The sequence below is a fragment of the Rattus norvegicus genome, chromosome 8 (genome assembly GCF_021556685.1).
Source record: "Rattus norvegicus strain SHRSP/BbbUtx chromosome 8, alternate assembly SHRSP_T2T, whole genome shotgun sequence".
Lineage (NCBI taxonomy): Eukaryota > Metazoa > Chordata > Mammalia > Rodentia > Muridae > Rattus > Rattus norvegicus.
Window position 1 is genome coordinate 62,965,088 of NC_141541.1, and position 144,179 is coordinate 63,109,266.

Genomic DNA, 144,179 nt, shown 5'->3' on the forward strand with positions numbered 1-144,179 from the left:
CGAGGAGTTGAAGGTCTGCTGTTGTCTGGGTTCATTTCTGCTCTGCCTAAACAATTTCCATGTCACAGCTGCCAGCGGCGTAGTCACAACCACACCCAGGGAAAGACTCACTGGGAACACTTAGGTCCTCACTTTACAGCCACCAAGGCCAATGGGAGCTCTGGATTTTCTCTTGCTGGTAATGTTCCCTGGGTTCAGAGAAACGAGTTAAATCTCTTTTTGAGCATGCCTGTGGGGGACTTGACACGTGTCAAACAACTGCCACATGCTAATCCTAGACTCTGGGGATACAGCCGTGAACAACACAAGCAAGCCCTCACCGTTCAGCCCACACCGCAACAAGAAACAGACAGGAGAATCAGCTGCGTGGTGCACGAAATCGTGGTAATGGGCGTCAGGAGGGAGAAAGCAGGAGTTTGTAGGAGAGCTGGGCTGTGCCATACATGTGAGGTATTCTGAGAAGGTGTTTCTGGACACAGACCCAGACTGAGTAAAGGAGGAAACCCTTGTGCTCCTGGAGGGAATGTTCCAGGCAGACTCCCACATATGGAAAGACCTAGAGAACAGACTGTGTTCATTGTTCAAGGAACAGCAAAGCAGAGTGAGGCTGGCCCAGAGCAAGGAGGATTTGAAGATAAGGAAGAGGCAGACTTGGGCAGGCCTACAAGGCCCTTGTGAGGAACACGGCTGTTGACTGAGTGGCACAGCCGCTGTGGCTTTCTGAGCATGGGAGGGCTGGTGTGGCTCACACACCCACAGAAGCCTCGGGGAGCTTTGTTGAAACTAAGGGGCTGCTACCATTCAGAACTCCCACCAGGACTTTTCATTTTGGCATGGTAGTCTCCCTGTGTTGCCTAAGGTGGATGCTTCCAGACTCCAAGGATCTTTCTTCTTCCTCCTCCAGACCTCCGGGACTAGAAGAGGCATCACTGTGCTATAGGATGATATGTCTTAATTGGTTTTAGCCGATAGGCCCAGGGTACCAGGGAGAGTAAGATTTTAATATCATTGGCTTTAAATGAACAGACTCCCAAAGCTAGGGTTCCTACTGAGTATGACCCCTCTGGGTAAATTTATCACATTAATTATTTACATGTGTGTACACATGTTTGCATACAGGAGTTGGGTCTCTCCTTTTACCATATGGGCTCTGGGGATTGAACTCAGGTCATCAGGCTTGGCAATTGCCACCTTTACCTCTGAGCCATCTGTTCAGTAACAGTCTCCTTCAGAGATTGAAACCTTTCATACAGAAGGGAAGCTCCTCAAACAGAAGATAAATGACTCAAAATAGCTTTGGGAAGTCCCTGAAACTGAGCAGATTTACTAGGCCCCACCCTGTCAGAGCAAACAATAGTTCCTCTCAGACTAGCAGAGTTGCAAAGCCTATCAAAACAACTCTCAGAGAACCAAGCTGAAAGGAAGACTAAAAGCAGACCAGCTGAGCTGCCCAAATGAGGTTTATTTAACACCGATGGAGAGAGTGGAAAGGACAGTCTCCAACCTGCTGAGCTGCCTGCAGGCTGTGCAGTGTGCTCCAGGGTCCCAGTTTGTGAGTTGTCACCCATGGGGGTGGGCTCTGGTGATGCAGCTGTCTTTGAGTTATTTCTGCTCCTGTGAGTAACCCCTGACCCATACCCTGGTAAGTAACCCCAGTAAAACTCATTGGTTGGGTTGGAGAGCTGTCTCGGCAGTTAAGAGACCAGTTGTTCCTCTTGAGACTGGGGCTCAATTCCCAGCACCCACATGGGTGACCTGACACCCTCATGCAGGCAAACAGGCACATAAAACACCAATGCACATTACAAAAACAAAACCAAAACTCATTGGTTCACCGAGTTGGACTTTGGTGGTATCTGTACCAAGCTTGGTCTTGGCTTCCTGTCTGGGGTGAGTGGACGTCACACAACCCTACCTCACTAACCCTCTTACAATGTTTTCAGCAAGGGCGCTCATTTGTGAGACCTACTTAGCCTAGTGGGATGGCTGCTTTGCAAGTTTTTGTTGTTTGTACTTCTGGGTAGTGGGGTTTTGAGACAAGATCATGTTTCTCAGGCTGGCCTTGAACTCCTTCATGATCCTCCCACTTCCACCTCCCAAATTCTAGGATAACCGGCATGCATCACTATGCTGGGTCTGGAGCAGTATCTTTGAAAAGACTATTTGAATTTCTTGCAGTTCTAGAAGGTATTGCTGAGAACTTTATGGTAGTATTATTTCCTGGGTAGTTCATTAAACACTGATACAGAGGCTAGACACAAGTCTACAGCTCTCCAATGACACAAGTCTACAGCTCTCCAATGGCAAATACTTCATGCTGCTGCCCCCAGAGGCCATTGTGCCTAATAGCCCACACTGTAACTCCCGAATTTGGCTCTGGCCTGCAGAAACCCATAGAGGAGCCTTGCCAAACCTGGGCTACTGGCCTGCATTTCCAGAGACAATGTGGGCTGGACAACCCAGCCTCCCCTTCCTGATGTGCATCATTTCCGGGGATGACTCTGGGATTTGGGGGGGAGGGGGAGACCAGTATGCAGAACAATCAGGGAGAGGGGTCTCTCCACTCCTTTTTCAGCCATACTCTTTCTCTGTAGTCCTACTTAGCTGGCATTCCCTACATAAATAACCCAGGCTGGCTTCAAACTCATGACACTCTTCAGTCACCAGCTCTCTGCTGTTGGGATCACAGGCAAAGGGCACCAATCCTGATGTCACAGCCTCTTTATGCTCTGACATTTTAAAGTCTCTATGAAATGTGTAGATTATATTGAACATGGCTTTCATATCACCCCAAATTTCTTCCAGATTCACTCTTTCTCACCAAGACATCCTACTTTGGTGCCCAGCCACAGTCCTCTGACCATCCTGGAAAACTACAGTTTGAGGCCTTTCCTGGGCACCTCCCATCTTCAGGTGCTGACTTTTGGAGCATTTTAGTCTTCTTCGGATTTCATTAAGACTTACTTCTAGTTCTACCAACTAATGAGTCCTAATGAGGGGTTGGCTGTGAGTTGGAGCTAATAATCACATTCATCTTTAAGGTTATTTCAAGGATGCAAATAGTTTGCCCAAGCCATAGAGACCAGCGGTTCTCAGCCAGTGGATCATGACCCCTTTGACAAACCTCTATCTCTAAAAATATTGACATTACAATTCATAACAGTGGCAAAATTACAGTTATGAAGTAGCAGTGAGAATGTTATGGTTGGAGGTCACCACAACATGAGGAACTACATCCCAGGGTCACAGTATTAGGAAGGTTGAGAACCACTGATCTAGACAGTGTCTGAGCTATTTAATAACTGGCAGGGATTATTAAAAGTATCGGTTACATTCTTTTAATTTTTTATGTGTATGAGTGATTTGCCTGCCTGCATGTCTGTGAATCACATACATGTGGTTCCCACAGGACTGTATTGGGTCCCCTGGGGCTGGAGTTACAAATAACATTTGCTATTAACCACTGAGTGGTCCCTCCAACTCCCACCAGTTACATCCTTTTGATGCAAATTACAACAAAGGAAACACAGGGGTGGGGAGGTAGCTTAGTATTAGAGCACCTAACTAGCATGCACAAGGCTTTGGGTTCAGTACACACACACACACACACACACACACACACACACACACACACACACACACACACACTCATATACACAACACACTCCTGCACACACGCTCTCAAACTGAGCCAGGCATAAGTCTGTAATCCTAGCATTTGAAAGGTGGAGGCAGGAGGATCTCTGTGATTTCAAGGCCCTCATAGTCTATATAAAAGGAAAAGAGGAAGGGAGGGGAGGTCACAAATTGACTTCAACTGTTGTCAAACATAACTGCAGTGCTTTAAAAGACCTAAATGGCTTTTCTACACCAAATCTGTTTGCAGTTCTAGAATAAATTTGGCAATAACTCTTTCTTTAAAACAATGAGCCGGGTATAGTGGTGCATGTCTTTAGTCCCAGCACTCAGGAGGCGAGGCAGGCAATATGAGGCTAGGCCTGTCTGTATAGTGAGTCTCAGGATAGCTAGGGCTATGTAGAAAGATCCTGCCTCAGAAACAAGCAAACAAACAACAACAATAATATAATAAAAACAAATGAGTGTTTTGATGACTTAGGCAGAGTCTGTTGGCTTTATACACAGATTGAAAGAAGCAAAAAAAAAAATTGTTTTCCTTCTAAACTTGAAGCTGAGGGGGCACTTTTCACCATGACAACTAAAACTGACTGACGTCTTGGTAGGTTTGTTACCTCTCCCCATAGCTTCATTTTTTTTTTTTAGATGGTCAGATAATTTAGTTTTGGAGGGGTGGTCTGGGGCTTCAGTGTAATGTCACTTTGGTTTGGTCTGGTAAGCACAGTGCAGAGTCTGAACTAGTGGCCTCATATAGTTTACTCTTATCATTATTATGTGCTCATGTGTGTGTGTGAGCACAGAAGCATGTCATGGCCCACATGTGGAGGTCAGAGAACACAGTGCAGGCATTCATTCTCTCCTTCCGCCTCATGGGTCCTGGGAATCAAACTCAGGTGGTCAGGCTTGGCAGCAAGTGCCTTTACCTGCAGAGCCATCTCAAGGTACAGTGTGTTTGCTAAACTCTACAAACAGCTTGTTGGTTCATATGGCAAGATGAAGCTCTTACAGAGAATGAGTGATGCCGACTTCTGAGATCAGTGTCTCTCTGGCTTCTCTGTCTCCACTATTCCACAGGTACGAGGGGATCCTGATGCTCCAAGCTCAGCACCGTGGTCTGTCTCAAGGGCCTTTGGTTCCTCTGCGGGAAGAATGTAAACCTAATGCTTTGCACTATGTAAAGCTCGTCCTTGTGCTGTCCAAATGCTGGTTTCTCTGCCCTCAAATCTTGTTTCAATCAGGACCTGGCATTGTAATGTTTACATCAAGAATCTTCTGTCTCGGGGTTGGGGATTTAGCTCAGTGGTAGAGCGTTTGCCTAGCAAGCGCAAGGCCCTGGGTTCGGTCCCCAGCTCCAAAAAAAAAAAAAAAAAAAAAAAAAAAAAGAATCTTCTGTCTCAAGTGTGTGTTAACAATCCTTACCATTTATTCTCTGCCTTGTCAACAAAAGCTGATCACCCAGTGACTGGGCAGAAGAGAGAATAGGGTGGAGCTTCTACCTGCTGAGGGAAGGAAGGAGTAAGGGGGGTCAGATTGAGGCACAAGGAGGAAGAAGGAGTTTATGAGAGTTCAGCTGAAGAATGGGAGACGCTAAATGCAAGCATTATAGGGACGTTGGCCGGGAGGTAGCCAGATTAGCTTAGCAGGTTAGGATAGATCATTTGACTTACCAGGTATTGAGGTGAAACTTGAAAATAAATTATGGTCTCTCTGTGTCATTATTGGAAAACTAGCTAGGATAAAGAAACACAGCCACTGTACTAATTCACTGTATACATTTATATTAAAATTAACATTCACAGAAGAAGGCATGGGCTCCTTTCCCGGCAGCCTCAGTGAACTTCATCACAACTTGTTTCATGTGCTTAGGTTATAGCCCAATTCCTGAACCAAAGGCTGTGTCTAGTAATGGGTCTGTGAGTGAGAACTAGGGAAAGGTTTTAAATTCAAATTACAAAGTAGTTTGTGGGGGGCTGGGGATTTAGCTCAGTAGTAGAGCGCTTGCCTAGCAAGCGCAAGGCCCTGGGTTCAGTCCCCAGCTCCGAAAAAGAGAAAAAAGAAAAACAAAAAAGAAATACAAAGTAGTTTGGGGGGCTGGAGAGGTGGCTCAGCGGTTAAGAGCACTGACTGCGGGGTTGGGGATTTAGCTCAGTGGTAGAGTGTTTGCCTAGCAAGTGCAAGGCCCTGGGTTCGGTCCCCAGCTCCGGAAAAAAAAAAAAGAAAAAGAAAAAGAAAGAAAAAAGAAGAGCACTGACTGCTTTTCCAGAGGTCCTGAGTTCAAATCCCAGCAACCACACGGTGGCTCACAACCATCTGTAATGAGATCTGATGCCCTCTTCTGGTGTGTCTGAAGACAGCTATGGTATACTTATATATAATAAATATATCTTTAAAAAAATAGTTTGGGCAGGAAACACAGGGAATTGAATATCAAACGTTCCCAAACATGCAGATAAGCAAATAACGGTAAGAGAAAATGTACATGTTTGGTGCAAATGCAATTCTCCCCAGATAACGTCAGTCTCTGGGTATGGAGGCTGTCCTTCATGTTAGCACCGTCAGTGACTCGAACTACACCGGCAAGCACTCTGTCACTCAGCCATATCCCTAGCTCTCCTCACTCTCACCCCTGCCCCTTTTACTATTTAAGACAGTGGCTCACTAAGTGGACTAGGCTGGTCATGAACTTGTTTTTTGATACTGGCCTCAGCCTTCTGAGTAGCTGGCTCACAGTCCTGTGCCCCCCCACCCAATGCTGTGTGTTTATTGTTGCTGTCGTTTTCCTGCATGTCTGTACATTACATGCGTGTCTGGGGCCTGCAGAGGGCAAAAGATGGCATTGGGTCCCAGAGAGTTGTGGATGCTGGGAACCGAACTCAGGTCTTCTGCAAGAGCATTAAGCGCTCTTAATCGGCGAGCCATGTCTGCAGCCCCACAATTGCATGTTTTTGTTGTTGTTGCTTTTGCCTTTGCAGCTGAAAACATCCAAAGTGGGCATGATGCCTAATAAAAGCAAGACTCTACATGAGACAATGTGTGTACAGTGAGGTTTAATAGTATGTTTTTATATGTTTATTATTATATACACCAACCTCATTTACTTAGGAGCTCTTCAAGGGCTTCTGTGACTCTCCTCAATGTTCTAGAATGTTATTTAGATCATGTTGGGCCCTGCCCAGTGTTAGGGTTTAAATCTTGGCCTGGGCCCGGACAGAACATACCAAGCTAATATTCTACGTGGAGAGGTTTAATGAAAGAAGAAGAGGAGAGGAGAGGAAAGGAGGTCGGCCATGGGCATGTGGAGGGAAGGGGGGATGGGGAGAAGGGGACAAGAGCAGAGAAGAACAAAGAGAAAGCAAGAGGGAGAGGAAGGGGCAAGCAGCCCCCTTTATAGTCAGGCACAGCTGGCAGTTGCTAGGCAACTGTGGGGCGGAGCATACCTGGCTGTTCCCAGGTAGCTGTGGGGGGTGGAGCTTAGACAGAATGCCAACACTCAGAAGGATCCCATGCTATGTAAAATGGTGAGTCTTCAGACCACTTCTTATCCTAAGAGATTCCATTTTACAGGGAGCTTTTTATTCTGTTTTGAAAATGGAGGATGTATCTGCACCTTGGTGGCTATGGAACAACATCATTTGTCAGCACAGACCACCAGCATATTTGTTAACAGCACAGACTTTTAACAGCATGTTCCTGAAAGTAGAATGGATACCATCCTGTATGTTTATCAGAGTAAATGGGGTCGATAGGAAAACCAGGGCAAAGAACCTATCTGGGAGAGGGAACAACTGTTTCACCTGTACCACCTAAAGAAGGGGACACCAAGCACTGCGATAGCGATGGCCCCCATCTGACACCTGATGTGTGCGTGAGGAGACTGACAGAGAAGGCTTGACTGTCCCAAGGGCTTCAGTTTGGCCCAGTCTCCACTATTGACACAGCCTATCAGATTACCATCTAACTACTTGTCGGCCCCTCTGCACCTGCTATCTACCCATCTGCCATTTTGTTTGCCTAGACACAGTCCTGTCCTCCACCTCTACAAACTCCGGTCACCTTGTTTGTACAGCTGAATGCTGGCTAGACAATGGCCTGACCTACAGCCCAGGCCTCTAGCAGGTCTCCAGCCAGGGATTCTTGATGCATTCCTAGCAGCTTCCCAGCTTCTGGCACTTGACACCCCTTGAATTCTGCTGTGGCCTCTTTAACCCTCTGTGGCCATTCAACAACCTACACATGTACACATGGACAGCCAAGTAGAGTCATTTACCATGTTATGTACAAGATATCCGTGAGTTAATATTGGTAATTAAGGTTCGAGCAAAACCACGTGTTCATTCTGCTCAATATCAAGGAAAGAGGCTCTGCTTGGCAAATTGCTGCCAGCAAAACCTTTTGACTTTTATGAATTTTTATTATTCAGTAAACTCCAACATTATGGAAAAATAATGACATGGGATGCTTGTGACAGTTGTAGATAAGTGAATCGACCCAAAATGTAAAGATTACAGTTTCACAAGAGCAAGTTTCGTCAGCTGATTTTACTTTGTTTTTGTTAGCCCCAGCCAGCCTTCCGTGACTCAGCACCAGAAGTCACCGTCTTCAGCAACTGCCAAATGCAGCACCTGTGCCCTTAAAAGGCCCTGAGGATCATGGTCCACTGTCTTGCTCTCTGTCTCTGTCTGTTTCTCTGTGTCCCACTCTGAGCTGACCTTTTGATCCCCCTCCCCCCCCAGATCTTTTGCATGGCATCTGCTGTGTGCTATGACCTGCCAAGGTACTCAGCTGCATAAACACTAACATTGGTTGGTACCTGTGACTCAGGAGAATATTCCGGTGCTTGTGTGCTTGGGGGAAGGTCTAAGCCACACTGGGATCCTAACTCTCATCTCAGGGCCCTCTCCAATGGACTCACCTTGGCCCTCCATCCATTACCAGCAGTTGATGATCCCTCTCAGTCGGCTTAAATGCTTCCCGGAGTCTCTGGTACTCTTGGGGCCTGAAGTACCCACCTCTACATTTTTTAAGTTTGGTTTTCACTATTTGGCTTCATTTCAAAGTCTTGGTACCAGGCAGAGTCTGTCCTCAGGCTTAGCCAGACTAACTGCTTATGCATTTAACAGTTTCTGCCTTCCTCGTTAGTGCCCCCCTCCTGCCTCCCCGGTGCTAGAGAAGCCTTAGATTTTAAGCCTCGGACCTCCCCGTCTACTGCATCATCTGTACCTCTGGACTCTCCTTGAGGATACCTCTCGGAGAACCTCTGACCCCTCCACCTAGCGCCCAATTTAAGGGCCTCTAAACGTATCCAAATTTGCTGTAGAATCTGGCCTCAATAGCCCTTAGATAATCAATCCAAATGTGGCCAAGCAATGGGGGAAGGAAAAACTCCAACTCCGGTTTGGTTTTGCCTGGTCAGAATGACCACCCCCACCGCACGTGTAAATGTCCTGTCTTTTAAGTTGGTTGATGGATCTGTATGTAAGTTTGTTGCAAAGTGGGAGCAAGAGCAGGACTTAGCGGGAGCAGGGAAAGCAAAGGAGCAGGCCAGCTGCAGATGCACACACCCACAAACACCAGGACTCACCCTGCAGCTTAGGCTTGAAACTGAGCTGCTCATCTAAGCCCACCCCTACCCCCCCATTCAGTCCCCTCACCCCGCACTGTGCAAGCAAAGGTGTGTACAGATCTTTTGTGAATCTGACTCCAAATTCTAGAATCCAATTCTTCCGCAGCAGCTTTCCTCCTCCCTGCAGTGCCCTCCATGGGGGCATCTCTGTGTTTCTCTGGCTCCTGCAGTCTGCTGCACCTCTGATCTGTCTCCCTTCCCCCTACCCTCTTCCTGGCTATCTCTAACTTGCAGTCGCACCTCTTCAGTTCTCAGCCCCCTCCTGGGGCTTATAGGAACACCTGCAGGTGTCATTTTGTGACCCTTTCTCTCTTCCTCCAGGAATCAGATTTTATTACTACAGCTTGGCACCCTTGATTTCCAAATTCTCAAAGATGGCAACAATGTCTGTCACAACAATGTCTGTCGCTTATCTCTAAGGTTCTATTTCCTACTCTTAAAAAATCTTTTATCTAAGTGGTTTCTCTGCACTCTGCTCTGAAAAACAAATCTCTTAGGACTGTGCTGTAAACGCTATTTCAGGGTCTGTAAACTCATTGAATATGGCTAAGACTCTGTAAAATCTGTAACAAAGTTTGGCTTTAAACTTGTAACAAAAGGCTTATAATCAAAATCTATGATAGATAATTTGAATTTGCTACAATAGATAAATGATCACATACTAGATATGTGATTCAATTTTGTCTAGAATATACTGTACTATAACTTAGACTCGACTCTTATTTAGGAAAAAATAGATGTTTCTAAACAGCAACCACGAGGCCCCAGTCCATCTTGGCAGATCGGCTTCATCGGTATGTGTGCAGCCACATGGCTGGCAGCCTTCTTCACTGAGGGTGCAGTGTGTGTGCCATGTGCCTTCCCCATCTTAAGCTGACTGAATGATATAAAGCAACAAGTATAAAACCTCTCAGTCCTAATGAGCCCCTCCTTTATTATTGTATCTCTTTTTAAACTAAGGAAACAGCACATCTCTAAAATATTTTTTTAAAGATGTATTTATTTCATGTATGCGAGCACACTGTCGCTGTCTTCGGACACCCCAGAAGAAGGCATCCGATCCCATTACAGATGATTGTGAGCCACCATGTGGTTGCTGGGAGTTGAACTCAGGACCTCTGGGAGAGCAGTCAGTGCTCTTAACCGCTGAGCCATCTCTCCAGCCCCCTAGTAATTATTTAGGCTCCTATATTCCTATATAGTTTTTTTTTTTCTTTTTTCCGGAGCTGGGGACCAAACCCAGGGCCTTGCACTTGCTAGGCAAGCGCTCTACCACTGAGCTAAATCCCCAACCCCTCCTATATAGGTTTTAAGGTTAAGCCTAAAATCTGATATTCTTAATAGATAAATAATCCTCAAACTCCTCAGAGACCTGCAGAGTATGGCATTTAAATGTTTAAGTCTCGGGGTTGGGGATTTAGCTCAGTGTTAGCACAAACTGGGGTTGATTGCCCTACTTGCCTGATCAAACTAAATTTCCCAAGTTCCTCTACAGGAAAAATCTCAGAGCTGAGTCTGACAGTCAAAGGTCATTCTGCTCTATTCAACAGCTAAAGACTGCATGCTGTCCTGTATGATGGCCGCAGATCTACAACAACTGCCCCCAACAAAGCTATGGAGACCACCAGAGCCCAAGGTAACCTGGCTTAGGCAATGGGGAAGTCTCTGTCATTTTAATCGATAAGTGGGACATTTAAATTATACTTCCAGCTATAATTTATCCTTCTCTGATCTCTGAAGATGTTGATGGAGTATGCCTTCTCAGTTCTTTTTCTATGTAAATATCAGGCCACAGGCCTCACTTTCCTAGGCCTTCAGCCTAGAAAGAAACAGTTTACCTTGCTACCAAATTCTAAAAAGAGATAAATTCACAAAACAGGTTTCAAAATAAAATTTTGCTACTCTTTTATTTAAAGGAATTTGCTGTACAGTGACTGCCCTAAATTATCAAGCACCCATGTCTCATGTTAAATAATTGGATTTTAAAAAGTTTAAAGTTTATGCAAGTTATAAAGGGTCCAAGATATGTAAATGCAATTTATAAAGCTTTAAGAACATATTTTAAGGTTCATAAAAAAAATAACAAGAGGTTCAGATTTCATTCCCTCTCTGTGCTATTGTTACTCACTGACTACTATTATAGTCCCAAGCTCAAAAATTTAAATTTCCTTTGGTTGTCTTCTAACTGTAGAATTAAAGACACTTCTCCTTGTGCTAAAAACATCTCTGTCCAATCTATATATACCTAAACTTCTGGATGGAGAAAAGTGTGTTCACGCTTTAACTCAGAATAATTTTGGGGCTCCCAAACTTTTACTATGATTCAAAGGCGTGAGTTTAATGCCTTTTCTACAATGCGGATTTCAGTACAGACTGCAAACAGTAGTAATGTTAACGTATCTGAAATTTTATTCTCTCTTTAAAAAGAACATTTATGTCAGCTTTATGGAGCCAACTTGAGTTGTGTGAATACCTCTCTCAGGACAAACAGACTCCAAATTGCCACCCATATCAACAAACAGCCTGTCTTTCTGCCGACTGCCTCTTCCTGAGGGTGGGATCTCTACCCCTCTTCCCCTGGTCTTGGGACTTCCCTCCCCCAGCTGTTAGGAATGTGGGTCTGGAAGTTTCAAACGTATACCCAAAATTTTAAAAATTCCCTAAACTCTTTTATCTTCTGCCCCAATATATATGTTCCAGCAACTGACCAGTTCCCAGTGCTCCCTCAAAAATCTGCATCCTGGACAGCTTCAACGCAGCTGGCCCCAGGGCTTGGCTAGCATCCCAACTTTCTTGGGTCCCCAAAGATGTTGATGCCCCCAGACAGCAGGAAGCAGTTGAAAGGTCACGGAGCCCCTGTCCCTGCCTCGCCATCATTCCTAACTATTTCCTTACCTTTTATAATAAACACAAGGTGGAATGTTAGCCCCCGCTCACCTCAGTGACTCAGTGCCAGCAGCTACGTCACCACCACCCACCAAGTGCAGTACATGTACCCTTTAAAAGAGGCTGTATACCAGCAGGGCCTGCTCTCTGGCTGTCTCTGTCTGTCTGTCTGTCTGTCTGTCTGTCTGTCTGTCTGTCTCTCTGACTCTGACTCTGTCTCTCTCTCTTGTCCTGATCTAAGGGGACCTTTTCCTCTCCCCACCCAATAAATCTCTTGTATGAAATCTGTTACATGGTGTGATCTCTGTGGCATACCCTGACCCCTACCCGCCAAGGTACTCCACTGCATAAATCCTAATTGTTTTAGTTCAAGGTATACTTTCCTGTCACCAAAACTGGCCTCAAACTCAATATGTGGCCAGGGTTGGCCTTGTGCATCTGATCCCCCAGCCTCTATCTCCTAAGTGCTGAGAACACACACATGCACTACTGTGCTTGGCTTGTCCCTGAGTTTATTAAACCACCTTCCAAGTGTAGGAATTGCAGGTATGGCCACAAGGCCTGGTCCCGCTAGTCGATTTTTTTTTCCATCTTTATTAAATTGGGTATTTCTTATTTACATTTCAAATGTTGTTCCCTTTCTTGGTTTCCAGGCCAACCTCCCCATAACCCCTCTCCCTCCCCTTGTATATGGTTGTTCCCCTCCCCATCCTCCCCCCATTACGCCCCCCCAACAATCTGGGAGTTCAGTCTTGGCAGGACCAAGGTCTTCCCCTTCCACTGGTGCTCTTACTAGGATATTCATTGCTACCTATGAGGTTGGAGTCCAGGGTCAGTCCATGTATAGTCTTTGGGTAGTGGCTTAGTCCCTGGAAGCTCTGGTTGGTTGGCATTGTTGTTCATATGAGGTCTTGAGCCCTTTCAAGCTCTTCCAGTCCTTTCTCTGATTCCTTCAACGGGGGTCCCATTCTCAGTTCAGTGGTTTGCTGCTGGCATTCGCCTATGTATTTGCCATATTCTGGCTGTGTCTCTCAAGAGAGAGCTACATCTGGTTCCTGTCAGCCTGCACTTCTTTGCTTCATCCATCTTATCTAGTTTGGTGGCTGTATATGTATGGGCCACATGTGGGGCAGGTTCTGAATGGGGGTTCCTTCAGCCTCTGTTCTAAACTTTGCCTCCCTATTCCCTCCCAACGGTATTCTTGTTCCCCTTTTAAAGGAGTGAAACATCCACATTTAGTTGAATTTTTAAAATTCGAGATATTTTAAAATTCACCTGTGCCAGACAAGAATGTTCCTGTGCCACACAAAGAAACATATGAATAAGGACAGAGTGACGTGGGAAGAGAGCTCACTCCTGTGCAGGATCCTGTGTGCTGTCGGAAAGTGAGAGAGCAAGCGTGCCAGGGCAAAAGGTTCACGTGGTGGTGGCTGCTATGTCTCATCTCACTGGAGGGGGCTGGGCCGCACAGTCTGATGCAAGTGGCTAATTTATAATCTGTGCAGAGTAGTAGTTTGATAGAGACAAACTGCTTCAGGAGTGTTCAGGGATGGGGGAAATAGGCATGTAAACAAGAGTTGCTTAAGATGGGGGGGGGGTTGTGAAATGTTGATCAAAGGGGTGTGCTCAGGAAGGGAGACAGACCCTGACAGGAAGTACATCTGATCTTCTGCTAACTCAGGTACTACTGTGTCTTTCCCCATTGCCTGGGGCTGACCTCACAGTCTTACTTAACTGGCTCTATTTGGTGCATGGGAAATGACCTCACCAGGCCATCAGATTCCAAGAATGGAGCAGTGGACCTTTGTGCAAACAAAGGTTTGACCTGGTGGAGGGTTAAAACTTTACGTAAATGTCTTACAATGTGGGGAAGGCAAAACGATTCTAAGTTCTAGTTCTAACTGCAAGCTTTATGGGATTTGATAGAAGAGGCTCACATTTGATATTTCTTACCCCTCCTCAAGTCCATCTCTGAGGGCCTCACGTGAGGTTTAGGTTTAAGTAGAGGGCAAGATGTATGCTTGATTTGACAGTGCTGGTTGAATGTGGTCTTGCCCTTTATTACTGTCTAGGCTATAGTCTCTCCTATAAGTTGTCATAACTATGTGGAAAGTCAGAACTGTATGAAATGTCGTTTTAGGAGACTAAATGTTGTTTTTAGGAGACTCTTCTGACTGACAGAAGACTTTAGCTTTTTTCCTCTTAGCATAAGATTTCTGAAAAGATTCTTTTAATTTCTGGGGACCCTTTGTTGCAGCAGCTTGATAACCAAAGTGGGAGGGCACATAAGTGTCTCTTCAGGATATCTTTATTCCTACTGGCATGTTTTTAACAGGAGATTGATTCAACTTGGCCACTCTGGGAACAGATTAAGGAGCCCAGCTGTTCAGTGTCTAGTTAGACATTAACAGGCCTGGAAGGCACTGTGGAGGGATCCTGGGAGGGCTGAAGTTACATTTTAAGTTCCAATCACTGTGCCTAAGATGTCTATAAACAAAAATGCTTCCAACCTATTAGCCCACTTGCCCACGGGCAGCTAACTTCCAGGAACTCTGGGGGCTGCTGTTCATAATCTTTCACTTGTAAACAAGCTTGGTTGGCCCAGCTTCACAGGATGTGCTTGATCACCCAAAGGCAGGAAGTACATCAAAGTGTATGCTTGCCCCTGATTGGATGAAGGCAGGAAGTACTTGCCTTGTGGAGTTTGCCTTTATAAGCCTCTGGCTAATGTAATTTGGCACCATATTCTGGCAATCCCAAGCATAGAATTACTTGGCCATTGCCCATCATCCTGGCCAGTTTTTAGTAAAGCTTGCTTCACATAAAATGAACAGAACTTGTTTTTTGGCTTTCTGTGGTTTCACTTGTGACAAACTGTTCCTGTTAACTAAAGTACGTCAACCCAGAAGGTGGTGGTGGTGGTGGTGGTGGTGGTGGTGGTGGTGGTGGTGGTGGTGGTGGTGGTGGGTGTTTAAAAGCTCACCCTTAGAAAGGCTTGGTGCTACATTGGGATCCTGAGCACCCAGTGTAGTCACTAGCTAGCTAATAAAGACTTTCTATTGGCTTAAATCTGTGTCTGAGAGCTCTTCTCTGGTGGACACCCTGTCACAACACCTGACAGTTACCTAGACAGAAAAATGGTCCTCAGGAAGCTGTCCAATCTAGAGACTGTAAAAAATAGTATAAAGCCTAACTAATTGTACTGGCTGGCTTTGTGTGTCAACTTGACACAAGCTGGAGTTATCACAGAGAAAAGAGCCTCCCTTGAGATCTAGCTGTAAGGCATTGTCTCAACTAGATCAAGAGGACCCATCCCATTGTGGGTGGTGCCGTCCCTGGGCTGGTGGTCTTGGGTTCTATAAGAAAGCAAGCTGAGCAAGCCAGGGGAAGCAAGCCAGTAAGTAACATCCCTCCATGGCCTCTGTATCAGCTCCTGCTTCCTGCCCTGCTTGAGTTCCAGTCCTGACTTCCTTTGGTGATGAACAGCAATGTGGAAGTGTAAGCTGAATATACCCTTCCCTCCCCAACTTGCTTCTTGGTCATGATGTTTCTGCAGGACTAGAAACCCTGACTAAGACACTAGTGTATGTGCCAACACAGTAGTCCCTTTACCATTGTGTACTCCTTGAGAACATTCTTCTTTCATTTGTAATAAGTCATACCTGTCTTCTACATTACCTTATGTAGCTTAGCAGAATTTTTCAATGGAGATCCCTGGTCTCCCTAGGAGCTGGGCAGAAGCCAGGTTAGAACCTAATGGCATCTTTTCATTGTGTTTATTTACTTGAGCTCAAGTCTTATTATGTAGCTGTGACTGTCCTTCAGCTCTCAATCCTCCTGCATCAGCTTTATCAGTGCTGGGATTGTAGGCCTGTGCCACCATATACAGTTCTAGTAACATCTTCTTGTTGGCTTAGATTTTTCAAAACCTACTCTAATATGGGTTCTTAAAAACTTTAATCTCTCCTCTATCCCACCACCCAGCAGAAGGAGTGGAAAAGAAAGGTTATTAGGACACAGGGGAAGTGGACCTATTAAATAGTTCTTTGGGGCAATTTCAGTCTTCATTGTCAGGGTATTAGAAGCTTCAGTTCAGTCTACTCTGCAGACACCACACACGAATCAGCAGCTGCTGTCTAGTCCAATTGACACACACCACACATGAATCAGCTAGAACCAGAGAAAACCATGAGGTTCTACCAGATCAGCTCAAGTCTGTGGAAGTGGCAAGAAGTCTGGGGACAATTATGAGAAGTTCTTTGGTGAGTTATTCTCTGTGAAGTCATGAAGATCAATAACATGGTGTAAGGCAAAAGAGTGCCAGGGCATTGTCAGCAGAGGCGAGCAAAGCATGAGCCTTGTCCCACCGTCTGTGGTTATATTTTTAGTCTTTCTAGACATCACATGTCCTTTCAAGTCTCTGCTTCAGTGAAACATCCTCTCATCTATGTCTACCTCAGAAAACATTCTTTCATGGGTCTGCTTTAGCAAAGCATCCCTTCACCTGTCTGTCCCAGCAAAACATCATTATGACCTAACTGAGTCCCTAAAGAAACCATAAATTTCCACTTCCTCTTCTGGTGATAGCTTTCTTCTAAAAGAATATACTTCCCAGCTTCCCTTGCAGCCAGGCAAAGAAGCTCTGAAATTACGGAACTATAGAAAGGAATACAATGTATATGTGTTAGTCATTCCTGTCCATAGAGGGGTTGAATCTTATCTTCTTCTGTAGACATTTTGAGCATTGATACACTTGGATGACAACATGCCCCCTTGTCATGTATAAACATGCCTAAGATCAGATCAAGCCTTCCTTTTTTCCAGCTATGTTTCTACAGCTGCCTTGAGGAATCTAACATAATGGTGTCAAAACCTGGTATCTTAGTTAGGGTTTTTATTGCTATGAAGAGACACCATGACCATAGCAACTCTTATCAAGGAAAATATAGTTAAACCATTTTAACCATGTAAACCTGTCTAGTTTACAAATGAATGAGACTCAGACTGTGGTTATTTTATTTGGCTGACAATAACTGTGGGGTAACCCCAATCTACTTGTCTAACTGCTGACCTGGCTAATTCCCCAGTGGTGTACCCCAAGTACTTGCTGTTTCTCCTGGCCATGTGTTCATGGTCCGTCTTCTCTCATGGTGTCTTCCTCCTCTCTCCATCTCTTCTGTCTTCCTTCTCCCTCTTTCTATTACCCCCAACCAAGTGACTGTAAACCTACCTACCTCTAACCCCCTCCAGTAACTGGCTATACCATTTTTATTAAATCAATAGTATTAAATTAAAGAACAAGTTTTGTACAACAAAAGCTGGTAAATGTGAGATTTCACTCATAGGCAAATAGACCTTTGGGTATAGAATTTAGTGTTACAATGTATAGTAATAGACCAAACCTCAACAGGAAAGCATGTAATTGGGCCTGGCTTACAGTTCAGAGGTTTAGTCCACTGTCATAACAAGAAGAATGGCAGCATACAGGCAGACATGGTGATGGAGAGGTAGCTGAGAGTTCTACATCTGGATTGGCAGGCAGCAGGAGAGAGAGTGACACTGGGCCTGGCTTGAGCATTTGAAACCTCAATGCCCAACCCCATTGACATACTTCCTTCAACAAGACCACACCTACTCCATAGGTCACACCTCCTAATAGTGCCACTCACTATGAGCCAATGGGGGACATTTTCACTCAAACCACCACACCTGCAATGGGAAATATGAGCCACCCAGCAGCTTGAGTCCAACTGTGGACAAACCTTCCTGGCTCTCAGTCTCTCAGTCTCTCAGTCTCTCAGTCTCTCAGTCCTTGCCAAGAGGGTCAGGCAGGGCCACCTGTTTCTCCTAGGCAGCCTTTTTTTTTTTTTTTTTACTGTCTCCACTTTTTTCTCTTAGTCTGGCCCTCTAGATAGGAGGCTGTTTTAGTCAGGGTTCTCTAGAGTTACAGAATTAAGGGAATATATATATATATATTCATATACATATGAAATTTATTATTTGAAGACTTACAGGCTGCACTCCAACTAACCCAGCAATGGCCAGCTGTGAATGGGAAGTCTAGGAATCTAGTAGTTGCTCAGTCCTATGAGGCTGGATGGTTCCACTGGTCTCCTGTACAGCTGGAATCCTGAAGAAGCAGGTTCCAACAGATGCACTGGCAAACAAGTGTTAAGTAAGCAAAGAACAAACCCTTCTCTCTCCCATTGTCCTTATGAAGGCCTCCAACAGAAGATATGGCTCAGTTTGAGGGTAAGCCTCAAGATCTGGTTAAAGGTGTGTGTCTTCCAGTCACAAGATCTGGATCAAAAGCTTGTGTCTTCCTGACTGACTATCTAGAGCCCAGGTGTACCCTCCATTTCTAGATTGTAGTTCGTTCCAGATGTAGTCAAGGTGACAACTGGGAATAGCCATCACAACCCACCCCTTGTCAACTTGGCATAAGTCATATCTCATGTGCAGATGAAACAATAACCAGTTCATAAATATGCCTAACATGATATAATATCCCTGTACAACTGGCAAACGTATTGTAAATTTAGAATATGTCAATATCCCTTGAGAAACATCCTTTTAGTATCTCAAACTTAAATATGATAACCATTGAAATTCTCTTCATTTACGTTGAAGAAATCTAAAGAAAACGCAAATATCTGTACAAATGCATTAACAATGAAATAGAAGCATTCATGTAATTTATAATCCTCATTTCTACAACTGATCACATGGCCTTAGATGGTATTTATAACTCCCTTCCTCTACAATCCATTCTGCATTTCCTCCACCTTCTGCAAGCACCTCAGCAGGTCTTGGCTCCTTTCCAGGGGGAGTGACCCATACCTTCATTCCTGATGGGTCTGCATCCTTTGTCATCCTGCTTGGATTAGGCTGTTGTAGTTTCCTATTGACTTTAATCACAGGACATGGTAGTACTAAGAGGAGCCCTAAGGGACCTTCTGCACTCCAGATATAATCCTTCTTACCTCCATTGTGGAGAGGCAATCCAATTTCCCCATGGTATTCTGGACCTATCACCCCTCCTAACACAGCTATTCCTTCCTCAGCCTGTTGGTTTAAGGGCATTAGAAGCCCATACTAAGGGGTTGGGGATTTAGCTCAGTGGTAGAGCGCTTGCCTAGCAAACACAAGGCCCCAGCTCCGGAAAAAAAAAAAAAAAGCCCATACTAACCAGGGGGAAGACTGAACTTCCAGTTCAATGGAACGTTTGCTGTGACACCTGGCAGGAGCTCCCCAAAAGCCAGTTCTAGGCCAGCAGAACTTAAGAGTTTCAGCAGGTTAGACTCACATAAGACTTCAGAATCATCACAAACAGGAGCCAAAAGCGCATCCCCACCCCATTCCCACATGAACACAGGCACAGGCCACACTCACATATGTACACTACACACACACACCACACACACAGTCATAAACAACAATCACAACATTTCGTTCATGACCACACAGGATGTTACCAAACTTGGCTAAGCATTCGAAACTTTAAAACACAAATACATTTTTTTAAAAATCATGAAAATTAAAAAAAATAATAAAGCATTCATTGATAATTTTAAAAAAGGGGGAAAAAGAAAAGCAAAAACGTTCTTAGTGGGTCACTAGGAATGATAACAAGTGGAACTATTCCCTTTTCTATCCCTTGACTTCTGCATGTGTGGATCCTAGCTATGGGAGAAGCTGTACTATATGTCAGACCCTGATTCAAAGCATATACTGCCTTCTGAAGAACCTGCCCCTGCCTTCATGATGCTGTCACACAATTGGTGCTATAACTGCGTCTTTAAAAGGCCATTCCACCTATCAAAAAGATTGCTTCAGAATGGTGGGGAACATGGTACAACAATTGGATTCCATGATGGTGGGCCCACTGTTGCACTTCTCTGGCTGTGAAATGAGTTCTGTATTTAGAAACAATACTGTGTGGAATGGCATGACAGTGGATAAGGCATTCTGTAAGTCCGCAGAGGGTGGTTTTAGCAGAAGCATTATGTGCAGGAAAGGCAAACCCATAACCAGAATAAGTATCTGCTCTAGTAAGAAGAAAATGTCCTTTCCATGGAGGAAGTGGTCCAATGTAGTCAACCTGCCACCGTGTTGCTGGCTGGTCACCTCAAGGAATGGTGGATGCCATATCTGGGGCTCAGTGTTGGTCTCTGCTGTTGGCACATCTGGCATCCAGCAGCAGCTGTATCCAGGTCAGCCTTGGTGAATGGAAATCCATGTTGTTGAACCCAAGCATAACCCCTATCTCTGTCACCATGGCCACTTTGTTCATGTCCCCACTGGGCAATGACAGGGATGGCTGGGCTATCCACTTGATTACTGAACTCCTCCTCAGCTGAAATTCCCTTTTGATGAACATTTGCATGGGATATAAGTACCTTCACATCCTTTGCCCATTTGGAGAGATCTAGCCACATACTTTCCCCCAGATGTCTCTCTTACCTATTCTCCAATGCTTTTCAAGTCCTGACCACCCAGCCAATCCATTGGCTGTAGCCCATGAGTCAGTGAACAATCGTACATCTGGCCATTTCTTCTTCCAAACAAACTGTAATGTCATGGGCACTGCCCGAAGTTCTGCCTACTGTGAAGATTTCCCTTCACTTCTATCTTTCAGGGTTGTCCCAGAAAGCGGTTGTAAAGCTGCAGCTGTCCACTTCTGAGTGGTGCCTGAGTAATATGCAGAACCATCAGTAAAGCAGGCCCTAGTCTTTTCTTCCTCAGTCAACTATCATAGGGAACTCCCCATGAGGCCATAGGTGCATGCTTGGCAGCAGACAGCATTGAACAGGGGTAGAAACCACAGGCATTTAGGCAACTTCTTCATGTAACTTGCTTGTGCCTTCAGGACCACATGTATACCACTTCCCTTTGATAATAGACTGCTGCTGTGCACATCCTACTTTATGACCTGGTGGGCCCAATAACACCCAACTCACGATAGGCAGTTCAGGTGGCGTGGCAACTTGGTTTCCCGTTGTTAGTGGAAACCGACATTCAGTTTCCACTGAGGTCCAATAGCAGGCCAAGAGCTGTCTTTGAAAGGGAAAAGAATTATCTGCAGCCTGGACCCTATTGAAGAATGTTCTTCTGTTCCAGGCCCCGCATAAAGCTAGCAGCTTTCTGAGTCGCTTGGTAACTGGGCCTAAATAACAAACACACCCAAGTGAGGAATGTGCTGCCTCCAGACTCCACGTAGACCCACCAAACGTTGTTTCTTTCCTGGTGGTGGGAGGAGCAGTAAATGACCCGGGACCTGAGAAGCAATATTCTGCATGCTCCATACCACTGGATGCCGAAGAATTTCGTGGCGGTAGATGGATTTTGGTTGGATTTATTTTCCATCCTTTAATATGCTTATGTGTTACCAATGAGTCCAAAGTGGCTGCTCACTTGGTCCAATCGGCATAACGTCATCAACATAGTACACCAATGTGATATTCCATGGAAAAGACAGATGATCAAGTGAAGCAGCAAATCTTTAAAAGTCCACTCTAAGGTTGGGGATTTAGCTCAGCGGTAGAGCGCTTGCCTAGCAACAGCAAGGCCCTGGGTTCGGTCCCCAGCTCCAAAAAATAAATAAATAAATAAATAAAAGTCCACTCTAAGCTCCCAGCAGACACGCACACCTCCTCTGCACCCACCCAAGAGCTCTGGATTTGCAAATGACAGACGCACACACAAAGGCTTGTTTTTAATATGTCTTAGCTAGCTCAATGGCTGGGACATGTCCAAGCCTCCCTGGGGCTAACACACTCTCCCCTCCAATATTCTTGAGTTATTACTTTCTAAAACCTACACTTTATTTCTGAGGCCCCAGACTAAATTGGGAGAGTGACCTGGGGCTGCTCTTTCCTGATTCTTAGATGGTACGTTCCATAGTTCTCATGTTTATATCCTTCCTTCTGCCCTGGCAGATTATCCTTTTCCCTGTCCTGTGTTCCCTCTCCAGGAATCCTCAAAGTCCCGGCTCTGTCCCCCTGCCAAACCACTGGACGCTGGCTCTTTATTGACCAGTCAGAAAACCAACTGTTGGCAGGGACCTGCAGCAGACTTGAGAATTCCCATGTAAGCACAAATCAAATCCCCACCAATCAAAATCCCTCTAACTAAGTTATGACACAGAGCAGAGGGGTTAATATATCCTTGAGGCAAGACTTAAAAGTATAGTGCTGGCCTTGCCAACTGAAAGCAAATTGCTTTTGGTGGTCCTTATCAACAGGTACTGAGAAAAAGGCATTTAATAGACCAATAGCTGCACACCAGGTACCAGGAGTTGTGTTAATTTCGTTAGGTAAGGACACTACATCTGATACAGCAGCTGCAATCAGATTACTATTTAATTTAGTTTTCAGTAGTCAACTGCCATGCTCCACCATCCATCTGTCTTCTGCACTGACCAGATAGATTTAAAGAGAGATGTGGTAAGACCTACCACTTCTGCATCTTTTAAGTCCTTGGTGGTGGCACTAATCTCTGCAATTCTTCCAGGGATGCAATCTTGGTTTTGATTCACTATTTTTTTTTTTTATTTTTGCAACAGCAACACTAGAGGCTTCCATTTAGCCTTTCCGATCAATAATAGCCCTCACTCCACAGGTCAGGAAGCCAATGTAAGAATCCCACCAACTTCTAAGTACATCTATCCCAATTATACATTCTGGAACTGGGGAAAGAAATAACCACAGGCTGAATTCAGGGACCTACTGGACCTACTGTGAGTCAGACATCAGCCAAAACTCCATTAATCGCCTGACCTCCATAAGTCCCTACTTTAACTGGAGAGCCACAGTGTTTCTTGGGATCTTCCAAAATCAGTGTCAATTCAGCTGAATCCAGTATCCAATAGACTCCAGAAAGTCTGATTATTTCCTTTCCCCCAGTATACAGAGTAAACCTTGTAAAAAGGTCATAGGTTCCTGTGGGGAAGAACTAGAGAAAGGCTAAGAGCAAAACTTTTAGATGTCTTATAAAGGTCCTTCTTCAGGGGAACCTGGCCATGCCTTCATTCAAGGTGTTCTTGGTCTGCAAACTGACTCAAGTTAGGAAATTAGTTAACTGGCTGAGATTGCCTTTTGCCAGGAGACAAAGTAATCTTTCATTTGAGATTTTTTTTTTCTGCTTATACAGATCAAACAGAAATGCACTGGACTTCTTATCTATTTCATGCTTGGACACACCAATGACTGATTAGCCAGTATCAAAGGTCCATACGAGTCATGCCATTATAAAATTCACTTTGCCTATGCTGACCATTATGGATTAGGTCATTATGAATGTTTTTTGTCTACGCTGCCCATTATGACGATTCAGTGCTGCCACCTGGGTCCTGCTACCTCGGGGCTCAATTAAACCCATTGTGTTTAATTCATCCAACTGAGGAGCAGCGTCTCCAACCCACAGGTCTGGCATGAGGAAAAAGGTGAGAACAAAACTCTTCAAATGTGCTGGTCCCCCTCTCACCATTTTGTGTCTTATAAGATTTGTGAAGGGCGTGTCTTCTGGGCCTTCCCATTGTGGAGAATTCGGTTTTACACGAACATACACTCTAGTATTGCAATTTCCCTGAGCCTTAAAATCCCGCCATCAACACAGCCAAGGCATCTCCAACTCCTGTTCAGTGGGCCATCTTTTGATAAATGCTTCGGCCAACCATTCAAACAAACTTCTGACATCTTTTAAACAGAGAATCTCCATTCAGAGGACCCATGTCAATAAACTCAGCCTGATCCGGTTTTATGTTCCTCCCACCAATATCTCACACCCTTAAAATCATTCCCACAGACATTCTCCAGACTTCTGCTTGAATGAGTTGGCAAACTCATTAGGCTCCTTGGTAGTGTAGCGCACTTCCTCACAGACTACACTTTATACCTCCCCTCTGAGGCCTGCTTTGTCTTGAGTCTGATTATAGGTCTAGAGACAACTACTGGTGGGCATTGAGGAACATCAGTATTGTCCTGCCTGGAATTTTCTTCACAGAGTGTCACTGCTGGTTTATCAGACTCTGAGGGATTAATTTCCTCAGGGGGAAAGGGCAATGTTTCAAGGGGTGGGGCTGAGGGGACTAATTCCTCAGGTGAGGTAAACCCTTGAGAATCTGAAGATTCAAAGTCCTCAGCTTCAATACATCCCACACATCCCACACATCCCCATCCCAAGTTATAGGATCCCAGTGCTTGCCAATTAATACCCTTCCTTTAACTGCTGACACCTTCTGAGGCTGAGACCAGAATTTTCACTGCAATTCAGCCAACCCGATAATGAAGGCTTCAGTTTGATTTTCTGCAACACAAGCTCTATGGCTGCTGGAGAGAAGATTCTCTCCAAGGGCACACTTTGGGTTGTTGATTCAAATCTTGAGCGAGTCAATTTTATCATTCCTGTCCTTTATCAATTTATTCAGAAATTCTAAGAGCAACCAACCAGCAAAATCATTTTCCTTATTTCTCCCCGATTGTACAAAGTTTTGTGTACTGGGCCACCTAATCCATTGTCATTCACAATTGTTGGATCAAGATAATCAAAGGCAGGCTGGAGAGGTGGCTCAGAGGTTAAGAGCACCGACTGCTCTTCCAGAGGTCCTGAATTCAATTCCCAGCAACCACATGGTGGCTTCACAACCATTTGTAATGAGATCCAATGCCTCTTCTGGTGTGTCTAAAGACAGAGACAGTGTACTCACATATATGAAATAAATCTTTTTTTAAAAAAGACAATCAAAGGCATTTACCTCTAAGTTTGAAATATAGTTTCTGCCATGGACCTTCAATATTCTCCGAGCTCTCAAGAGAGAGAGTGACAGGAGAGGTTTCAGTAGCTGAAGGTGATGGCAAATTATAAAGCCTATTTCAGATACTTAAAAGATCCATCATTCTGTCCTCTGGAACAACTTCAAGTGCCAACTTCTTTGGTTCGGCTGGTCTTCTGTGTGCTGGAGTCCTGAAGAAGTAGGTTCCAACAGGTGTGCTGACAAGGAAGTGCAAGTAGGCAAAGAGTGCGCCTTCCTTCTTCCACGGTCTTTCTGTAGGCATCCAGCAGAAGGAAGTGATCCAGACTAAAGATGAGCCTCAAGATCTGGATTAAAGGTGTGTGTTTTCCTGCCTCAGGATCTGGGTCACAGGCGTGCCCTCCATTTCTGGATTGTAGTTCATTCCAGATACAGTCAAGTTGACACCTGGGAATAGTCATCGTGAAGGCCGTGCTGCATTTCACTAGAACACGAAAGCACCATAGCAAAATGCTAGAAGTATGTAACCCATTAGACCTAACTCAGAGGTGGTCTTATTAGGCCTGTGTTCACCGGAACTCCATCTATATTGAGACTCTCTTGCTCAAAGATTCCAAGAGATTTCCCCTGGCTATGATTGAAGAGTTCCTGGAATTCTCCGCTGGTCCCTGGTGGAAAGTTCTGAGAACTTTTCACTGGATAGATATACAATCTCTCAAGTTTGGAATTAGTTGAAATGGAGATGCCCACACACACCTATATCAGATTTGTTGGGTCAAATCCCAGACATGGGGGGAGCTTGGGGTAGCTGGATTTGACCCCCGTTTTACCTTGGTCCCAGGCCTGCCATGGGTTCCAAATTCTCCATTCTAAAGGACACGTCCTCAGCTTGGTTTCAGGCTAGTCCAAAAACCTCCATTTGGGAGACCGAATTCCAAGTTCACTTGTTCAGATCTTGGTCAAGATCTGGCCTTGATATACATTGGACAAATGGCCAGTGAGGGCCCAAGTTAGAAACTTGTGATATTTAATATCTAAGTTAATTTAAATACCTATGTAAGACAGAATAAGTATCATGTCTTGAGGTCCCTTCCCTAGAAAAGTTCCCAGCTTACCTGACTCTTTCTCAAGGCCTGGCTTAAAACCTCACCTTTTTTGCTGGGTCTCCAAACTTGAATCTTTACAATTCCCAAGATAGCATAGAATTCTTTTGCCTTGTGCCTCGTTTCCCATATGCATTAGGCCTACTTGTGTTTTTTTTCCTCCACAAGCCTGGAAAATCCTGCTGGTATCTTTAACAGTTAGGACAAAGAAAGCATTTCCAGCTGTCTGCCCGTACCTGCAGATACACACAAACTGGTTATAGATATGTTGATCACAGGGTTTGGTCTTACAGAGATTTAAATACCTTTTGGGAATGGAGAATGTTAAAAATTGTCACATGCTATTTTAGTGTTCTAGAAGGTTGACTCAGGAGCTGGACTTTGGTCTTCCCTTTCCAGACCCAAGCATACTTGCTTAAAAGTTTCCTCCAAAGTCTTTTTCCTGAGTTAGGCTGGCCACTTGATGAGGAACCTGCCTGACTCTATTTTTCAGACAGTAGCCATTTGCTGTACTGTTAAAAATAAGTTTCCACTTACTGTACAACCTGAGTTTCTGTTTTCCGGGAGCTGACTTGCCCCACCTCATGACCTTGACATGACCTTGAACACCCTGATATTCCATAATTAGTGACCACAGGATGGTTGTTTTGTTGTTGTGGTCTAGATTTTTCTATACTTCCTAACTGCCCTATTGCCTCACTTCTGAAAACCTGCTTTACTTGTGATTTGGTCCTGAGAAATGGACTCAGCACTGCTCTAACTCAAGCTAGGACGCAGTCACTGGCCACTTCTGTGGTGCACCCAAATAAATAAGGCTCGGTTCAAATTTCACTCAAAAATTGTGGTAATGGTCTCATTCTTACCCAGTGGAATTAACATGGATGCTGTGATGGAAAAAGAGAGCAAATGGAACAGCCCAGGAAAAGACGCCATGTGCTTAAAATCAGCTATATAAAAACCTCATCCTCCTCACATCTGGGGCTGCTCACTCAAACTCTGACTTAGGGTGACAGCTGGCTGGCCAATCCCAGGTGCTCCTCTTAAATAAAGCTTGCTTTAGTTGGCAGTCACAGATTTTGTCTTTCTCCTCAAATTTTTCAGGTTTAACAGTGTAATCACAGATGTTTAACTCTCCAAACACTCTCTTTTATGTCTAAAACTTTGGCTAAAGGATAAGCTTTACCTCAGACTCTTAAGTGTGGTTTTTAAAGACTAACATTCTGACTTGAGAAGGATAGGCTTACTCCATGACAGGCTTCAAACTGGCAGTTCAAGAGACTAGGCCTAAATCTGTGTTTCCAAGAACTGGACAAGTCCAGGAAGTCCAGGCCTCAGAAGCTGCCCCACCACTTGGCCTGAGGCAAGGGTAATAGGTTAGCAGTAGATTCCAGATTTCCTCAGCAACAGTTTCCAAACTTCCCCAGCAACAGTTTCCAGCCCCCCACTCCCCACAGTCTCCAATGGTTTTGGAATGTCCCTATAGATAGAGGTAAGATTTAGAGGTCACCTACTCCTCCCCAGAATTCCCCTAATGTGTTTAAGTCTGGCCTGTGAGCTCACTTCAAAGTTTCTTCTTCATCTTTGTAGATGGTAGACCCTCAGCATGTTGGACTTCCACAGAACAAAACACTCTTTGCATTTACATACTATTTGAGTTGGGGATATCATCTGCAAATCATGGACCCTTACAGTCCTAGTTAGGGTTTTCACTGCTGTGAATAGACACCAAGACCAAAGCAACTCCTGTAAGGACAACATTTAATTGGGGCTGGCTTACAGTTTAAGAGGTTCAGTCTATTATCATCATGGCAGGAAGCATGGCAGCATCCAGAGAGACACAGTGCTGGAGGATCTGAGAGGTCTAGATCCTAAGGCATCCAGGAGAAGACTGTCATCTGCAGGCAGCCAGAAAGAGGATCTCTTCCTCACTGGGCAGAGCCTGAGCATAGGAGGTCTCAAAGCCCACACCAACAGTGACATACTTTCTCCAATAAGGCCACACTTCCTCCAATAAGGCCACACCTCCTAATGGTGCTACTCCTTATGCCTAAGCATTCAAGCCACCACAAATTCCAATAAAAAATAAGCTTAACATTTGTAACAACAACAACAACAACAAAAAGAGTTAATAGTTAAAAGTTTATGTACAGGTAATTTCCATTTGTTATAGCACATCATGTACATAGCTTGGATTAACTCTTGTTTAGGAAAATAGATGTAAAAGTGGGGAAGGTGTTTAGCCACCATGTAGCTTGCTACCATCTTGGCTGATGACCTAGCAGCCAACTGAGTAGGCCACCATCTTAACTAAAGAGGGGCATACCATGTGACTTCACTGCCATCTTGGTTAAGGTGACTTTGTGGTATTAACCAACTAAGGCAGCACTTGTAAAACTGTTAGTTCCTCTTCTTATAACACCAGGCCTTCGAAATGGTTTGTTTTATCCAAGATAGTTTGTTTTATTTTATTTTCCTTACATCTAGGAGGCAACAGCAGACCATAAGATAGTTTGGATTGAGTTGGACTTTTGCCCTGAGAGTAAAAAGTAACAGATGAGGTCAAAGCCATGAACAAGGTCTGTGCAGTGTGTTTGATGATTAAGGTTTATAAATACCTAAGGTCGTAAGGGTCTTTTCAGGCTCTTTGCAAATTTTTTTAAGCTCAATGTTTGTAAGGCTCAAATTTAACAGGGATAAAATTGTAAAATCCTAATCATATAAAAGTTATTACTGTATTATAAACTGTTAAAGATAACTAAAATATACAAGTTAATGATCAGTCACCTCATAAATGATCAAATTATTTAATGTTCTCAGAACTGTGTTTGTTGTCATGGTCAGTACAAATATAATTTATTTACAGGGACAAGCTTGGAGGGAGAGACCAATTTTTACTTCCCATTATATAGTTTCCATATATGTTGTCGAGTTTAAGCCTGAATCAAGTAAAGCAAAACAAATTTAAATTTAGATTGTTCAATATAAAATAATATTCAAAATCAAGTATATTTTAAAAATCCATTGTGAAAGATTGAATCATTGAGTAAATGGGTTAGATTTACAATGCACTTGCATGACAGAATGTCCCCAGGGCCACATAGTTACCTTGGATGAAGCACAATCCCCCCAGAACATTTTACATACAAGACTAATTACAGGACAAGGATGCATGGGAAATAAGACCCACTGGAAGTCTGCTGCTTCTGCCTCTAGCTATGTAGGCTAAACCAGAAAATAGTCCTCCCTCCTCCTTATACACAGAAAAGATCAAGTATTCTTCATGATAGAACAATGGATTCTCTTGCCCAGTGGGGGATTTCAGTATGTACTCACATCCTAAATGTCTCAAACAACAGAGAGGCAAATAGCAATTATTCTGCCCTCCATGTCTCCTGAACTGTCATATGAGGATGCTTGAACAGGATTCTAGCCATCCACCCCCCCCAGGTCCCCGCCCCCGGTTAAAGGAGGCTGTCAGATACATCAAACTCATACCCTTGGAAAGTTATTCAGAATATTCAAACTGTGTCTTTGACAGTTGGTTTTGTTCTGAAGAGTCAACAAATCATTCTGTGTGTCCCAAGCCTTTAGATTCGCAGGAGGAGAGGACTTAGATGAAGAAGTCTCTCCAACCTGTGCCCACCTGTGGCTTTGGGAATATAATCTAGTCTTTACCCAGATGGAGAGCTCCAGAGTCATACCTGTACTCTTTATCTTGAGGCCTACCAGGAGTCCAAGGGCTTTGACAGTGAAGCAGTTGTTGGGTTTAACCAGTACTTTAAAATAAATCCTGGGGTCACTGCACTGAAAGTGTCTGAGTCAAAAGGAGACATCGTGGTTCTTCAGGGGCTGAATGAATGCTTCATTGTGCTTGCGAACGTTTTTTAAAGAAATTCCAAAAGCCAGTATTTGTTAAAACTCATTTAATTTGTTTATCGCTTTAAAATTTAAACTTCTAAGTGGTCAACTATTTTTAAAGAGAACGGTGTTAAGAAACATGCTCACTGCTGTCCATATGTGGTGACCTAGAGATTTGCCGAGTCAGTTTTCGTTTTCTTTGTTAATTCAGTTTGTTACATGTAAAGTATTTACTGTATCGAAACACAACTGACTACTTTTAGCTTTCAACTCTTGGTTGATTACATGGAATGGAAATGTAGAAAGAACTTAAAAGGGTCTGTTAATAGGATTGATTTTAGAAAACCTTGTAAAATGAATGGTTTGTTCTTGACATGGCACTCACTCGATGAATCGTGTGATAACAGAGCATTCTAGAGAAGTGCACATTGAAGAGGAATCCAGGCAGACACTGTCTCCAGGAGAATACTTTTAAATTGAAAGCTGAAAATAATTTCTTTTGGGGGAATACAATTTAGCATTGAATTTCTCTTTACATTGCTTGCTAATATAAAATATTCCTACTGTATAGTCCTGGAATATAAGTATAGCAATTTAATGTTAACAATATATACTCTAGGTCTTGAAGTGAGTCCTAGCTACTGGGAGACCCTCAAGTGAGACATGAGAACAGAGTTCGATGCAAACGCAAGAGGTTTATTTTTCCGGCACATCAGGGTTGACCCTCAATCAGCCCCTCGTGGCAAGTGACTAGAAGGCAACCCCAAATGGCTATAACAATCAGTTTTTATACTTTTTAGGGATACAGGTTACATCAGCAAAGTTACAGTTTAAGCTTATTGGCTAAGCATATTGACCTTTGAATCTATTGGCTAGCAAACATATGACATGCATTTGAACTCTATCTGAGACCAGAGGGTCAGGTGACTATCAGTCAGTATGCTTTGTGATTTTTCAAGAATGTTTCTTCTCCTCCCCAGAACTGTGGGTGGAGAATGGAACTTGGCCTAGTCTTGACCTGAGATGATGGGTGTAAGACCATAGGTAATAGCCCCAATTTAAAATTTTTTACCTTATCAAATTGTTTCTAACCAAAAATTGTGCTTTACTGGAAATACTTTGATTTCATTCACTATAGTTAATATTTGAAACAAATTACAAAATTGATTAAACGTAAAAGCAAGGGGCGTCACTTAAACCCTCTGTGCTCAGATTCATTCCTTGGATGCTGACTTTACCTGACTTACTCAGCTTCCAGGTGCTCGGTCCTTACATAGGAGTCTGATGTAACAAACAGCTCCTTCAGTTCCCTTGTCCTTCTACAGAGCTCTGGCATGTGGTCTGGCCAGTTGAACAATTGCATTTAACTCCCGTTAATCTTTTTTTTTTTTTTTGGTTCTTTTTTTTTTTTTTCCGGAGCTGGGGACCGAACCCAGGGCCTTGCACTTCCTAGGCAAGCACTCTACCACTGAGCTAAATCCCCAACCCCAACTCCCATTAATCTTGATGTAAACATTTTCCTCCTATACATTATCTCTTCATGTTGCCCACAGGTTGTACAGTTATTGTCTCCTGACTTTGTTATGGATCTTCGCCAACTGTTAAGCTTTATCATGGCCTCATGGATGGATCCTCTCCTGAGACACTCTAACCTCTGTCCCCCTTATCACCCTTCTGTCAGCATGAGGCAGTTACCAAGAGATCAGCACCCAAACCCCTAAAAGCACCTCAGGTGACCTCTAGAAGGGGAATAATGGAACATGGGCCTGTAAGACCCCAACCCTCAGTCAGTGGTACTTACTTCAAGACTCCCCCAGGTGAGACACTGAGACACAGATCGATGCAAAAGCAAGAGGTTTATTTTCCGGCATGTTGGGGTCAACACTTATCCTGTCCCTTGAGGTGAGTGACTAAAAGGTGACCCCAAATGGCTACTACAAGCAGTAATTATATTTTTTAGGGGCACAGGTTACATCAGCAAGGTTACAGTTTATTGGCTAAGCATATTGACCTTGAAATCTATTGGCTAGCAAGCATGGGCAGATAATAACACACATTTGAACTCTACCTGGAACTTTTCAGAGGGTCGGGTGACTATCAGTCACTACATTCTGAGAATTTTTACTCAAGAATGTTCCTGTGGGTGGAAAATGGAACCTGGCCTAGCTGTGACCTGAGGCGGGTGGATGTAAGGCTGGTGAAAGCCCCAGGAGCCTTTCTTCCCCCATTTTTCTTGTACAAGCTCCAATCTTGGAGCTATGCTCAGGGGTCTCTGGTGACTAACTCATATTCTTCAGGTCCTGTCCTCAGGGTCTCATATTGCTGGTGCAGGACCAACAGCTGTACTGCACCTATTCTCTCTTTTATGAAGGCTATAAGCTTGTTCGATATGCAGGGTCCAAAGGTCAATAGTAGCAGGAGAACAATTAGGGGTCCTAACAAGATGGAGATGAGGTTGGTTAGCCAAGGGGAGGAGTTAAACCAAGATTTGAACCAGCCCTGACTCTGTTCTCTTTCTCCTCTGTTTGGTTAGCCCTTCTCTTACTTTGGCCATCATCATACCCCAATTTGTATAACTCGAGTCCCCAAGCTTCTCCCTTTAGCCAACCTGTTGCTTCTTTGCCTTTATGAGTGAATCTGATTATTATTGGGTTACAGGTGGCACCTCCTGTAGTCTAGCATCCCCAGGCAGCACAATAACATTGGTCTGGACACCATCATCCTCACCCCCTGCATTGGTGAACTTCGGCCCGGCTTCTTCCATCTTCAGGGCAATCGGTCTATAGCCCCGTGGATGTGGGCTGTGCCAAAGGCACACCTGCTGTCCCCGTAGATGTTAATTTTTCTTGCCAGCCCCAGGTTCCAGGGCCTTGGTGAGGGCAATTAGCTCCATTTTCTGCGCTGATGTGCCAGGGGTGGGGGTGGGGGTGTTGGGTTCAGTCCAGATGACATTCGTGCTGTCCACCACTGCTCCCATCTGTAAACCAGGGAGCCTCAGCTCCAGGCAGGGGGCAGTCAGAGAGGTCTTTCTTCCGCCCATGGGCTTCTGCCAGTATTTCTTGACACTCATGCTGCTATGGTGGCTTGAGGTAGGGATCAGGCATCAAGGTGGCTGGATTGAGCCTAACAGGTGGAGAATCTAATCGGTGGTCCCATCCTCTGGGTCTTTCCATTCAAAGGCGAAGTATTCTTGACTTTGGAGTGACAAGAACAGGCAGAAGAAAGCATCTTTCAAGTCTAAGACCATGGACCAATTCTGAAAGGTGGCGAAAAACTCAACAGAGTGTAAGGGTTAGGCACAGTAGGGTGTTCAGTCACTCTACCATGGTTTACCTTTCTAAAGTCCTGGGCTGAGTGATAATCGTTAGTGCCTGGCTTTTTAACTGGAAGGAGTGGTGCATTCCTGGCCAAGCACTTACGCAATACCCCAAGCTGGAGGAGCCTGGAGATGTATGGCTTAATTCCTTCTCATGCCTTCTAAGACATAGATTACTGTTTGAGAGACACTGGGGTAGCCTGAGCCTTGAATTCTACCACCACATGGGGATGACATTTTGCTTCATCCACTTTTGTCACTTCTGCCCAGGCTGATGGGAATGTTTCCAACCACCAAGTCAAGTCCTGGTTCTGAGTAAGGTGGTTTCAAATAATTTATACTCAACATCTAGTCTGGTAGTCAGAATGTGTATGTGCTCTCCTTTTGAGCCAATGAGTTGCAGCTGGTCTGGCAGAAAGTATATCTGAAAACCCATCTTGGAGAGTAAGTCTCACCCCAACAGAGGGTAGGGAGAGTCTGGGATGACCATAAATGAATAGGATACCCGGGCCCATCCCTAGGTCCACTGTTCTTTGGGTAGTTCATGAATACATTTTGGTTCCAGTGGTTCCTTGGACCCAAGTTTTTTTCTTGGAAATGGGACCATTGGCTTGAAGGAGGACCGAGTGTTTAACTCCTGTGTCCACCAAGAATTGAGTGGAGAATTAATTTTTAATTATTTATTTATTTTATGTCTATGAGTACACTATGCTGTCTTCAGACATACCAGAAGAGGGCATCAGCTCCCATAAAAGATGGTTGTGAGCCACCATGTGGTTGATGGGAATTGAACTCAGGACCTTTGGGAGAGCAGTAAGTGCTCTTAACCATTGAGCCATCTCTCCAGCCCTGAGAAATAATAATTTTTTTTAAACAGAAATTTTCTAACAGGATTTCTAACTCAGAAGATCCGATAACTTTTTTATTGCATCTTTTCTAACTTTGGTCAAAAAACCCATGACCTATCCAGATAGCGTTTAGAATTTTTACTAGCCAAGAAAGCTGTCTCAACCAGAGAGTTTTTAGAATAGCATAAAAAAGCTATCTAGAGCAGAGCAGAACACACGCACACATACATACAAAAATACACATACCCAGAGAGAGAAGGAGGGGGGAAGAGGGAGGGAGGAAGAGGGGACGGAGGGAGGGAAGGGAGGGAGGAGGAAGAATGCAGTCTGGAATGCCATCTCAGCAGAACCTAGGCTGCCAGTTTGAACCCATGATTCGACTCCAAGTGGTTCTTTTCACTGCTCCCAGACACCCCTTCTATCAGAACCCCTCTCCAAGCCAAGGCTGGTCTTTGGCGATCAGTTAGCCTGCCTGACCAGCTCAGGTCAGCTTACCGTCCTTCAGGACTAGCTGGACTGATGCAGTACTTCATCATGCATGCCCTTCTCTGTGAGCAATAATGTTCTCATACCAACAAGGTCTAATTGGTTTGAAATGATGTTCAGAGACAGGGGCCAGACAAAAATTCAACCAGAAGCTTCCCCCATTTCTGGGCTTCTGGTTCTAGTTCACTCTGGCTTCTCCCCTGGATCACTTCATTAGTCTTTATTATCCTCACCCTCATATTTCTACCCTGTCTGTTAAACATTTTACTTACCGGGCCTCACTCTATACCCAAACAGAATGTTTCACACAAGCTTGCCCAGGAGTTCCCACCCTACATCTATCCCTATACATCTGCAAGAGCACCTTCTAGATGTTGTGAAGAAACACTGGCTAAAAGAAACCTTCATTTCTTTCACCCCAAGCCAGACACAATTCTTTATATTTGTTCTCTGTTTTCTCCTGTTCCATTCCTTTGATAGTCTGAATCTCTCTGCTACTTCCATTAGCTCATTTTGGTGTAGCAGTGTGGCAATGGGATCAGTCACTGTCACTCCAAATCAACTCTGTGTCTACCTCCTCTCCGTCCACTCTGTCCCTCCCCCTCTGATCCTCACTATCCCTCAAACTTCTTGGGGAGTCTCTCAATTTTTACTCTGTAAGCAAACCATCTGCTTACAGCTCCTTAATAATTATTTTACAAGTCTCTTCAGGAATACAGGATGGCAATTTCCTGATCCATTGCAGCTGACCATGTTCAGATTTTCCCCGCTGCTACCTGACTGGAGGACCACCTCTTCAGTGGACCCAGAGCTACCTCTTCTGACAAAGATCCTGCTCAGCAGAAAACAGCTTTAACACCACTGAGGTTTTGTTTTAAACAAACAGCTTCCTGCTAAAAGACTTCATTTCCCAGCTTTCCTTGCGGCCAGGCAAGGCAGCTTCAGAAGGAAGGGTACAGGAGTAAACAGTGTGGTAGTAATTTTGGTTCCTATAAGGGGCCTTGTCCTATCTTCTGTAAGCATTTTGCTCATTCACACAGGAGGGAAGAGAGCTTAGTGGGTAATGTGCTGTGAAAGCGTGAAAAACTGAGTTTGAATCCAGTGGCAATGAGTGCCTGTCATCTCAGCCCCGGAAGATGGGAACAGGAAGATTCCTGTTTCGGAACTCTCTAGCCAGCTAGTCTGCCAATCAGTGAGCACCAAGTGCAGTGAGAGGCCCTGTTTTAGAGCAACAGCAATAATGTGGAGAGAAATTGGGAAAGCAACTTAACTTCTGGCCTTTACAGGTGCACAGTTAACCACACACTCGTGACTTTTTTCGCACGCGCGCGTGTACACACACACACACACACACACACACACACTTCATTTTATAATGTTATGAGGTAGATTTATGAAGTGTACCATTTGGATTTATGAATGAAAGGAGAGTACTAAAAAACCTCAAGGTTATTGTTGCAGTGTATCTGATCATACTGTGAACCCCGAGATATACTAGAAAAACCTGTCTCTAGTTGTGGTGTGGCTTAGCCTTAGCATACACCTTTAATCCCTCTGGCTGAAATACACAAACACCCTTAGTACACATCTTTAATCACAAACAGTGACGGTAAAGATAATTTGTAGAAGGAAGCTCCCACGTTTGTCAGTGATGTCTAATTGAGTGGCAGACAAAGTGATAAATCAGAGAAAGATCTGACAGAATGAATATGCCAACTCTCAGAAGGAGAGGAAAGGAAGGCAACACAAGGGGAACAGCGCAGAGGAAGAGAGAGGAGGCAGTCTTACTGGGACAGTTATAGGGCGACAGTTTACAGACAGACAAAAAGCTAGACACAGGTGAGTGAGCCAGACAGAGCCAGAACGTTAGAACAGATTTCGAGAGTTAGTCTGTGCCAAGCAGAACAGTTCAGAGGCCGAGAGAGAACCAGATTGAATTGGTCAGCTTGGGGAGGAGTTTTGGTCCAGAACAGCTGAGATGAATCAGCCAGGAAGAGATCAGAAAGAACATGAAAGGGAGAGATTATTCAGCAGCGAGTCTCAGAGGCTGCAAACATTCTAGGCCTAGATAAGATTATACGGAGGCTAGAGTCTGGGTTAGCAGACTAAGGGAGACAGACTTGGAGCCAATAATTACACAGGTGAATAAAAGTTACTTTTACAGGTTATAAATCATTTTGGTCCTAAGCAATCACACTTCATTTATTGTCTTTAATATCTTTCATTGAGATGCCTTTATGAAAACGTGTATCATCTCATCTGTATGTCTGAGATAATTATGACTTAAAGAGAGGTAATGATACGATGAGTTACACATAATAGAGCCTAAGAGGCCCATAAGTACTGAAGCAATCTTACTGGATTTCCTAATGGGTTTACCACACCTAGTATCCCCGGTATCTGGGAATGCCTTCATTTCAATATCTGTGAGCCTGAGGGACTGAAGTACAATGTATGAGTCATGCTAAGCCAGCAACTATTGACCCAGGCCTAGTAAATATCCACCTGCCTTTCTTTAGAAATTCAAGTCCATACAAATGTCTACTACAGCTGATTACTTGGCTTTTAGAAGTACAATATGATGGGACAAATGATCACTCAATTGTTCCTGACATCAGAAAGAAGTTGCAAAAACTGTTGCTAGGACCTGAGGGTCCCATCAGTGGCCTACTACATAGAGAAAAATCTATTTTCTATAGACAGGAGCGAAAAGAACAGAGGGACTGAAAGGAAGTCAGTGCAGTGTGTGTGTGTGTGTGTGTGTGTGTGTGAGAGAGAGAGAGAGAGAGAGAGAGAGACAAAGACAGAGAAACAGAGAGAGACACAAAGAGACACAGAGAGAGACACAGAGACATAGAGAGGGAGAGGGGGGGGAGAGAAGGAAAGACGGAGAGAGGGAGACAGAGGGAGACAGAGATAGAGAGAAGAGAAGAGAAGAGAGAGCGAGAGAGCACTCTACCACATCGGGAATGACCTCTGTGATTGAGATGAATTGTGATCCTATTAGTCTTTGAATTTTATGTACTTGGCTGAGTAGAGGACTAGAAGACTATAATTCCAGCTGTCTTGATCCCTTCGATTATCACCTGATGCCTGAAAGTTAATAAGAATGAAGACCCTAAATTCTTCTCCAACTCAACCTCATTTCATCCAGAAGTAGGCAGATTGACTTAAAACCCATCTCCTATCAGGAATGATGCAGGTTGGAAACTCCTGAAAAATGATCAAAGGGTCTCAACTCTTGAAGGCTGGTCGTTAGACAGCTATTTAGATGTTAGCAGTTGAAGGTCATGGGGCTGGACCCCTCCCTCAACATCAGCAGCTTATGAAATCAGGAGGTCAAACTGCAGGTCTCTGGTAACTATACTGGTCTAAATGAAGTATGTCTGTCCCTGCTTGTGGACATGGTATTCTGAACTGCCCAAGAAGCTAAGATAAGATTACTGTCTAGAGGCTTCCTAATAAAGAACAAAGACATACCATTGTTGTTCCCTCTTTCCCCAAGAGTGAATCCAAGTGGACTTGTCAATCACCCAGACAGGAAAAATGCTCTTCTGGTTTAGAGGCTTTAGAAATAATAAAATGTACATCACTCAATGTTCTCTCAGCCATTCGGTCCATCTTGCCTGGATTGGAGAGTTCTCCAGTCCAGTTTGTAATAAACTACCTTCTACTCTACTTTCTATGTGCCTCATCTTCAGTTCTTTGGACAGTGATCACAAAGGCTGGGGAACCAAGCCAAGCCCAGATTAAGGCCATGATGGCACAGTAACCCTAAGTTCATCTTCCAGACACTGACATGAGTTTTAGAGGAAGAACTGGGGCATGGAGCAAGGCATATGCATAATTAAGCAGTCCTGGTCAACCTGTGATCAGGTTTATCATTGGTGGCCTCAGCCTTCGTCCTAAAAGGTGGCCCTGGAAAGTCCTTTTGCTTAAAGGAAGAGATTACTTCTGCTCCAGAGTGCATTCTCCAGCTCCTGGTGGAATGAGGGTCTGTTCTGATGGGCTTTGTTCTTCCTGGATAATTAAAGGCTTTACAAAAAGAAGGCAAAAATGCCTGGCTCTCACGTTGCTTTTAGTTACCTTTGGGGTCCAAGCTAGGAGACAATGCTTTTAAGCTGAAGCAACTTTAAATGCCTGTTTTAAAAATGGCTGAAAGTCTGTTGCTTCTGCCTTCATTTTGTATCTGTCTCCTCTAGTCATCTTATGGCCCTAGATGTCCAAAGAAACGAGGCTGGCTCACCCATGAAAAGGCAATGGTAAAATGTAGAGAAAAGTGGTTTATTCAACGTGGCAACATTGGGAAGAATAAATAGAGGCCCAATGGTCCCCTTGTCTTAGTTTTTCCCCCTGCTGCTATGATAAAATACCCTGACAAGGCAACTCAGAGGACAAAGGGTTGATCTCAGTTGTTTAAGAGTACATTCTAATAAGGGCAGGGAAGCTGAGGTAGGCAGAGCTTGAAAAGCTGGTCACATTGAATCCACTATCCGGAAGCAGAAGGCCATGAATACTTTTATATATATATATGTGTGTGTGTGTGTGTGTGTGTGTGTGTGTGTGTGTGTGTGTGTGTGTATTTATAACTGGTTACACGTTGGATTCATAATTAGGCATCACCAGTACTAGTTGGCACATGCTCAGCCCATTTCTCCTTTTTATATAGTCCAGGATCCCACCCCAGGAAATGGTGCCATGCACGAGTGTGTATTCCCATCTCAAGGAACCCAGTCAAGGTCATCCCTTCAAGCATGTCCTCACTGATTTGTCCAGAGGCTAAGTGATTCTGGATTTTATTAAGTTGACAATTAACACTAGTTGTCACATCTCTTGGGTCTATATTTGGTCCTGACATAGAGTTTCGGTTTTAAATAGAGGATGAAAGGTATGCCTAACCAAGCAGTCTTGGTCAAGGTTATGTCCTAGCCACCAATGGCCCATCCTTGTTTTTGTTTCAGGCTCTCAGACAGGTAGTCTGACAAGTAATAGCTGTGTAATCTCTTCCCAGAGACAAGTTCCTACCCTGGCTGGATCACTTTTGCCTTTTTCATTCTCTCAGCATGTGACTCCCGGGGAAATTTTCATTGTTTCAGAAGTCTGATAGTCAAAGGCAGCAGCACAGGAATCTCTTTAGAGTATCTTCATCCCTACCAGGACATCACTGCCAATCATTAATGTCTCAGGTCATTGTCCTAGACCTGCATTCAACTTAGATTCTCTTTAAGTACCTCTATGATAGGGATTGAAACTGCCACCCCAGCAGTGGATGGCTCCAGAATGAGGCCATTAATCTCTGACAGTGAGGCTCCAGTTCGCTTTCTCTCAAATGGAAAGCAATGTCTTGGGAAGCCAAAGGGAACTAGAGCTGCAGTGATAACTGAACCACAAACAGCTTGACCAAGCCTGCTTAACTAGGCATAGCTCTCCCCTTGCCTCAACCTAAACCTAAAGCTTCTATCAGTGCCCTAAAGATAAAGGACCTAGGGCCACTGAGTCTCTCCATCTTCCTTGCCCAGTGTCCCACAGTGATTAGTTACTCTTTCTCTGCTTTCACTAGTACTGGTGTGTCAACAGAAAACTCAAATCTCATCTCAGAAAGGATTCTCAGCCAAAAATGTGTGGCCATGGCCCAGGAGAATGGATTCAGGTTGTCCTGAATAGTGTGTTCCAATGTGGATGTGGTTTTATGAACGTTTTATAGGCCAAAGGTATTATAAACCAAGGCACTTACCAAATAAACTGACAGGGATGGCAGGCTGTTGGGTTATAGCAGAGCCAGGAAAACTGTTAGTTTTGGGGTTAGTGGAAGCTGGTGATCTGATGGGAATATATTCCAGAGATTTCATCTGATAGTTAGAGGGATATTAGGTCGGACTTAAAGTAGGCAATGAGTAGTTATTGGGAGGACTAAAGCTAGCCCAGATAGTTTGACTCTTGATTTAAAGCATTCCAACTTTGTGTAATCACAAAGTTGGGCCCAGTCAGTTGGCTGTTAGAATCTTTCACATAGGTGTGGCTTTTTCTGGGAACTTCGGTTTACTGTTTAACTGGGATACTGGCTAGGGAAGTCTTTTGGGACTCCTGAAGCCGATCCTAGATCTGAAACTGTCACAGGGATTGGACTGAGCATGATGGCCCATGCCTCTATCCCAGCACTCCGAAGGTTTAAGCAGAAAATTGTTATGAGTTAGAGGACAGCCTGGGCTGCAGAAGGGAGAGGGACAGAGATACAGACAGAGACAGAGACAAGGACAGAGACAGAAATCAGGTATAGTGGAATGTCTGTAATCCCAACACTAAAAAAACAAGAGGCAGAAGAATCAGAAGTAAGATTATTCTCAGTTACATAGCAAGTTGGAGGCCAGTTTGGGATACATGAAACCTTGTCTTTACACACACACACACACACACACACGCGCGCGCGCGCGTGTGTGTGTGTGTGTGTGTGTGTGTGTGTGTGTGTGTGTGTGCATGCTAAGAAAAGGGGAAAAATAGACAGCAGAACAAATAAAAGCTAGGCCCAAGAAGGCCTCAGACATTGAGCTGGGAAGTCTGATCTTGATAACATGTGCAGAAACTCTGAAGGATTTCAGACAAACATAATCTGATTTGTGATTAAGGGGAGATGATACCCTGGTGGGGTTGTAAGGGTACTTGGAGCAATGGCGAATTAAGAAGTCAAGGGTGAAACAGGGAGAGCTGTTAGAATATCAGGAAGCTGACATATAAAACTCACTATGTTTAGATCACAATGTCCAAAGGTTAACATTTTAAATTTATTGTTTATTTTTCTGATTGTGCATGTGTGTATGATGTGTGCAAGTGTAAGTCCCACGGCACATGGAAATCAGAGGACAACCTCGTGGAGTTGGATCCTGGGAATCAAAGTCAGGTCACCAGGATCGCTTGGTAAGTGTCTTCCTCCACCGAGCCATGCGACTAGCCCAAAGTGATCAATTTGAGATGGCTCAGCCTAACACCAAGTAAGAAATGACCAGAACCCAAACTGTGGTACTGATGGATGAGGTCAAACAACAGTAGGAAATTCTACTCTGACAGGACACCGCAGTATCTGTGATGAAAGGGACAAACGGAAGGGTGTGCATCAGAGAGTGGAAACGCAGTTACGGACTACAGGAAAGCATTCCGAAACCTAGGCACTTTTTCTTTTGACAAATATTGACACAGCTTAAGGACCGACAGATTCACTGGGATGTGATCCTACAGTCAAGTTCAGAGCTAAAGTTGAGACACCACTAGGTGTCTTAACTGTGCTGTCTCTGCTGTACTCTGGCTAATCAAAGAAGGCATTTGTGTGTTTCCTGGGATTTCTGTGACACAATGTGTGTAACAAAACAATGGAAGTTCATGTACTTCTGGGGCTAGATGCCACGATGGAGGCCAGTGAGCTGGTTCCCTGTGAAAGCCGTCAGAAGGATTTAGCCCAGGCCTGCTGCTGCTCGTGGGTTGACCTTTCACCTGTCTCAGGCTGATTTTCCACAGGGCTGAGATCCATCTGTGCCTTCACACTTGCTTTTTTCCCCCTCTCCACTCCTTCTCTTCTCCCCTTCTTCCTCTGTTTTATTTTTGAGTTGGGGGGTCTTGATATGTAGGTCAGTCTGGTCTTGAACTCAAAATCCTCCCTCCCCTGCTTCCACTTTCGAGTGCTGATATTACAGTTGACAGTGATCATTTCATTGCATCATGCCCAATCCTGCTCCAGCAGGCTCTCAACCAATCAAACCTGCGGTTAGGATGGATTGGGGGATGGGACATTAAGTCCGTACAGGTGGGGCTGTTGTTGCTTTGATAGTGTCATGTATGCCAGGTCTGTGGCAGCAGGTGACATTGAATATTTTTAGAGTTTTATACTTGTGTATGTTTATGTGTACACATGTTCGTACCTTTGTATGCAGGAGTATGTGCCTTAGACCTAGGGTTACGGGGCGGGGGGGGGGTATCAAGAATTGAACCTAGGGCCTCCTGCATGTTAGACAAATGCTCTACCAACACAGCCACGCCCTCAGCTACTCGCTTTCATAGTGGTACTTACGAACCTTAGGTTCTTATTCCTTTTAGGAATGGCAGGCCTGTGTTTTGTTTTGTTTCTCTCAGAAAGAGGGAAGCCTCTGGGGAATAAGACTTGCTTCTATTTTTTTTCTTACTCTTTTTCTTTTTCCAAAAAGATTTATTTATATATGAGTCCTCTGTCTTTATGCACTCCAAAAGAGGGCACCAGGTCCTGTTATAGATGGTTGTGAGCCACCATGTGGTTGCTGGGAATTAAACTCAGGACCTCTGGAAGAGCAGCCAGAGCTTTTAACCACTGAGCCATCTCTCCAGCCCTTTACTCTTATATTTTTGGTTGTGAGCCTAGCCTTTAACGGCTGAGCCATCTCTCCAGCCCCAGCCCTTTACTCTTGTGGTTTTGTTTTGTATCTTAGAACACTTCCATGAAAGGTACTCTTCAACACAAGCCTACATTAACATTCTTCAACATGGGCTCCCAGCCAAGATTTCAGTGACTTTACAAAACTTTTTTTTTTTTTTTTACAGAGACATTCTCACACCATAGCTCAGACTAGCTTAGAACTCAGGGTAGTTTTCCTACCTCAGGCTCCCACGTACAATCTCAGCAACCTTCATTTCTAAAAACTTAAAAAGTGTCATTTTGTATTTTCTTTTATTCTCTCTCTCTCTCTCTCTCTCTATATATATATATATATATATATATGGTTATAGTTTTATATTATTATATGGTTATTGGCATTCCTTTTGCTAGGCTGGCAGAACACGCAGTTACCTGTTTGGGCTGCACAATAGTTTGCTTTGATTTCACATATCAAGGGCTGGCAACCAATTACTCTTACCTTACCCATGGTCAGATTCAGCAGTGGCTTCAATCATGGTCCACAGAATGGCAGGCACTCATATTTACCATGCTTTTTATCTCTCTAATATATGCTATTTATTTTGTAAACCAATAATCAAACAGGCTTGGTCAATGTAACTAAACTATACCTTGGCTGAACATAGGAGACCTCAGGTCTTAACCATGGTCATTCTAAGATTCGGGAAGGCTGAAAGAACTTTTAGTCTCACCCCTACTAGACCTGAGACTTTACCTCACCTTGGGGATGTGAAAAGGTAAACAGTGGCTCTAGAGCCTTGTGGATTTGGTCTTAAAATTCTGCTGTGCTTTTGAGCTGAGGATGAATCAGGTATGGTTGTGTATACCTGTGATGAGGCAGAAAGACTGAAAGTCTTTATATATCATGGGTTTGCTGCTGCCCATGATCCTGTATATGACCCTGCTGCTGCCCATGATCCTGTATATGACTCTACATCCATGTACATGTAAGTGACCCTAAAGAAACTCACTGGATTATGAAAGAGGGGGAAGAAAATAGGAGAGAGACTTGTTGGAATGATTTCAGAGGAAGTAGGAGGTGGATAAGAGAAGTATACATCCCATACATGTACAAAGTTGTTGAAAAATAAATCAAAAACAAATGACACTATAATTTTCATCTGTGTGTTAACATCTCGTAGCATACCTTTATGTGAGTATTCTGTACTTTTTACCCATGCTCCTTTGGCAAGCATTGAAGTTGTCTCAAATGTTGTTATAAGCAGCAATTTAGTGCTCACCCTGTACAAATGTTCATATGCACCTAGAGCCACAGGTGACATCACTGAGACACTCAGTACAAGTCATTCCAGTGGCTCATGTAGTGATGTCAGTTTATGGGCTTTGCCATTATAAAGCATAAATGTTGTAAGTAAATATTCTTAAAAACTTGATTGCATGAGTTTTCATGAACTTTGTGACAGAGAATGCTGTGATGCAACTTCAGGTTCTCACCTGATGAACCGTAGCATGAGGAAACAGTGACGCAAGCGGCAATTAATGAACATTCTGCAAAAACAACCGAATGCTTTGAAAAAAATACCAACAGCACCAAGGAAAATAGGCAGCTAAGAGACTATCCTAAGTACAGACTAGACAGGATCGGATTTTAGGTGGAAAAAAGTCTCTAGATAAACAATATTATCTAGGCCTGGTAGCACGTACACCAGTACTTGGGAGGTTGAGGCAGGTGGATTGCTGCAAGTTTGAAGGTAGTTTGGGCTTTTAGGGATCCTCAAGACCCTCAAGACCAAGTTCTCAGCAAAAAAGGAGATTTATTTGTCCTCGAGGGAGAGAGGACAGAGATAGAGGACAAAGACAGGAGACAGAGGATGAGGGAGAAGGGGAAGGGAACAAGGGAGAGGGGAGAAAGGGAAGGAGAGAAAGAGGGGGAAAGGGGCATTTGTATGTGGGGGCAGGGAGCAAAGGACTGCCTCTGGACAGAGGGCAGACAGACATGCCTTGTAGGCAAATGGTAGTTTATAAAGGTAAAACAAGAACCATGTTAAGATGAGGTTTCAAATTTAATTGGGCATGTTAACTGGGTTGGCCAAAGGGGGCTTCTGACTTCAATACTTAAATAGCTGGATCTTTGTTGTCAGCCTCAGGAGGAGGAAGTGGCCATATTAGGGAACAGACTTTGGTTGCTAGCTTTCGGAGTGTAATCTAACAGTGTTTAGCAAGACAGAGGGAATGGAGAAGGGCAGGGCCTGGCACAGCCATGTTTGCCCCACTTGGGCAGGCTAGAGTCCCTTCGGTGTTATATGGTGAATTCAAATGAGCAGGGGACTACTCAGCAAGACTGTATCTCAAAACAAACAAACAAACAAACAAACAAACAAGATAAAGATAAAACAATTGAAACAATTGGCAAAAAAATTAAATTTGGATGTAAATGATGCCAATGTTTGATTATAGAATCTTAATAAAGCTGATTCTTCAAATGCATAAAGTATAAATATTAATAGTACCAACTCGGGCTGGAGCAATGGCTCAGTGGTTAATAGCACTGATTGCTCTTCCTAGAGGTCCTGAGTTCAATTCCCAGCAACCACATGGTGACTCACAATTATTGTTAATGGGATCCGATGCCCTCTTCTGGTGTGTCTGAAGACAGCAACAGTGTATAAAGTAAATAAATAAAATCTTAAAAAAAAATAGTACCAACGCTAAATTTCTTGAATTTAATTGTTGTAGTGTGAGTGTATGAGAGACTCCTGGGGGCTGGAGAGATGGCTCAGCAATTAAGACCATTTGTGCTCTTGTAGAGGACCTCAGCTCAGTCCCCACGACCACAACAAATTTTCAAACTAAATGGTGAAAACCATGAGATCTGAGAGATAGGCTGGCCATTAAAGATGATTCAACACTGTCTTCTGGACTCCTTGGGTACCTGCACACACATGACATATACTAACATTAAGATGCACACATAAATCTTTAAAGCATTAAAAAAACCAACCAACCAACCAACCAAACAAACAAACAAACAAAAAAATGAGTCTTGAAAGAGGGGGTAAGGGTTAGCCCACAGTGCACGGAAGTGTTCCAAGAGAAAAGAAACTGAGATATTCTAGAAGTACTAGGCAATTCAGCCTTGTGAGCATAGAATTTATACATGAGCTCTGGCTTCTATCTGAAAGCATTTCAAATCCAGAGTCAGTTTCTTGGAATGTGAGTTTGGTTACTGTGTCCTTCTTAGTTTGTTTCAATTTCATGGAAATGATTACCTAGAGACTTTTTGAGGAGATTGTCACAGTTGTCAAGAACAGGGTGGTAACGGGGGAAATAACTAGGAAGTAAGGAGATCAAATGGACTTCTATCAACAGGAATGGAAGAGAGGAGTCAAGGACGGCATACCCGGTTGTGCTTTGGCAGCGGCATTCGCGGGCCAGGTGAAACAAAACAACTCCCTGGCTTGGGTGGTGGTGGTTGTAGTGATTGTTCTAGAGAGGTTTTGCATATGAGATGCCCGTGGTAACAAGCATTAGGACATATTCCTCTAAGCTTAGGAGAAGGGTTTGAGTTATAGGTTAGGGAGCATCAGCATATGAACGGATAACTGGAGCCAATAGAGAGGTGAAGTGAGCTGGAGAAATGAAATCTGGTGCAAAACTTACATCATGAGATAGTTAATGCCAGTACACTTACCATCTGGGTAGAGAAAGGCCCTGGCATCTCCTGGCAGAGGAGACTGAGATGAAGCAAGCTTAGAGGCGGAAGTACAGAAGAGTTTTGGATTTATGGAGGTTGATGGAGTTTGTCTTAACTTACTAAGCAAACAGCTAAGCAAGGTCTGGGAAACGTATTGGCAAATAGTTATGCATACCTTTATCAAAGGCATTTTTGGAAGCGGTAACCAGTCTGGGAAGGAATAGGAGTGGGAAAGAGAAGGGCGAACCAGACAACGAACCAGACAACCGCAAAGAGTCCGCTCACCAAAAGACAGAAGCAGACAGGGAAGACATAAAGACTCTCCTTGACTGGGGCAAGGGACTTAAGACACCATCACCATCATTTCTCCTGGGAAAAGAGAGATTGAAGTTACAAGAAAGTATGGAAATTTTAATTCATTCAGTAAGTTGATTGCCCATGCCCATGTATCCCCTGAATCCGGCCTTGCTCTCTTGAGAATGCGCGAGTGGGCACCTCTCGCTTAACACAAGGCTTTACCATGCAGGGAGAACTCGAGTCTCAATCCTGACTCTTTCCTCCAAAAGACACCCTGCAGTCATCGCTGGACCTCAAAACCTCCTTGAATACTTCTGGGCTACAACAAAGTAACGGAACCCATGGCGTCCCGTCGTCAAAGTTACTACCGCTCAGGGCTCCGCCCCCCACCCTCAGTCTGGAAAACAACGGAGAATGCGCAGCGTCCCGCCTACCAGCTGGCTCCGCCCCTCTCTTTCTTTGTTTCGCCGGCCCGAAGATCTCGCGAGAGTTAGACGGCAAATCCCGCGAGCGCGGACCCCGGGCCAGCTCTGCGGCTCTCGCGGTGTCTGCGCGAGACTGCTTCCTTCCTCCTTCCCACTGCCAGTCTGCCGGTCTTCCTCCCTATCTTCCCGGCCCGGCCTCCCCCTCCTTCCCCCGCCGGCCCCCTCCCCGCAGGGATAATATGGTCTCCGGCGATGGACTCCCCAAGTGCAGGTCAGTTCCCGGCCGCCGCCTTAGCGTTGGCGGCTGGAGGAGTGCGCTGCTATACGCCGTGGCGCTTGCTTTGCTTTTCTTACGGTCACCCGGGGCGCAGCCGGGCCCTCAGGGCTGGGTCGTTCTCTCCCCTCGGGGCGGAGGCCGCGAAAGCCGGGCCTCCCCTTCGGCGTCCCGCTCTTCAGCCGGGCGCTTATTCCGCCACTGGCCAGGGCCCGCTGCTTGTTGTCTGCAGCCTCCAGGCCCCCGGGAGTAACTCCTGGGGCAGGGACAAGCCCATGTCTTTCTCTCCCCGCTCCCCTTTTGTGAGCATTGAGGGTTGGAAGACCTGGGTCCCTTGTTTAGGTTTCACTCTGCTGGCTGTTCATTGCACTGCTGTCTCTCCCTCTTTCTTTCCTCCTGGAAGTGGAGGGGCTGTCGAGGCCGAACGTTAGCCTGTTCCCAGATTATTTATTGCCGTCTCCTCCCCCACCCACCTCCCTCCACAAAAGAAAACACTATCCATTCCGAGTAGACTGTTTTCTGGTTTTGGAAGTAGATCTTAGCAATATTTAAGTGTCTCGCCCATCCATGTAATGAGTCGCATAATGAATTTTTTTCTACCCCAAGGTTGCCTTCACCCTTTCCCTCAACACTGAGAGTGGGGGCATATTCAATTAGTGCATAACCACTGAGGGTATGTCTCTTAAGAGAATGTGATGTGCCAAAATTATCGAGATATTTTGATGGTCGCTTTAAAAAAAACATCTTTAGTGTTCTAACTATTGTTAGATTGTTAATTGCTTTTTGAAAACCTCCAACAATGGTTTTCTCAAAGCATTCTCTCTGTACTTAAGCAATGTTCAGGGTATGATTTCTGAATGCGTGTACATCATTTAAAGCATTCTTATTGTCTCTTTGCAGACATTTAACATATTTTTAAGATTGAAAAGCCACTAGGTGGGCATGGCTATAATCCCAGCATTAAGGAGACAGAGAAAGGATGGTTTGCCTATACTTGGAGGCTCTCCTGGTTGTCCAGCGAGGTCCATTCTGGGTTACAGTGGCACACCCTGTCTCAGCAGACAGGGTAGTAGGTTGTCTTACTAGTTTCTGTTTGACAAGTGTCACAGTTTTAGATCGTACTCTTGCAGTGTGATGGAGTAGTCTATGTCTGAGATATGAACTAGTCAGCACCTCCATCACTGCTGCCGTAGTTCAAGTGCCTGGAAGCTACTTGTGGCTCAGAGCTGCCTTAATGAGTAATGCAAGTACTCAACCTTTCCATCAGCACACAGAGTTCTCCTGAGCAAGATTTTGGGTGTTTTCTCTTTGAATAAAGTTCTTGGTAACTGTATTTAATGTACTTAGTGCATTTAATTTAATGTATTTAATGGAAGGTGTTTGTTCTTTTTCTTCTTCAGGATACACCTTTGAGTACCTTATTGAAACATTAAATGGCAGTTCACAGAAGAAGTTCTTCAATGTACCTAAACTTGGAGGCACCAAGTATGGTAATGTTGCTCTTTTCATTTTTCATGGGCTTTAGTTTCTAGTAGTTAATGCATTGAGGTGAGCTGAAGGTATTTTACAATTTATTTCCACCATGTGGCAGGCAACAGGGACACCTTGCCTTGTTTCATGTTTACAAATCTTCCTTTGGGACTTCTCATTGAGGAAAATAGAAACCATGATTTGATTTCTCCTTTAAAACTTTTAGTTAATTAGATGGTACACTCCCCCACCCCCAAATCTAAGGCTAATCTTATTTTTAAAAGAAAGCATAATATTCTATCATGACTTAATGTGTGTGTTAACTTTTTCAATGGTCAGTGCCTACGGTTATTGTTTCTTTTTTTGTTTTTTTCAGGACAGGGTTTTTCTGTAGAACATGACTGTCCTGTCACTCACTCTGTAGACCAGGCTAGCCTCAAACTCAAAAGATCCATCTGCTTCTGCCTCCCAGATGCTGAGATCAAAGGCATGGACCCCTACTGCCCAGAGCCTCTGACTATTCTTTATCATCTTTAAATAGCATCATCAGCTGAGGCCACTGGTTCACATTGTTCTTCACTTCTAGGTGTGATTCTCTGACACTTTGGTAAACATTTTCACATTCCTAATTGGGGTCAAACCTTTCATCGGATTCTCAGAACAATGAACATGGCTAACCTCTTGGCCATGGGATGGATGCAGTCTTAACTTTGATAAAGTTTTCTTTTGTTTTGAGAGATGATCTTGTAAGTGGCCCAGGGTGGCCTTGAACTTTCTGTCATTCCTTTCTCAGCCTCCTAAGTGTTGGAATTGAAAGGAGGCCGCCCCAAGCTCAGCTTTTGATTTAGTTGACAGTTGAGCAACTTTTCTAACCAGACCAAAGAACAGAAAACCTGCTTGGAAGAACCTGCTGATGAATTTTCTTGTCAAAGCTTTTATGAAAAAAATTCATGACCAGCCTTCTCCAGTTTGGAGAGAGGTTTTCTTCATTCCTGTTTTATTGCTCCTTTATAAATACTACAGATTTTTAGGAATTTAAATCTTCTTCATGTATAGTGAGTCTGTGTGCATTGTGAGACAATGTAGGTATTTTTTAATGTCTTAGAATTAGATTGCTCTTCAAAAGTAACTATTCCCTAGAACAGCAGCAGCAGCTTTTTACCTTCCATTGCACTGATTTGTATTGATAAGACAGCATGGGTATTTCCTTATACTTTATGTCTTTTATTGATTTTATCCCATAAGTAATGATGATTTTATATTGGTTTTAGAAAATTGTTTACCGAAAAGGGACAGGGAATGGCTCAGTAGGTAAAGTGCTTGCCATATACACACACGTGGACGAGTTCAGACCTGCAGCACTCACGTGAAGCTCAGCATAGTCACGTGTATCTGTGATTCCAGCTCTCCACAGGCTGAGCCAGGCAGGACCATGGCTCATTTGCCACCTGCCCAGCCATTCTAGTCAGAACAGCAATGCTTTCTGGGTGAGAGACCCTGTCTTTCTGAGATAGAGAGCAATAGTGAAAACACCAGCATTGATCTCTGTGTACACACATGCATATTATTCATTCATACATACATATATATGTATACATATGTATCAAATATATATATATTTTATACACGCAATAGGTTTTTCATAAACTCTTTTCTTCAAAACAAAACCTGATTCTATTTACTTTTCTGTTGCTATAAGATACCATGACCAAGACAACTTACAGAAAATGTTTATTTGAGGCTTACAGTTTCAGAAGTTTAGACTCCATAACCATCATGGCAGAGAGCTTAGCAGCATGCTGCCGGGCAGGCTGCATAGTGTCAGTGCAGTAGCAGAGAAGCTCGTATCTTGAGACGCATCCACAATTCAGAAAAGGGCAGTGGGGTTGGCTCCAGTCTTTTGAAACTTGGAAACCTGTCCTTAGTGACATACCACCTCCAACAAGGCCACAACTATTAGTTCTTCCAAACAATTCTACTGACTAGGGACCAAGTATTAAGGTATAGGTTCCTATTGGGGAGGCCAGTCTCATTTAAGCCACCACTCTGGACTCAAGGGATGTTTTGGTTTGTTTATTTTTGTTTTTGTTTTTTTTTATAGATACTCACATGTAGCTGAGCTTATTCTGGAACTTACTATGTAGCCCAGGCTGGCCTCAAAGTTCTGGTTTTCCTGCCTCCATTTCCCAAGTACTGAGATTACAGGTGTGTGTGTCACCACATGTGATTCAGGCAGTGCTAGGGTCAAACCCAGGGCCTCTTGCATGCTAAGGGAGTACTTTACCAACTAAATCACATCTTTATCCATGTAAAAGTTTTTTTAAAATCTAATTTGAATGATTAATAAAAAAACCATATATAGGGATTTTTTTTTTTGTACTTGAAAATAAATAATTTCTATGGAGAGTTTATAGAGATGACATATAAACACAGAATTAGGGAGTCGAGCAATTGTAACATGAAAGGAGATGACCAATAATATAAAAGTTAATTTATCTCTGATGGAAGATATGCTGTTATGCATATCTTTTTAAAAAGATCTATTTATTATATACACAGTGTTCTGCATATATATCTGCATGTCAGAAGAGGGCACCAGATCTCATTACAGATGGTTGTGAGCCACCGTGTGGTTGCTGGGAATTGAACTCAGGACCTCTGGAAGAGCGGTCAGTGCTCCCAACCTCTGAGCCATCTCTCCATCCCTGTTACGCACATCTTTATGGAACATTTTCTTAGAATTACCAGTGTTAAATTTATTATAACCATAAGCAAAATACTTTTAAAATCAGCTTTAGGTTTCTTTTTTTTTTTTTTTCCCCCTGGAGCTGAGGACCGAACCCAGGGCCTCGCGCTTGCTAGGCAAACGCTCTACCTCTGAGCTAAATCCCCAACCTCTTAGGTTTCTTGGTAAAGAAAAAAAGGTAGACTTGGTTGAGAAGGGATAATAAGTAAGACAGCCTGTATCACCTGCTTTGCTAACCTAATGCCCTTCATAGTGCTTAGATGAGATGTAACAAATTAATTTCTGTGCCCCTTCCCCCTTTGTAGTGCCATTTTACCTTATTATAAAAAATTATTTATTTTTGTAGACCGAGGTCTCTGCACATAGCCATAGTTGTCCTATAACTTACTATGTGGACCACAGTAACCTCAATCACAAATGAGCCTGCCTCTGTCCATTGTATTTTTTGCTTCTTCAGTTTATATTTGGGGTATGGAAGTGGGCACTGCTGAAACATTAGCTATATTTTGATCTGACACGATTTCCTCTTTGGTACCTTTTAGTATACTGACTAGAAACTTAGATCTTTGTGACTGTCTTCTCTGAGTTTAAGAATACTCATAATCCCAAGGCAGAGAACAGTCTCTGTTGCTTGTAATAGAGCCTTCTTTCTGAAGCAGTTGAACTGCCATTGGACAAAGGGTATGTGGGTGGCAGTTAACCTCAAGATAGTTACAGAGAGCAGCCTTATAGAAGAAGCATGAGTGAAGTTATTAGTAGTGGGATAACGGGAGAGACCAGCTAGTATAGCGTATTTTTTAACTAGTATGAAGCCTCAGGCCTTTTATTTTGGTCATCTCATTATCTTTTCTTTTTTCCTTCCTGACTGCTTACTTTCTTAACTATAGTAAATAGAAATATAGCCAGCACTGTATTCATACCTACCTTGTTAGCCAGGCATGGTAGCACATGTATGTAAGTATCAAGAGATCATAGATTCCAGGCCAACCTGAACTACATAGATTCTGTCTCCAAATAACAAGGGGGTGAGGATAACAAGTTAGGTGGTAGAACATGTACAAAGCCCTGGATTGGATTCCCAAGACTAGAAAAAAAACCAAACAAAAAAACCAAAATGAAAACCAGCTCCTACATTGCGTTCTCTGAAAGGAATCTGTACTTAACATTTTAGTAGAGTGTTTTGTGGTTTCTAAGAATTTCAAACAAGATACAACCTTCACAGATAAAATAGAAAATCACTTTTTGTTTCGTTTTAGTTTTTGAGACAGGGGTGTGTGTGTGTGTGTGTGTGTGTGTGTGTGTGTGTGTGTGTGTCTAACAGAATCCTGGCTGTCCTGGAACTCTGTAGATCAGACTGGCTTTTAGAGATTCTCTTGCCTGTGCCTGGAATTAAAGGCATGCACATCATGCCTAGTGAAAAGTACATTTTTATAGACAGTGTATAAAGCATGAATATTACAATGTGTATTGCTTTGTGACCTTTTTTCACTTAATATATTATGCACATCTTTCCATGTCATTCAATACAAGTATTCCTGCTATCTGAATCTGCCTGGTTTCTAAGTCAAGGAGTGTGAGTTCCAGTAGAAAGGGCTAGATGTACTTTGCTACAGCTTTTCATGGTTATACAAAAAAGTTATTTGCTTTCTCAGGGCCTTAACACGTTAGGCCAATGTGATATCATTGGTACATACACACACACAACACATACTTTTAATTCAAGCTATTAATACATAGTATTGTTACATTGAAGTTGTGTGGGTTTTTTCCACCTCCATCACACTTATTTTCATGCTCCTAGTATATGCTGTCCCAGTCTCTACTGTGGACTATAAAGAACAGATACTTTGCTAGAAAGTGATACTATGTTTTCCAGTTATGCAAAGAAAGCAGAGGAAAAATATATTCTTCTCAAAACCAGTCAGAGCCAGAGGCTGTTTGCAATTTGAAGGCTGCCTGGTCTTGTTATTTCTGTTTTTTTACTGTACCTGAGCCTTTCTCTGTATAACTCAATGTACTGACTTTGAATAATTCCCAGTATGACCACTGGACTGTTCTTTGTGTGTTGTAAATGGCTTGCCATCTAGCTAAAGTATCTCTGAGTGACTTTGTCGCCATTGCTTTAACCGGATTTGCCAATTTTCCTTTACTGATCCAGTTATCCTGCTGGAAAGATATGTATTCTCTAATCTCGTATATTCCATGGACTCTGGAAAGGATTGTGGGTTGGGTAAGCAATGAAACAGTTTATCTACAGTATGTATACATAGTACATATGTTTGTAAAGATTACCTAATGCAATTCTGTAGATATCAGGTACAATTCTGCATTTAACTTGGTATATTATATTCAAGAATTTGACTTTAGTTTTGTTTTCATTTTCTGTTTCTGACTAGACTCTTAGATTATAAAAATGTGACACTTAATAGCTCAGCCAAAGTAGAATTTATTGTGTTGGTATACAACTCCCAGGCTAGTTAAATCTTGTCTCTTAAGAAAATAAGAGAGTGGGCCAGTACTGGCAGTGTTCTTTGTTTTTTCTCCCAGGGACTTCATAGTTCTCTCCTCTCTACTCAGATCACTTGACTGAAGACAAGCCATTTCTGTTGCTTACTTTGTAAATAGCTCCAAATCCCAAATAAGAAACCTCAGTTTCTAGCTCAGGTTTTTGTTTTGATGTTTTATTCCTTCCTGGGATGATTCTTTTTTTTTTTTTTTTTTTTTTTTGGTTCTTTTTTTCGGAGCTGGGGACTGAACCCAGGGCCTTGCGCTTCCTAGGTAAGCGCTCTACCACTGAGCTAAATCCCCAGCCCCCCTGGGATGATTCTTATTCAGCCCAGGCGAGGCTTGAACTCCTTATTAGCTGAAGACAGCTTTGAACTTCTGATCTCCCGCCTCCACTTCTTGAGTGCAGGGATTATAGGCATGCTATTTATGTGGTTCTGGAGAGCAAGCCCAAGATGTATGCATCCTAGGCAAGCGATTTGGAGAAAAAAAAAATAGGACTTAGCATGTAACAGCTCCAGGAATATCCCACCTTACAGCTGAGCCATAACCTCAACTCTTTATTGGCCAGTCTTGTTGCAGCCATTTAGCCTTGATCTTGTCCTGGGAATCTGGGAGTCACAACATGAAGAACTGTATTAAGGGGTTTCAGTATTAGGATGGTTGAGAATCACTATGGTAGACTGTAGTCCACCCTCTGGAGAACATAACCAAGCAGTCAGTGGTCGGTGATGTGGATGTATAACCAGGAATCTTTCTATGCCTACTCAGTTCCTGACTATTGACACAGAGACTTTTTATTTTGAAGCTTTTGACCTTATAGCTAGGCATTGTTTGCCCTGGCTCTTAACTCAAGTATCCCATTTATACTAGTCTAAGTTCTTCCATGTGACTAGTTAGTTACTTCTTCCTTCCTTCCCAGCTGCTTCTTCCTCCATATCCAGCTGGTTGACTCCCCTAGTCTGACTCCTTTTCAGAGTTCCTTTCTCTAGAAGTCCCACCTTACTATTTATTCTGCATTTTGCTATAGGCCAGAGGCTTTTTCTTTTAACCAATCGGAAAGTGATGGAGAACACTGTTTACAAAATACAAAGGCAGAAGATGCTTAACAATAACAAAATCTGGTTGTGATCATTTCTGCTGGTTCAAAAATCAGCATTTGACTAATACAAGGATACTCGTTACACAGTGCACAAAAACATTACTCCAACATGGATGTGCTTTAGGAAAGCAGGTGCTGGTGTAGGCAAGAGTCCTTTCAGAGTTCATGTGCCATGTTGGGATTTGGAGAAAAAAGTAGGACTTAGCATGTAACATCTCCAGGAATATTCCAGGTAGAGTCTAGGCTCTAGCATAGGAACAAGAGGCTTTCTGTGTAGCAGTGTCTTAGTCCAGGAGCTGGCACTGTATTGAGGCTCTTCAGTGACACTGAGGCACCAGTTCCTATTTCAAGAAGATAATGGTGAAATTGACAACTATGTTTTTGTTTAAAAATATATTTTGGTTCTTTTTTTTTTTTTTTTTTTTTTCCCGGAGCTGGGGACCGAACCCAGGGCCTTGCGCTTCCTAGGTAAGCGCTCTACCACTGAGCTAAATCCCCAGCCCCTAAAAATATATTTTGAAGATCTTCGTCTTAGTATTCTATTGCTATTAAGAGACACCACGACCAAAGCAACTGTTATAAAAGAAAACATTTAATTGTGGACTGGCTTACGGTTTCAGAGGTTTAGTCCATTATCATGGCAGGGAGCATGGCAGCATGTAGGCAGATATATGTTGCTAAGAGTTATATGTCCTGATCTGGAGAGAGGGAGGGAGGGAGGGAGGGAGGGACGGACGGACAGACAGACAGACAGACACACACTGACTAGGCCTGACATGGGTTTTTGAAATCTTAAATCTCACCCTCAGTGACAGTTCCTTCAACAAGGCCATACTCCTAATCCTTCTAATCTTTTCAAATAATACCACTACCTAGTGACTAAGCATTCAATTATGTGAGCCTGGGGGCAGAGGAATCATTCTTAACAGACTATCACAATAGGTGTGAATCACTTTAATTATAACATCTTAAAGATGAATAACTGTAGTGACCAGACAGTGTAGCACTAGATGATTAGTAGCTATGCTTATTTTGTTGTTGTTATTGTTGCTTTTGAAATGGGGTCTCAATGTGGAGTTCTGGATATCCTGAGACTCACTCTATAGACCAGGCTGGCCTTAAACTCGGGAGCTCTGCATACCTCCCAAGTGCTGGAACTAAAGGCATGTGCCGTTATGCCTGGCACTTACTCTGTGTTTGAGAAATGTCTGCTGAATGAATGCTCACATTTGAATAGCCATGTTTTGTGAGTTGGTTCAAGTGAAAACTTGAAAAAAATGGCAACTTCATTTAGCTTGCAACTCTAATAGTATCACTGTTTTTCTCCAAGCAATTATTGTACTTTTTCTTAAGTTTATTTTTAATTAGTTTACAAGTAGCATGATTCCTTACAGCTTTTTCATCCATTAGTCATTGTACTGTGGTGTCAAGTAGTGAGGCAGTGAGGCTGTATATGCACTTTGTCTCACAGAATTAGAAGGATTTCAGCAGCTAAGTTTTAAGAAATCAACACTCTGCTTCAGTGATAATCTTACATGAAACGGGTCTTTTATGTGGTAAGTCATACACACACACACACACACACACACACACACACACACACACACACACATACATATAAATTTGGCGCCATTGCCTTGAGTCATCAAAGCACTCAGTTTTGGCTTTTGTTCTATTGCTGTTTGTGGGGGCCTCTCACTCTGGTTCAGGCTAGCTTTGAACTCAAGGAAATTCTTGAGTTTCAAAAGTGTTGGTATGATAGGCATGAGCTAGCCTATCACTAGTCTAGCTTCACTGTTGGTTTTAAGCCATTTTGGGGAGAGAAGGGGCAGAGGCACGCAAAATGTCTCAGTTAAAGTACCTGCTGTCAAGCCTAATGACCTGAGATTGATCCCTGGGTTCCATATAGTACATGGAGAGAACCAATTCCTGCAAGTTGTCTCCTTACCTCCATGATCATACTGGGGCACATGTATTACACACACACACACACACACACACACACACACACACACACACACACACACCCCAACACACCAACAATACATTTTTAAAAAAAAAAAAATCACTGGAAAGGTCAAAATGTTAACAAGGAAAAAAACAAAAGTGTCTCTGTTGACCTCAGGTTTTTTGAAAGGTTTTCAGAATCTCAGGAGTCCTGAGACCACATTTTGAAAGCATTAGTGAAGATCAGGCGTGCAGGTGGTTTGGACTCTGAGTGGTGATAGTAAGCAAAAAAGATGTGACAAGAACACTGCTTCAAGTCAGGGTATGGTAGTTCACACCATTGATCTTAGCATTCAAGAGGCAGAAGCAGGTGAATCTCTGAGTTGGTCTATAAATCCTGGTCTGCAAATAGAGTTCTAGGACAGTCAGGGCTGTTATACAGAGAAACCCTGTCTTGAAAAACCAAAAAGAAAAGAACAATGCTTCTTTTTAAAACTCCTTGTACTGGGAATTGAACCTAAGACCTTGACATGCTAGACAAGCACACACCAAACTTTTACTTCTACCCCTCCTTCATTTTTTATTTTGAGTTAGAATCTCAATAAGTTGACCACACTGGCCTTGAACTCAACTCTAGCCTGGACAAGCCTTAAATTTGTGATCTTGCCTCAGCCTCTTGCGTAGTTGGGTTCACAGACTTGTGCCCCAGCCCAGCTGTGGTGCCGTATTGATATAGATGTCTGAAGAGCTGATAGTGATTACAGCAGAGGTAGCAGCAAGGAGCCAGCACATAGTGTAAATCACTTGAGTGGGAACTTAAGAGTGGTTTTCAGGAGACAACTAGGCATGTAGTTCTGAAGCTTAGAAGACCAATCTGGTCTGCAGAAAATATTTTAGGATTATTGGTGGAGTTGAATGGGTTAGATCTCCACACAGGAGTATGTATATAAGGTGGTTAGATAGGCATGATCGAAGCCACAGGAGCACCTGGGATCTCTAGGGGAGGGCCCTAATGGGTAAGACATAAGCCTAAACGAGAACTGCTAAATATAAAAATTGGTTAAGAAGTTGATTACATCTATATGAGTTTCCTAACAGGTTGATGTCGAATAGGACTGCATAATACCTGTAATGCAGGCTGGTTGTGTGAAACTGACATCTAATGGAACCTGAATCTTTAAAATGGGTTGTAAGCATGTCTACTCTTTGCTCTAAAGCAGTGGTTCTCAATCTTCCTAATGTCTTAGCCTTTAATACAGTTTCTCATTCTGTGGTGATCCCCAACCATAAAATTTTTTTGTTGCTACTTCATAACTATAATTTTGCCACTATTATGAATTGTAAATAATTTTAGAGATAGGCTTGCTAAAGTGCTCATGACCTACAGGTTGAGAACCACTGCTTTCAAGGCCAGTCACTTACAGCCATCTTCATGAGCATAGTTTAAAACAGAGAACTAGTACCTCTTGGCAAATCATTTAGAAGGCATAAAAAACTGTCTTTAAATGACTTGCTAGGGAGAAAATTGCAGAGAGCTGTTGTGTGAATGTAGAAAAGGAGTTCAAGAAGGAAATTGTTAGCTTCGTTGACTTGCTGAGAAGCTATTAGAACTCTTAACTAGGGGTAATAGATGTGATGTCAAAGACAAAAATGAGTATTAGGGCGAATACGGAGATACAGAAACTGCATTCATTTCTTATAGGAATGTAAAAGGATACTACCATTTTGGAAGCTAGTTGGACTGTTTCTTAAAATGTTAGGGGGTCAGGAATGTAGCTTAGTGGTAGCCTGTTTGCTTAGCACATACAAGTCCCAGGTTTCAACCCTCCTTAGCACCAGTAAATGAATGAACAAATGGTTAAGCATAAATTTATCATATGACCTAGTTATTATCTATACATGGTATTCTTTTTAAATATATTTATGTTTTTGGCCATTATTTTATGTATTTGGGTATTTTGCCTACATGTTTGTCTGTGCACCATGGTGCCTGTGAAGGCCAGAGGAGGCTGTTGGTTCCCTTGAAGTTGGAATCACAGATGGTCATGAGTTACAAACTGTGGGTGCTAGGAATTGAACTCAGTACTTTTAACTGCCAAGCCCTGTACATAGTATTTTTATCTATCTATCCAAGAAAAATCAAAGTGTGTTCACAGAGCTAAAAAATTATATGACTTAAATATCCTCTAATGGTAAACTGAAGCACAATTTGGTATGTAATGTAATCTAATAGAAGGAATGTTATGTATGTTAAAGATACATAATATAGTAGGGATGAACTTTAAAAGCAAGTTCAATGAAAAGAAAGCAAAAGGTATTTTTGTATTATTCCATCTGTCTAGAAAAGAGGAAGAATAGAAATACTCATAAAGTTTCTGGAGTCGGAGAGGAAGGTGTGAGAATTAACACTAAATGGGCATGAGGAAAGCTATTGCGTTTATGAAACTGTTCTAAAACTCATTTATGATGCTAATTGTAAAACCTGTCATAATTGCTCACTTGAAAAGGGTAAAGAATATAAGACAGAAAATGTCTCAATTTAATTATTTTGTTTAAATTAGCAATTCTTGAATTAGAGAAGTGATGCAGATCAACTGAAAATGTTGAAAAACTAAGTGTTTTGTGACTTTCCTAGGGAAACTTGAACAAATACCTCTTCACTTCAGATAGGGTACCACAACAGGCCAAAGAGACAGTTCTACCCCAGCCACATTCGGTGAACCAGGGGGTTGAGTTACTTACAGGGACATGGGGGTGCTCATAAAAGTTGCTATAGAAAAGTTTCTTCTAGCAATTGTTTACTGCTTATTGGAAGGGTCTTGTGACTTTTGTAAGTTTAGTTCCCCTCCCAAGTCTTCTGAACCTCCCACCTCTTTCCGGGAGAGAATGTGTCTTTTAATGTGAAGGATACAGCAATATACTTTTATCTCTTTCTCCTGCTCTTACATTCTTTCCAGTCCTTCTGTAGCAATACTTCCTGGTCTTGGGTGGAGATGGATGGAGGGTGTAATGTGGATGTCTCATTTTCTCCTATTTATAGCTTAGCATTGAGCCACTATGCTATAGGAATAAGTCACTTACCCTTGGCAGTTTGACTGGTTGAGTCTCTTCAGTAACCATCACCCGTTACAAAAAATTTAAAAGGACTCCCTCTGTAACTGACAGAAATAGTAAATACAAACGTCTAGGAAGCAGTTTACAGGCATACAACATCTGCTTTTAAAATGGTAGCTTTCCCACCAGGGCATATGGCCTCTGCAGCCACAGGTCCTGACTTAAAGACCAAACATGGGCCCTTGCTTATGAAATCAAATCAAATCAGAAATCAGTGACAGTCAGTGCCACTGTTTATTAGTGTCATGTTCATTGTATAGTGATCAGGGTCCATATCCAAGCAGGTATGTCAGTGACAGTTTCATTCATTTCTAACATGTAACCAATAGCTGTGGTAATAGTTTTCATGGCTTGGGCCTGGCTGACTAGCAGCTTATAGGGAAGTAACCTGCCCCTGATATATTTGTAAATAATAATGGTTTCTGGACATTGTCCCCGCAACCTCCAATCCACATAAGGTTTCTTCAAACTCTTTAACTGATGATTTTTACTGTTCTTCCCAATGTTTTTCCAAAACTGTAAGATACTTAGCATTGTATAATTTTGTGTGTGTGTGTGTGTATGTATATTTGTATACACATATAGATATGTATGCATGTATATGTATGTGTGTATATATACATTTTCCTAATTATGTGCACAATTTTATCAGGTCCAGAGAGCTGAACATCACACGCTGCCACTCAGAAGTCCAGTCCCTTCTGGCTATCCTTTCTTTATTGCTTTCAGAGACTTATGCATGAGACTGATGTATTATAGTTTATTATCTTTCATGGTTTATATTAGTAAATCCACTGGGGACTGATTTTCCTTATTGTCTTAATTTGGGTTTTATTGCTGTGGAGAGACACCCTGACCATGGCAACTTTTATAAAGGAAAACATTTAATTGGGGTTGGCTTACAGTTTCAGAGGTTAGTCCATTATCATGGACTAAATATGGGAAATACAACAGTGTCCAGGCAGACATGGTGCTCGAGAAGGAGCTGAGAGTTCTACATCTTGATCTGAAGGCAGCAGTAGACTATGTGCCATCCTGGGTATATCTTTTTTTTTTTCTTCTTTTTTTTCTTTTTCTTTTTTTCAGAACTGGGGACCGAACTCAGGGCCTTGCGCTTGCTAGGCAAGCGCTCTACCACTGAGCTAAATCCCCAACCATCCTCGGTATATCTTGAGCATAGGAGACCTCAGAGCCCATCCCTGCAGGGACATACTTACTTCAACAAGGCCACACCTCCTCCAATAAGACCATACCTCCTAATAGTGATACTCCCCATAGGCCAAGCCTTCACGCACATAAGTCTGTGGAGGCCAAACCATTCAAACTACCACATTTATACCTCAGACTATGCAGCTTTTGTTTCAAGAAGAGATGAGTAGTTTTATTACTCAGCTTCTTTGCCTCTGGCACTCACGATGCCATCAACATCCATGTTCCACAGCTTTACAATCTGAGCAATTCTTTTGTTTGCTTAAAAAGTCTTTCTTAACCTCTGAGCCTTCCCTCCAGCTCCCAAAAAGTCTTTCTAATTCAAGGCAGTTCACAGGCTAAGTATTCCCTGGTTATCACAATTTCCTTTACTGGGCCATTAGTAAGACCACTGTCTGCACATTGAATCATGGATTTTCATTCCTCTACTGTAGAGGTCAAACCTGGGGGGGGTGTGTCTTCTATTAATTTCTGTTTCATTCTCTTCCTCCTCACTGACAGATTGGTTCTTCCCATGGGTTCCACGTCTTTGAATCCCAGAAAGGGCTCTTTGTTACTTTTTGTTTTGTTTTTTTGTTTGTTTGTTTGTTTGTTTGTTTTTCCGGAGCTGGGGACTGAACTCAGTGCCTTGCGCTTGCTAGGCAAGTGCTCTACCGCTGAGCTAAATCCCCAACCCCTAGAAAGGGCTCTTTGTAACACAGATCTTAATCGTATTCTACTTCACTTAGGCTTCTTGCCCACTAGAAGAAATGACACACCGTCCATCTCATCTTCTATCCCTCCCACCCCACCTCACCCCACACACACCTTTTCCATCTTCTTGTCAAGTCTGGCTAATGTGAAGAATATTATCTGTATGTCTTTTTTCTAGTTAAACTTCTAGTTAAAATAGTAAATGGTCAAGTTCTTTTATGGCAGACAGTTGAACTTGAGGTGCAAAAGGCCCTGTAATAATTCCTGCAACAATCTGCTTTTGATCCCATCTCAATCTGAGCTATTTTCAGGGACTGCAATATATTTTATAATTGATCGGCCATTTGAGGTCATCCCATAACATGTAGAGAAAGCTAGCCATCTTAGAGCCTTCAGCGGGTGTGCCTCAGGCTCAGCCTGCTTTGCTTCGCTTGTATCTCTCATCAACCAGTAGATCAAGCTTGGTGAGAATCTCATAAGCTTCCTAGTTCTTTCTAGCCTCATTTCCCTTCAAGGAGGTAGGGTCTCAACTTGGAGATAATTTAATATCAGGATTGGTGTTTTAGTTAGGATGAAAGGACAACAGGGTCTGAGAGGAGGCTTTTTGCCAGGAATTAATGATATCCTTTCTCAGTTTCCTGTTTTCTATGCCCTTACCCATAATCAGTATGTCTGGTCTCCAGAGAAAATCTGTCATTTTCCCTACACCCTTTTTCTTAACAGCATTGCCTCTAGACTTCATCTTCTACTCCAGTTGAGTGAGAACTGGTTACACTGTCACTATCAGCCAGTGTCCTCAGTCTCTTTACCCTTCCACCATTGTTGGAAGCTACTGTCTAGTTTTCATATTTTGTTTATATTTGTTTTATAGAACATGTCTTTCACAGGCTTCTTAAGAAAGGAAGATACTAGGGGAATAAAATTAATGTATATAAATGTATATAAATTTTGACTGAAAATAATTTTGACTTGGAATTTTGAAGCTATGCTACATAGGTGTCCAGCCTCTACTGTACCCTCTAAGAAAGCTCTAGGGGGTCCAGGTGCTTGGTCTGCGTACTCCATAACCAAACTTCTGTATGCACTTCATACTTTTCAAAATTATGTAGATTTGGCTCCTTCCTCCTGGTTCTTGTGGATTATAAACATTGCATTTTTGTTTTGTTTTTTATTTTTTTTTCAAGGCAGGGTTTCTCTCTGTAGCCAGGTTATCTTGAAACTCACTCTGTAGACCAGGCTGGCCTCACAGAAGCCTGCCTCTGCCTCCCAAGTACAGGGATTAAAAGCATGTGCCATCATGCCTAGCCCAACATTGCAATTTTAAAAAAAGTATCTATGTATTTATTTCATGTATATGGTGGTATTTGAGTGAGTAATGTCTCAGTACTTGAACACTTGGTTTCCAGTTTTACCATTGTTAGGGAAGTGGTGCAGAATTGCTGGAGGAAGTGTCACTGAGTCTTGATTAACAGGATGAAAGGGCGTCACCCTCCTTCCAGGTCACTTTGAGTGGTGCCTGCTTTTTAAGGTGTAACAGGTGTTCTAATTTTATTCTGTTGCTTTGACAACTACTGTGCCTGAAAGTAACTTAGGGAAGGAAAGGCATTCTTTCTTTCTTTCTTTTTTTTTTTTTTTTTTTTCCGGAGCTGAGGACCGAACCCAGAGCCTTGCGCTTGCCTACCACTGAGCTAAATCCCCAACCCCGGCATTATTTCTTATTAGGATTCCAGGTCACAGTCCATAGTTTAGGATGGGAACTCAAGCAGGAGCTTGAAGCAAAAGCTGTGGAGGAACGCAGCTTTCTGCCATGCACTCTGGCTTACTTTCTTCTCCACCCAAGACTGACTGACCACAGTGGACTGGACCTTCCTATACCAATCAATAATCCAGACAGTCCCCAATATGTGTACCCACTGGGTTAATTTGATCTAGGCAATACCTCAGCTGATTATCCCAGACTGTCGGGTTCACAGTTGAAACTACCTGGGACAATTGGGTTGTCTTCATTATTGTATTCATTGATACGCCATGCTTCTCAATATGTATTTATACTGGGGGTTTTGCTGTTGTACTTTTTACAGTGTGTAGACATGGCTTCTTGTTTATAGTAATATTTTATCTTGAATCAGATATTCTGCCTTACTCAATACGGGTCCTATTGGAAGCTGCTGTACGAAATTGTGATGGATTTTTAATGAAAAAGGAAGATGTTATAAATATTTTGGACTGGAAAACCAAACAAAGCAATGTTGAAGTGCCCTTTTTCCCCGCCCGTGTTGTTCTTCAAGATTTCACGTGAGTGACAGCATCATTTTACATTACTTGTATTGACAGTGCATTAGTCTCTAACTTGTTGACCTTGTTCCCACATGTGGAATCCCCAGTATGGGGATTCATTACAGTATTCTGAAAGACCGACCCTTCTGGTTATTTATAGGATATTTACTGGAAGTGTGAATCTTAAAATAATGTTGGAAGAGAGCACCCTCTTATCCAGTCATACTCATTCAAGCCTAGCTTATGTGCTACTGATCATTAATGTGTGGTGTTTCCAATATGTTGCTGCTTAATGCATATGTTACTATTCTGTAATCAGTAGTGTGTTCTATTTGCCCTCTATCCTTGGTATGAAGAACATTGAAGTCATTTGGTACATGTTTGTTTGTTTGTTTGTTTGTTTGTTTCTCTCTCTCTCTCTCTCTCTTCCTCTCCCTCTCCCCCCTCCCCTCCTCTCTAATGCATGAATGTAAAATGGCAAAGGCTATTATGAATAGCTTTTTGAGATAACTACAAGGACTGTGGGGGAAGGACCTATAGGAGGGAATTGCACAGCCAATTCTGGTGTTCATTTATACCTCCAAAAGTCATCTCTTCTGTTGTTTTTACCAGTTCTTCTGAGCACTGAAGTTCTTGGATAATATTCAGTGTTAATTTTTACTAAACCAGGGTACATCTAACTTTATATCATTATCAAAATAAATGCAAACAAAAAAGAGATAGTTTTTTTTTTAATGGAAACAACTGAGTATTAAGCAATTAGACCCATAATTTGACTGTTCTTTATTTTTTAGTGGAATACCGGCAATGGTGGATTTTGCTGCTATGAGGGAGGCAGTGAAAACTCTTGGAGGTGATCCTAAGAAAGTCCACCCTGCCTGTCCAACAGATCTCACAGTTGACCACTCTTTACAGATTGACTTCAGTAAATGGTACTGCAATACAGACATGTTTAAAAATAGTAGCCCTAATTAACTGGAAGTAGGTAGTATGGAGGTAGGGAATGCCCCAGAGTAAAGACAGATGCTCAGAACTGACTAGTACATTAAAGAAAAACCAGAGGAGCTCATGGATTGGTGTAATTTTCTGTACTTATTCTGAGTTTAAAGCTCCTTTCATATCTGTGTATTTCTGTTACCATGTTTGATAGAAGTAGGCTTATATAAACCAGGCTACCCTCAGACCGCCTCTTCCTCCCTGGGGCTGGGATTATAGGCATGCATACACACCATCACGACCAGCTTCAGTTTCATTTTTATTTTTAATTTCCTTAACCTCTGAGAGCAAATCTAACAATTTGTCTCTAACTACTTATTGGGCTCTCCTTCCACTGACAAAGGGCAGACTAGAGCAGCTTTCTGGTTTCTGTCATTTGTCTTCTTTTTACATTCCTTAGAGTAGTGGGATGATGCTGGAATTTATCCTAACTCTTGAGATAGTCAACACCGTGTATTATCTATGTTCTTAATTATGTGGAAAAAAAAGTGTTGTGTACTTTCTCAGAGTTTTTCACATTGATGTAGAGCATGTAAAACAGTTATGCCAGGTATAACTTTAATCACAGCACTCAGGAGTCAGACACAGGGTAGATCTGAGTTCAAGACCAGTCTGCTCTACATAAAGAGTTCAGGCCAGCTAAGGCTACATAGTGAGGTTCTGTTTCAAAAACTTAAAATACTTATCAGACTTGTCTTTCCTTCTTTTGTATGTCAAATTAAAAGAAATTCATATTTGCTCTTCCTCTTTTTACCTTATTTGGGGTGGCAGAGAGGTGTGTGAGATGGGGTATTTAGGGTTATGTTTTTACCCTCATGAGTAAAACCTACTTCAGTTTGGGATGCTTGAGAGAGTTGAGACAGTATCCCATTGTGTGGCCAGGGTTAACCTTGTTTCTGTCAGTCCTCCTGCCTTCTAAGCACTGGGATTACAGGGTTTGTCACTCTACTACTTTATGAGGTTTGAACATCATTCACTTCCAGACAGTATTGATGATGTGAACTTTTTTTAAGTTAAGGTTTTTGTCACTTATAAATTATTACTTTGTTTCCTTTTTGAAATAATAGTGCAATACAGAATGCACCAAATCCTGGAGGTGGTGACCTACAGAAAGCAGGAAAGCTCTCTCCACTTAAAGTACAGCCTAAGAAGCTTCCATGTCGAGGCCAGACTACCTGCCGGGGATCGTGTGATTCTGGAGAACTAAGCCGAAACTCAGGAACATTTTCTTCGCAGATTGAGAATACGCCTGTCCTGTGTCCCTTTCATTTGCAACCAGTGCCTGAGTATGACATTGTTAATAGTTGTAGTAACACATTATTTTTCAGTTAAGAAAATGACATTTCTCCTGATTATTGTTGTATTACCTTCACAACTTAGATTCCAATTTGCTTTCTATATTCAGGCTGGCCTGGAGCACTAGACAGTTTCCTGCCTCAGCCTTCCAGGTGTTGTCATTAGAAACGTGTGCCACCATTTTTGCCTGCTATAAAGTTGCAAAGTTTTACTTTTACTCAATTATCAGCTTTTTAAACAATTTAGAAAACAGAGCTGGAGAGATGGTTTAATAGTTAAGAGCACTTCTTCCTCTTGCAGAGGACTGCGATTTGATTTCCAAAATCTATGGTAGCTCACAACCATTTCCTCTGCAGGTTCCTGAATACTTGTGGTGCACAGACATGATATTCATGTACATACACATAAAATTAAATAAAAACTTGTAGAAAACAAATATACATTTGGTTTAAGAAGTATTAAAACATTTAAAGTTGCTAAGAAAAATACACATGTGCATGATAAATGTCAAATGATACAGTAATTTTGTTTGTCTTTGAATTGGATCTTTGAAGTCCTATTTCTAAAATCTTTGCGTAGTATTTGTATAAAACTTTAGGTTATAGTGATAACCTATGCCCTTCCTAGGGATTAAGTATACCCTGACAATTTTGTTGTATAGTTCCAACAGTTTTATATAATAACTCCTTATTCTTAATAACCATTTTTCCTGATTATTAGGGGTGTGCTGACTCAGCAGCATATATATTTATCTATATCTATATATCTCTGTATAAAGTAGCATTCTGTTAATGCTCACTGACTCAGAATGATTAAGAAAACATTTATTTCATATATAATATGCATTTACCTACATGAGTTTAAATGCCCCATGTATATGCAGGACTCTTCAGAAGCCAGAATAGGGTGCAAGATTTCCTAGAACTGTAGTTTCAGATGGTTGTGAGATGCCCTATCGGTGCTGGGAAATGAACCTGCGACCATTACAAGAGCAGTATGTTGTCCAGCCTCACAAATTACTGATTTTTAAAAGTTGTCTCTTTATAACTTCAGAATAAAGTGTTTACTATGGCACTTTTATTTCTAAAGATGCAACATAGTACATTTAAACTCAATTTAAGTCTTAATTTCAGAATATTATTTTATAGTTTTTGCTTGTGTGCAAATAATCTTACTGTTTGTAAGTGTATCAGTAAAGTGTTAATTATACATTTGAAGAAGAAGAAGAAATGGAAGAGTTAGGTAATTGGAAGTTTACCATTTGGCCCCTGATGTCAGTCTAATTTGAAATCATGCTATAATCTAATACACAAAAGACATTTTTGTAGCACCAAGTACTGTGGACTAATAGGAATGACTTTAGAATATGATTCCCTAAGGATGGAGTAAAACCTCTACAATACGCTGTGGCTACAAAAGTCACTTGGCTGTGAATTATTAAAATAAGCCTTGCTTTTTAAAAAGTTCTCAAAGAATAACAATTTTTAGAACTCAGGTTACATACAGTAATTAACTTTTATTGATAATTCTAGAAAAGTCACCACCTGTTAGTTGAAGTAAACAACTTAGGCAGTTTTAAATCATAAATTCCTATAAGCTGCATTTATAACCCATATAATCTACTAAACACGAAACAGGTTTCTCTTTTCAGTGAGTTGAATAAAAGACTTTGTGGAAAGATCTCTTTAAACTATAAGGCGATATTCATATGTCAATGGTGTTCTTTCCTTTTGTTTTAAGAGGCACAAGAACCGAAGGGCAAAGAGTGTGTGCACTTGCACTGATGAAGCTGCTGTTTCCTTCCAGCAGTTTAGTTACCTCCATCATGGTCTGACTGGCTTCCCACAGCGGTCTGAGCACTCGTGTGGATGCTGTCTTGTTTATACTCAGTAAAATAATAGTTCTGTATCTGTCTCGCATGCTTTGTAAAGTAGAAAGAGGTTTCTTAATGAGAAAGAAAATAATTCTGAAAAAAATAACCTGAGAAATTATTAGTTTTTTAGATGTTGATAGTAAAAATTTAGATGCAAGGCAATTGATTTTTTTTTTAAATAATACATATATTTAATACCAGCTTTTCATCCTTTTAGACCTGAGACGGTGTTAAAAAATCAAGAAGTAGAATTTGGCAGAAATCGAGAGAGGCTTCAATTTTTCAAGGTATAAATGATTTGGGGAATTTTTGATGAATGTTTATAAAATACTGATTCTGTACAGTTTTTAGATTTAGACTTGTCATTAGCAAAAGCTTTCTGGTCATGGACTTTCTTGTACCATAATATTGGAAAGCTCGTATTTGGCATATTTAAACAATAATAGCTGTATTTTACGTGAACCATGGATAATCTTGCTCATCGGCTTGAATTTTAGAGCACAGTTTCTGTCCTACAGCTTGATAAATAGTTGAGAATGACCTTGAACTGATTTTTTCCTGCCTCTGTCTTCCTTACTGCTGGGATTATAGGTAATACACCTATGCCCAGCTTAATTTGGGTTTTAATGTTCTTAATAATGCATAGGCTCAATATCTGTATACTTTTAGTATTTGTTATAAACTTGGAGTTGACCCTATTGTACAGTTGGCTAACATTTTAGTGTCAATATTTATTTGTATCTTGATTATGAATACAGAGTTACACAATGCTCTAATAACATTGTGCCTCTTCAATCCAAACAAAATACAGTGGAGCTCAGGAGCTTTTAAGAATGTGGCAGTCATCCCTCCTGGAACTGGAATGGCTCATCAAGTGAACTTAGAACATTTGTCGAGAGTAGTGTTTGAAGAAGCCGACCTGCTCTTCCCAGACAGCGTAATTGGCACAGATTCTCATATAACCATGGTGAATGGATTGGGAATTCTTGGGTGGGGTAAGTAAGTATATTTTGTTTCTTTTTAAGAAGAGATACCAAAAACATTATCGGGACAGAGAGCCTTTTTGAAGAAACAGAGGAACAGATTAAGAGTTTGTAAACTATATAGTGAAGGTGATTTATGATAAAAAAAAATGTGCCCAGCGTCTTGACAGTACCACCCCAGGCAGTTACCACAGTGGTGATGGTGAGGTCCGAGGAATGTTGATGATGACTGCAGTGTCAGTCTCAGAATCCTTCCATATCTCCTGCTGCCTTTATAGATCTAAAGTATGCAAGATCATTTTATCTAGTTCTTCATGATCTCTTGTGTGTCACAGCCTTGCCCATTACCCCCTTTCCTGAAACATCAGTATTACTAACAACTGTTGTAAGGTTAAGTCCAATTGCTTCTTGAAATCCCTAATCCTTCTCATCAATTTAAGAATACCCCACTCAGATTTTTTTTATAGAGTGTATTATATTGGATTTTTTTCCTTCTTTCTTGGATTCAATTTATTTATTATACTAAGGTAGATACAGACTGGGTTGTACTCACATCTTGGTGTTTATTGCTCATTAAACAGTGCATAACATACTCAAGATGCTGATTAAATTTTTTATAAAGGTTAAAATACTAGTTTTCTTAATTATGTAGAGTCATCTTTTTAAAAAGTTCAGGTTCAAGGTCCGCAGTGAAAGTGTGCTCCTTGTAAGGCTGTGTAAGTCACACTCATGAAACATGGGGGATGTTTGAAGGTATGTAACTAATTTTAATTGTGCTGATACACTTATCCTTCTCAACAGGAGTTGGAGGCATTGAGACAGAGGCAGTTATGCTTGGCCTGCCAGTTACTCTTACTTTACCAGAGGTGGTTGGATGTGAGCTAACTGGGTCATCCAATGCTTTTGTTACATCCATAGATATTGTCCTAGGCATTACAAAGGTAAGCTCAATTTATAGTTGTTCCATGATTGACTTGTTGAACATCTTTATGTAAGTGGAGCAGCCCCACAAGACCTCAGACTTGGGACTTATGCTTCCATCCTTAGTTCTCATATTAATTATTACCTATATCATAAAGTTACCATTGTAATTATAACAAATGTAACTTATAATGTTTAGATGGAAGAGCAAAACGAGTCATTGTGTCCTTGTAACCTGTCAACACATTTATCAGAAAACCTCATACAAGTCTATGAAGTAGTTACTGTTGTAATTATTTTAATTGAAAATAAAATACATGCAGCCTAGTCGTTTATCAGAGGAGGAGCACGGAGCTAAATACTAAGTAGTAGACTCAGGCTTCTGACCCAGGAATCCATGCCCTTAACAGTTAGGTATTATTGTCTCATGGATAACTTGACCAGGTGGAGGTTTATTTTGTTTGTCTTAAGATTTATTTATTATATATAAGTGCACTGCCACTGTCTTCAGACACTCCAGAAGAGGGCATCTGACTTCATTACAGAGGGTTATGAGCCACCATGTGGTTGCTGGGAATTGAACTCAGGACCTCTGGAAGAGCAGCCAGTGCTCTTAACTGTTGAGCCATCTCTCCAGCTCAGCCCTCCCTCCAGTTTTAAAGAGCTTTTTATTATACTTATATACTTTTTTTTTGGTATGTGTGCATGTATGCCATGTCTTATATTTGGAGGACACCCTGGACCATCTGACCCTCCTCCCCAATTTTTAAAGAAAGTCTCTTTCAAAACCAGTACTAGATAATGCTTTTAAACACATGAGTAGTAGAAATTTGATTGTGTCAGACTTTTCCATAACATTGCAATACTAATTTTTCTATTTTTTTACTGACTTTAAGTTCCATTTTTAAAAAATACTTGCACTTAAAACATGTTTCACACATATTTCCAATGTGGGTTGCTTCTCGGCAGTTTTGGTTATATTATTGGTGTGACGACTTTGGAGATCCACAAGGTAAAACAATAGTGCCAGTTTCTCAGTAGTAATAATGATTATTTCTCCCCTAGCTGGAAAAAACCTGACATCCTAGTAAAATGATTAATTCCATGCTTGGTAACAAAGATCACAAAGTTAAATTGAGAAATGCACAATTTACTCCTAAAGGGAGAAATATGTGCTATTTTGATTTTAAAGAAATTAGTTCTTTAGACATCTTAACAACACACTACTTTCAGATTTTTCTGCCTGTTTTTGTTTAACAGTATGACTATTTGTGTGGTTAGCTCATCGTGAGAATTTTTATCCATTATGTGTACTTATTGGATATATTTTTTCTCTGTTGAGGTCCTGTTCTTTTTAATGGTCTTTATAGGATTAACCATGTTATTTTCTCAAATACATATTGTGACACTTCATTAATTTGATGAAGACAGCACTTGGCCTGATCTATTTTTCTTTTTCAAGTATTTTACTTTTTGTATTATTTTAATTATGTATATGTCTGTGTCCATGTGTGCTTTTGTGGTCATGAATAAGGTGCCCATTCTGGCCAGGAAAGGGTCTTAGGCCCCTTTGGTGTTGGAGTTTAAAGGGCATTGTGAACAACCTAACATGGGTGCTGGGGGCCAAACTCACTGTGGGAGAGGAGTATTTGCATGTATTCTCTCACTGAGCCAGCTCTCCAGCTCTCCTATTTTCTTTTTATCTTTAAAAAGTAAGATCAGGGATCAGGAGTCTAGTTCCAGGAGATTAAACACCTTCTTCTGGCTTCTACAGTCAATGAGCACGAATGTGGTGCATAAATATACATGCAACCAAAACCACCAATACATATAAAGTAAAAATAATAAAATTCCCAAAGATTAGATAGAAGTAGTTTCAGTTACTTGGTAGGAATGAATGTTTTTTTAGAGGAATTCACTTTAAACCAAAATGAATTTACTTAGAATAACATTGCTATAAATGTTTAAGCTAATATTAATAATTAGAAGAGTTTTGTATAGCAGCATATTAAGTTTACTATATAGTTTTTCTCATAGGTATATTTTTCTTAAACTGCAGGATGACAACAGTAGTTAGAACAGTTTTATGTGCTGTTAGGAAGAAAAAGGGCTGCCACCTATGTGGGCATTCTGAGGAATCTAAGATATCTGATTTCAGAGACATTACTATATGGATTGTTTTGGGGGGGGATTTGTTTTGTTTTGTTTTTGTTTGGTTGGTTTTTTTGGAGAGAATTCAGATGTTTGTTTTGTCATTTTTAACGCAGAGTCTATAGCTCTGGCCGTTGTAAAGATCCGCCTGCCTCTACCTCTCAAATGTTGAGATTAATGGTGTGAGCCACCATTCCCTCCTCTTCCTTCTCTTCTTCCTCCTCTTCTCTTCTTCCTCTTCCTCCTCTTCCTATTATTAAAATACCAGTAAAACTAGAATGAGTATGTTTCATACAGTAAAGGACCTTATCATCAGTGTTGGTTAAAAGTTAACTTTATAGAAAAAAAATCTTGACTTTTGCTTTTCTAGAAATCCATGCTAATTTTACCATTGCTTCTATTGTGTTGTTTTTGCTTATCTTTAAAAGCACCTCAGGCAAGTAGGCGTGGCTGGAAAGTTTGTTGAGTTCTTTGGAAGTGGAGTTTCACAATTATCTATTGTCGATAGAACTACTATAGCAAACATGTGTCCCGAGTATGGTGCTATCCTCAGCTTTTTCCCTGTTGACAATGTGACACTACGACATTTAGAACATACAGGTAAGAGAATATGAAATGATTGTCTTTCCATTGTATCTATTTGATAGTATTTATAATAAACTACTATGTCATATGTGCTATTGAATATTTATGAAATTGTTATATTTTGAAATTGTGACCCTAATCTTAGTGTCCCTAAAAATCTCCTCGAAACGTAGTCCTTTATGATCCACTGACAGCACATTAAAGGAATTATTCAAATCACTAATACTCATGTCACCCTTTCCTTACACAGAACAACTCTCTTACCTATCCTAAGCTCTACAGCTGCACACAGACAAAAGATTTTTGATGAGAAGCAGTGTAGGGTTGCAGGTTCAAGATCTTTATGTAGTTTGATTAATCTTTCTTGATTGATAGGATCTTTGATCACCATAATCACTAAAGAAGCCATCTTTAAAATGATACTTGATATTTCATAAAACCACTATTGTTTGAATAGTAAGTCTCCGTTCCCATTATGAAGAAACCACCATTGAGCAACTTATCTCTAATGAAAGATAAATTTTGAGAGATAGAATCTGTTTTTCAGTTTGTAGGCATATTATGAGTGAATAAATGAAACAGGCAATAGACAGTAGATTATATGGTGTCCTTTAAAAGATGTGTTTTTCATAAAATGCACAAAACAATACTTTTTGAGAAGCCAGCACTCATGGTTGTAGGTGTGTCTTTCCTTATGAGCGTTTCTCTCTTAATCCTTGTCTGTGTTAAACTGTCTTTACTGAACCCCAGCTCTGTCTCACCTCATTACTTACATACTAATCTGAGTTAAGGTTCTGGCAATTTTTTTAACTGTATAGCAAACTAGCCTAAAACTTAGTGGTTTACAAAACAGTGGTAGGGCTGTTTAGCTCGGGTAGAGCACTTGCTATACACCACAAGACCCTGACCAATCAAGATCAAACCCAGCAATAATCATTTATTGCCTCATGGTTTCAGAGGGTCAGTGATTTCAGACTGGGCACAGCAAGAAGAGCTTGTTGCTGCTTTGTGTCTAGGGCTTCAACTGCATTCATAAGCTAGGGTCTGGAATTCTGAAGACAACTCACATGAATGTCAGCTGTAGACTCAGGGTTGTCAACACATCCATTCATGCCAGTGTGGTGTGTCCATGTGGTTCCCTCATGCAGTCTACACTGGTTGGTGGTGTCTGGTGAGGGTAAGCAGAGCAAGAGACAAGTGCAAGGTAAGGGTGTGTGAGTGAGTGGACTTGGCTCACCACTGCAGTTTCACAGACCTGTCATCAAGATCTCAGAATTCTTTACTACATTTTATTTTGCTGTTCCTCTTTTTTAGGTTTTGACAAAACCAAACTTGAGTCAATGGAAGAATACCTTAAAGCTGTGAAATTGTTTCGAAATGATGAGAATTCTTCAGAACCTGAATATTCTCAGGTATTTGCAAGTAACTCACGTAGGAGTGAGTAGAAGGATAACTGCCTGTGCATAATCATATTTATACGTGTTTATTAGCTAGGTAACTTTGGGAAGTGTGCACCACAGAGTTCTTAGAAAATTGCAAATTTGTAGAACAGTTCCAGCAATATAGAAAGTGCTTAATGAATGTCAGCCAATAAATGCTTCTTGTGGCCTCGTGAGTGATAGCTGTTAATAAGAAGGTCCATTTCTGACCCATTATTTTAATTTTATAGCAACATTTAGATAGATTCTGCTTGTAGTACATTTTGGCAACATTTTGCAAAATCTACTATTTTGATTTGTATTTAATTATGACTTTTATTGTCCATGATTTTGGGGGGGAAAAAAAAGACTGGTAGAGTAAAATTGAATTGATTACTAGAAAACCATAGCCAGAGCTGGAGCTATATCTCAGTTGGTAGAGTGCTTACTTACTATGCATGAACCCCAGGGTTCAGTCTCCAGTACCTGGTCACCCACACCTGCCATGAGGTGGAGACAGGAGACTCAAGTGCAGCTCAACCCTCGGCTCTACACAGTAACTTTAAGGTCAGCTAACACAATAGAAGACCAGACCTCACACAAATAAAAAGTCCTAGCTGTGCCCAGAACAGTGGTTCATACTTGGAATCACAGGACTTTGGAAGCTGTAGCAGGAGGATTGTAAATTCAAAGCCAGTTTGGACTACATAGTTCAGGGCCAACCCAAGCTGCCTAGGGTACCCATATTTTTTGTTTTTTTTTTTTTTTTAAAACCTTTTTTTACCTTGTAAACTGACAATAGTTGAAAATAAAGCTAAAATCCATTTGCTGCTTTTCTCAGTGGACCTGGGTAAGTTTCCAGCAACCATAGGTCTCAATCATCTGTAACTCTAGCTCCAGGAGATCTGACACCCTCTACTGGTCTCTATAGGAGCAGACATGCTGTTCACATGCATATAGTGCTGGCAAATAGTCATACATAAAAAAATAAAACTAAAAATTTTAAAAATAATAGTAAATTCCTTCAGTGTTTATTTAGGTCAAAAAATAGGATCAGTTGAATTTATTAAATATAGTAGGATCCATCAGAATAATTTTGGCCATTAAAGAATGATGAGAATGTAATGAAGAATTATTAAATTTGCTGTACCTAACTACATAAAATAAAATGCACAAAGGAAATAATAAGTATTTGGATATATAAATAGCTAATTGGAAACTGAGATTTTAACAAAAATAATGACTTTTTAACCAAGAAATACAAGCCATCTCAGGGAACTAGCCAGAAAGATCCTCTGAAGCCACACAGAGAATGGAAACCTTTCTCTGTTACATTCCCTGACTGTACTCTGTTGACCAGGCATCACATATGGTGACAGAGGAGAAATGTTTACTAACCATTAACTTCACGATTTAAGAGTAAGGCATGGATGGGATTAGAACTCAGAGGCAGTGAGTTGATGATTAGCAGAGGTTCTTGTGCAAGCATCTGTTGTGACAGTGGTTTTGTTTTTGTTTTAGGGCAGCCATATGTAGCCCAGGTTACTGTATAGTTGACGATGCCTTTGAAATAGTTTGATTACAACTGATAAACCATCAACTCTGATTTTGTGTAATGCTCAGGGTAGAACCCAGGGCCTCATGCATGCTAGGCAAGCCCTCTAGCAACTAAGCCATATCCTCAGCCCTTTTGATAGTATTTATATTTGTAGAGAAAAAACATGGGATAAGCCATAATTTTTTTTTTTTTTTTTGGTTCTTTTTTTTTTTCGGAGCTGGGGACCGAACCCAGGGCCTTGCGCTTCCTAGGCAAGCGCTCTACCACTGAGCTAAATCCCCAACCCCCATAATTTTTATAAACTCTATTAAAATAAATGTACTCATTTTGCTTATAAAGTAATGTTTGCTTTTGTATTATTTTTTGGAAATTCTGATCTTTTGTCCTCCATTCTCTGTTTTTCTAGGTGATACAGATTAATCTGAATTCAATAGTTGCATCTGTCAGTGGTCCAAAAAGGCCTCAGGATAGAGTTGCTGTAACAGATATGAAAAGTGATTTTCAGGCTTGCTTAAATGAAAAGGTAAGTTACTTTATTGTTACTTTTATGCTGTGTAAAGAGCCAACAGGGTTTGGGATTGATTTCTAAATTCAATCTACTGCTCCCCTCCCCACTTCCCCATACGCTATTGGTAAATGGCAGCAGCCTTGTTTGGGTCATAGTTTGAATTATATCTATTTAAAGTAATCAAAAGTTAAGTTTCTCAGTCACAGTGATTTCCTTTCAAGTGCTAATCAGTTGCCTGACAGTACAGTCACCATCTACATCACTGAAGAATGTTTCATTGGCTTCACCATTACACACTTCCTACCAGGAAGAAACCATTGCACTGTGTAATTATTCTCATTGAATTTGTAAAAACAACAAAAACAAATAACCATGGCTCTGGGGTTTCTGATTTTTTTCTTTAAAGTCATGACTGTAGTTTTGTCTCTGCAGTCTGTTAGGAAACAAGAGTTGGGTTTTCCTCCCAGTCCTTGCTTTTTAGTTTCCTTAGTTTTTATTTAGTTTTTATTTGGAAAATAGTAAACTCATTCAGAAGTAAGGTGATCTCTGATGGATTGCTGTGTATGTGTTAGGCAAATTTAGCACTTACTAACTCATAGTAAATCTTACTCATTCCTTCTACACTCACACAGTTGAGTCCTTTGGGGCTGATCTTTAGAATGGGAAGAATTTCTACCATGTTGTTGAAAATTCCTGTAAGCAGGACTGACTAGGAAATGTCTGAGTTGGGACTTGATTCTGGGTGGTTGACTATAATCACTTAATAGATAAAAGTGTTGCTTATGAACACCACTAGACTCCTCTTGTAAATATTCAAATCTTATTTAAGATGAATTACACCTTCTGAATGGTATAGACCTTATGTGTCACAGTAGGACTTTGACTGTTAAATGATCAGGTGTCAGATGTCCAAGTTATGCTTATCAGTCCTACCAAATCTGTAATAATTACATACAAATTTATAGGTTGGATTTAAAGGCTTCCAAGTTGCAGCAGAAAAACAAAGTGATACTGTCTCAGTTCGTTATGATGGAAGTGAGTATAAGCTGTCCCATGGGTCCGTGGTCATTGCTGCGGTTATCAGCTGTACCAATAACTGCAATCCATCGGTGATGCTCGCTGCAGGTAGGTTGGGATTTATATGTTCTCTTATGTAAATTGCTGTTTGCTTTCCTGTTACAGTCTTTTCTATTCCTTAGACAATGTATCCATGTTTGTGTTTTATATTGAAGGACACTGAAATTTTTAATTAAGTTTTTAGGAGCTTTTAATTTGTAGTATTTTTATTATACAGAAGGTAGCTTTTGAAAAAAATATCTATTAATTTTAAATTGTTTCTGTCTCTTCACTAAATTTAGAAGTAATGCTTCTCAGCAGGTATTACTTGGGCTTTTTCCAACCAGTTCACCCTTTCAGTCTACTCTGCAAGTGGGGAATTCCTGGCATGTAGCGTCAGTTTGTATGCAGGGTGACAGCATTACCAATGTTTAATTGCTCTTTGTTTACAGTGATTATGGCATTGATTCAATCAATAGCAGTCATGTATGCATATTCTTTTTCCCCTGTTTGTGTGATGGTATGGTGTTAGCCTACCCATAATAATTTGCAGCATGATGTTTCTTTACTAAGAATTTTCATTTGTCTTCAGTGAACTGAATATGTAGAGTAAAATGCACAGAGTAATGATATTAAGGTTTTATAAGCTGGAGAGATGGCTCAACAGTTAAGGGCACTGGTTGCTCTTCCAGAGGTCCTAAATTCAACTCCCAGCAACCACATGGTGGCTCACAGCCATCTATAAATGTGATCTGATGCCCTCTTCTGGCCTGCAGGTGTACATACAGATAAAGCACTCATAGATATTAAAAAATCGTAAACTTTAAACTTTTTTTATGAATTTGAGCTTTTTACTATAAATTGTAGTATGATATTAAAGACATCCTTTTCTTGGTTTTTATTCTAATGTGAAGAAGGTAAGGACACATTGTTGATTTTACAGGTCTTTTGGCTAAAAAGGCTGTTGAAACTGGTCTACGAGTTAAACCTTATATAAGAACAAGTTTGTCTCCAGGCAGTGGGATGGTTACACATTACCTCAGTTCAAGTGGAGTGTTACCCTACCTTAGCAAGCTAGGGTAAGTGACATTTACTGTTATTCACACCTAGACTGGTATTCAACAGGTGATAAATATATTTGTTAGAAATCAAAGAGAGAAGTAAAAAGGAAAAATACCACTTAAAAGGGTGGATAGTCCCCTCAGAGTCAGTCCAGGACACACCCAAACACCAAATTCTCAGCACAAAGGAGATTTTATACCCAGAGGGGCAAGCAGATGGGGAGGCTACAAAGGCAGGTGGCGGTGGCAGCAGCAAGAAGCAAGCAGGGTTTTTTTGTTTTGTTTTGTTTTGTTGCAGGAGTGGATTTTTAAGGAGAAAAGGGAGATCTGTGCTAGGATGAGTTGGTAAATCTTGATTAGATATGTTAGCCAGATAATGAATTTTGATTGATGAACCTTGGTGTTTAGTCTCAGGAATTGAGTCAGTGGCAAGTAGGGGAATTGATCTTGGGAACCAGCTTTAAGAAGATAGTTTAATGGTTTTTAGCAAGGAAGAAGGAAAGATGAAAGACAAAACCTGTCAGCGCCCATGCTTGCCTGCCGTGCTCGGGACTGTGAGAGCCTTTCACTTGTCCCTTACCATCATCACACAGTCTGGTGTCTGTGGAGCCGGTGGTCGTTGGGAATATTTTATCACCAAGGCACTTGGAAGTCAAGCGCATGGTCCGTAACCTCAGGACGGGAAACCAAGTCACAGTGGGGACACTGTTAGAGTGGTGTGAGGGAGTACCCAGTTCTCATGAACCATGTTCAGTTCAGAAAAGAGTAAAAAAATAATGCAAGTTGGATAATTTAATTGAGCATCTTTAATCCCAGCACCTGGGAGACAGAGGCAGGGGGATCTCTGTGAGTATGTGGCCAGCCTGGTCTACAGAGGTAGTTCTAGGACATACAGGGCTACAGAGAAACCTTGTATTGGGGAGCAGTGAGGAGAATTGAACAAATTGTCTTGATTCAGGTTTTGCAGAGTTATTGGGTCTACAATATGCAGGTTAATTTTCTGTGAAGCTTAAGATAAACAACTTTTACATTTCTTTCTTAGTTAAGTGATGATAGTGTAATTTTGGAAAATAATATTTTTACATAAATTATCAGTCCTTATTAAAAGCCTCATAAATTTTAGATTTTTTTATTTTGCCTTTAGAACAGCAGCTAAAGTAATTTAGAGGCTTATGTTTGTAATCTTATTTTGGAATTACTGTCAGGGATTCTTCTTAGGTGTGTGCTTTGAGAAGTTGAGAGTTGAATGATGTACTCCCACTAGAGTGTCTCCTTACCCTTTTGGGACCTTCAATGAGCTGTTAGAGTAACGGCATCCTAATGTTTTAGAGCCTTTCAAGTGGAAACACGTGGATTTTTTAAAAGTGGCTTTATACAGTTCTAGTTATAATAGAGGAGCTTTCTAATATTGAGTGATAAATACTTTTGATCTAGTACAGATCTTGTAGATACGTAAGCTCTTGTAAGACTTAAAGTCAGTACAAATCATGCTACCAGTGAACTTTAATGTTTAAAACTGTGAAATTAATGTGCTGCTGGCAAAACAGTAATTTTACTGTGATAACAGAAATAAAGAGATAAGACTTGTCCTTTCTCTATAAATATACTATCCAGTCATGTTTCACTTTTCAAATGCAGGTTTGAAATAGTTGGCTATGGATGTTCAACGTGTGTAGGAAATACAGCACCTTTATCAGAAGCAATTTTGAATGCAGTAAAACAGGTAAAATGTGACTTAGCACATCTAGGTGTGTTTTTATTGTTTTTGTTTTTAATAAGGATACTTCAATATCTACTTAAGCATCAGGGTTAAGAAATAGAAGCTAATTTTAAAAAGTAGACATACTTATGAGTGGGATTGTGAGCTTCTTTGAAAGTTGCCCCAACTCGTTTTAACTGTATCTTGTTAGTGAATTACAGACAGTGTACATCAATGTGTATGTTGATATTTATACTTGAAACTCTTGGGAAGAGTAACTTGTGGATCCTAAAGTAATACAAAGAATTACTTCTACATTTTAAAAATAATTCCTTAGTAATATAAGGAACTACTAAAGTATAAGAATGGTAGTTCTGTACTTAAAAGTTAATGAAATGTTTTTTGTTTGTCTGGCTCTCAGAACTATATTTTTTGAGACAAATTTTATAATTGTGTGAGTATATATAAGTTCTTGAATCAAGTATATTTGTTTTCCCCCCTTAGGGTGATTTGGTTACCTGTGGAGTTTTATCTGGAAACAAAAATTTCGAAGGTCGTCTTTGTGATTGTGTCCGTGCTAATTATCTCGCCTCTCCACCCTTAGTGGTGGCTTACGCCATAGCAGGCACAGTGAATATAGATTTCCAGACAGAGCCATTAGGTGTGTTTTCCTATATATTATCTGTATGTTTATATGTATACTTGTGTGCACTTTTTCCCAGAAGTTGTTAAAACAGATTCTTGATGTGAAAGAAAACACGCAGTGCTTGTTACTCCCTTACACCGTCCATTTTTCTGCTATTAATGTGTCTGCTGATGTGAAGAAAGAAGATGCAGATGCAGTTGGCGTGCAGTACTTAAACCTGAAACACACCCTGTTCTAAATCAGTTACTTGATTTCCGTGACTATTCTTTGAAAAGATAAGAAAGCTTTGAGGTGTTGGTTTTCCATTGTTGTTTTAATATGTGTACTGAATATTGAAATTTTGATCAGGTACTGACTCTACAGGCAAGAACATTTACCTGCATGACATTTGGCCTAGTCGAGAAGAAGTTCATCAGATAGAAGAAGAACATGTTATTTTGTCCATGTTTAAAGCACTGAAAGAGAAAGTAGAGGTAAGAGTCTTGTGGGACTTTATTCATTTTTAGCTCGTTTCTTTATTTTGAAGTAAGGTCTCACTCATACTAAGTGGGACCTCACTCCTTACAGGCCACGCTAACCTGTGACCTCAGCAATCAGCCCTTTCAGTTCTGGGATTTCAGGCATGATCCATGATTCTTGAGTTTTAGACAGAATAAAAATGTAAAATTTTGAATGTACAGTTTTTATGACTGAGTTTTTTTTAAAAAAACCTGTGTGTGTAAGTGTGTGTGTGTGTGTGTGTGTGTGTGTGTGTGTGTGTGTGTGTGTGTGTGTAAGTGTAAAACTATTAACAATGGTGGTGACAGACCTTTAATCCCAGCACTCGAGACAAAAAGCAAAAGAACTCTTGAGTTCTGCCAGCCTGGGCTACACAGTGTGAACTTTGGGGTGGAGGTGTTCTTGATGACATTTTCATGTTTGTGTCAACTGTACTCCTTTATTGCTCTCTCTTGTCCCCACTATTTCCTGCTGGATTCCTTCCTCTTCCCAAACAGTATCCCTTCTGCATTCACATGTATGTGTGTTCAGGCAAGCATTTAAAAATTTTTCGCATGTGAATGGTGTGAGTGTGTGTGTGTTCATGTGTATGAATATGGGCCTGTGCATACCATGGCATGTGTGGAGGTCAGAGTACAACCTTGGGTGTTAGTCTTCACCTTCTACTGTATTGGAGAAAGGTTCTCGTCTTGCCACTGCTGCCAGCCTAGCTGATCCACAGCTTCTAAGTATTCTCTTACCTCTACCTCCCATTTTATCCAAAGACTGATTTGCAGCCTTATATCCTGCTTACATGGCTTCTCGGAGCTCAAACTCAGAAACACTGTGTCAAGAGATTTACACCCATTAATCCTCTCCCTACTCATAGTTCTGCCTTCTCTCTTATAGCTTTAAACATGGGCAGTATAACATACTCTTCTATGCGATGAACTTCTCAGCTAGAATGTCATAACGTTTGGGACATATTTTATTTTGAAATCTACATTACACATATTACACATAAGAGAAAAATACAATATCTGTATTTCTGAGTCTGGCTTATTTTTCTTAACATAATAATACTCTCTAGCTTCATTTCTTAAAAATGTCAGTTTGTTTCTCTTGGGTGCTCCCCACCACCTACCCCCCCCACCTCTCTCCACCACCTACCCCTCTCTCTCTATCTCCCTCCCCCCCACACAGAGAGAGAGAGAGAGAGAGAGAGAGAGAGAGAAAGAGAGAGAGAGAGAGATTCTACATGTGTGATATTTATCTTTGTTTCACCCCTTCCACATGGTCTTCTTCCTACTATTATATTTAAATCTAGATTCTCCAAGTAAGAGATTTTTATGTTTTTCTGAGTCTGGCTCATTTCACTTAACATGATGATCATCAGTCCATCTATTCTCAGACAAATAGCTCTTTTTTTTTTTTTAATTCCTGAATAAAAGTACTACTGTTATATAAAACATTTTCTTCATCTGTTGATGGGCATTGAGGCTAGTTCTATAAATTGGCTAGCTATTATTGTTTCTGTAATTCTGCAAATGTCTGGTGAATTCATAATTTTTGATGTCACTTTATATCTGGAATTGCTAGTTATGAGGAGAAAGACCTAGAATATTCTCACTGATTTTGAGTTACTTTATGAAGTATTTATCATTCCTATTCAAATAGTTTAAAAAAAAATCAAAGTAAGTAAGAGCAAACAATTAATGCTTACTGTCACTAAAATCCTGGCCATGACAGGAAGCAGTGTCTTTTTAAGACTTTTCCTTTGTTTACAAATGAGCAGATACATCTATACAGTCTTTTGTGTTCAAAGTGTTGTATAAACTAGAGTATTCTGAAAATGCCTGTGTGGCAACTGCTAATTGAACAAAGAGCATTCTATCACAGAAAGACAGCGAACTGTAGAAAAAAATAATTAGCCAGCTTTGCAGATTCCTGTGATCCCAGCACTTGGAAAGCTGAGACAGGAGGAAAATCACAAGTTCAAGGCTGGCTTGGATTCCATCATGAGTTGGTTTTAGGACAACCTGAGTTACAGTAGGAGACTGTTTCAGAAAGAATGCTGGGTGCAGTGATACACATCTTTAATCACAGCATTGAAGGGACCAGGAACAGGCAGTTCACTATGAGTTAGAGGCCATCCTGGGCTATCTACTAGGGAGTTAGTTACAGGCCAGCCAAGACTACATAGCAAGACTCTGTCTCCAGAAAAAAAAAAGAAAGAAGAAAGTGATTAGGTAAATAATTGTATATTATGCTAAATGTATATAGAGAAAAGAAAATTTGAATAAGGATTAGTTGTTCAAATTTTGGAAAGCATGTTAGACGGTTTTGTTTTGAAGGCACCTCTTTTTGTAAATCAGACCAACATTAACTTTTGTTACCTGCATTAGCTTCCTGGGTGCTAGAACATACTACTATGTCTTGCTCACATTGCTGTTTTACACAAGATGGTTGTATTTAGTTTTACTTTTTGTATGTATGAGTATTTGCCTTTGTATATGTTCCTATACTATGTGTGTGCCTGGTGCTTGCAAAACTGGAGTTACAGGTGGTTGTTAGGACCTGACATGTGAATGCTTAGAATTGAACTTGGGTCCTCTGAAAGAGCATCAGTGCCCTTAACCTCTGAGTCATCTCTCCAACCCACTATTGTGAAAGGAGAGTGTTAGGGAAGGTAGAGAAAGGTGTTAGTAGACTAGACCATTGATGTAGTAGTGGAGACTGAAGAGAAATGGTTTGCTGCTGCTGTTATTTAAATTCCATTTAAAGACAAAACTAACAGGTGGTGATAAGGGACAAATACATTGAAAAAAATAAAACATTTCTGTGTGATATCTCAAAAGATTGATGACATACCTTACATACTCTATCGTTTTGTTGTGTGAGTATACATATTACTCATACATGTCTTTATGAGTTATTTAGTTTAAGAGTAGAGTGACTCGGGGGCTGGAGAGATGGCTCAGTGGTAAAGATCACTGACTGCTCTTCCAGAGGTCCTGAGTTCAATTCCCGGCAACCACATGGTGACTCAACAACCATCTGTAATGAGATCTGATGGCCTCTCACATAAAATAAATAAAATCTTTAAAAAAAAAAAAAGAGAGAGTAGAGTGACTCTATGAAGTTTTATATTTGTTTGCATTGAAACTTAACACTCAAAATTGCTCCTGAAAATTCGATGGGTTGAAAGTTTTAAAGCAAGTCTATTCTGAACAAAAATGTCATGATTTTTCAGTTGGATATGGTTTTTTTCTTTCACTCTTACCTAAGTAGTATTATTGTAGATATTTTTAAAGTCTCTTTTTTCTGAGATATTTTTTCGGTCCATTCTTCAAACCATATTTGCAGATGGGAAATAAACGGTGGAATTCCTTAGACGCTCCAGATTCAGTGTTGTTTCCATGGGATGTTAAGTCTACTTACATCAGATGCCCTTCATTTTTTGATAAACTTGTAAGTACTGGTGTATTGTTTGATCTTTTAAAGATCAATTTTTTAAAAAAAGGGCTGGGAGAGAGAGAGTTCGTTCAGTGTTTTCAATTTTTTCTTTTTAGACCAAAGAACCAGCTGCATCCCAGCCTATTGAAAATGCCCATGTCCTGTTGTACTTGGGAGACTCTGTCACTACAGACCACATATCACCTGCTGGAAGCATTGCTAGGAGCAGTGCTGCTGCTAAGTACTTGACAAACAGAGGGTATGTATGTGTGCATGCATGCATGTGTGATGCATGTATGTGTTCATGTCTCTGGGGTGTCGCTTTACCTTCTTCCTCTGTTACTAAGAGGCTTTTCTTATGGTCCTATTCCTATATCCAGTAAGTACATGCTCTCTTAGGGATATTATTGTTGGCACATTTGTCTTTAGCAAGAATTAAGTAGCAGCTTGACCCCCTTTCCTTACAGTGTTATAAATTGAAGTCACTATTTTTAATTTACCTTTATTCAAACTAACAAGTAAATGAAGCTTTTAAAATCTAAAGAAATAACTGATTAATAAAAGCTTAGTTTGACACACCAAGTAGAGCCTGACCATTTGGTTCTAACCAGCTTCCTATCATTAAATTGTAGCAAATGTGTGCTTCATGGCACTATAAAATATGCATCAGTGAGGCCAGGATTGGTATGTATCAATATCAAGACTGAAAGGATCAAATTTGAATAGTCTAAATATATAGGAGGTATATTATTTTAAAGATGTTTTACTTGTGTACGTGTGTATGCACCCATGTTTGTGTATGCATCATGTATGTACTGCCCATGGAGGCAGGAAGAGGCTTTTGAACCCCTTGGAGCTGGAGTTGTGAGCTGCCTGACATGAGTTCCATAAACTGAATTCAGATTCCCTGCAGGAACAGCAAGCAGTTTAAATTACTGAGCCAAAGAGATACAAACTTAACACTAGAAAGGCATTGTCATTTCTATGTTAAAAAATACGGAGTTGTGGGGTTGGGGATTTAGCTCAGTGGTAGAGCGCTTGCCTAGCGAGTGCAAGGCCCTGGGTTCGGTCCCCAGCTCCAAAAAAAAGAAAAAAGAAAAAGAAGAGAAAAAAAAAATACGGAGTTGTTATCACTAAAGAACTGTGTTGGTGTCAGGAAGTTGATTTGTAGTGTTGATTAACTTTTGGACATTATTTGTTGATTGAGCAATTCAAATGGCAAGATTTTTATTGAAATGCTTTATAATAATTGAATCTATGAAGCTTGATTTGACAAAAATACTATAGGTTTTTTTTTCTTTTTTTTTCTTTTTTTTCGGAGCTGGGGACCGAACCCAGGGCCTTGTGCTTGCTAGGCAAGCGCTCTACCACTGAGCTAAATCCCCAACCCCAATACTATAGTTTTTATTACAAAGTTTCCTCCTAATACAATTTACTGCATTTCTATTTAGTGTGTGTAAACATCCAAGGCAGTTCTCTGCATGTACCCTGGGAATCCATAGGCCTGGCAGCAAGTGCCTTGACCTGAGCCATCTTGCTGGTGTTGCCTCCAAATATTTTTTAGCTATGATTTCTATTCTGGTCATAATAGTAATTATCCTCCACAGAGAAAATCAGTTACCACCTCCTTTAAATATATAGTTTCGCATTATTTCTTTTAATCTAGTGTTTTCATTGCTTTAGAATCTTCTGAAAGTTCAGATATCCAGAGTCTGGCTATACTAGTGTTTCTCAACCTGTGGGTCATGAGCCCTTTTGGGGTTGAACAACCTTTTCACAGTGGTTATATACATATCAGATATTTCCTTTATGATTCACAACAGTAGCAGTATTACAGTTATGAAGTAGCAACAAAATAATTTTATGGTTGGAGGTCACCAGAACATGAGGAACTGTGTTAAAGCATCATAGAGCTTTAGGAAGGTTGAAAACCACCAGTCAATATCATTCTATCATGAAGTAAAAAGTTTTTTTAAGTGTATAAGTTCAGAGTATTGAAGCTTCTGTATAAAAGATCAAATGCAGCTGATAAAAATAAAGTTATTGATTGGCAAGAATTTTTGTTCAGAAATTTCTGGCCTCTAAAACTTCTGAGCGTGGTAGTTGCTTACATGGTAGATTGAGTCTAGAGTATTGCAAATTTGAAACCAGCCTTGGCTTTATATCTAAGTCCTTGCCTTTTCAAGAAAATAGAGTGAGATCTGAGATTTGCCTCAGATTATTAAGGGTGATTAGCTAAGAAACTGTTTATAGATGAGTGATAAACTCGATAAACTCATGTGTAGTTGCTCTCTACTTACTGTGCTAGCTTGAGATTATCTAAAGTTGCGGGGATGGACTACAGCCTTTAACAGATTTTACAACTCAGTAATGTTATCGGTTTCTACTTGACATGAAAACCATCCTTCATAACTTTTATAGCCTTACTCCCCGAGAGTTCAACTCTTATGGAGCCCGAAGAGGTAATGATGCTGTGATGACAAGAGGCACGTTTGCAAACATCAAGCTTTTTAATAAGTTTATTGGGAAGCCAGCTCCCAAAACAATTCATTTTCCATCAGGACAGACGGTAAGGATGTATACAAAAGTGCCTTGGCCATTGCTCACTGGGTCACCTTCTGTATTAAGTGTTTTTTTGTCTGTTTAATCCGTAGCTCGATGTATTTGAAGCTGCAGAATTATACCAAAAAGAAGGTATCCCACTGATAATTTTAGCAGGAAAAAAATATGGTTCAGGAAATTCAAGAGACTGGGCTGCGAAAGGACCCTATTTGCTGGTATGGATTCTGAATTTTATATTCTTGAATTTAATTTTTGTACACATGGAGTGACCCGTGGCTCCAATTGCATGTGTAGCAGAAGATGGCCTTGTTGGACATCAGTGGGAGAAGAGGCCCTTGGTCCTGGGAAGGCTCGATCCCCCAGTGTAGGGGAATGCCAGGGTGGGGAAGCAGGAGTGGGTATGGAGGTGAGGGAGTGCTCATAGAAGCAGGGGGAGGGAGGATGGGATAGGGGGTTTATGGGTAGGAAACCAGGAAAGGGAATAACATTTGAAATGTAAATAAAGAAAATGTCCAATAAAAGAAAAGAAAAAAAACTTAATTTTTAATGTTCTTTTTTGTCAATAACATATCAAAGTTTATTTGGCTTATTTGGGATTTTTAATATTATTTGAATCACACATTTATGAGTTTTGTTTTTATTGATCTTAGGTGATATTTTAAATTTCTATTTTTATTTTGCTACTCTGAATTTGATTAAACCTCAATTTATTTTATTATATTTTATTTTATTTTATTTTATTTTATTTTGCATAAGGAAGTCTGTGTGGAAGCAGTGAAGAGAGAAGAGTCCATCCTAAACTAGCTCTCACTTATAACAATGCCTCCTTTTCACTTAAGCTCTATCAAGAGACTCAGGTGGCCCAATTTAACACCCCTTGACCAAATAAGAAACCTGTCTATTTGTATTTTCTCTGAGGCTATTCAGTTTCTCCAAGGACAATAACTTATACAGGAGGCACAGGTTAGCTCCATCCCTGTTTGCAGTCTGGTTTCTCAGGCCATGTGTTATCCCTGTCTCCTGTCATATGTACCCCCCACCCCAAAACCCCAGTGTGCCTCAGTTTATATCTTTCCTTCTCAGTAGGGGTTTTAGACTCCCAGTGAGTGAAAGTTGATTGAGTTGTTTTTAAAATGTTATGTTTGAGCTAGGCGTGTAACACGTCTTTAATCTCAGCACTCTGGAGGTGGAGGCAAGAGGATCTCTATGAGTTTGAGGATAGCCTGGTTTACATAGTTCCAGGCCAGTTATGTGTAAGTACAGGGTAAACATAAGGTAGTTGAGCAAGTATATTGTATATTTGTACAGTTCAGATTTTGGAGGAAGAAAGAAGATAAAGAATTGTATGATTAAGGGGGGCGGGGGGGATGTCCTAAAATGCTTCTGAGACAGTATTTTTTTTTTCAAGTGGAGAAGCCAGGTCTGGAAGCTCTAGTTCAGTGGCGCTTAACCCTTCTAATACTGTTAAGGTGACCCTAGCGATAAAATTTTCATTGCTGTCTCGTAAGCATAATTTTGCTACTGTTATGAATCATAATGTAAATATCTATTTTTTGATGGCCTTAGGTAACCCCTGTGAAAGCAGGTTGAGAACCACTGCTCTAGCTCATTTTCTTTAGACAATAAACATTTGCCAAATTAGACTAGGACTAAATCTAGAGGTCTCACTGTAGCTTATTAATTCTCCAATATTTGAGGACCTTACACTTTTAAGTCTCAAAACTTAAGTTCTATTTGCAGATTGTCTCAGACCTTAATAGTGATAGCACTGTCTCTTGATTCCAGTTTATCAGTCTGCCAAGTTAGTTAACCTTTTTATTTTTACTTTTTGTTGTTTTTTGAGTGCTGGCTGTCCTGGAACTCACTCTATAGACCAGGCTGGCCTCGAACTTAGAGATTCACCTGCCTTTGCCTCCAGAATGCTGAGATTAGAGGTGGCCTCTTAATAAAGAGCAATCTATAAAAGGTTTCTGTAGATACCTTATACAGCTCAAATCTCAGTAATGGGATATTCCATCAAAAACTGTACAAAGGGGGTTGGGGATTTAGCTCAGTGGTAGAGCGCTTGCCTAGGAAGCGCAAGGCCCTGAGTTCGGTCCCCAGCTCCGGAAAAAAAAAAAAAAGAACCAAAAAAAAAAAAAAAAAAACTGTACAAAGCCCAAAGTAGATATTTTTTTTTTTATAGTATTCACTATAAGGCAGACATAGTGGTACACCCTATAAACACAGTACACTGAGGCCAGAGATCAGGAAGGTTGCCATGAATGAAGCTAGTTTAGGCTATAAATCAAGATCTAATCATCATCATCCAAGGGCCTATAATAATAATAATAATAATAATAGTAGTAGTAGTAGTAGTAGTAGTAGTAGTAGCAGCAGCAGCAGCTCAAAATCATGAAAAGAAATAAAATGTACATTTATTACAGGGTGTAAAGGCTGTTTTGGCTGAAAGCTATGAAAAGATACACAAAGATCATTTGATTGGAATTGGTATAGCACCACTTGAGTTCCTCCCAGGAGAAAATGCAGATTCCTTGGGCCTCTCCGGCAGAGAAGTATTTTCTTTATCATTTCCTGAAGAACTCTTTCCTGGAATTACGTTAAATATAAAGGTATTTCAAAGATTCCCAAATACTCAAGGAGAATTGTTTCTAATTGCATGCTAATGTCAGTACATATAAGCTGTAGCTCTTTCCTGTTAGTTTGTGTATTAATACATCCATGTTGTCTGAGGACAGTAGAAGGAACTGGCCTTAAAACAAAAGGATGCTTGGCAGAGAATTGAGGTTCCACTTATATGTGCCGGGTTTTTAGCTCTTTCTGTTTTGATCAAAATATGCCCCAGGCATTACTCAGTTCCAAAGAGAAACAAAAGTTCACCACTCAAAGTTGGAGTAAGATTTTATAACTAAGGGAACAAAGGAAAGGACAGTAGCACTATATGTAATAGACGTATTCTAAGTGGATAGTGAGTGTAAGCGGTGAGTGATGGCTTTCACAGGGAAGCACAGTCTAAGTCGTGCTGTAGACTTGCACAGGCTGATAGTTGCATTCAGTATCAGAGATCAAAATACTTGTTTTTCTGCTCTCATTGGGAGGGGGAGCTCATGTTTTCAAATAGAAGTGTATTGGGCAATCAAAATTTGAGAAATTAGAATCAAGAAAATGTGGCAAGAAATCAGGTAGTGAATGTGACTACAAATGATGTTAACCAAACACTTTGAGGCTCCGACTCACAGGACATCTTTTTGTTTGTTTAAAGACGAGCACTGGCAAAGAGTTCAGCGTGATTGCAGCATTTGAAAATGATGTGGAGATAACTTTGTACAAACATGGAGGATTGTTAAACTTTGTGGCTCGAAAATTCTTATAGTATCTACTCCCCATGGTATCTTTCATGGCTGGTAACTGCAAAGCCTTCTTCTGTGCTGGACCCAGGAATCATTGCCATGGAACTGCAGATGATTTCAGTATACTTCTCTCCTCCATGGATGTAAATGATAACGAATCAACGTAGTGACTAAAATGAAATCTTGATTTTAAATAATATACGAATGGTGCTATTAACATTGCTAAAATCAACGTGTGAAGTGTGTTGTGGAAGAGACCTGTAAGTATGGGGGGTATATTTTATGAGAACATTTTGTAAATAAAGACAGAATTTGAACTTGTGTTGAAGATTCATATGAATAGCCGTTCTAAAGCTGTTTGTTTTGTTTTGCACCTTTAAAACTGGACTACTGTTTGTTGGTTTAAGAATAGCAAGTTGATTTAGAAGAAGCCAGACTAGATCCTAAAATTATGGAAATGGGTACCTGATTTAGAAATGAATTTTTAAATGTTTTTCTTTCCAGAATTGAATTGGACACAATTGGCATTTCCAGTTTGTAATGTAAGTCAGGTTTGGCCTTAGTCTCAATACATCTGCAAGGCATAGAACCTGCCCCAGATCACAGTCCCTCTGACCAGCCAAAATGTCCTCCATGTCTGCAGATAAATGACTGTAAAATACAGCTGATTGTGTGGTACCGTGTATTAGTAAGAATATATTTCCTGTGGTATAGCCCTGTAATTTTTTCAGTAACTTGCCACTATGACCCACTCACAAGCCCAAATACTGGTGTATTAATTTGGACTAGATTTTGCTCATTTTACATGACTGTAACTCCTGTAACCTCAATTAGGAATCACTAGCTGACATTCCACACTCCTTTTATGACTGCTGGAAACAATTTGAGTCAAACTCTAGATTTCCTTTAGACTTATAAATTATCCATCCATAGTTATGGCTATGGATATGCACCCCTAAGGGTTTTGGTTTGATTTTTGTTTTTTTTAACAGTCCTTTAAGTTGACTCCTTGCTATTTGGGTCTTTCTTTTATCTGGGAAACATCACTGTGTTAATTTCATTATTATTTGTTTTTTTAATTAAAATTGACCCTAAAGATAAGACAGTTGGTGGTCACTGCTGTTTGTGTGTGTGTGTGTGTCATGTGTCTGCAGTTGCATTATCTTTTACACCACATCACATGCTTCCATGTTTAACATCATTTTTAAAAGGCCGGAAATTAATTTTAGAAAGCCCTATGCCTCTTTTTAATTAAGAAGTTAAACGTAGCAGCAAAAAGTTAAGCGTAGTGATTTTTTTAAAATTTTTTTTATCTGATCTGTTCTTGTGCATTGCACAAAATGAAAAGTACTTGTTTTATGCTAAACATAAAGAACTACCAAACCAGTGAGTGAAGAGAGCTGAGGACTTTTCACACAGGATCAGTCGTACAGTCTTCAAAATATTTTTCAAATATGTACTTAGTTGGACTAGAGTCTGACAAAACTAGTCTCTTTAGTAAATGTTTTCTTCGCTACTTTGAAACCATACTGTGTTCTGGTAGATGCCATGTATTTGTCTGCACATATATGTTAATCTGTGGAAGCCTGAATCAGGAATGGAGAATTTACAAGTTGAGTATTAAAATACTGGTACATGCTTTAAAAAAATGGTAATTCCAGATGTATATATGGGGGAAAAAAATCTGTCATATTTTGAAGGTATACTTTGCCTGTAGTCTGAGCTGCAGGTGTGGACATAAATGTCTGAAAATGGTAAACTCGCTATGAATCAAACATTAATTATTAATCAAACATTTCCAATACAGTAATGGTATAGAAATTGCATTTCAGGAACAAATTCAAGGTTCTCTTAATATCTCACCTAGAAACAGTGACCTAAACTCTTGATAAGCATGGTTTTAAATGGGGGAAGGAAATTAAGCACATGTTCCAATGTGTGCATCTTGTGATTCTGCCTCCAGCCAAATAATGCAAAAATGTGGCACCTGTTTTTGTTACTTTTTTGTTGACTATTTTTAGTATTTTTTGTTATTTTCTAAAAATTACCAATATTTGGAGAAAGAAAGTGAACACAAAAAAAAAGTCAGTATTTTGGATGCAGCACAGTTACCAACAGCAGCATTTTAGTCTCTTAAGAGCAGTGTGCTCCGGCTGTTGTGTGCCTTACTTGTGCTGCTCATACAGATGAAGGAAAGGAGAGGCCTCCAGACACCGAACTGCCATTGTTAGTTACTCCTTGAAGGTTCTCAAGATGGCAAGTACCTGTTAGTACCTGATGAGAGAGAGGCACAGCATCTCCTCACCACACTGCTTGGATTTTTCACTGGTATTGTCCTAAAAGCTGTAAAGCTAAGAGCTCAGCCAGAGTCAGTTATTTGCTTATATGGTGACAATGTAGTGTCCATCCCTCTTCTCCATGGTGACAGGATGAGGAAAATTGACGTTTTTCAGAGCCTTTTGCCTTTGAGTCTAGAGAGAAGATATTAAGGTACTGGATAATGATAATGTATTTGATTTGGGGAGTAAAAAAGGAGAAGGAAGTGAACTTTGGCTCTTTTTCATTGGGGTCTTTTCCCCTTCAAGGTGACTGTGCTGATTTGTTTTGTTTTTGTTTGTTTTATCAATTTTATGCATTATATGTGACTGTAAAACCATATATATCTCTTAAGTAACTACAAATCATTGTTATTTAAAGCCAACAAAATAGCATAACAGTTTTAAGTTCAATAATGTTAAGTATTGTATAGAAATATATTGGAGGTAAAGTTCAGTTATGAAATTGTGTATATGTTATTGATGCTGTAAATTATTTTTAATAAAGAAAATTGTATTATCACATTGGCTAGTCGTATTTTATAGTAACTCAGAATAAAGCATGACTTAAATGGAATGCTATCCAAAAATCTCTCATCAAGTGTGTTCCGTAATCAGATTTTGTTCATTCCCAACATAACATCCAGGATGGTTAATCTTACTACTATATCTCTAAGTTCCTTTCAGTGCTAAGATTAATGAGAATCAGAAGTCTGAAATATGGTTAGTATCCACTTAAGAAACAGTAAATGAATTTAATTCAGGGAGTATCACATTGGATAGTCAAGTTATGGAGATAGTTTAGTATGAAACAGTAATCTGACCTAAATCAGGATCTTCTGTACAAACACAGTCAGGCAGATTAACATTCTAGTGATGGAGTGTCCTACCAGGTGATCCACTCTAACACTGAAGTTTGGATGTTTAAAAACTGTATTTCACCAAGCTTAGTGATGCATACAATTTCTGTGCTTAGAAGGCTGAGGCAGGATTGGTTGAGTTGAAAGGCAGTCTGAGTTAAAGCCAAGGCTACTATGGTAAACACAATTTTTTTTTTCAAACTGAAGTTTCCTGTTTGTAGCTTACATTCATTGAATCTCTTTCTTCCTAATCTGCCTGTTCCTCATTTGTGTGATTCATTTGAATACATATTTACTAAATAAAGTGGACCTACTAGAGATGGCATATCACCTTCATACCTTATGTCTTTTGTTACAGTCATTGTTAACATTTAGGACAGAATTGGAGAGCTCAGTGATAGGAATTGTGTATTACAGGAGGAGATGGCCTTAGTGTAGGATAGTGGTGGTGTATGATCTGGAACCTTCACACTATAGGTCCTGCTAATGGTGTCACTCACTCCTCAGGTGCAATTTCACTGATTGCTTTCCCAAAGCAGTTCATGCACTCCTAGGAGCTAGGACCACAGCTCGCTCTCTCCTACAGTTTTGTAAATATGGTCAGCTCCTAATGATTAGAAAGGATAGTCCAAGGGTTGGGGTTTAGGCATTGGTTTAAAACTCGGCATCCAAAAGTTAAAAAGGTCACAATTACAGATTCTAGGAAAATATCATAAAAGCAAATACCAATGTAGGCACATCCTGATAGTTTGAATATCCAGTCTTCAGACCAAGAGCGGCCTTCACATATTTACCACTTGATACCAGTTTTGCTTCCTAATTATAAGTTACTGCTAGTTTTACTATTTTATATTTTTGGTTGTGAGCCTCGCCTTTTTTTTTTTTTTTCTTTTCTTTTTTTTCGGAGCTGGGGACCGAACCCAGGGCCTTGCGCTTGCTAGGCAAGCGCTCTACCACTGAGCTAAATCCCCAACCCCGTGAGCCTCACCTTTAACAGCTGAGCCATTTCTCCAGTGGTCTTACTATTTTAATGAAAGTTGGGGTAACTGCTGGACTAGGTTCAGGATATGGTTAGCCCACATAGCATTTCAGTCAGTGGCAGAACCACATGTAACTGGCTCCTTGCATTGACATTTGCACAGTGAGATTTCCAAAGATACATTTCACAGAATGTCCCATCAGCAGCTTATTAGTACTTGAAAACTAGATCATCTATTAAAAAAAAAGCAGATATACACGTCATCCTCACCGTCTGTTCATATGGCACCTGAATTTTATGTGTCCTTTGTGTGTTGGCACTATACTTTGAACATCAATATCAGAAATATGAAGCTACAAGATTGAGCCAGTAAGATGGCTCAGTGGGTAAAGGGTTCTTGCTTGACAAGCCTGGCCATACAACTTCAATCTCCAGAGCCATGTAAAGGCAAGGGGAAGAACTCCCTCCCTCCCCATGCATGTATATGCTTACACAAAGTATTTTTAATATTTTTTTAAAACTACAAGGTCATGTTTCCTAGAACACGTTTTATGCTGAGGTTGAACCCAAGGAGTTAGACACCGAACCCTACTCAGTATAAGATCGAGTATTTAATTCCCGAAAATTGTTTTACACACACACACACACACACACACACACACGGTTTGGCAGCATACATTAGGAACCTTAAAAGAACCGTCCTAAAGATTTTGAAGTACACAAAAACTGGCAAGGTGTACACATAGCACTTGAAGGTGGCAATAGGATAAGGAGTCTAGCCTGGACTATATGAGACGGTCTAGACCTAAAACTTAACCTGTATAAAAGTTTGTGTAGGAAGGTGTCCTTAAAAGTGGGAAAGTGTCTACTTAAAGTGGAAACAGCAAGTTACAGAAAGCATTTTCTCTCTCTCCTGTGTAATAGGGTTTTCTTATGTAGCCCAGGCTGCTTCAGAATCCTGCTTCAACCTCTCAAGTTGCACACCTATCACTATACCGTGCAGTACAGCTTCGAAAAGTGTCCAGGGATGTCTGAGGAAGTGGCTCAGTGGGTGAGAGTACTTGCTTCCCAAACATGAAGACCTGAGTTCAGATTCACAGAACCCATACTAAAAAAGCCAGATTAGTATTTGTGCACGTATCTGCCACCCTAGTGCTGAGTCAGAGGGTGATGGGACAAAAGGATCACTAGACCTTTCTCTGCCTGTCCAGTTGGAAAAAAAAAAAAATGAACTCAGAGACCCCGTCTCAAGAGGAAAAAAAGCACAGATCCATTACTGGAAGAGACTGAAGATCCCCTTCATCAGTGTGTGTGCATTGGCACATACATGCATACCACATATACACACACGTATGCAAACAGAATGTCCAAGGAGTGGAAACAGGTATCAACCAAAGAAGGCAATTGTGCATTCTGTTGCCCTGTGCCTTCAGTTTTCACAATTTCAGCGTTCAGTCATTCTCTCTTTTTTCCAGCCCACGAAGAGAAAGAAAATGGATCAGTAGCAGTCGACTAGTGAGAGAAGGTGTGGAGAATTGAGACATTGACTGCAGAGTGGCCTCAGAAAGCAAACATTCTGTTTCTGGTTCCAGGAGACTCAAGCCAAAGTCACCAACATCAGAAAGTGCAGAAAGGTTGTCCCTACTTGAAGAGTAGAAAAGAAATACGCTGGGCAGTGGTGAGGCATTTAACCCTGCACTCCAGAGGCAGAAGCAGGTGTTCCAGGCCGGGCTGGTCTTCAGATGGAGTTCCAGGATAGCCATGGCTACACAGAGAAATTGTTCCAAACTTCCCCACCTCCTCCCAATCCCCACAAAAACAAACAAACAAACAAAAACACACAAAAAAAACAAAAGAAAAAATATATATAAGCACCGTATGTCTAAAGGGGGAAAGTCAGTTTCTCATTAAGATAGGTGTTGATGGGGATTGAAGAGACTATACAAGTTAATAATCAGAGGAACTATCACACCTGTAAGTGTGCCAGGACAGGAAAAAACACGTGAGCTATGCATACAGCAAAATAACATAAGGAGACCAAATTGCAAACGGGAGTGACAGGTGTACAGGACTCTACCTGCAGAGTGTTCTGGTCCATCCAGGAAGGTGGAGAAGGGTATCAAGCTATATGGCCTAGTGTAGTGGCTTGGATATGCTTGGCCCAGGGAGTGGCTTTGTTTGGAGGTGTGGCCTTGCTGGACTAGGTGTAGCCTTGTTGGAGGAAATGTGTCACTGGGGGAGAGGGGTGGGCTTTGGGACCCTCTAGCTGCCTGAGGATGCCCGTTTTCATTCTGTTTGCCTTTGGAACAAGATGTAAAAAGCTCCTTCAACACCGTGCCTGCCATGCACCCGCCTTGATAATAATGGACTAAACCTCTGAACCTGTAAGCCAGCCCCAATTAAATGTTTCTTACAACCTTGCCATAGTCATGGTGTCTTCACAGCAATGAAACTTAGTCTAAGACACCTAGTGTCTTTAAAAATTAAGATTATCGAAGTAGCCGCGGCGAAGAAGCCGGAGCCTAGTCCAGCCGCGGGAGTGTGGAGGGAGCTCCCCCTCCTCTGTTTTTACAAAGCCTCACTACCAGAGCACCATGAATGTTAATGACCTCAGACAGAGGATGTCTGCGGCTGGGCAGCAGCACCTGCTGCAGTTCTGGGAATGAGCTGTCAGAAGCCCAGCAGGGAGAACTTTATATGGAGCTCCAAGCCATGAACTTTGAAGAGCTGAACTCATTTTTCCAGAAGGCCATTGGCGAATTTGATCGATCTTCTCACCAAGAAAAGGATGCACGGATGGAGGCTGTGCCCAGACAGGTTTTGGGCAGTGCTACCAGAGATCAAGACCAGCTGCAGGCCTGGGAGAGCGAAGGACTTTCCCAGATTTCTCAGAAGCCAGATCTCTGAACTTTGTTGGGGCTTGGGGAGGGTTGGGCCAGAGTTGTCCGTAATGTGTGATGACTGGGCAGCGGGGATATGGGAGGAGCCAATAGGAAGGCGGGCTCGCAGCGGCGGCGGGTCAGGCCCACCTCCTGCACAGCAACCGATTGCTGACTGAGGGAAGAGAGCCTTCGGCCTCAGGAAGTCTGGTCATTGTGCGTGAGAAGAGCGGGGAGGCTGAAGCGAGACAAGCATCTCTCTGAGGGGGACATCCCTGAGAGAGGGTGGCGGGCTCCGGCGACCCTTGCGCTCCCCAAACTCGCTGCATGCTTACGGGGCAGGTCACTGTCCAGCCACAACCCTGCTGAGATTTCAGTGCGCAATTTTGAGGGTCCCACCTTCGGCGGGCCTGCATGCGTGCAGGGTGGAAGCCATTCTAAGACTCCCCTAGACCTGACACAGGGCTGAGAACCGGCTGTGGGCCACCTCCCTCCCATCGGTGTCTTTCGCTCCGCAGCAAGACCCACTGGAGGTGAGTCTTGCTTCCAATCGCCCTTGGAAGACGACGGTGTAGAGTTCCTGGAGCCTGTGAACTGTGAGTGGCGCCAACCGTTGACTTACGAAAATAAGTGCAGGGAATATCACTGCCTGCTTCCCAACCTTGGAAGCTCACAGCAGAAGGGTTGCTGAAGACAGACCTGGAAGAAGTGCTAAGGCAGAAGTTACGAGATTTTGTAACACTTTAGGAAAAGGTGAGAGGAAAGGCTGGTTTCTGGGGTGTTTTTATTCTTGTGCACAAAGTGCAGAGTGTAAGGTCCACACACCCCCCCCCCCCCAATCTGAATAGTGTTGACAAGAAGTACACTACCGTCTATATAGGACTTGGATTCGCTCTCCATCCTCTCCACACACGGAGCACATTTGATTAAAATAGACATCTCTGGTTGGTGGGTTGTTTTTTTTTTTTTTTTTTTTTTGGTTCTTTTTTTCGGAGCTGGGGACCGAACCCAGGGCCTTGTGCTTCCTAGGTAATCGCTCTACCACTGAGCTAAATCCCCAGCCCCTCTGGTTTAAAAAAAAAAAAAAAAAAAAGAGTTCTTTTTTTTTTTCTTTATGTGTATTTACTTTCAGTAGCAGTAGCAGTAGCAGTGTCTTTTCTTTCAGAATGTGGAGTTCTTCCTATATTCGGCAAAAAAGCAAATATGAGCTCTAAACTCTTCGTTAAACTCTTTAGAGGCAATGTGGCTAAAGTTACAGAGGTTGCTTGCCCTGCTGTTGCTGGAACAACTTTTCACAGTTCAGCAACTGTTTGGTACCATGTTGTCTTGTGACCAGACCTGCCAACAGTACTTTGCCCAGCTTTAGCAAACAGGACTCTGCGAAGAGATAATTAACAAGCCCTCTTTAAGGACATGGGAATGCTTTCTGGAGATTGGCCTTTAACAGTCTTCAAATTTAAGAATATTTTCTTGTTGAGACAAAGTCTCTCACAGTAGCCGAGGCTAGCTTGGAACTCAGTAGGACTGGTGGGATAGCAGCTGTGTGCCACCACACCCCGCTCCTTATCAAATTCCTATTACGTTTAGTGTTACTGCCCTTACATTCTTTCAGAGCTGAGAGGATTTCATCTCGGAGTTAAGGCTTCAGTTCGCATTACATTCTGAGCACTGACCTTATTTTATATATATTCAAAAGGGGTGTTTAAAATCCCTTGTATAGTCTTAAGGTCAAAAGCAGTGTAACCGGATGTATTAGTTTCCAGAAGTTCCAGGTGCAAAGATTCTTTGGAAGCCCTGTTTAGTCTTCATGATTGTAAGTTCAGTATCAACACCTGAAGGACTTCATTTGTTTCTGAAAGCAAACACTCCAGTCAGCATGGTAAACACGAGAAGTGTTTGTCAAGCATACAACCGCTGGCTGGGCACATGATTCACTTGGGAGAGTGCTTGCCTAGCATACATGAGGCCGTGAGTTTCATCCCCAGTACCAAAGAAGCCAAGTGTGGTGTTATATGCCTGTAATCTCAGCATCGGGAGGTAGGGGCAGGAAAATCAGAAAGTCAAGTCTATGTAATGTGTTTAAGTCTAAGTCCAGCCGGGGCTACATAAAACCTTGACTCAAAAAAACAAAACAAAAGAATACAACGCAGAATTACAGGCATGTGTCACTAAGCCTGATGTTCACATGGTCGTAGACGGAAACTCAAGTCCCCATGCTTGCACATTGGTCACCATCTATTAGCAGTGAGTCATCTTCCCAGCCCCCAGAGTTGAAGTCTCAGTGAAACTGAATATTAGTTTGGGACACATCTCTTAATGTCCGGACCTACATTTCTCTGTTGACAGACGAAAGGTTGGGTTGGACAGCAAGTGCTTCTCTGACCTGTGTTTGTCCACAGAGCTGTACCTTCAAGTTGGGAGGGGAATTTAAAAAGTAATATGTGGCACAAGGGTTTCTATTTATCTATCGACATACCTACTTCTGTTTTGTTTGTTCTATTTGAGGCACGGTCTCTCTATATTGGTCTCCCCTAGACCCTCTAGAGCTTGCTAGGTAGATCAAACCAGCCTGGAACTTGAAATGGTCTTCCAGTCTCTGCCTTCCAAGTGCTGGGACTATAATGACATGGGCCATTATCCCCTGACAGAACATCAACTTTGTTTTCTTTTAAAGATTATTCTAATTTTTAAGTGTCTCTGTGTGGATATGGTGTGCATGTAACTGCAGATTTTTGAGGAGTCCAGAAAAGGCTGTCAGAGCCCTCCTGGAACTGGAGTTACAGGTGATATAAGTCACACAATGTGAAAGCTGGGGAGTGAATTCAGGGCTTCTGCACAAGCAGCAAGTGCTCTTAACTGCGGACCCACCCCTGCAGCTCCAGGTCATCTGCTTCTTCATCTCATTCACTGATTGATTGTTTAAATAAAACTCAAGAAGCATAGACTCGATACAGGAAAATAGTGGTCTGTCTGGGAATAATCATTCAAATAACTGACATTGTCATATGCCTGGTGCTTATTTTCTTCTAGACATCATGTCAAGTGGAGATGACCAGCAGTCACAGGCTTTTACCAAGCCCACTTTTACTGAGGCACAAGCCTCTGCACTGGTGGAATCCATATTTGGGTTCAAAGTGTCTAAGATCCAGCCCCTTCCCAGCTATGATGACCAAAACTTTCACGTTCACATTTCAAGAAGCCAAGAGACTACAGATGACCCAGTTGAATATGTCCTCAAAATAAGCAACACGAAGTCTAGTCAAACTCCAGACCTGATTGAAATGCAGAACCATATCATCATGTTTCTGAGAGCAGCTGGATTTCCAACAGCCTCTGTGTGCCGAACTAAAGGGGATAATACGATCTCTCTCATGTCCATTGGTAAGAGATTTCCTAGACATTCACATTACATTGTGAATTACATCACATTGCATTGTGGCTAAAGGTAGAAGCGCAGTGTGAAAAACAAGTTCATAACTCCAAGTGGAGATAGAATTTGGAAATGGTTTGAGTTGAGATCTAATGTACATTTTATGCTTATAAATGTCCTAATAGCTAATAACTAAGGGACCTGTGAACATTAGGAGGACATGTTCTATTCTTATTTAACACAAAAAGATTATATGTGCTGCTAGGATTTGGACCCAGGCCCTTGCACATGCTAGGTAAACACACGGCAAATCAGTTCTCCAGCCTCAAGAATGTATTTTTATTTATTAGACCAGCTGCTGTGTTGTAGTAGAAATAGAAAGGACATGAATCTAGCAATCAAGCATCTTAAACACCAGTTTGTCATTGCTACATATGTGATCTCAGGGACAACACTTGACTCTAAGGCTGCAAGTTCTCATTGCTTTTTCAAGAGTGATTGACAGGATGCATCATTCCCTCAATCTAGACAGTGGATCTGAAATCAAAAGCTACCTGGTCAGAATGCTCACTTACCTCCCAGGAAGACCAATTGCTGAGGTTGCCACCAGCCACCAGCAGTTATATGAAATAGGAAGGCTGGCTGCCCGATTGGATAAAGCCCTGGAGGTAAGATCTGGGGGGTCCTGTTTGTTTGTTTTGAGATAGAGTCTCACTAGGGAGCCCTGGCTGGCCTGGAACTCACTATGTACACCAGACTAATGTCGAATTCACAGAGGTCCTCCTGCCTCTGCCTTGAAAGTGCTGGGATTAAAGACATGCATTACCATGCCTGGCAGCAGTGAGAGTCTTAAGAACGGTGTGCTTTGTTATTCATTGTCTTTTAGACAGACTCTCACACTCACTGGGTAGCCAAAGACTGCTTTGAACTTTGGGCCCTCCTGCCTCTGTCTCCTGAGTGCTGAAGCCATGGGCAGTGCTCCCTCGTCTAGTGTGGCTGGTATTGGGGATGAGGCTTCGGACATGCTGGATAAGCTGCTGCCAACTGTGCTGCCTTCCCAGAGTCTTTGCTCATCTTCTCTCCTGGATGTCTAGCACTGTGCAGTGGACACTGGGAGACGGAAGTTTTAAAAAGTAACACCAAGCTGATCCTAAAGTTAGGAGTGCATGGGTCAGAAAGAACAGGAGGAATGATATTCCGGGGGTGGTGGGGGGAGGAAAGAGCAGGAAGTGCAATGAATGCCCTACTGGAACCTCTGGATAATTCATTGTGGCTGCAGTATATAAGATCTGCAAACGAGGCAGACGGGAGAGAAAACTGAAAATAGATGGTGGAGTCAGATTATGAGATACACATTCTAGGGCTGGAGAGATGGCTCAGAGGTTAAGAGATACACGTTCTATGGCAGCAAGGAGTTGGTTTGTCCCTAACACATGGGAGGCTGTTACAGGAGTCTCATCAGTGTGTGCCAGCCCAGAGCACATTGTAAGACCATGCCTTCCCACCCCTCAAAAGTAAGGAGTTGGAACTGTATCTTACAGGCAGCAGGGGTCCTTGAGGGAGGTTTTCTTAATATGCAAAACCCACTAATTACAGAACTCTGGGGTCCAGAAAGGTGTGGAACATCTAGGAAGCTAATTCAGTAGTCAGATAGTCAATAATTAGTAAAAACGGATTAAGGGCTTGAGTCAGGGAAGGGTTTCATCTCCCAGCACTTGGGAGGAGGAGCCAGAGGTTTAGAAGACTCTGCAACTGTATTTGGCGGTTATTTAGTGCTAAGTTGGTAACCAGGGAAAGACTGAGCAAAGTGCGGTTCTAACCTAGGTTTGCTGTGGTAGTCTCATCCTGAAGCAGGAGGCAGTTCAGTAAGAATTAAGTAAGAGGTGGATGAGGTGAGGTTAATTCTTTCCATCTCAAACATGTTTGTAGTCTTCTAGAAATCAGTGAAAAGAGAACAGAACGCTGCTTATGTGGCAGTCATTGTGCCTGAAATGTTTCTTATGGGAAGGTTTTAGGGTCTTGTTTGTTCACTGTGCAGTCTGACAGTGTGTACCAGGCATGATGGTTTGTCTGTAGTCCCAGCACTTAGGAGGCTAAGGAAGGAGAACTCAAGCCCAGCTTTAGCTATGTTTTACCACTCTAACTCAAAAACAAAGAAACTGAGAGTCTTTGCCATTTAGTTGACATATTTAGGCCACTTTACTTTTTCCCCGGCTGGGGTACGCATGACCATGTCCAGCTCCTACATGTTTCTTGTGCTTGATAGTCATGGAACTTCCTTTGAGTACATGTAGTTAGGCTGATTGGAAGCCATTCGACTCTTTTGGATTTTGCTTTTAACCTCTTATAGGTGGGGTGGGGCCGGGGCTAGGTTTACTTTAAGAATTATGTAATGCAAAAACCCTTCTGAGTTCTTGCCCCATATCCTATAAGCTGATGTTTCCCAGGGTGGTCAGTAGCCACACACACTTTTCCCAGCCTTGCATATGTGCACAATTGAGTCCCTTTCAGCCTTTCAGATGGTCCTTTCCTCAGACTTAACACGTGGAGCGTATACCAATGCATCAAATTCTCAAGGAGGACTTGGTGTTCTCTCTGAAGCTCTGATCTTTGGGAGTCAGTCTTACAAACTCTAGCCGCTTTGGTCTTCCTGGACTCTCAGCTCTATCTCTTCAGCTCATTGAGCTCACTGGGCTGTTGCCTCTGGCTTCCCTCTGCACTGAATCTTCCCTCTGCACTAAATCCTCTGTCAAGGTAGTGAGTGGGGAACAAGCTCATTTTACTTGTCTGTCTTCATTACTTAATGCTAGTGACTTAAATTGTCTTCAGTATTTGAACTTTTAGAACTGGGCAAACCAAGTCAGTTACTCCTCTTGGCCAAAATGTCAAGGCATGTGACCATCTAAACAGTATTAATTTGCCCTGCTATCCCAAAAATAGTAATAACCTATCTTTTTCTGGTTGAAAAAAAACTCTTTGGTGATTCATGATTTAAGAAAAACTAATAGGGGGCCTGGGGATTTAGCTCAGTGGTAGAGCGCTTGCCTAGCAAACACAAGGCCCTGGGTTCAGTCCCCAGCTCTGAAAAAAAAGAAAAAAAAAAAGAAAAAGAAAGAAAAACTAATAGGACTGGAGAGATGGCTCAACGGTTAAGAGCACTGTCTGCTCTTCTAAAGGTCCTGAGTTCAATCCCAGCAACCACATGGTGGTTCACAACCATCTGTAATGGGGTCTGATGCCCTCCTTCTGGTGTGTCTGAAAACAGCTACAATGTACTCATAAAAATAAAATAAATAAATCTTTAAAAAAAGAAAGAAAGGGCTGGAGCAATGGCTCAGTGGTTAAGAGCACTGACTGCTCTTCCAGAGGTCCTGAGTTCAATTCCCAGCAACCACATGGTGGCTCACAACCATCTGTAATGGGATCTGATGTCCTCTTCTGCTGTGTCTGAAGACAGCTACAGTGTACTCACATACATGAAATAAATAAATCTTTAAAAAAATAAAATTAAGGGGTTGGGAATTTAGCTCAGTGGTAGAGCGCTTGCCTAGCAAGCGCAAGGCCCTGGGTTCGGTCCCCAGCTCCGAAAAAAAATAAAATAAAATAAAAAAATAAAATTAAATTTAAAAAAAAGAAAAAGAAAAACTAATAAAAATACAAAGAAAAATCAGAAGTAATAAGTAATCCCATCCTCTGGAAATGATGTTCAATAAATGTTTATAAACTTTTTCTACTGCACTCTATTCACTTATTCAAAAAATTGTATTGCTTATAGCTGTGGGTGGTGAACATGTAAGGCATTTCAGTCAGAACATTTTCAAATTCTTTTGTGGATAATCATTAAAATGTCATTTATGGCTCTGCAAAGATGTTTTTGGCACAAACACAAAGATGTGAATTTGGATTCCGATATTCACACAAAAGAATGGCAGAGTAGTTCTGGAGAGGCAGAGGCAGGAGGATCCCTGGGGCTCTCTGCCCAGCCAGTCTAGCCCAATTGGCAAACTCCAGGGCCAACGAGAGAACTCATCTCAAAAAATAAAATGGAGAGTCTGGCAAAATGGCTAAGTGGTGAAGGCTCTTGCCACCAAGCCTGAGACCCACGCGGTAGAAGCAAAGAATCAACTCCCACAAGTTCTCCTCTGACCACCATACTCATGCCATGGTGCACATACATACATGCACATAAATTGTTTGTGTGTGTATGTGTGTGCACAACATATCCATGCACATGTTGCTCATATACAAATATAAATAAATAAAAGGTACAATAAAATGAAGAGTAACTGAGGAAGATGTCCAATGTTGACCTCTGGCCTCCAGGAATACACTCGCACACACGCACTATCCACTTAGAATATCAGTATACCCTTAATTTGAATAGTTATTTTATTTCTATTTGTTTATGACAGGGCCCTTTCTGGAAGAGATTTGTTTATGTGTATGAGTGTATGCCTGCATCTGTGTATATGAGTGTATGCCGCCAGGTGCCCAAGGTGGCCAGAAGAGGCTGCTAGATCTCCTGGAGCTAGACGTAGGGATGGTCGTGAACGGATGTGGATGCTGGGATCTTCTACAAGAGCATCAAGTGCTCTTAACCACTGAGCCATCTTTCCAGCCCCCGTGACAGGGTCTTGCTCTATAGCGCTGACTGACCTGGAACTCTCTGTGTAGACTGGGTTGTCCTTAAAGTTATGGCAGTCCCCCTGCCTCTGAGTGCTGAGACTATGTGTATAGGCCATCACACCTGGTATAAATATATTTTTAGGAGATTTTTCATATGTTAATTTTATTCAGAAAAACCTTTGTAGTGATTACAGTTCTCTGTATTATATCTAGATTGTCTCTATAATATTCTCAAAATATCTTCCAAATATGCTTTTTATATAAGTGCCTTTTACACCTTTCTCCTTTACCGTTAAAAATGTACTGCGATATATTTAAGATATGCAACATGTTATAAGATGCATATGCAGTAAAACAGCTGCTACAGTGGAGCACACTTACCAAAAACGCTGACAGAGGGCTCTCCGAGGTCCTGGTGTTCATGCTGCTAAATCATTCACCTTGTTAGCTTTAAGTATTTACTACTTTGCCACTCTCATTACTCTTCAGAGACTGTGAATAATTTGCCTTTTACTAAATATTTCTACAGTGTAACCTTTGCCCTACACACCCTTCTATCTTTTAACCTGACTATGGTGACTAATTACAATGATTGCATAATAGTACAGTTATTTTCACAGGGTCATATTTTCCTTTCCCTGAGGTACATGCCCCTAGAAGGCTGAACTTAAGGGTCACATAGCAGTTCTGGTTAGAACTTATTTGTAATAACTTTCCGTGCTGTGTTCTACCATGACTGAACATTCTCGTCAAGGGTGACACGGGTCCTCTTTCTCCATTCCCTCCCAACACTAGTATTCCTCACACATCTGACAGCATCTGTCCTCACAGGTAGGAAGTGATATCACATAGTGCTTCCAGTTTGTATTTCCCTGGTGGGTGATTGTGGTGACCATGGTTCTGCGTACCCATTTTTGTGTTATCTTTGGATGTCTCAGTTTCAGTCTTTTGTTCATTTTGAAATTGAGCTACATTGGTTTTCTTGCTATTAGGCCTACTAGTTCTTTATAAATCCTGCATACCAGCACTTTCTCCACATCTTCTCAAAGTATCAATTGTTGAGTTTATGTATGAATGTGTCCATGTATGTACATGTTGTGTGTATGTGCATGTCAAGGCCAGAGGCTGACACTAGTGATTGCTCTCCATCTTTTGTTTTGTTCTTATTTAAATTTCTTTCTTTCTTTCCTTCTTTCTTTATTTCTTTCTTTCTTCTTTAGTGTGTGTGTGTGTGTGTGTGTGTGTGTGTGTGTGTGCGCGCGCGTGCACGCTCATACCACAGTGCATTTGTGGAAATCTGAGGCAAGGACAACAGACAGGCATCAGTTCTCTCCTTCTACTATATTGTTTCTGGGCCTTACACTCAGTCATCAGGCTTGCAGAAGTCTTTCCTGGTCAGCCATCTCACCAGCCCTCCATGGTATCCCTTCAGACAGGCCTGAAACTTTCCTACTGTCTCCATTGGCTGGCCAGCAAGCCCCAGGGCATCCTCCTATGTCCAGGCCTGTGCCTGTTAACACCTCACTGAGCCATGTCCACAGGCCCAGTGTTGGTATTCTCTGTGCAGATGCTTTTAGTTTGGCAATCTCATCTGTTTATTTTTGCATTGGGTATGATAGGCAAGAAATCACTGACAATACATTTGCCAAGAGGTTTTATGATTTCTGATCATGGCATTTGGGTCTTTTGTCTATTTGGGGGTTGGTTTTTGTATCTGGTGTAAGAAGAATGTCCAATACCATTATTTTTCATGTTGAAATCCAGTTTTCCCAGAACTATATTAAAGAACTTTACCCTCTCCCTGGTGTCTTTATGGTACCCTTATTGACCACTACTTTGACTGTGCTTTTAAGGATTCTTTATGGCTTCTCTACACTGTTCCACTAATTCTTTTGTCTGCTTTTATACTAGTGAAATGTTATGTTTTTGCTTTTGTTTGTTCTCTGGGTTGCAGTGTCTATGATACTGTGCAAGCAATGTTTTAGTTCTGTCCTTATTCTAGAGGCTGTGAGCAAACTGCTCAAGATATAGTTGACCCCTCAAAGTTCCAGCAGCTTCCCTGGCCTAGGGTTCCAGAGTAGACAGAAGTCCTGACATCATAGGGACCAGAGCTAAGACATTCTTAAGTGACAGGACCAAATACTACTACTTGAGTGACGGATGGGCTGGAGTTTTGAGCTCAGGTGTTTCAAGTATCTGGAAAAAAGAAAACAGGCAACTCTGTGAATACATCTGTCTGTGGTCTGAGCTCTGTACTAGAGGAAGCAAAGTGCTTAGGAATGGCAGCTCTGGTGAGAGAGAATGAGGCCAGTGACTGGGAGAAAGGCCGACAGGAATTAACAAAGAGCACTGGTTAAACTCCCAGCAATTCCGATCCTTGGCAAGGAGCCAAAAGGAAATAAAGGCCAGAAAAATCAGGATGATAAGGTACAAAATTCATAGTTTTGAATGTTCAAACACACTCTTGGACTGAGGACGTAACTCGGGTAGAGTGCTTGCCTCACGTGCGGAAGGCCCGGGTTCAATCCCCAGCACCACAGAACAAGCAAGGCCAAAGCAGAGTATTGACGGAGCACCGACTCGAATGGCGGCTGTGTGTCCTCTTGGTCCGTGACTGACTCACGTCTGCACGCTCCTGCTAGAGGAACTAAGGTCTGAGATGTAAGTAGAAGAGGGAGTTGGAGCTCTGCGTGACGCGGTCCAGTGTTCTTTCCACTGCTGCCATGGGAGTGCGGCCCCAGCACTGTCGGTGCTAACTCTAGACCTTGCCTGGGTAGACTGTAACTGGAAACCCAACAAGGGTGTTACGTTTAGGCCTTTGTTTTGAGACAAGGTCATACTCTGGCTGTCTTTGAACTTATTATGTAGATCGGGCTGTCCTCAAACACACAAAAATCCTCCTGCTTCTGCCTCCCAAGTGCTGGGATTAAGCATACATTCACACACCTGGGTTTGTTATAATTACTTTAAAAAAAACCTGGAGAGATGGCTCAATGTTTACTAAGTTCTTAAGCCCCACGGGGGATATACTGTTCTTCTAGGGGACCCAAGTTCAGTTTCCAGTGCCTATATGGGTGGTTCACAACTGCCTGTGGCCTCTGTGGGCACCTGCCTCCACGTAAGATGTGTGCATACACAAACACACACACACACACTCACACACACTCTCACACATACACACATACTCGCACATACACACACACCCTCACACACACATACATACACATATACTCATATACTCATACACACATACTCACACACTCACACACATACACACACACTCACACATACTCACACATACACACCCTCACACACATACATACACACACTCATACACACTCTCACACTCACACACACTCACTCACACACAGTCACATACACACACACTCGCACACTCTCACACACATATACACATATACACACTCACACACTCATACACACACACTCACACTCTGTCACACACACCCACTCTCTCTCTCACACATTCACACACATACACACACACATACACATTCACACACACATGTATACAGACAATTAAACTTAATAAAAGTGGAAGCTGGAAAGAGTTCAGTAAATGAAGTGATATTTCACACTTCATGCAGAAGCATGAAGACTTGAGTTGTCTCCCCAGAACTCACATAAAAATACTAGGCACAGTGGCAGGCTTAGAACCCTGGGGCTGCGGAGGGAGAGGCAGGAGGAGTTTTGGAGCTTTGGCTTAGCCTAATTGGCTCAGTCCAGACCAATGACAGACTTTGTCTTAAAAACAAAGTGGATGGCTCCTGAGGAATGACATGTGACATTGACCTGTGGCCTCTACTTACAAGTGCATACACACATGCATATCCATAAACACATGCACTCACATAAATATGCACCTTATACCCTCCCACTCCTATACACGTCAAATAAAAATAAGTCACATGTATGTATGTATGTATGTATGTATGTATGAGATTAAAAAAACTGAGTAGCATTGAACAGCATGAGATAAAAATTTCCCTGTACCATGATCTCTTCTCTGAATCACAGTCCATGGCTCCTGGTGGCTCAGTGCTTACTCTCTACTCTGGTGATCTGCAGTGGCATTTAACACAGCAGAAGGGGAGGAGACTGAAAATAGTGTCTTGTGAGGAAGAGCTGAAGAAACTAGAGAGGTTTCCCCTGCAGGAGAAGCTCTACAAGCACTGAGGGCACAGGAGTGCTGTGTTCAGAGCAGCGTCCAGGCCTGGGGGATTCCGGGAGAAATACATGGCATGTTCCAGATGCCCCTAGAGGTCACAGTTGGACGCGGCATAGGCACCAGTGCAGAGGCAGATCTTACCTCCATGAGAGGAAGAGCCATCTTGGGATGAATACCTCCTGTGCATACCTTCCCACAGAGGGCTGTGAGGTGCTGGAGAGGGGGCTGAAAATGTATAAGACATGGTTAGAAGTCTGTGCAGAGGCTTTTTTTGCTGAGTAGAAATGGGAGTCTAATATCACTGTGGAAAAGGGGATCCTGGGAGAGAGGAATGGCTCCTGGGAAGGTCTTGAGGCTCCCTGGACTCCAGAGAGGCCAGAGTGGTGGGACCAAGTGATGAAAGATGCACTGAAAAGAGACAAGGGGCTGACCTCAGACCAGATCCACTGGTAAAGAATATGGAATATATTTATCCTCTCTCTCTCTCTCTCTCTCTCTCTCTCTCTCTCTCTCTCTGTCTCTCTGTCTCTGTCTCTCTCTCTCGCTGTCTCTCTCTGTCTTTGTGTGTGTGTGTGTGTGTGTGTGTGTGTGTGTGTGTGTGTGTCACAGTGCAAGTATGGAAGTGTAAAGGTCAAATGATAAATCTCTCCTACCTTGTGGGACCAGGGACCAAAACTCAAGTCATCGAATCTCTTAATAAACATGCTGACCCACTTAGCCATCTTGCTGACCCTGGTTTTTGTTTTTGAGACAGACTCCCTCACTGTAGCCTAGGCTGGCCTGGAACTCTCTTCCATCTACCAGGACTGGTCTTGAACCCACAGTGATCCTTTTGTCTCAGCCTCCCCAGTGTTGGGATTACAGGTATGAGCCACCATGCTCTTGAGAGTAGCCTCCCATTTCTTTAGTATATATTGGTTAACAGTCCCTGTCTATGAACCTGACAGTAACATATGCTTCCAACTCTAGCACATTTAGAAGGTAAGGGCGGGAGGGTTAGGAGTTCAAAGTCATTCTTACGTATACAGGGGAATTCAAGGCAAGAGCAGGCTATGCAGGCCCCTGTCTCAAAAAACTTAAAACGAGAAAGAAAAATTGTCTTCACACCAATGAAGACCAAATGGAATGAGACTGTGCTCCCAAAACTATAATGTCTTACTCTAATAAAAAGGGATTTACTACTTTATGGATTTTATAGAAAGATAAATATTGGTCTTCCAAGGGCTGGATATTCAGATGTGTCCCATGGTGCCCAGGTTGTTTTATGGGTTGCCATAAGTAAGTCAGTTACCATAAGAGAGTGCCATCTGTCTCCTATAGGCACCTTCTGAGGGGAGAATGTGTCAAAAGACAGAGGCTATAGAGATATGAGGTCCCTCCAACAGTCAAGAGTCTATTTCTTAAATATATATATGAAATATATACTTTTTTTTAGGTAGGCCCAGACTCACTATGTAGCCAAGAATGACTTTGAACTTCTGATCTACCCATATCCACCTCTCAAATGCTGGGATTATAGGCGTATGCTGCTGTCCCTAGTTTTATAACAGGGATCAAGCACAGGGCATTGTGTATGCTAAGCAAGCATCATACTGCCTAAGCTACATTCTGTCATGGATTTTTGCTTTTCATTTAGGACTTCCACCATCCAAAGTTAAATCTTCTTCATCGGGAGAACTTCATCTGGAATCTGAAAAACGTCCCTCTTCTAGAGAACTACATGGGTGCCCTGAGCCAAAGTCGAAACCGGGAGATTGTTGAACAGGTCATTCAGCTGTTCAAGGAAGAAGTGATGACCAAATTAAGTCATTTTCGAGAATGTGAGTATTTTCCCTGTCAAAGTATGTATTTTTCTCAACCTTTAAATTGGCAAATTTCACAGTGTCGAGAAAACATGGAGGTACGGCTTAGATTTCTGACATTATAAGATGTTCCTGTCTGTTCATGTCACTTTTACAAGAATCCTGTCTTTACTATTCATAAGTTTGCTGTTTTCGAAGTTAATTTTTGTCCTGGTTAGGTCTGTGCAGTCCAGGCTGGTCTTGAATGGACAGAAACCCTCTTGCACCAATCTTATGTTCAACTTGACCAAATAATGGCAGCTCCCAAAAGAGGGTGTATGTGTAGTTCGTGCTACTATCCCAGGGTGTAGACGCTCTCCCTGAACCGCCATCCTGACTTTGTGATGCTTACATTTTTCTTTTCTTATTTAACTTTTTATTGATTCTTTGTGAATTTCTCATCATGCACCCCAATCCCACTCATCTCCCCATCCCTTCATACCTGCCCTCTGCCCTTGCAACCTTCCCCATCCAAAAGAAAAAAAATCTCATTGTGAAAACTTTAGTGTGTCACAGTGTGTCCCACAGTATATCCTTTGCCCACACTTCTTTGATTGCAATAGTTCATTGCAAGGAGTCATTGGTCTGTTTCCTTCTGCTACACTGTGAGTACTGGATTCTCACTGTGACTCCTCGAGGATATCCTGTTGTTGCCCTGTGTCATGGAGAACCTGCTGTTTTGGAATTATAGGATCAGCCCCTTCACATGCTCTACTACTTCATCAATGGGGTAGATGTTGAGGTGGACCGACTCAGAGTCCTGGATCCAGGCCTGGGTGGTAGCTGTGCTGGTCAGCCTGTCAGCTCTCCCACCCACACCACCAGGGCGAGCTCTCCAGCACTTCCCTAGCTAGCTCGCCCAATGCCACAGCTGGCAAGGGACAAAGCTAGCTCTCCTATTCTTACACCCTTAGGGGTGGGTTATAAGCCACCCCTACAACCAGGGCCAGCTCTACTATGCTGTCCAGGTAAGGTGCAGGACCTGCTATCCTGAGTGCTGCAGTTGGTGAGGGGCAGGGCTGGCTCTCCCACTCTCAAAGAACCACGTGTCCCACTCTCATAACCTCAGGGCCAAGTTGCTTGCATTTACCAAAACCAGGGCTAGCTCTACTGCTTGCTCTAAGAGGTGCAGGGTGTGGTGGTGATGGCTGCTCTCCAGGGTACTATTGATGGTGAGGGGCAAGTCAGCTCTCCCATGATGCCCAGGTGAGGGGTAGGGCCCTCTCTGCACAGCCCCCAGACACCAACATGGCCCTAGGCAGTAGGGATGCCTGTCCAGTCTTCGGTACTAGAACAGCACTGCTGCAGGGTCGTGAACCCAGACATGACCCTTGGAGGAGGCACAGGACAGGACCTCACCATTGCCTTACGTGGATGATTATGTGTTTCCAATCTAATTTTATATAATAGTTTCTCATTGTAATTTTAAAATACATTTCTTTATTTACATACATATATATTTATATCAGAGGCTAGAGGCAATTGCATAATAATTTTGGGATGCACGTGCTATAGCACACACGTGGAGGTCAAAAACAACTTGAAGGGGTTTGCTCTTCTACTCTGTGGCTCCATGGATTGAACTCAGCTTGTCGGGCATGGCACCGAGCAACTTTACCCATCGGGCCATCTCACTGGCCCTGTGTATGTTTTTGACAGTGCTGTAGATCGATTACGGAAGTTTGCACATTCTAGGCAAGTAGTCTGCCACTCAATCATATCTCAAACCCGGGTTACTATGTATTTTTTAAACAGTCTGTTTGATTTTTCTAAAATATATATATTTTATTTTATGTTCCATTTTTTTGGTTTGTTGCTGATATTTTAAAATGGTACTTTATTGTATCCAGGAGGGGGTCTCTGCAGGTGTCAGGCAGGGAAACAAACCACAAAGAGTAAAGAATTAAAGCCCAGTTCAGATTGAGTTTGTCAACCTGGATCAAACCTTCTAGAGAGCCTGATGCCAGGCGGTTTATTGTTGGCATATTAGACAGCGCAGTATAGTTTTTTGGGGAAAGAGTTTTCTGGTGTAATACTATCCCCAGTTCACAAGGAAGCATAATTACACCAAAGCTCAGAGTTCATGCTGTTTCTTCCAAGAAGATGAGTTCTAGAGACAGGCTACCTGTGCTAGCTAAGGGGCTAAGGAAGGGTCCTGTCTGGTCTTGGTCACATACATAGCATAGAGGGAGAGCATTTGGGCTGTTAGCCACTTCTGATCCTGGTTGGGGAAGTTTGGGGAAGCCTGGGTCATTTTATTACTAGCTATTCCAGTCAGGTTGTAATACATTTCTGTGGCCTGGCCCAACAGATAACGCAGATCGCTAGGCAATCAGTCACTTCCAGTTCCCAGCTTTCTGAATGAAAAATTCAGGTTTTACATTTTTCTCATTGGAAAGACAATTCTGCACACTGATTCTGGTTTCTCTGAATATCTGTGGGCACATAGACCTTCGTGCTGTGCTCCCAAGACATCCATACTTTTATTTAAAATTTCTTATTTGTGTGTGTGTGTGTGTGTGTGTGTGTGTGTGTGTGTGTGTGCCACATGCAGGTACCCATGGCGGCTATAAAATGGTATCAGACATCCTAGGCTGGAATACCCACCCCTCGTGGGTGCTGCAAACCAAACTCAGGTCCTGTGGAAGAGCAGGAAGTGCTTTTAACCCACTGATCTATCTCAAGCTCTCGACATTAAACATATCATTTAAATAATTTATCCCAAGATACTTATATGTGTACAATAATGTCATCTGAAATGTTCTATAAAGGAGAATTTATCCCCCTCAGGTTCACTCTTTCTGTGTAGACCAGGCTGGTCTTGAACCCACACTCCTCTTGCTTTAGCCTACCAAACTCTGGGGTTACAAGTATGTAAACCAGCCCTTTTATTTGTTTTACCTCACTAAGTATCCTGGCATTTCTACCCCAGAAAACTCTTTTGGTGTTGAACTATTTTATTTATTTATTGTGTATGTGCACCCATGTGTACACGTGTTTTCAGACATGCCTGTGCTGGAGTATGTTGAGTGGATGCCACGGGACAACTTGTGAGTTCTGAACTCAGGCTGTCAGGCTCGTGCTGCAAGTGCTTTAACCCACTGAGTCTTCTTGCCAACTGCCAGTGTTTAGCTATTGACTGTGATCGCCAGGCATGGTGGCACACGCCTTTATCCCAGAGGCCAGCTTGGTCTACATAATGAGCTCCAGGACACCCAGGTCTACCAGAGAGACCGTGTCTCAAAAACAAAGCAAAACAAAACAAAAAGTAAAAAAAAAAACACAACAAACAAACAAAAAACCCAACTGAACCGAAACCTGTTAGCTGAGGTGTTGCTTCAGTCGGTTGTTATTGTTGGTAACATCTTTTATAAGGGAAGCCTCCCTGTATTCCTGTATTCACTAAGACATCGTTTAAAAATGCATGCTGCTTCCTCCTTAAATGTGTAGATAGTCAAATTATATTGGCTGTATCTTAACTGAAACCCAATGTGGTCATTATACTGTTTTCTTCTCTCTCTTTTGTTATGTATCACCTTTCTCAGTGTACTAATGTTGTATGATGGCTTCTAAGTACTATCTCCTTACAGTTTACCCTTTATGATATCCTTATACGGGCTTAGGCTCGTAAGATCATTCAGGAAGTTCTTGTATTTTCTCGGTGATGGTGAGAGAAGAGTGGGGCTGGCAAGATGGCTCTTAGGAGCATTTGCCGCCCTGCCAGCGAACCTGAGTTCAGTTCTTAGCACCCATGTTCGGTGGCTCACAGCCCCCTGGACTCGAGCCCCAGGAGATCGGTGGTTCTCTTCTGGCTTCTGCATCCATCTACATGTATGTGGCATACACTTGCTCAAATAGAAACTCACAAAACAAATTTATATTTTAGAAATAGGACAATACTTTCTTTTTATACTGTGTTTTTCTTTAGGGAAGGTATTAAAATTAGCAACCCCAGCATGGTGGCACCCAGTTGTAATCCCAGCACAGAAGGATCAGGAGTTTGGACTTATCTTCAGCTACATAGTGAGTGCAAAACCAGATCAGATATATGAGTCTCTGTCTCAAACAAAAATCCCCAGATTATTAAAATTAGCACTTTAATTTCTTTAATATATATAGAACTATATAGATTTTTGCCATATTTAGTAAGTTGTATTTTATAGAAATTTATCTAATTCATCTAAAATTTTGTAGTTATAACCAAGTTTTTAACATACCTGTTAAAAATTGTGCTTTTCATTTATTATTACTTATTTTTTGAGATTTTATTTATTTTTACTTTGTATTTATGAGTTTTATTTACATGTATATGTACCACATACATGCAGTTCCCAAAGAGACCAGAAGAGGGCAGTGGATCCTCTAGAACTGGAATTATAGTAGTTGTGATCCCCTTGTGGGTGCTTGGACTGAAGCCTGGGGGCACTGGAAGAGCAGCCAGTGCCCTCGACCCTGAGCCATCTCTCCAGCCCCCTTTACTCGTTTTTTTCATACTGATCATGTCTTTAGTGATATGTGCTCTTAACGCCTGAGCCATCTCTCCAGCCCCAAACCCTAATGAATTGAAATGGTCACCTGTGTTTAGTCTCTATAAGTTTGAACAATACTTACAGTATAAATGCATATATATGACTTCATACATATTTCATAATACTCAAATATTTATTCTTATATTAATTAAGTAGTTAATTAATGTTTGCTACATTTTTGTAAAAAAAAAAAAAACTACGTGTGATTAAAGTGAAAATATATCTGTAACTGGGGTATGTGTCCATTAAGTCAAGTTTGTCAACCATGTTGTTAAAATTTTCCATATCTTTTACTGGTCACCTTTGTCTGTTTATTCTAATAACCATTGAGTAAAACATACTTTAATCTCCTACTGTCATATGGATTTTCTGTTCTTTCCTTGTATTTCTTCTAATTTTGCTATATATATTTTGAATTATTTCTATGTTAGAAATGTATAATTTTTTTTTTTGGTTCTTTTTTTCGGAGCTGGGGACCGAACCCAGGGCCTTGCGCTTCCTAGGCAAGCGCTCTACCACTGAGCTACATCCCTAACCCCAGAAATGTATAATTTTAGAGGTATGACTTACCATAATGTTCATTGGACTCAGTCACTGTGATACATTTTAACTAAGCATAACCCAGACAAACCTAATTATATACAAGTTAAGCTGAGCATGGTGCTTCTAATCCCTGCACATGGGAAACTGTGGCTGAAAGAAAGATTGTCATGAGATACAGGGCAGTTTGGGCTACAGAGTCAGATCTTGTCTCAAGAAAAGGTTCAGAGTTAGAAAGACAAATTCTATATTGCCTCATTATTAAAAGGTGACTCTCAGTGGTCTGTTGCTTGGGAACGAATGAATAAATGGTGTGCTAATTCTAGACAGCAGCTTAATCAGTGTTTTTCAAACTGCCCATGATAAAGACAAGTCTGGGGTTTTCTCTTCTCCCAACATATTATAATCTGATACATGGTTCTATTGTGCGTGCCTGGGTCATAGCTTGTATCGTATGCAGCTAACTGTACTAGATGTAATTCCACTTTACTCTGACCAACGAGGCAAGGCCATGGAGCGTGCTCTTGAATGTCAAGGCTACAACACTTTCTAAACACTCTCGCTTTCTGATTTGTCTATTTTTAGCTTTTGAGACAAGGTCTCTCTGTCTCTCTGTCTCTCTGTCTCTGTCTCTGTCTCTCTCTCTCTCTCTCTCTCTCTCTCTCTCTCTTTCTCTCTCTCTCTCTCTGCCCACCCCTGCACCCCTCTGCCCATGCATGGCAGGCCTTGAACTCTTTACGTAGATCAGGCTGGTCTTGAACTCACAGAGATCTGTCTACCTCTGCCTCCTGACTCTGGGATTAAAGGTGTGCATCATCACACCAGGCTTATCAGAACTTTTTAAAGTCTGGAGATAATTAAAGGTGCATAAGGCCCAAGCAAGTCTTTCCTTCCTATAGTGGTAAGAATGTAATTCTGTTCCATTAAATGTCCCTGGCTTTTGAGCAGTTCTCCATTTGGGTGTTTGCAAGTCTTCACCTTAACCTCTATACTGGTGAGAAGCAAGATCAGAGGAGCCAAAACTCTGTCTGTGTTTCCCAGGGAAAACAGCTTTATTTTAAGAAAATAGAGTTTGTTCTTTTATCTCTGCTTGTTCATCAAATTATTTAGATGGCTGTGCTTTAAAAAGAAAGGTAGAAATGAGTTACCGTTTTAAATAACTTTTTACATGACTCTTCTGATTTCAGGTATTAATCATGGTGACCTTAATGACCATAACATTTTAGTAGACCTCAGCAAGTCAGCCTCTGGAGATGCCGTGTATCAAGTCTCTGGGATTTTAGACTTCGGAGACATGAGCTATGGCTACTATGTGTTTGAAGTGGCCATCACCATCATGTACATGATGATCGAAAGCACAAGCCCTATACAAGTAGGAGGTCACGTCCTCGCGGGGTTTGAAAGTGTGATCCCCCTGACCGCTGTGGAGAGGGATGCTTTGTTCTTACTGGTGTGTGCGCGTTTTAGTCAGTCTCTTGTCATGGCCACATACTCCTGCCAGCTGTACCCAGAGAACAAAGAGTACCTCATGATCACAGCGAAAACCGGATGGAAGCATTTACAGCAGATGTTTGACATGGGCAAGAAAGCCGTAGAAGAAATCTGGTTTGAAACTGCCAAGTCCTATGAAGCTGGGATCTCCATGTGACAGATGTGGTAAAAAATTAAAGTGCTCAAAACTCCCTGACGGGTGCACACCCACTCATCACTACCCACTCTCAATGCTCCAGACTCCCAAGTGAAAGACACACACTGACAGCCTAATTTTTAATATGCCCTAAGCAGGTCAATGGCTGGGCCACTCCCTAACGCCACTTGGCTAACACACACTCCCCTCCAATATACCTGAGTTAGTACTTACTAAAATCTGTATTTTGTCTTTGCTACCCTGGACCTTGCTGGGCAGCCCTCCTGGGCCGCTTCCCCCGTGTACCTACTTGTCAGCAATCGCTCCCTTCTGCATCTTTCCGAGTGGCCTGTCTCCCATGCCCTCGTTATGGTGGCAGAATCCTCTCTTCCTCTCTGTCCCTCTCCAGGAATCCTAAAAGTCCCCCCGCTGTCTCTCTGCCCTGGTAATTTTATTGGTCACTGGTAATTTTATTGACCAGTCAAAGATTGGGACAGGATTCCTTTAGTCCTACCTGTGGGACACTATATACAGGTTTCGTTTTTTTTTTTTTTTTTTGTAACTTAATTAGAATAATTACAAGCCACTACATGTGACTGTAGAAAAGTTTGCGTTAGCTAAAACTCCGTTGGGCCTAGATCAAATTTATGAAGGATTTTTGTGCAGAGTTAAAACTGAAATGGTAGAACAGCCACTCTATGAATTGGCGAGGGAAGATCTAGCTTTTCCAGCACTCTTAGGACCGTCTTTTACACGTAAGAAAGTACTGCCTGGTGAACCCTCAACCTCAGCACTACAGAAAACAAAGAAACCCACACACGTGTCACCCACGGCAGCATGTCTGTGTGCAGGTCCTGCTTGCCTCTTACAAAGGAACACACATGATGATACATGATTTGTCATCAGTCTCTGAAGACCTATTCCAGTCCTTCAACCAATGACTTTTAAGCTTTGAAAAGAATACATATGTATAGCTATATTAATTTGTTTTTGTTTTTGTTTTTTGGAGGCAGAGTTTCTTGGCTGCCTTGAACTCCCAAATCTACAGAGATCCTGTTGCTGTCTCTCAAATGCTGGGATTAAAGGTGCTCACCACCTCACACATATTCACATATTTTAAATAATCCACATGTTTTAAATACCCAGCCTACATCACTAACTCTATGAATTCTTCCTTAATCTCACCTCTCTAGAAGTACCTGAATATCGTCCTACAGTCATCTATCTCATAAGTCGCCGTGGCTCAGACCATGAGAAACTTAAGTACCTAGCTCACACATCACTAACGCTGTGAACTCCTTCTTAATCTCTCAGCTCTCTAGAAGTGAGGCATTCTTTTTTTGTGCCATCTCACTGTCTTACCTGCTTACGGTGGTACAGTTATCCTGTAAATTGCCACAGCACAGCCGTGTGTCTCTTCTTGCCCCTGTGATAGTGCCTTTACCAATGAAAAGTCTTTAGATTTACAAAATAAACGCATGCAAGAGGAAAGACACGATAAAGCCCTCGATAAAACACGAGTGGGAGTCATGAGAAGAACGTGTTTGGCAGAGTAGCTGCAACCGGAACTCCAGGCACAGTGTGTGGAAGCAGATATAGACATACAGGCAGGGCCATTATCCAGGACACCAGCCAGGCTCCTCAGCAGCGAGGGGCTCAGTAAGCTCTTCAGGCTGGTCTTAAACTCCTTGGCTCCCACAGTCCTTCTGTTCAGCCTTCCAGTGCAGGGACCATGATCAGAGACCATTCTGCCTGACTCTAGGTGCTCTTCATTCTCTGTAACTAATGACTGCTTTTTTTTTTACAGGAATCTGTAAAAACACAGTGCATTTAAGTTTTATCTCAGTCTTTTCTTTACTGGATTCTTTTCATGTCTCTCTGGTCTAAGTGACTACTTATTCTTGTAGGGTGGGATTTTTTTTTTCCTTTTCTGTTTTAAGACTGGATTCCACTGTGTTGTCCATACTGGAATCAAGCTGTCATGTGATTATCCTGGGCTCACTTGATAATCCTGCCCCATGCAACTCAGTAGATGGGACTGTAGGCATGTGCGGTCCACTCACTGTGTTCTTTTCTTTAACCACATGCTTTCCATGGATGACTCAGGTCTAGATCCCTAGTCATTTAAACACCTTGTCAGTAGTTATCAGTCTATGTGAGTAGGCCCTGATATTATAACTCTTGCCTGTTTGGCTGCTTACCCACCTGTCTAAACTTCCCAAACTAGGTGTCTCTGAATTTACTTACATAGTTTATTTTTTACTTCCCTGTCTCTCCATTTTCTTTCTTTCTTTTTTTTAAAGCAAGATAGTGTTTGTACTTATCCCATAAAGTCTATTGTGAGGGTTTTGTAAGAGGCTATGGCAGCCTCTTAGCATAGACTCTGGCATATAGTAGAGGCATAATGAGTAATTACTAAATAATGGATTATATTCCAGGTTAGCAAGCTCAAAATATTGGTGTGATATGCTACTTGCCCTTCTCATATTCAGCCAGCGAGCCCTGCTGCTGTCACAAATAAGGATTTTACGTTAACAAATCTGGAGCGGTTTTGTCTTTCCTGCTTCATTAGGTTTTCAGTAGGATAGGCTATAACCCAATGATTATTGAACATTATCTTACATGCACTACCTCATTTAATCCACAACAGAATCACAAAGATATTCTAATGATTAATCTCTATTTTTAAATGAAGAAATAGAGCTTTTAAAAGCTGATTTAATTGATTTAGAAGGGAGTCCAGGCTTAAATCTTGAATTAGGTCTTTGGGCTGTTACCCCTGTTCCTAATCACTCCAAAATTCCATACTTCTTCTGACTCTTCTTTCCTGTTCTCTCTCTCTCTCTCACACACACACACACACACACACACACACACCACACACACACCACACACACACCACACACACACACACACACACTTGCACGCGCGCGTTCAACAAATGAAACGATTCACATGTGAATCACTTAGGATATTCATCTTAAGGTTTTTATTTAACTTGGCCAATCAGGAAACTCGGGACCAGAGAAATGGGCTGAAACTTGTGCCTCCAAATCAGAGTTCATCCTGTTATACAATGGAATCCCGCAGGTTTCTCTTGATTGTTCTTACTATCAGGGATTCTCCATTAAATTCCTAATGCAAATATTGTTAATTTCTGTTTGATATTAAATATATACTGCATTGTATGACTATTTTACTTTTTGGTCTCTTTCTCATTTTTGAAAGTTTCACTATGTAGCCCTGGCTGGCTTGGAATTTACAGGACAAACCGGGTTCTGAGTACTGGGCAGGTCTAGTCCACATGCAACTAATTTCTAAGCTTCCCCCTTTAAGAAATCTAGATCCGATTGGATCTACACAGAAGACAAAGGCCCTGACTAATGGGCTGAAATGATTACCCTATTAAATCAGTCGTAGTGAACCCACTAGCTCTTCAAACCCCAACATAGGTACAGAAACAGGTTAAGATTGGGAAGGAGAAATGGATGAATAAACTTAGAACAAAAGTTATCCCGATTAAAGAGTTGGATCCGAGAAAGGAGAAAATGAGGCTCAGAGGAAGAACAAAGGAAAAACTGTTAGGAGGCAAGACTGGAAGAGTAAACGATTTGGTTTGTCTATTCAGTTGCTACGCTGGCCTTCATTAGAATGGTACAGAAGAGAAAATGAAAGTGGAGTGCAAAGCGTAGGAGGAATCCGGTTCCACTCTGCACAGTATATCCTTCCTCCAATCCTCCTCCTCCAAGACGGACCCCAGCCAAAACCGAGGTTGTGCTTCTGCACAGCACACGTGGGCAGACTGGCCCCGCCCCAGCACCGGGAGGACTTCCGCGTCCTCCTCGCCCCGCCCCCTTGCAGTTCTGCGCACGCGCGGGAGCCATATTCGCCGCCGATGCTTGGCCATCCGGGTTGGTTCTTCTCCAGCTGAGTAAAGCGGCGCTGATCTGCACCCTCACTGTCTTCCTCCGGTGAGGCTCAGTCCTTTAGGGGCCGCAAAAGTGAGGTGTCTGTCTCCCGGGCGGGGGCCATCTGCGTGGAGACCACGGCCCAGGTCCGCGGCCGCCACCGAGGAGCCATGGGCACGATGACTTTGCACCCGCCTCCTCGGTGACCGGCCTGCCAGGGACTGGTCCCCGCCGGCTGCCGTCGGGCATCCCCGCGCGGCCCTGACGGCTGGCCCGGGCTCTGAGACCCACTGAGCCGGTGCAAGGGGTTGGGTGGGGGCCCAGCGAGTCAATTTGGGAAAGTGGAGCTGCGGGGAAAGTCCAAATCTTGTGGCGCCGGCGCCAGGCGTGGAGGTAGCTGTGTTCACAGTCGAATCCGAAACCCGCCGTGGCCTCCTGGCTGCTGTGCTCAGGGCCACCTTTCTGTTTCTCCTACGTGTTGGAACCGACTCCCTGCAGGTTAGCTCTCCCTTAGGCCTGACGACTTTTCTAAAATACCAGTTCCTGAGGTTCTGGGCGTCCAGCCCTTCGATGGAGTCGTCTTGAGTAAGATAAATTGTTTTCACCTGGGCGCGCAGACCCTTCAAATGTCCATTTAGCTTTCCAGCCAAGATGCCTTCCTTATATCCCATTATTTGGCAACATAGGAATTGAACTCTGCCATTTTTTCCACTAAGGGAGAGCTTCCACTGCTATCTTTCGAAGAAACAGAACGAGGACAAGTTTTACCACCTTCCTCTACACCCCCAAGTTTAGGACCATATGAGACTTAAGCAATTTGTCTGTTATCTGTTGAATTATCCACTTTGTTAGCCTTTCTCAGCCTGCTCTACTAGAAATTCCCTTCACCCCTTCCCAATTCTTCCTCTTTGATGTGAGGCTTTTCAACTTACTTTTGCCTCTCCCATCTCTAATTTACTCTTTTTTTTTTTTCCCCCTCGGGGCTGGGGATTGAACCCAGGACCTTGAGCTTCTTAGGCAAGCACTATACCACTGAGCCAAATCCCCAACCCTAATTTACTCTCTTTATCTGTATTGGTTTCCTAAAAACTTACTTGCTGGCCATCCCACTCCCCCCCACCTCCCCACCCTCAGTGCCTCTTCACGTTGCTTTATAATCTATGTCTGTCACATCTGGCTGCTAGATTGTGAGCTCTTCAGGATGCCCTGGTTTACCTTAATCGTGTTGTCCCAACATCTGTCTAGTTCCTGGTGGTGCAGGTAGTGTTAGCTGAGTGATGGTGTGGATCAAACGCTACAAACAGTAAAAGACTCTTCTTAAAATTGTGGGGGGTTTTGTTTGTTTTGTTATTTTAGTGATCCTGTTTTCTTTTTGCAGGATCCACATAAAATTCAGAAGCCATGGTGAGTTCGTGACACATTCCTTTAACTTTTTCCTGGTGAACATTATGGCTTGTTTGAAGCTAATAGCCTGGCATGAAAAAAAGTGAAACAGAAGGGGTGGAGGGAGTTGAACGGGGTCTCCCTTCTTCCCCCTGAACTCAGCACCAGGATATCATTGTATACTGTTCGCTGGCTTCTGGAAGTTGCTTTCTTCCCCTGAGCAGGCATCATCTCTCTGTTTTTCCTTTGCAGTCTCGAAGATATGACTCCAGGACCACAATATTTTCTCCAGAAGGTAAATTAGAAAATTTAACCTGCTCCAAAGGAAGTTGGGGTGTTTTATTGTTGTTGCCTTAAGTAGTAGATTTTTAGTGTTGGGGTTCAGTATGGCGTTTAGCTACACGCATTTTGGAGTTAACTTCATTCTTGGAGATAACTTATCACCAGGTTGATTACATCCTTCCTGATTGTTGGCCAGTAAACGCAGGGCTGTTGATGTTAACCTACCTGTGGCACTGCTGATTTCTCTCAGATCAGCGGTGCAAGAACGCAGAGGAACTGTGTGTCTCGCTGTTTTGTAGGTCGCTTATACCAAGTGGAATATGCCATGGAAGCCATTGGACACGCAGGCACTTGTTTGGGAATTTTAGCCAATGATGGCGTTCTGCTTGCAGCAGAGAGGCGCAACATCCACAAGCTTCTTGATGAAGTCTTTTTTTCTGAGAAAATTTATAAACTTAATGAGTAAGTGAGATCATGGGGATGAGTGTAAACTGTTGCACTTTTCATCATAAGTAGGATTTGCACGTTTAGGGAGGGACCTTCTATGTGAGGTAGTAGAACTGAAGGGAGCAGATTTATTATTTTCCTTGTGAGAATTTGTGTATTTGCCTTATTTTGCCTGAAGTCTCCTTGAAGCCCATTATGTCTCAGTATGTTCTTTATGTGTATAATTCACTTGAAGTGCAAAGCCAGACACCTGGTGCAAATAACATTGTGCAGTGATAAAGGAATGTATGTGCTTTCTGGTCACACAGATTTGGTTTCAAATCTAAAGTTCATTGATGCAAGGCATGGTGACTTACCTGCTGTCTGACTTCTTGAGGACCCAGAGTGGTTATGAAAATCTAATGAAACAAAATAGTAAAATAAACTAACACAGGCCTAGTGTAAAGCAGGCCCTCAGTATACTGTTTAGAATGACATGCAGGAATTTTGTACAGTTACACTGACTCTTTACCAAAGAACAAGGCTCTTGGAGATCTGGCACAGTTCAGCCACAAGGTACAGTCGGATTTCTGTTCAGTTTGAGTACTTGAAACTGGCTGTGGAACTTGGTTGCTGGTGGAGGACTGACTGTGCTATATGAAGACTTTGCTGTCACTGGGTCCTAGTAAATTATTTGTTTATGTATTACAGTTTTGGACTTGTTCACCAAGCATACTGACCACTCTCCTATCCTACCCCTGCCTTCCCATACCCCACCCCTCTCCCCACAAACTTTGCATTTATTATGTCTGTCTGTTTTGATTCACTGGCATTACCAGGGCCATCTGTGTGAGAGCTATCCAGTTGGGAGTCTGGTAGGCTCAGCAGTGTGTATGTAACCTAGGACAGTGAATCTTTCCCAGAATCTATCAGTAATCAACAGGTCCTATATAAGGAGTAGGGTCCTATCAGCTACTCTTGGCTAATTATTGACAGGGCTGGTTTTGTCTGTGCAAGCCAGTTGTGAATTTGTGATTTCAGTTGTCAGATCTAGAGAATGTGCTTGGCAGCCCTTGCTCTGTCTCCGTGCCCTTAAGTAGTTGGCAGTCCCTTTCCCACAGTGTTCACAGACCTTAGAGGGAGTGGTTGGTCTGAGTGATGTCTTCAGGGTTGTTCCACACTGTCATTTATTTCCTGTGTCATGGGCAGCCATGAGTCTCTGCACTTAACAGCATTCACTGTAAGTTGGGGCTTCTCTGACTAAGCTGGCATCCACTTTTGTCTGAGAGTAAAGGGGTAGGTATTTAGAAGGCAGTTGGGTTCTGTGTTAAATAGCTCTCAGAAATGTACTCCCTGCATGGCCCCAGTACCTCTCATGGGCGTTCGTCCACTCACTTGACATGGTGTCTTCCTCCACAGTCACGTTACTCTCTGCGCATCAGCTTGTGGGCTTGTTTAGGCATAGTCAAAGCAGATGTCCAGATTGTAGAGAGCCAGGGAAGGCTTTGGGGAATGGGCAGAAAGGGGTGCACACCTAAGCAACTTGTGAACTTCCCACCCACATGTCCCCTCCCCCACACCTGTCAGGCCAGGCTTGGAGAGCTAGACCCTAAAGTGTGGGGGTAGTCTGGGTCCTCCTCTTGCCATTTCCAGAGAGCAGCAATCAGTACATCTGTTGAATGGCCCAGGCTGCATTTGTTTATCATTTATGCTGAATGACATTAGGTGCACATCTCCTGAGAAGATCTGTTTTCCTAGCCTTTGTCCTCAGAGTAGTCCCTGGGAGGCAAAGCTGTTGAATCCCTAAGAGATCTAGGTGCTTTATAACATTAGAAATTCTAGGGCAAGCATCTTCCTCCTTACAGTGGCTTCTTTTCCCCTTTAGGGACATGGCTTGCAGTGTGGCAGGCATAACATCTGATGCCAACGTTCTGACTAATGAACTCAGGCTCATTGCTCAAAGGTAAGGACGGAAATAGTGCAGCACTCATCATGTCTCCTAGGAGAGCTTTTTGTTTTGTAAAGTTTGAAGGCATTTTACAAATCCATTACTTGAAAAGTGTATTCTTATATGTTATAATCAAACTTACTGTGTACACATAAGAATATTAGGATGATGGATGTTTTGCCCTCTCCTTTCTCTTATTACAAGTGACCTCTTTTCCTCATTATATATACCCTCTTCAGAGAGCATCTTCTTGCATTGTATATATTTGAGAGAAGCCTGTTTAATGTGCCATTCTCTTTACCCTAGGTACTTATTACAGTATCAGGAGCCAATTCCCTGTGAGCAGTTGGTTACAGCACTGTGTGATATCAAACAGGCGTACACACAGTTTGGAGGTACTGAGGTTTTTTGTTTTTTTTGTTTTTAAATACTCTGAAAACTGAAAACATTTTATGAAGAGTAAACTTTTTGCCTTGTTTGGTTCTGCATTAAGGTTTGTTGAGGTTGTTATTTTGGTTTTGTTGGCTTCCTTTTGGTTTTAGATTTTAAAACACTATTTAGGGATGATGATGATGTTGTTGTTGTTGTTGTTGTTGTTGTTGTTGTTGAGACAGGATTTCTCAGTGTAGTCCTGGCTGTCCTAGAACTTGCTTTGTAAACCAGACTGGCCTTGAACTCATAGAGATCCTTCTGCCTCTGCATCCCAAGTACTGACTTAAAGGCATGTGCCACCATTACCTGACTTTAAGATGCATTTTTAAAAATATTTTTGTTCTTTGAGAATTTCCTACAATGAATTTTGATAGTAGACCCATCATTTTCTTCCATATCTATCCCCACTCAACTTCCTGTTCTTTTCTTCCATTCCCCTTCCCCCTTCTAAATCCTTCAGTTCAGATTGTACTGTCCAGATACTCCTCGGTGTAGGCCCTGCACCAGAGCACTGTCGCTACCCAGGGTCACACCCATAAAGAAACCTGACCTCTCTCAGCAGCCACCAGTTGCTAGACACTCCTCAGCTGGAGGTGGGACGTCATGTGCCCCTCCCCTGGCTGAGAGTTTGCTGCTGCTGTTGTAAATGTTGCTGCTGTGAGCTCATGTGCAAAGCTACTCAGTTGTATTTGGAAAACACTCCTTGTCATCCAGCACCTAAGGCTCTCACAGCCTCTGTGTCCCTTCTTCCATGATCCCTGGGTGTTGGAGGACTGTCCTGTTTAGGGCTAAGCACCCTGAAGTCTCTTATTTTCCTGAAGTTTCTTATTTTGTTTGTGACGTTCACAGTTTAGCCTGGCTTCCTCTGGTGCTTACTGCAGTCCTGCCACAGCCTCCTGCACACTGGGGTTGCAGATAATGCCTGCTTCATGGATAAATCTGCTTCCACATGTCATTTGGCAGCTTCATCATCAGAATTCTTCAAGGCCAAAGTAGCATTTTCAAGCCTGGAAACAGGCTCTTTTTACATAGTAATGAAGTTCAGCCCTGGCCTTCTGTGTCCTCACGTCCACGCCAGCCTGAGACTAGCTCCTAGAAACAGTTGGCATTTGTGACTGAGCTTATCTGTGGTGGCCAGAATACAAACCAGTGATGCATGCTTAACTTCACAGAGGATTGGGCCATCTCCTCTGACAGCTCAAAATCGAGATTGTTGGGGTTTAAAATTGAAATTATTCTTTTTCTTTGTTAAAGGCAAACGTCCCTTTGGTGTTTCTTTGCTGTATATTGGCTGGGATAAGCACTATGGCTTTCAGCTCTATCAGAGTGACCCAAGTGGAAACTACGGGGGATGGAAAGCCACATGCATTGGAAACAACAGTGCTGTGAGTAGTTTGGTGAAAAGTTAAGAAGGCAGTCATGTTAAATAGCGAAGAGAGTTGAGTACTTACCATAGCATTTAATACCAATCTCACACCAACCTCAGTGTGAAGGAAAATGCCTGTTTCTAGTGCTGTACGTTGGTAGTTTGTTGATGATATCTGTAGTTAGGTGCTAGTTGTCCATTATAAGTTGTGAATCTCTGAAGGAGGAGTCTCCCAAGGCCCCAGTTAAAGGTCCTGTAGAGCACGCATCTCCCTCTTCCCTGCCCCATTCATGCCGCCTTCCCTGCAGTCAGCATGGGTTGTTCTGCTTCAGTGTCAGTGTGAATTCAGGCCTTAGGTCTAACCGACCTGTGCTCTCCCAGCAATGCACAGATTGGAAGGAAACTCTCTTTGCTGATGTTTTGTTTTTCAGGCAGCGGTATCAATGCTGAAACAAGACTACAAAGAAGGAGAAATGACTCTGAAGTCAGCGCTGGCTCTGGCTGTCAAGGTGCTAAACAAGACAATGGATGTTAGTAAACTGTCAGCTGAAAAAGGTAATCCATGTCGTCCTGCTTTGTCTTAACTGAGGGATTTACTGTGTACCTCTAGCCTTGGGTTCTAATGTGTTTTTAGTTCATTGAAGCTGCCACTTAGGGGACACTAAGGGGACTCCATGTCTTCAATAAGATGAGCCTTGACTGTAAAGCTACAGTCCTACACCATAGGGCGAGCTCAGGGCTTAAGCCTGAATGTAACTCCTGTTTGGAGATCCTGTATCAGTGGTTGGCCTTGAACTCACTGTAGACCAAGCTGGCCTCAAACTAGCATTGTTCTTCCCCTGCCTGTGCCTCCCAGATACTGGGATCCGAGGTGTGCACCACCATGTCTGATGGAAACTCTTTGTAGGTCTTTGCTTTCAACAGAAATTAGAGAAGTCCATAAAGAAGTGCTGCTCTGGTTAGGATTCTGTCTTGTTCTTCTGGTGAGCTTGTGTGGGTCCGTTAGAACACCTGCCGACGAGACTTCAAGGTGACATAAATGCTTGCTAGGAAAGTTGTTGGGTAAAGAAAAGATCTTTAGATAAAAATCGGGTATCACAAGATCAAAGGTGTTCTGTTCCCATGAAAATGTGGGTACATCGTAAAGTGTAAAACACGGGAGAGGTAAAGAGAACAGAGTAAGCCATGGTGACATCTGCTGAGTCCTGCCTCTGACACAAATGTGTATTTGTGTTCTAGTGGAAATCGCCACACTAACAAGAGAGAATGGAAAGACCGTGATCAGAGTCCTCAAGCAAAAGGAAGTGGAACAGTTGATCAAAAAACATGAAGAGGAAGAAGCGAAAGCTGAACGGGAGAAGAAAGAAAAAGAACAGAGAGAAAAGGATAAATAGACAGAATCATGGATTTTATAACTCCTTAGAGGCGCCAGTTCACTTAGGAGCTGTCCTGGCCTTCCCCTGGAAGTGTTTTCTTGTATTTTCTTCCTTACCTTGGCCATCGGGGAAATGGGACATTGCATACTGAATTGGGTCCATGTCTGTCCAGCTGGATGCTTTATTGTAATGATGGACATCTTTATAAACATCTTAATCTCGACACATAATTTTTGGAATAAAACCTGGAAAGATTGGTTATGGTGTGGGATACTTTCTCAGTGGCAGTAATTGTCGAGAAGCTACCACAGCGGGGGGTGGAGAGATGGCTCTGCAGTCAGTGCACTGCCCTTCCGGAGGATCTGAATTCAGTTCCCACTACCCATACTGGGTGAGTGTCAGCCATAGCTTAGCCTCCTAGGGGTGCAATGCCACTAGCATCTGCAGTTATGAATGCACGCACCCACCAAACACACATAGTTAAATAGGAGTGAACAGAAGGTACCAGGGTTGCTAGGGTGACCATTGCTGCCTTCTTGTGAGGTATGCATGCTATGGCTTACCTAGTTTTGCAAAAGTGGGCGGATTGTCTGCCATCTCCAGGATTGGTTTGGGACTAAACTGAGCGAGGCCAGAATTTTGTGTGGGTGTTAGAATGTGGTCCGTGGACCACCATCAGCTGTTAAAGGAATGGGAACAGGCATCACACCCCAGGCCTGAATTCAAGTCTGCAGTTGAAGACCATCTTACCCCGATGTCCATGAGCTGGCATCCACCTCTGCCCCAGGGCACTGGACTGAGAGTCTTGGGCATACAGATGCATCCCCACCCTGTTCTAATGAGCTGTAGATTGGGATTCTTACACTTGCTAAAGTTTGAGAGGTTAAGTTTTACACACTAGAATCGCCTGATAGCTTTTCAAACTTGGACACAAAGCTAGGTCCCACACCCATTAGCTCAGTATTTGGCAGGGGACCCAGACATTGGCATGGCTTTTAAAAAACAGGTTATTCCTTGGTAGAGGGATGAGAGCCAATTTCCTTAGCTGATGTCTGTCAGATATAGGATTCTTTTTCCCCAGAGGAACCTAGGTTCTTTGCAAGAGCAGTTATGCTGTCATTACAGTTGAGCTGTCTGTTGAGCCCCCAAGTTGTATTAGTGACTTCTCTGAACTATTAGGGTATTCTTGCTTTCGTGCCTTTTAGCAAAATGCAAATATAGTGTATTCATCTGTTCATACCCGTCTTATGCATGTTTCTACCTAAAAGACACCCTTTGTTGCTTGTTTTTTAAGAGCTTTTCTGTGTGGCCCAGGCTAGCCTGGAGCTCACAGTCTTGCTTCAGTTTTCTAAGTCCTGAAATAACAGGTGTGTGCACTATACACAGTTGTAAAAGCCCCCACCAGCATTCGGGGCACATTCTAGCTTTCCTGCACTTAGGAATGATGCACAAGCACTATGCCTGGAGATCACTCTTTCAACCGGAAATCAGCAACAGTACTTGTGCATGAAAACGATGCAAGATAGGGATGGTATGGTCAGTATGAGAGCTGGCTCAAGAAGGTCAGGGATCATCTTGCTAGCCCTTGCCTAGGAAGATGAGCCTCAGACAAACAGTGTTGAAAGTTTAGTTAGGTTTCTGTTTTGATGATGTTTTAACACCATGACCAGGGAAAGGGCTTATTTCGTCTCACACTTTCAGGTAACCGTCCATCACTGAAGGAAATCAGTGCAGGAACTAGAGGCAGGAGCTGATGATGCAGAGGCCATGGAGGGGTGCTGCTTACTGCCTTACACTCCATAGTTTTCTCAGCCTGATTCTCTTACAGAACCAAGGACCACCAGTCCAGAGTACCACCACCCACAATGGGCTGGTTCCTCCCATATCAATCACTAACAAATGCCCAAAAGGCTTCCTAAAGCCTGATCTTATGGTAGCATTTTCTCTATTGGTTTCCCCCTTTCAAATGAGTATCTTTTGTCAAGTTGACATAAAACTAGCCACCACCCATTGAGTAATTCTGGAATCACAAATATGTGCTTGTGAGTAGACAGGCTCCCGAATCTTACTAGGATTGACGACATTCTTAAATGATCTTGTTTCAATCTTGTTGTGTTCGATAATAAAGAGGGTAGAGAGGTGAATCCATACATTGCCTTGGCCATATCTCCAGCTTATGCCCAGAGTCTAACCAGCTACCTCTGTAGGGATCAGGACCGGTCTGGACTGAGACACCATGACCTCACCTGAACATACCTGGTCCTGGACTGGTTTTCTTTCTGTAAAGTCCATTTCTTCACACTAGCCTATGAAAACACCTGTACTCTGGCCTCTCAGCTGCCTTTTCTACCTGTGCCTCCTCTCCACATTCACCTACAGTCTTCTGACCACCCTTGGACCCATCAAACCTGCATCTCTTGTTCATATATTGCCGGGTTCTCTGCCTTGGGAACTTCTCCTGGGTATCTCTCTGTTTTGATTAAATGTTTTCTCGTTTGGCTCCTACCGAAGAATGATCTGCTGTGCGCTCTCTAAGGCCCTCACCCGGCTGATTTTCTCCATTACACTCCTCACTGCCTGCTGTATTTGTTGTCCATTGCCTGGAATAGGTTCCAGAGAAAGGACTTTTGTTTTCTTTCTGTAACAGTAACCTAGTTCCAACACAGGAACTGACATGTTCAAGGTAACAAAGACTGATACATGGATAAACAGTGCCCCTTCTTGATATGCTGTGAAAAATTCTGAAAAACCCTTTTCCACTTAGGTTAGTAGAACTAGTAGGTTTTCCATGTCCTGACCGTCCCTTTCACACCTCAAAGCAACCACACCCCAGAGACTAGCAGATGAGAGAGCCTAGGGTGCTTCACTACCACATTAGGAGCATTGGGTGGCTTTGAGCATATTTTTCTTCTGAGGTTAAAGGTTGCGGGGGCAGCTGAGGCTACCCTGTAAACAGCCACTTGCTTTTTCCTGCTTTGGGATCAGCTAGCCTAGAAGCTCACCCAACCTTCTCTCAGCTGCTCTGTGGCATATTTTTATCCCAGTCTCAGGGCTTTCTAGTTTTAGGATGTTGTCTGATGCATCCCAATTGTAGCCTTAGCTGCCCTTATCCTAACAGGCACCCTTCACCAGCAGCAATCATTGAATTCTCTCATCTGGACAGAACTGGACAGTCCTCACTGGGCACCCCCACCTCTGTGACCTCTGACAGAAACAATTAAGAACCCAAAAAAGAGCTCTGGTTTAAATTTCTGAGTCAAACTTTCAAATAAAAAAAATTTTTATTTCACTTTAGAGAGCTTCAGATCATGCTTTTAAAAATAGCAGTGCAGTGGCAAATTGTGTGTTGCTGTGTGTAATTTCACTTCTGGTGTTTTTCTTAATCGGAAATAAGTCTCTGGAATCTCTAAAGTCTAGCACTTTAAAGTTCCAAAGCATTTGTTTTAGCAGGAGGGAGGGAGAGAGAGAGAGAGGAAAAGAGAAAGAAAATTCCCCCTTGGTCTGGAGAGATGATGGCTGAGGGGTTGAGACCAATGGCTGCTCTTGCAGAGGACCCAGGCTCAGTTCCCAGTGCCCACATGGGTACCTTATAGCCCACAGTTCCGAGAGATAGGACTCCTGGTTTCTGTGGCCACAGCACAGGAGTGGTTCCTCTGCATTCAGGCATCCCCATAAAATAAAATATAAATCTAAAAAACAACTCGCACCAGGAAAAAGTAAGGTATTAAACGTGTATGTGCCTGGTTAACTTTTGGTAATGGGACATGTGTGGATGAGTAGTAGCCCCTCAGCTCTTAGTCTGCAGTCTCAGGACAACACACACACACACACACACACACACACACACACACACACACACACACTCCTAAATCTAGATTCTACATATGAGAGAAAACAGACTGAGTGTGTGTTGTGAGTCTGGTTTAATTTGTTTAACCTGATACTTTCTGGTTCCATTCCACCCACTTTTCTGCCTATGCCACGAGTTTCCTTATGGTTGAAAGAGGCCTGTTGTATACATAAAGCACATCACATGTTTTCCTTATGGGAGCATGTAAGGCCTGATGCGTTTGCATGTCATGCTTGTGCAGGGCTGTGCTAACTTGTTACTATGTCAGTTTTAGGATGTCTGCTATTGGGGTGGATTCCATTCACATGTTCTTTTAAGGATAACTCTTTGTCATCCGTGTTACAAGTATTTTCCTATCTTAGCTTTTGCATTTTAATTTTTTAAATTAAATCATTTTATTTATTTATATTTCAAATGTTGCTCCCCTTCTCGGTTCCCCCTCCCAGAGTTCTTCACCCCCTCTTCCTCCCCTTTGCCTCTGAGAGGGTGCTCACCCCATATCCTTTTCCCCCTCCTCCCAGCATCCCCCTTACCAGGGACATCAAGTCTCTATAGAATTAGATGCACCATCTCCCATTGAGGACAGACAAGGCAGTCCTCTGCTACATATGTGCCAGGGGCCTCGGACCAGCCCATGTATGCTCTTTGCTGGTGGCTTAGTCTCTGGGAGCTCTGAGGGGTCTGGGTTAGTTGATACTGTTTTTTCTAAGGGGTTACCATTCCTTTCAGCTCCTTCAATCCTTCCTCTAACTCTTCCATAAGGGTCCCCGATCTCAGTCCAGACGGCTGCTGGTAGAGCCTCTCAGAGGACAGCCACAGGCTCCTGTCTACAAGCACAACATGGCATCAGTAATAGTGTCAGGGTTTGGTGCCTGCTTATGGGATTGATTCCAACTTGAGCTGGTTGCTGGATGTCCCTTTCTTCAATCTCTGTTCCATTTTTGTTCCTGCATTTCCTTTAGACAGAAACAATTTTGGGTCAAAAATTTTGAAGGTAGGTGGACGGCCTCACTCCTCCTCTGCGGGGCCTGTCTATCTACTGGAGGTGGTCTCTCCATCTCCCCGCGATCGGGCATTTCGTCTAAGGCCATCCCTACTGAGTCCTGGGAGCCTCTCACATCCCTGCTCTCTGGAACATTCTAGACTGCCTCCTATCCTCCACAGATGCACATTTCCATTCACTCTCCTGGCCTCTGGGCTTCTCCCCCCTTCCCCCTGCGTACCCGATTCTGCCCCCTCTCCCCTCTCTCCTCTCCACCCAGATCCCTCCCTCTCTCTGCCTCTCATGATTATGTTGTTTCCCTTTCTAAGTGGGATTGCAGCATCCTTACTTGGGCCTTCCTTCTTGCTAGACTTCATATGGTCTCAAACTCATTGGCACAGGGGAAAATTTCCTGAACTGAACACCAATGGCTCAGGATCTAAGATCAACAATTGACAAATGGGACCTCATGAAACTGGAAAGCTTCTGTAAGGCAAAGGACACTGTCAAAATGACAACCTACAGTTTGGAAAAAGATCCTCACTAATCCTACATCCAAAAGAGGGCTAATATCCAAAATATATAAAGAACTCAAGAAATTAGACTCCAGAAAACCAAATAACCCAATTATAAATAGGGTACAGAGCTAAACAAAGAATTCTCAATAGAGGAAACTCAAATGGCCAAGAAGCACTAAAAGAAATGTCCAACATTCTTAGTCATCAGGGAAATTCATATCAAAACGACCCTGAGATTCTACCTCACACCAATCAGAATGGCTGGAAATCAGTCTGGCAGTTCCTCAGACACTTGGAAATAGTTCTACCTGAAGACCACTCTTGGGCATATACCCAGAAGATGCTCCAACATATAACAAGGACACATGCTCCACTATGTTCATAGCAGCCTTATTTAAAATAGTCAGAAGCTGGAAACAACCCAGATGTTCCTCATATGAAGAATGGATACAGAGAATGTGGTCCATTTACACAATGGAATCCTATTCAGCTATTACAAACGAGAACATTATGAATTTTGCAGGCAAATGGATGGAACTAGAAATATCTTCCTGAGCAAGGTAACCTGGACGTAAAAGGGCACGAGTGGTAGCCACGGGTAAGTGGAGATTAGTCAAAAAGTACAGAATACCCGTGATACAGTTCACAGACTGAATTTTAATTTTATATGCTGATTATGAAAATGGCTTTTTGTTTGCTCATGTAAGCAAAGCTGGCAATTATTTGAGGATTTAAAAATTTTTTTTCGGGGTTGGGGATTTAGCTCAGTGGTAGAGCGCTTGCCTAGCAAGCACAAGGCCCTGAGTTCAGTCCCCAGCTCCGGAAAAGAAAAATAGATGGTGACAACATTTTGGGGCTGGAGAGATGGCTTAGCGGTTAAGAGCACTGTCTGCTCTTCCAGAGGTCCTGAGTTCGATTCCCAGCAACCACATGGTGGCTCACAACCATCTGAAATGGGATCCGATGCCCTCTTCTGTGTGTCTGAAGACAGCTACAATGTACTCATATAAATAAAATAAATCTTTAAAAAAATAAATAAAAAATTTTTTTCGCTGGCTGGGGAGATGGCTCCCTGGGTTTACTTCCCAGGGTCCACATGGCAGATCACAGCTGTCCCTAACTTCAGTTTTAGGGGAGTCAACATCCTCATACAGACATGCAGGCAAAATACCAATGTGCATGAACTAAAAATAATTTTAAACATCGTCTTTTGATAGTTTCATACATGTTGTCTTAGAGTTTCCATTGCTGTGCTGAAACCCATGACAAAAAAAGCAAGTTGGAAAGGAAAGGGTTTATTGGGCTTACACTTCCACATCCCTGTTCATCATCAAAGGAAGAAACTGGCTAGGAACCTGGCAACAGGAGCTGATGGAGAAGCCATGGAGAGCTCTGCTTACTGGTTTGTGGTTTGTTCTTCCTGTCTTGATCAACCTGCTTCCTTATAGAACCCAGGACCACCAGCCCAGGAATGGCAGCACCTACAGTGGGGTAGGCCCTCTCCTATCAATCACTAATTAAGAAAATGCCCCACAGGTTGCCTCTAGTCTGATCTTATGGAGGCATTTTTTTAGTTGAGGCCCCCTCATCTCAGACGACTTCAGCTTGTGCCAAGTTGACAAATAATTAGCCAGCGCATGTGTATATAGTGAGTTTTACTCCTTTTCACTTCATTGTCCTCTTTCCTCATGTTATCTGATGCTGTTCTTTCCCCTAAGAAGTCCTCTTTCTACTTTCATGTGTCTTTTGTGTGATTCACCCACGCGGTTTGTGGTGGTTTGAATGAGAATGCCCCCAGCCCCCACATAGGCTCGTATGTTTGAACTCTTGGTCCTCAATTGGTGGAACTGTTTGGGAAGGATTAGGAGGTGTGGACTTGTTAGAGGAGGTGTGTCATTGGGGATGGGCTTTGAGGTTTAACAGAGTTGCCCCAGTACTAGTGTGCTCTCTATGCCTCATGCTTGCAGAGCAAGATGTGAGCTCTCAGCTGTTCAGGCTACCATGACTTTGCTCTGTCAGCATGGACTCTAACCCTGTGAAAGCATAAGCCCAATTAAATGCTTTCTTTTATAAGTTGCTTTAGTCACAATAATAACAGCAATAGTAAAGTAAATAAGACTTGGTGTGGTGGTTTGAGTATGTTTGGCCCAGGGAGTGGCACTTTAAGAGGTGTGGCCTTTTGGAGTGGGTGTGGCCTTTTGGAGTAGGTGTGGCCTTTTGCAGTAGGTGTGGCCTTGCTGGAAGAAGTTTGTCACTGTTGGAGTGGGCTTTCAAACCCTCCTCATAGCTGTCTGGAAGACATGACATGTAAAACTCTCAGCTCCTCCAATGCCATGTGTGCCTGGATGCTGCCATACTCCCACCTTGATGATCATGGACTGAACTTCTGAACCTGTAAGCCAGCCCCAGTTAAATGTTGTTCTTATAAGAGTTGCCTTGGTCACGGTGTCTGTTCACAACAAGAAACCCTAAGACAGTTGGTTTAATTAGAATTGCTTGCATAAGCATATGTGACAATCATATTTTTGTTTGTTTAAGATTTATTTAATTGATACATTGTCTGCTTGTATGTATGGACTATGTGTGAGCCTGGTGCCTTAGGAAGTCAGGAGAAGGTACTGGATCCCTTGGAACTGGAGTTACAATTGGTTTTGAGTCACCATGTGGTTGCTGAGAGCTGAATCCAGGTCCTCTTTAAAAAAAAAATCTGTGTGTGTGTGTGTGTGTGTGTGTGTGTGTGTGTGTGTGTGTGTGTGTGTGTGTTTTGAGATACGGTCTCTCTATATGTCCTTGGATGTTCTGAAACTCACTATACAGATTAGACAGGCCTCCAACTCACAGAGATCCACTTGCCTTTGCTCCCTAGTGCTAGGTTTAAAGGTGTTCACCACCACATCTAGTTATAATTGTATATTTTGAATTATGTGCTATGAACTGGTGGAGCAACTCATTGTGAAGACATTTGCTATCGAGCCTGACCACCTGCCCTAATCCCTGGATCCTGCATGGTGGAAGCAGAGAGCTGACACTCACGAGTTCTCCTCTGACCTCCATATGCATTTTGTGTGCATGCATGCATACAAATGAACACGTGCAAAACATATCTACCTGTACACGTTGGGTAGGGATATAGCTCAAGCTAAGCATGAACAGAACCCTGGGTTTGATCCCAGCACCGTAACACAGAGAGCAGTGCACACAACTATAATTCATACATTTGGGAGGTAGAGGTGGAGGAACCAGAAGCTCTTGGTTATCCTGCATAATATGAGTTCAAGGCATCGGATATAGGAAATCTTGACTTTAAAAGTATACATCTCAATCACTTCTGCTATATTTACAGTATTGGATAATCACCATAACCAACTTTAGAATGCTTTCCTCACTGCAGAAAGAAACCCTGTACCTATCATCCAAGTTCCTGCCTACACAGAGCAAATACCAGCCTACTGTCTGTCTCTACAAATGTTTGTGTTCTCGATGTTTCATATAAATGGAGTCATGTACAAGCTTTTACATAGACATGCATTTTATTTATTAAGGTGAATATTCCTTGGAGTCTCATCTTGACACTCTTGGGAGTCACAACCTGCCAATCCCTTGCATGAGCTGGGAAACCCTGTCTGCCCTCCTTTTCCCAACTTGTCCAGCACAGATCCTCCCCAGCCCCGAGAAAACTCTGTGCGAATATGTCATCACTCCTTCTTTGTCTCCTCGTTTCTGGCAACCCACCCAGGAGTGCTTTCCCAGGGGCTCAGATTCTGACCATGTATGGACACAATCCCAGCTCCTAGCTGCATATCGTCACTCCTCACCTAAGCTCTATAAAACCCCCTTGCCCAGATGTATGACTTCACTGACTTCTACTGTGAGATTGGCGACCCCACCCGAGAGCTGCCTCCTAATAAACCTGCCTTTATCCACTTTTAATCTGGTCGAATCTGCCCCATATCCGTGTCACCAAGGGAGAGAAAATGCCTGTCAGGTATTAACATTAGTAATATTTTCATTACATTTTAATTTATGCTGACAGTGCTTGGCACATGTGCATGTGCCACAGTGAGCGTGTGGGGCTCAGAGGACAACTTGTGGGAGGAAGGAAGTGACACTCTCCTCCTGCCGGGCGAATCCCAGAGACTTCACTCAGGCCATCAGGCTCAGTGAGGCCACCTCACCTGCTGCACATCCCACAAGCCCATCTTGGAGGGTTTGCTTGTTTGAGACACAGTCTCTTCTCACAGCCCTGGCTGTCCTGGAACTCCCCGTGCAGACCAGGCTGCCCTTGCCTCCCACGTGCTGGTATTAAAGATGTGCACCACCAGGTCCAGCGTGTCCTGTTTTTCTTTTTTAATCTACCCTACACTCATTAGGGTTACAGTTTATTAAATGAGTTCGTGTTCCCCTATTGTTTCTAAAATAACTCAATAAAATTGGGGAATGGGCTGGCTATTTGAGTGTCTGAGATTTTTGTCAGTTTTTGAAGTGGTTCTCAGATCTGGAAGGGATTCTCACTTCTCTTCACACTGGGAGGAGGAATTCTCTTCTTTCTCCTGTACACATGGCACCTGGAGAAGCCAAGAGTCTTGCGTAGCTGGAGGTGCAGTTCAGTGGCAGAACCTTATGTAACGACATTTTCTGAAAATCCCAGAGTCAGACAGCTGGGAGAACCCAAGGGGATGTGTCTCCTAAGGCTCGAAGAATAGACTATCTAACTTTTCTTCTGATTTCAACCACAAGACATGATCGTTTTTGGAAAATACACAGATCATTTTGGAAAATACACAAACGAGTAAACTTTAAATCACCCATGACCTCTTGCCTAGTGATACCCACTGTTAACTTATCTCAGTGACCCAGTTTCTTTCCAAGTAAGTATACTGGTAACCTTCAGCCAACTGTAGACAAACCATTTAAAATAGAGCTCTTTTTTTTTTTTTTGACAGGCAGTGTTTTACTGTGTAGCCCTGACTGACCTTGGACTCATGATATAGACCAAAGTAGCCTTGAACTCTGCCTGCAGAATGCTAGGGTTAAAGATGTGTGTGTGCCACTATACCTGGCCTTGAAGGAGAATTTAAAGGACATTTTTCTCTTTCTTACTTGCAGTGGCAATTTTGGAGTTTTGGGCTCTTTACAAAACACAGAAATATTATAAGAATACAGTCTCATCTTAATTCCAGCTTTGGGATATGGGCTGACTGTCCACAGCAGCTGACTGTTTTGCCTTGTGGTCTGGTCAGGGTGTGATCTTGCCAGCTGCAGATGGGTTTTGTAGTTGTGTGATGTTTAGAATTCTGGGAACTCTTCAGAGCGTATGTAATGCTTGGGTTTGGCAAGGTGAGGGTTTCACTGGTTGGTTGGGAGGTGGGGAGGGCTGTTGGTGGGTAGGCGGGTTGTTGATTGGTTGTTATTGATTGCAGTTTGTTAAATAGTTGTGGGCAAAGAAGAAGAAGAAAAAAAAAGAAAGAAATTAGATATCCTGACTGCAAAGATCAAGGAATGCCATGGCCCCAATCATTAGGAAGTAGTTTGATGACAACGTCACCCCCTTCCTTTCTATCCTTTCTTCTTTCCTATCTAGTGTTAGGGGGTTGAAACGGTGGGAGAAAAGGAGTGGAGAGGGGAGAAAGAAAGAACCCACAAAGTAGCAAATGCCAACTACATTTCCTGCTTTTTTACTTTGCCTCTTTAGGGAGCCCTATTTTGCTACACAGAACCTGCCGTTTGCTGAATAAACAGCTTGTGTCAATCATTTCAAAATCCTTAGCGCTCATCCTCACACAGCCACCGGAACGAGGAATTAAAGCTACTCACAGCCTGCCACGTGCCCAATGTGAGCATACAGTTAGTTCTACTCTGCAGCTGAGAAAAACCAAAGAGCGAAAAGATTGAGGGACTCATGCCGAGCTTTGCCACTCCTGCGACACCATTTCAGCACGAGCCATCACTATCATCCCTAACTTCATCCTCAGTCTCCACCCCATCCTTTAACTGCTAGAATGATGATCTTAAAACATAAGGCAGGGCGTATAACTATGTCTTAGTCACCACACTGGCTTTCCACTAGAAAACCGGACACATTTGCTGTAAAACCGGACACACTTGCTGTGATAATGAAGTTGAAGCTTCAAACTCAGCCCCTTCCACGGCCCAGAAAGGACACTAAGAGTGCACTCTTAAGATTTATTTATTATGTATACAGTGCTCTGCCTGAATATATATGCCTGTACACCTGTGCCAAGATCACAGTACAGAGGGTTGCAAGCCACCATGCATTGCTGGACCTCCGGAAGAGCAGCCAGTGCTCTTAACCACCGAGCCATCTCTCCAGCCCAAGAGTGTCCTCTTATGTTCGCCTGCTTTTCATGAATTTTGCAGAAGTCCTCCGAGCCTAGTGAGGTATAGTCCAAACTATAAAGCTGGAGGTTCTCTCGAGCCCAGAAATTCATGACCAAATTGGATAATATAGTGAGCCTTAGCTCTTTATAAATAAAATAAAATCTTTTTTAGACGTTGTTTACTTATTTATTTCCTTAGGCTTTCTTGAAGGCCCTGATTCTAACTCTGTCGACCAGGCTGCCCTTGAACTAAGAGTGATTCACCTGCCTCTGCCTCCAGAGTGCGCCACTACTGCTGGGCGATTCATCTTTACTTTTAATTTTATATCTGGGGTGTGTGAGAGTGTGTGAATGTGAGAGTGGATGCCTGTGGAGTCCAGAAGAGGGAGGCAGATCTGCTGGAGTTAGAGGAAGCTGTGAGGCATCCAACAAGGGTACTGGGAACTGAACTTGCAATCATTTCTTCAGCCTCCAAAACAAAAGCTTTAACTACAATTAATAAGTGTGCTGATTATGCTTTTCTTTAGGAAAGTTCTTCATTAGGAAGATAGTGGAGTGGTCACGGTGAAATGGGTTATATTTATTCATAGATGGTTACATGTATAGTAAAGTTATTGTCCATCTCTATGTAAGGTTGGCTCCCAAGACACCAACATCCCTCAAATCCTTGGGGACCATATCAACAAGATACAAGGACTGACACTGTGTCATGGAAGGCAGCTAAACGGCTCAGTGGATAAAAGCAATTGGCAGACAAGTCTGACGACCAGGATCCTAGCCCTGGAACCGACATAAAGCTAGAAGAAGAGGAGTGATCCTGCAAAGCTGTTCTCTGATTGCTACATATGTGCATGTGCACATGCACACACACATACACACACACACACACACACACACACATTAAAAGGAAGCTGTATGCATATACTAAACATATACTCAAGAATATATATAACATATAAAACACACACACACATATATATGTATATATATGTATATATATATGTCACCGCAAGAACACCATCTCTGGGCCCTGTCACTGGACATTAACAAGCTGTGAAAGAGAACAAAGCTGAACTTGGACGGAGTTGGAATGTACTCGGTGGCAGGTGGGTAAAATTATAAGCCAAGGATTCAATTCTCATTGATGCCAAGAAATGTAGGGACAGGGAGAACTGTATGGTGTGTCAGGACACTAGTCAAACCCTAATTTCCTGGATATTATGACGTTTGTCAGTATTTTAAAAGTTTCTGTTTTTTTTTTGGTGGGGGGAGGCTGGGCATGGCAGCACACACCTTTAATCTTAGCACTTTGGAAGTAGAGCTGTCAAACCTCTGGGCTGAAGGCCAGCCTGGTCTATATAATGAGTTCTAGGACAGCCATGGCTACATGGTGAGACCCTGACTTTATAAAAACAAAATAAAACAAAACCAACCTGCCAAGGCTTTCTGATTTGTTGAGTTCTTTTTATCTTACATAAGTATCCAATTTCACATGAAATTTTGTATTTGTATTGTTGTATTTCACTTAAAGAGGGTGTGATGATTTATCTTGTCATCTTGATGGGATTTAGAGTTACTATAGAAACAAATCTGGGGCATTGTCCATAGGGGATCAATAGCTTAATTGAGGTGGAAAACGCACTGTAAATGTGGGTGTTACTGTCACCTGGGCTTGGGTTCTGGACTGAACACAGAGGAAAAGGTCAGTATTCAGTCAGTTCTCATCTCTCCTCAGGACCGTGGGCCTCACGCTCCTGCTGCTTTAGCATGGCTTCCTTCACGACTTCCTCATGGCCTTCCTGATCTGAGTTGCTTTGGTCAGATATTTTGTTACAAACAATACAAGTACCAAGGACCCCCGTCCCCCAAATTGTACAGTCTTCCATTTAATCCTGAACTCTTCCCTGTTCTCAGATGTCCTCAGACAAGAGTTCATTCTGAGCTGAACCTGCAGCCATGTATCACAGGATTCCTCCCTATGCCTCCCTCACAGCAAGTTTCTTCCTTCGCTCCATCTGGATTCTTTATGCTAGCAACTCCTCTATAGCTTTAACCCAGGTCACCTTGTCAGAAAGGCATCTGCTTTTGTTGTAATCCCTATTTTGTGTTTGTGTCCTCTGTAGAATTTGTCACACAGTTCATCCTCACTCATCCTGAGTCGATGAGCAGCTAGAGAGTGAGAGAGAGAAGATTCAGACTCAAGTCTGTCTGACATCACAGTAAAAGCTACACAGGGCCTAATACTCCCAAGACAGTTCTGTATTCTCTAATCTATTATCCCACAGAGTATTGGAAAGATGGGTAGATATACAGACAGATAGATAAATATAGATTGTCTCTGTCTCTCTGTCTCTCTGTCTCTCTGTCTCTCTGTCTCTCTGTCTCTCT

General features: G+C 42.2%; 3 protein-coding genes across 4 annotated transcripts; all 3 read left to right on the forward strand.

Moving 5' to 3' along the window:
- The first annotated feature begins 47,426 nt into the window (after window positions 1–47,426).
- Ireb2 (iron responsive element binding protein 2) lies at window positions 47,427–94,068 on the forward strand. Of its 2 annotated transcripts, XR_015626946.1 has the most exons (23): window positions 47,427–47,568; window positions 48,972–49,061; window positions 64,487–64,652; window positions 65,429–65,566; window positions 66,698–66,916; window positions 69,017–69,086; window positions 69,611–69,794; window positions 70,584–70,723; window positions 73,283–73,454; window positions 74,754–74,851; window positions 76,822–76,938; window positions 77,889–78,048; window positions 78,923–79,058; window positions 80,679–80,763; window positions 81,244–81,400; window positions 81,734–81,858; window positions 85,229–85,333; window positions 85,435–85,577; window positions 87,740–87,887; window positions 87,973–88,095; window positions 90,307–90,492; window positions 91,143–91,490; window positions 91,735–94,068. XR_015626946.1 is itself a non-coding variant. In NM_022863.2 (22 exon segments), coding segments are annotated over 22 exon segments (2,892 nt in total). In that variant the 5' UTR covers window positions 47,444–47,549; the 3' UTR covers window positions 91,254–91,552.
- Window positions 94,069–98,423: 4,355 nt separating this feature from the next.
- On the forward strand, window positions 98,424–119,779 carry Hykk (hydroxylysine kinase). The gene is given in 5 exon segments (NM_001106823.1): window positions 98,424–99,016; window positions 101,294–101,644; window positions 102,162–102,301; window positions 112,082–112,265; window positions 118,543–119,779. Coding segments are annotated over 4 exon segments (1,131 nt in total). The 5' UTR covers window positions 98,424–99,016; window positions 101,294–101,298; the 3' UTR covers window positions 119,004–119,779.
- A 3,101-nt stretch (window positions 119,780–122,880) lies between these two features.
- Window positions 122,881–130,360, forward strand: Psma4 (proteasome 20S subunit alpha 4). Its single transcript, NM_017281.1, is given in 9 exon segments — window positions 122,881–122,953; window positions 124,269–124,294; window positions 124,526–124,568; window positions 124,855–125,017; window positions 126,867–126,944; window positions 127,236–127,324; window positions 128,616–128,746; window positions 129,159–129,282; window positions 129,967–130,360. Coding segments are annotated over 8 exon segments (786 nt in total). The 5' UTR covers window positions 122,881–122,953; window positions 124,269–124,291; the 3' UTR covers window positions 130,122–130,360.
- Window positions 130,361–144,179: the final 13,819 nt, after the last annotated feature.